Raw genomic sequence first — 121,896 nt, 5'->3', positions numbered from 1 at the left:
TAGGACCAGACTCAGCCTCCCTGGCCTGCAAGGATCCGAGGAGCACAGGACGCTGCCCCAGCTTCCACCTGTGTGGCCCCGGCTCTGCGGCTGTGAGGTAGCTTTCTGGGTGGGCTTCCTGGCTGTAGTGACGACTGGGTCACAGGATTCAGACGGCAGGGTTTCTTTCTACTCTGGGGCTCTGTCACCGGGCTCCTGCTAGGAAGACCTGAGAGGAGGTCACAGCTCTGGCCTGGCGCACATGGGAGTGGGGGGGACGGGAGGGCCAAGGTACACGCTGCCTCCCTCGGACAGGAACTGCCCGGATCTTGGTGGTCCCCACACCCTGCAGGTGCACAGCTCGGAGGCGCAGGGCCCCCGAGGGAAGGGGTCCCTGTGGCTCAAACAAAGCACAGGACGATTTTGGAATTTCAAAAGACAATTTTATCCAGACAGGAACTTCACAGACTGAACACAGAGAAGTTAGGTGACGGTTATTAAAATACACTCTTTGCCAGATGATTTAACATTAGAACAACAGGAGCTGGGGAAATGCTGGACAAATGCTGGACACGGGGTCTGGGCCAGTCCCACCCACCCTTGCCGCCCTCCTCCCCCAAATCCACACCCTCCACCCCCAGTCCCTTCCCAGTGCGAGGGAAGTCAGACAATATCCAACCCTTCCTAAGGGGAAGTCATGGCCACATCAGACACCAGCGAACAGGCCAGGGCTGCAGTTTCCAGGGACGTCCATGGCATAATGAAGTCATGTGGGCAGGCTACCTTAGGGGTAGGCCGAGGTCCTCTGGCTGGGACAGTGCCCAAAGAAGGGCAGTCGGCAGGCTAACCTCTTAGGGATGAGGTCCTTGGAAGCCATGTGGTTCCCACCTGACCCAAGCAAGGGAATTCAGGGCCACTGGCACTCCCTATCAAGGCAGCGGGACCTCCCCGGTAAGGCAAGGACAGGGCGCTCAGAGAAGGACAGCCAAGGACGAGCCCACACTGGTTGGCACCACCCCAGCAGGGCCTTCCATGGGGACTGGGCTCCAAGGGCACATCTTGAGCTTGTGTCCTCAGGAAGCACTGCAGGCCACGATGCAGTTCGAACATGGCAGCGGGGCCTGAGGGACCAGGTTGGCCCAGAACCTCCCAGGCCATCGTCTGGGTGGCTCTAACGTGCCTGCCTCCACGGCTGGGCCCCAGGGCTGCCGGCCTTGCACTGCTCGGGGGCCCAGCAATGCTTCTGCTGGGGGGTCGAGGCTGGCTCAGTCCACAGGTGGGTTGTGGCGAACCCCTGGGCTGGCTGGCACCTTCTCCTGGCCCCCAGGGATGGTGGCCACAGGAAAGGCCACTTGCTAAGACATGAAGGTCCCTGGCGGTTGTCCAGACAGTCCTGTCACCAGAGAGGCCAGTGAAAACCGTTCGTGAGAGACTACAGCACGTGCTGCTGTGATCCAAGAGCTCAAAGCCAAACCGCGAGTCAGGGCAGGCGCCCCCTCCCCTACTTCAAGGCTTCTTAGTGGCACTTGGCGGATGGGCACTGCAGAAGTCAACCTCAGCCGAAATGCAAACCAGGTCTCAGCGTCTGTGAAGCCGGGTGACTGTCTCCTTCCACTGTGCGTGCGCACACCACCCCCCGCCCCCCGCAGCGGCTTTTCCCCAAGAGAACCAAGTCCCAGCTTTCCCGCCCCAGCTCTGTGATCAGCACCCACCCTCCCCCGCCACTGCAGTGTTAATACAGTTAATGGACAAGTAAAACCCAAAGGCGTACTGAAGATAAAGGGCCGGCTCTGACCCCCCGGGGGCACCACGTCAGGGGCCTGCGTCCTTCTCAGGGGGTTAGAAACGAGCCCTGCACCAGCTACTGGAGTCACTGAGCTTTATGGGGGCCTTTTGTACACCTTTGGGGGCCTCAGATCATCTTTTCAAAAATTACTAGACATGTGAATTTGAACGTTCCCCACCCCCAGGTCCCTTCCACCACCCTTCAGGCTCCTCCCTGGAGCTCCAAGGTGAAAATTGAGCGTCTGTCCCCATCCGGGTCGTCCCCCGGCAGCTCCGCTTCCTGGGGGCTGCACTGCTGACGTGAATGACGGTGACGCTCCAGCGCAGGGGCTTCCGCCGGCTGCCATCACATGATTGCACAGCACGAGTTTTGCTTCCGGGCCTTGAAAAAGAGACAAAGGGGAGCTGAAGAGGAGGACCTCGGCACGCACGGCACCGCGACCCCCTCAGGGATCAGGCGGCTTAAGCGGGGGCCCTGGGAACCAGACCACTGAGTCGGACAGAGGCCCTGGAACCACCAAGGACAGAGAGAAGTAACTGGCCCGTCCTCAACGCCTGGAGGGAAGCTGTCCAGAAGCAGCCCACAGCCCCAAGGTCATTTTGTCCGCCCCTAATGCTGTCAGTGGGGAAGCCAGCCTCCCACCGTTAAGCCAAGTACAGAGAAACCAATAATGAAAGTCAAGTCAGCTGACTCTCCTCCTCTGCCTGCAGCCCTGTCTCCCCGCGACGCCATCTGGCCCCGCGGAGAGTGTTTTTTGCTGAGCATGTCTTCAGAAAGGTCCCCACTTGGTTTGGGTGGCTCGTTACCTTCCCTCTCGCTTCCTGTTCACAGACACCCCAACCCCACTGGCCAGCTCCCGCCAAGGCACACCTGAAAGCAAACGCGTGTGGATGGACCTGGTACACGCGGCAGCGCCCACTGTTCAGTGAAATACTCCATCTGGGAGTGTGAGAACCTCTCTGGGAAGGCTGTGTACCTGCTCTGCAGACAGCAGGGACGAGGACGAGGGTGAGCCCCCGGGACAGAACCCGACTCCACCGCCTGCCCTCCCTGGGGAGCGGCCCGCACGCAGCGGGGAGCAAGGCCTCTGTAACCCCCCTCGGCCGTCACCGCTCGTCACTGAGCATCCCGAGGAAGGCTCATTTAGTGGGAGTGCTCGGCCACTGCTCGCGGAAGGGGTGCCTGGGAGCGGCCGGGCCGTACTCACCGTCTTATAAAAGGCTTTAGACTGAATTCCCAGCACTTCAGATTTGGACACCAGATCATCTAGCTTCTCGCCTCGTTCTAATAAAGACTCCATGGTGTTGTGCTGGACAGAAGGAAAAACAGAAAAGAACGCTCTGCTCGGTTCACAAAGTGAGTTGACACCAGCCCCCCCCCCCCGCCCATGAAGTTCAGTCATAGGAAAGCACCTCCTTTGGGCTCCCCCCCCGCCCCACGAGCATCCAGACACAGCGTTCCCAGACCCATGGAGGAAACAGGACCTAGTGACCTCCCTGGAGAATCTAGGTCCTGACTGGGACATAGAGCACTTCCCCAAAAACCCTCTGCAGCACAGGCTTAGATAACCACACTCTACGAGGGGATGAGTGGTACTTATGACACCTGTGTTTATGCACACACACGCCTACCGGGCAGACTGCTTCCTGCCTCCCTCCGAGGCAACTGTGTTTAAGAGCCATTACTAACAACTCTGTGAGAGCATCTCAGCACTTAGGAATGTAGACAGACCCCTTCCCGAACGGGTGAAGGGATGGAGGCCCCCAGCAGAGCTCCCAGCCCCGCTGCCAGGGCCATCAGGAAGTGGCCAGCTCGTTTCCACCCCAGACGGCCACTGCCACAGCGCCGCAAGCCCTCAGAGGCCCCTTCAGAGCAAGTGGCATGAAGCTGGGTATGCACAGGTGAGATGACACAGAATGAGGAAGGAGCAAAAGTGTCCTTTATCACTACACACAGCTGCGCAGCTCAGGTTCCCACCATAAAACGTTAACTGGATTAAGGTGCAAATGGGCTAAAAGGAAGCACGACCAGTAATCCAGATTTTACCACTGCAGCCAGACTGGGACTGGGTGACCAGGACCGATCTGCTCTCTGCAGTGGGGAGAGAAGGAAAGACAGAGAGTGGGGGTCCCTGGCTCTGGGCTGCCCAAAGCTTATTAGAAAATGTGGAGAAACACACTAGGAAAGACAGAGAGATGCCTGAAAACTTTCACATCTAACTTTTGTTCCAAAGCCCCCAAACACTACTGGAAGCATGGTTCAGAAGGCAGGCTTGGAGCCCTGGAAGTGCTCTTCATAGGACGCAGCTGCCTGGGTCCCGGCCCAGACCCGAGTCCAACCCCAGGAGATGCTGACGTGCAAGGAAGTGGAGCCACGGTTGGTAGGAGTTTTATATTCAGGGCAGGGTTTTTCTGGGCTTAATGTCCACCCACTTCAGTGTCCACTAATTGCTGGGCATTGGTTTTTAAGCCCTAACCCCAAGCCAGGCGTTGTTCTGTGAGCAGGGCTGTAAACAGAAGGACAAGCTTCCAGTCCTGGGAGCTCCCCATGCGTCAGGGATTCACGTAAACATGTAGTGACAAAGCAGTGACATTCAGAAAGGGCCCGGCACATCCTCCAAGTGCTCGGGAGGCCTGAGCGTGGGGCGCCTGCGTGGGAGCCAGGCAGGAAAGGGTGCGAAGGGGCACGGGGTCATGAGGCCTTGTCAGGGAGTCTGCACTTTATCCTGGAGCTGATGTGAGAGTGGCTCCAAGGAGAAGACTGACAGATCAACAGCTGCTGTCTGGTGGGCAGACTGGAGGTAGGGGGAAGCCAGGAGGCCGGGCAGAGGCAGAGGCCACAGGGACCAAACCCTAGACTGCCTGACTGCCAAAAGTAGCTCACAGTTTAAAAAAAAAATTCGAGATTTGCAAATATTAACTACTATATACAAAACAGATACACAACTTCTTCTGTACGGCACAGGGAACTATATTCAGGATTTTGTAGTAACCTATAGTGAAAATATATGAAAACAAACATATGTATGTATATGCATGACTGAAACATCGCGCTGTGCACCAGAAATGGACACACTGTAACTGACTATACTTCAATTAAAAAAAAAAAACCGAAGCAGCAATTACAAACCAGGGATTTCAGGTAAAAACGTAGGGATCCCGCTCCTCTAAAACAGGCCTATCTGACAACTCTGGGCCTGTATTTAGTCAGAGTGGGTGAGACCAAGACCCTGGAAGAGAGGCACCTGCCGGGCTGTGAGTCAAGCAGGCACCGGGCGGGGAGGCAGAACATCAGAACTCAGACCCCTGGAACCTGGCAACTGCCCAGACAGGGAGCCAGAACGGGGAATGAGGGCCGCACTGGTTCCCACCTCAGACAGTGGCTGCCATTAACCGGGACGGGGGCCGGAGGGACAGACTGGGGCTGCCTGAGTGAGCCTGGCTTTGAGGCCTCTGACGCATGGGGAGAGGGGGGCAGTCACCACTTTCCAAAAAGCGCTTCAATTACAATTCAGTTCAGGCTGTGTGTGCCTGAGTGCTGGCAAATCTGTCTGCCCCTCTGTTTTCAGACTTGCTCTCCCACTTTCTTACTTACCAGGATGATTTTGGTCTCATCTAGCTCAGCCTGCACCTTGGTCATGGGGTCAGCTTCTCGGGGGTTCTAGGAAAGAATCAAAAATAAAAACAATGCCAGGATGGGAGCAGCTTCCTGGAAACAGGGCTCAAAACCAAGTGAGCCAGACACACTTTCAGAATTTAAACACCACAGGCTGTTTAAACACATGACAGAGAAGCAAAAGCCTGCCTGGGCGCTCAGATTCCAGGTCTCAATGTGGATCCCTGCGATTTTCAAAGGGACGTTCAACCTCAAGGCTGTTGCCCAGAGCCACAACCATCAGGACCGCTGGCTCTCCCGCTGCACACGGCCTGGGCCAGTCTTCGCACCCTACCTGGTATCTACTGAGGTGAGCGTCCAGGCCTGTGTACTCGATGGTAGCAGGGGATCCAACTGGCCAGTCTATCCTGTCGACCTGCTTGGAGAAGTCGTCTAGTACCTGCAAGAGAGGGGAGCTCAACAACGTTCCCCCTTGGGCTCATCCAGAAGAGGCTCTCAGGCCTCCAGATCCCAGGGAGGACGGGGGAGGAGGCTGGCTAATGGCAAGAGGGAAAATCTAGGTCCATGTTCCTCCTTTGTAAGTACTATGGGAATTAAAAAGCAAGCGTGCCCAGCCTGATATGAACCTCATCTGGTGAATGATAAGAGTATTAGAATTTTAAATTACAGACTTCCACATTTATCAGGTGATGAACTTCCAGGAAAAAGGATACCTAGCCTTCTAAATTTTCCAAAACAATTCTTCAAAAAGGTAATTAGGTCCTTTGGATTTAAGCACCCACCAGATTTCACGTGCTTATAAGCACATGAGTGCTATGGGGGATGTGAGGCCAGTGTCTTTGAGGAGTTTATCATTAGCACCACACAAAGACGCTGAAGAAGGCGGAGGCCCGCGCCCTCCTCACACTGGGGAGAGGAGCGACTGTAACTGCAGGACGGGCCAGCAGGGGGACTCCGTGAGCAGAAGCACAGGGGTGCGGAGGAGTCTGGTGTGTGCAGGGATGGCCAGTGGAGGGGGGCGGTGGAACACGGGGCAGAGTGTGGAGCCCAGTGTGGCTCAGAAGGAACTGAAAGTCATGACTGTCAAGGGCAGAGGCAGGAAAAGAACCGGCCAGAGGCGTGACACAGGGTGGGGGTGGGGACGAAAGTACAGCCAGAGCTGACCCGAGGGCTCCAGTCCAGGAGAGAGTCTGTGACTTGGGGCAGACAAGGAGAGTCGGGGTGGCACCAGGGACACTAGGGGGATGAAAGCCAGAGATGAGCGCCAGGGAGGGAAACTGGGAAGGCTCCCAGACTGCCTCTTGGTTTAGGGCGAGGAAAAAAGGTGAAAACAGGTTGACTTCGGACACACTGTTTCATCCCTTTTAATTCCTGGGGCACTACAGTCACTCCCAGCCCCTGTCCACACTCGCCCAGCCAAACTGCAAACTCACCTTTTCCAGCAAGGAGAAAGCCACGCGGGATGGATACTCATTGTCAGCAACAACCACTCCTGCGAGACTGTCGTTTCTCACGTAGACATGGCACAGATATTCTAAGGAGACACATGAGGGGTGACACGAGGACTTTAGACTTCTCACTTCCCAAATCAGTGCAAGTGTTAACCAGTGCTGGGCCTTCAGAGGGGGCAGGGAAGTGGCCCTGCACGCAGGACAGTGCCTGCAGGAGCTCTGCCATCGGCGGGGCCCAACACCTGCTTCAGGACGAGGAGCGGCTCTGAGGCCCAGCGTGCATGGCCAGGTGCACCAAAGGTGCAGAAACATCCCAGGCAACACGACCCCGGGGCCACGTCCAAGTTCCATCCTTGAGCTCCAGATCAGGCTCGGCTGTGCCTTGGGAAGCTGTGGCCTCTGAGGTTCCGCTGTTCCCAAACTGACGGAACCCTGGACGAGCCAAGTGGCCTCCACTTCCTTTAAAAACCCTGTTAAGATGGGGCCCAACTCAGGAAGTCACCTTGCGGGGCCTCAGGTTTCCTTATCACGGCAACCTAGCCTGCTCCATTCTGTGGTGGGCCCTGTGGGGACAGGGCAGGGAAGGCAGGAAGCGACAAGGCCCATCCAGAAAAAAAAAAGCTCGCCGCTCCTGGCTGGGGTCTCAAGTATGACTGTGCTGAAGTCATCTGATTATGAAAAGGTACTTTTGCAAAACAGTCACAATCTATGGGGTTAATTTTCATCACTTTGAAAGGATTCAGAGGTGACACAGCTAACCAAGTGCCTCTAAAATAAGCACGTAAAAATTCTTCCAGGAAACCTGAATTATGAAGAAGGAAAAATTAAGGTCAAGAGGAAAAAAATAATGAGTTTTTAGATTCCTGGGCAAAAATCCAAGGAGCACAGAATACAGCACTATATCAACAGGGCTGGCCGGAAATCCCTTTCTGAGATATCCGCGACTCCAGGAGGAGATCACGACAGGCTGCTTATTGCTCCAAGACAGTTGGACCCTAATCTGAAGCGCGTCCAAGCTTCCGGGGGTGATTTTAACCAAGCAACTTAGACGTCAACAGTGCACACAGAATTTTGCGTAACAGGAAAAGGAGGAGGGAAGAGAGAAGTGAGGAGTTGGGTACTGGTAGCCCTCTCCATCAGGAGGTGACAGCTCCTGCTCAGAGCTCCCAGCTGCCTGAGGTGTGGCCGCGGGACCAGCAGGCACTCACGAGGGGGAGGGTCCTCTTACCTTGTTCTTTGACAGAAGCTCTGCTGCCTTTCGCCGAGCGTTCCACGATCAGTTGACTTGTGAAGGTCATGAATTCCTGAACACTAAGAAACACAACACATATTACCTGTTCCTGTCACCGTGTCGCCAGCACAATGGAAAGTGACCTCTGAGCTAATACACTAAGGAGACGTTGCTTCTTGGTTTCATTCCTTTCCCTCCCCACCTTACCAACAATAAAGCCTCTGTACATAATGCAAATACGGGTAATTATTCATCATCACAACCATTCAAATCACATGTTTGCAACCGAGCTCACCCAAACAACCCACTTGCAGATTTCCAGGGAATTTTCTACAGGCTATAGTCAATTTAACATTTTGGTCTGAGTATGATTCGGGACACGGGAGAAGCAGAAGCCAGCTCCTGTCCCTAAGACTCCACTAACTTCCAAGCAGGACAAAACTGTGATGGCAAAACACAAGTGGCAGAAATTGTTCAGCAGAGGCCCACTCAGTCATGGCAGCACCACACGCCGAACACTGCAATGTGACACACGTCCGCAGTGAGCGCTGGCTCTGGTGGAGAACATGGCCTCAGCTCAGCTGGGGCAAACCCATGGTACCAGCCCAGGGCACTCTGCAAGGAATGGAGGGCAAGAGCTCAGCCAAGACAATGAGATGGGAAAAGGCTTGCACAAGAGGTTGAAAGGGAAGAGGAGGTTCATGGGCCCAACAAAGAGATGTGGCTGGAATGGAACAGTCACAGGTGACAGCAGTCCAGCCGGAGGAACCAGAGTTAATAAGAAGCCTCCGACTGAAAATGCCACATAAAGGGCCATCAGAGCAAGGTCTTGACTCATGGAGTCCATGGTTGGCTCCAGCAGATCTGCACACTTCTGAAACTGCACTGAGAGCCATACAGAAGTGTGAAGGCCCCCGACTCGGGAGTGGACTTGCCTGGCTGGGGTCCGCCACTTACGAGACGTGCGACCTCAGACAAGGTACTTACTGTACCTTGCTTCATCTGTCAAACTCAAGATTTGCTCTGATGATTCAATGAGCACTTGGCACAATGTCTGGCACACAGTATTATTTGCTACTATTATCTTGAAAGAGTGACACAATCCAAATAATCCCTTAGAGAAAATAAGGAAATCTTTGCAGTAAGACTAGATGGAAGCGAGAAGGATTTATGAGGAAAAAAAATGCGCTCAGCTGGAATATGTGTTAAGAGACGCTGGTAGAGATGTCCCTATAGTATTGCTGTTGTGTTAGTCATCTGAAACTCATATGGGGATCGCAAAGCAGTGAGGTGGAAGTCCTACAGTGAAATCTCTGAGGATCTTCAGTATACACAGGCAGGGGAAAAAGAAGAAAGAAAAAGAATCAGAGTTAGCCAAGTACCAAAAGTTCCATCACAGAAAAGCAGCGACACAGAACAGAGGTCATGGTAAAGAAAGCTAAGTACCAAGAAGGACCCAAAAGAAGCAGAAAGTTTCAACAAAATAACAAGAGAAATGTTTTGAGATGCTACCAGCAAGCCACTCTCATCAAGAACAAAACAACCACACTGAAGCAGTAACAACAGGATCCAGATGGCAGATTCCACAACTTGGAGGCTGGGTGACCACAGACTCTGACTCTGTAGGGTCCTTCTCCTTTTGTGCCCGAGTCACTCCCACCCCTCTCACGAACAGGTTGGAAGGGTCTGTGGTACTTCTAATACACACCTATTGCATGAAAGTACCTCATAAATGTTTAGAGCCGGTAAGCCCTATAAATCCCATGCTTCCTTCCCAGTCTTCAGTGTGGAACCTTTTTGCACCACTAGAACCCAGCCATAAAGAGCATACAATTTGGGTTTGAGTCCTGGTTGATTTGCTATCTCTTGGGGCCTCAGTGACTCCATCCACAAAACGGGAGAGTATACCAGTATCTCTTACACTGATTTGTTGAAAAGTCCCACCAGATACTATAAACGTGGCTCTTAAGCTTCCTGGGTCAGAACCACCGAGTGGGAGTTCCTGGTTTAAAACATAGATTTCTGGGCTTCAACCCACTAGTTTAGAATGTCTGGGTGTGAACCTGGGGAGTCCGCACTTTTTCAAAGTCTCCTTATAATTTTATACGACAGAAATCTGGAAAAAGTGATTACTGAAGTATGTTCTAGAATGGTACAAGGCTCTCTGCGATCGAAAGGGGGATGATTTCTCAGAGGCACAGTCCGCAGGCCGAGGAAGAGGCCACCACCGGGCCCCACTGCGGGAGGCCGAGCCCCGGACCTCCCTGGATTCCAGGGCCGTCTCCAACCCGGACCCCGCCCGCCGGAGCCAGCTCACCTGGACCTCTGGAAGAAGCTGAAGGAGGACACGTCGTACGCGGCTTTGAGCAGCACCACCTTGGGGTCGCCTTTGTAGAGGACGCTGAGGCTGTACAGCTTCATGGCGCCGCGCCGTGGGGCCGGCCACCCGCCCGCCGCGGGACCGGCTCGCAGGCAGCACGGCGGCACCGCCCCTCGCGACCGCCGCCGGCTGCTGACGGGTTGGCAGCCGGCTTCCTCCTCCTGGCTCGGGGTCCACTTCCGGTTCCGGTCTGGGGACGCCGCCCGAGGCCCAACGGAGACGGTTTTTGTGCCCCGGATGCAGAATGGAGAGGCCGGAAACACGAGAGAGGGGTGGGGCAGGGTGCTGCGCGTGCGCGTTTTTAGGCCATCCTGGTCCCACCCACCGCAGTCCTTAACCTCCACGCGCCGTCGCTCTCCCTTTCTTCCTGGCGGTCCTGCGTCCTCTCGGGCGGCCCTGAGTACCCCGGCGGCGTCCTCCCTCCAAGCAGTGAGTCCCAGAGCAGCACCCACACGCCAGTGCTACTACACGAGGGACTTTGATTTATGGGCTAACTGCCTTTCCGGAAAGTGTTTTGTAAATCAGATCCTTTTTTTTTTCCCCCCTCCAGATCTCCTTTTGAATGAAGGGCAGGGACCTTTTCTTTTAGAGGCTCCTGCCGGGAGGTGAAGACATGCTTCTTATTTTCAGATGATCAGTTTGTTTCACGCCCTTCCCACGCCTTCCTCCTACCCATGTTGGAGCAAATCCCTGGTCACACAGGACTCGTCAGCACAAGCTTGCGGGGGTGACGGTCCTGGGCCTGCCCACCACCTGTGAAACTAACCACTGATTTTGTTTTGTTTGGTCAGTGGTCTGACTAACCACTGATTGTGGAGCAAACTGCTGACCTCAGAGTGGCGGAGCCACTTCACCTCAAAAGGGGCAGAAGGTCAGCTCCACACTGAGGGAGCAGCTTGGTGTACAGTGAGTCAGTAAACCTCATTTTACTTGAGATACCGAAATAATACTTTTTCAATGGATGGGGATGAATGAGGCTCAATTCCCTAAGGGTACCACCTCCTGGGCCCTTCTCGTTTAATTAATGGTATGTAATCAGAAAGCACACACAGCATGCGTGTGCAGGACTCACATGCATAAAAGGACCTTGGTCTTTGGAAGTTGGCAGTAAGCTTAGACAACCGTCATGCTAGAAGCAGCCAGATCTGAGATAATGGGGAAAAGATGGCATATTTGAAAAATCAACAGCATCACTATAAACATTACTCTAAATCAGGATGACTCAACCAGGGCACTATTGATATTTGGGATTGAATAATTCTTTGTTGTGCACTGTAGGTAGCATCTCAGGCTTTGTACCCACTACATGTTAGGAGCACCCCACCCACCATTTGGCAACCCCAGAATGTCTCTGGACATTGCCAGATGCACCCCGGGGAGCAGTGGATTAGAGAACTGTTGGTCTAAATATTCCTGTGGCAAAAGGAATTTCCCACCACGTGCCCTTTAACTCAGCACCTTCCTCACCAACCCTGGGTATTTCCAAGTGCAGAGGGTGGAAAGGGCTGTTCCACATCCCCTCCGTTTTGGTGCTAAACCTCAAGGACAGAGTTTGTCCAACGCCAGGCCAGCTTCCTACAGATGTGGGCACACTTGCCTGCCAGGCTGGGTCACAGGAAGACTGCATGGTGGGGGAGCTGTCAGTGCAGCTCCATCTTGACTGCACTGACACAGTTGCCCTATAGGGGGAAGGTGAGAGCCATTTCTGAAGAAAATGCTCAGAGCCCCTTTCCCTTTGCCACTAAAGGAGGAACCAGGACAGTGCTTGGTTGGAATAGATTTAAATGTATTCACATGCCACATAGGAGTAGCCGTCCTGAAGTTTCCCTTACATTAAGCCCTTTTCATGTGCTACTTTATTTAATCCTCACAAAAACAGACGAAGATATTACTAACACCATACAGACTAGAAACTGAGATGCAGGTCAAGGAAATTGCTAGTCGAAGGCACATGTCAACACCAAAACGTGGGACAAACACTCTCTCACAGCCCAGCTGCACTCTTAGCAGCTCCCTCCTTCCTCTCTGGCCTTGCTCAGCCTCCATCACCCCAGGAAGCCTTGCTCAGCCTCTGTGGTTACAAACTCTCCACGCTCATCCATCTTCCTGAAAAGCAAGACCCACCTTCCACTTCCTCACCCCAGCTATCCCCCAACTTGGCTTCAGTCCCAGCAGTGCCACAAACCACAAAACCGCAAATGTGAACAAACCATTAACCTCTCTGAGTCTCTCTTTCTCTTCCATCTGTAAAACTGGAAGAATGCCCTTTCCCATACGCATGTTGCTGGGAATGATAAGACATTATATTCCAAGCTCTAGACATAGTACATGTTACTAAATAAGAACAATGATGATAATGTGTGTTGTTATCATTCACGACCAAAAGGAAGAGAGATTGTGGTAAGTTAGAGGCATCCTGCAGGCTGTGGGAAGCGGAGATTTGACAGTAGGCTGAAATCTGAAATCTGAGGGCGGTCTGTAGATTGCAGAATAGTATTGTGTCTGTGTTAATTTCTTAATTTTGAGCATGGTGTTGTGGTTACATAAGAGAAGTCTTTGTTTTTAGGTAAATACATGCAAGGACTCAGGGGTAGAGGGACATCCTGTCTGCAAGATGCTCCCAAAGGGTTCAGATCTATCTATAATATATATGGAGAGTAAAGCAAATATAGTATTCTCTTAAATTTTTAAAAAAATTTTGGGAGGGGGAGTAATTAGTTTTATTTATGAATTATTTTTTTAATGGAGGCACTGGGGATTGAACCCAGGACCTGGTGCATGCTAAGCATGCGCTCTACCATTGAGTTATACCCTCCTGCACCCTCTGCAAATATGGTAGATTTAGAGTCAGGATCAAGGGTAGCCAGGAGTTCACTGTGCTGTTCTTGCAGCTGTTCTGGGAGTCTGAAATTATGGGGATAGAACAGATTGCATGGAAGGGGCACTGAGGCTCTGTCTGCAGCATCCGCAGACACAGGGGAGGCACAGCTCTCTGGGGTCCAGGCTCCCCGTCGTGTGCTGGACACTGGAGGGCAAGCCCCTCTGCGGACAGAACCGGAGCAAGGCTGCCTGTGACAAACGGCCCCGGTCCCCTCAGTTCACCTCGCTGTGCAAGGCAGTCAGCCTCCCTCCTTCGAGGCTTTGTTCAGCCCACAAAAGGCACTCAATTTGGTTGCAACAGCGGAACCCTCTATGCAGCTGCATAAAAGCCAGCCAAGGGATACACCCCAGGAGGCCCAGTCCAGGGGGAACCCAGCCATGCAGCACCTCAGTCCCCATACCCCCTTGTCGTTCAGCCAAGGCCAGGGCAGCAGGGTTGTTTTCACAGTAAGTCTAACTCTAGCCTCCACGACCCACCCAGGAAAGGGGACTTGTAAGGGGCCATTGATGCAGTCAGGCCTCTGCAGGAGTTCAGAACGTCACCCCCTAAATCCGCTGCTTCGACATATCGATCATTTTGAGTTAAAGGCATTTGAGAAACAGCAGCTGCAAGAAGGACACTCTGAACTTCCTTGTTATTCCCGAAAGCAGGAGGTGACACTCCCAGGTCAAAGGTGCTCTCTCTGTACCAGGAAGAGGAAGACATTCTTATCACCAGAGATGAACGGAGGCCAAGATAAATCTGTGCAAACAAACCAGAAACAAGAAACAATAAAGACTGTCTTGTCAATTTTTCACCAAGGTATTATTTTGTAAAGATATAAAAGCTTTCTCTCTGGTCACTTCTTTCGATCTTCATTCCCTTGTGAAGGCTCCTAAGCACATGTAAAAAAATGTAAGTAAAACTTTTATGCTTTTCTCCTGTCAATGTCAGTTTAATTCCTGGGCCCAACTGAAGACCCAAAGAGGGCAGAGGAGAATTTTTCCTCCCTTACACATTCTCAGTATCTCCCTGAGTCTAACACGCACAGTTGGATTCCTGCCATCACTCAGGAAACCCAGCTCCCAGGAACGCTGCTTAACTACCACCACCCTTCACCCAGGTGTCCCGTGCTCCCACCGGGTCCTCCAGGTCACAGGGAAGCCTGGTACAGGCAGTGCTCTGCCACCAGCCGAGAGGGAACAGGAGATGTCAGAGCAGGAGAGGGTGGGGTTTTCTGTGAAAAGGTTTACCTGGAGGCAGTGGACAGGAAGAGATCATAGCCAAGGAAGGGGGAGCCAGCTGGCAGCTTCCTGAAACAGTGGGACAGGCGCCCTCAGAACTTCCTCTCCTGCAGGGCCTTCCAGCAGCTGTATTTGTGCCACCAGGCAGCCCTCTGCTGCTCAGGGTCTACAGATGGATGTACAGCCCATGCTGGACGCATTTAGGCCGGTGACCTGACCTGAGGAGGGCACCCTGACTGCTGTGGCCCTGCTCTGCATGGAAACTGGGCAAAAGTCTGCAGAGTAGGAAGAGACGGCCACCATGAAAGAGGAGCTTGGTTCTCCAGACCTCCGAGAGCAGAAAAGGAAAAAAAAAAACCACCCAAGATGGGAGGCATCACAAAAGAAAAATCGTGACAAAGAATTTTAAAGCTCTCATGATTGGTCCCTTAGCCCCCTCCCCACCCCACCCCTGCTGACATCCCCCCTTCCAGCCCCTTGCCTTCTTTCCCCTCTGAACCTGCCCACCCCCTGAGGCTCCCCACCCCTCTTCACATGTGGGTGCCAGGAAGTCTGAGTCAGAGTCAACCAGCACAAACCTGTCCCTACTGCCGCAGAGATTGGTGTATGGATGGACACCTGACCCAGGCCTCAGCCAATCAATGCAAGCCATCTGCTGACCATCCAATCAGAGTGAAGCTCAGGACTTTGTGTTTGACACCTAGGGAGAAACAATGGGACTGGTAGAGGTTAAGGGCAGTGCACCCCAAACATTATCAATACCAACTTCTGGTTAAACATAGACGATAAAGTACATTTGTTTATATGAACCCCTGGGCAAATCGTCCACTAGAATGGCACAAAGAGGGTGGGAGGAAGACAGTAACTCATGGGAGACGCTAACCAGGTGCTCAGGTGTAAACTGGGGAGAGGCAGGTCAGGGATGGGGGCTTAGCAGGGGAGGGGCTGGAGCACAAGGTCCCGGAGCTGCGGGAAAAGAAGCAAGGGGAGTCCTGAGGGGGGTCCCTCCCCAACCTGTTCCAAATTCTTCAGCCAGGAATGTACCACCCTCTGCCTCTCTCCAAGGAGAAAGATGCAGGACTTTCCTTTGGGAGACTTGAACGCTCAGAGATTCTGCCCCTTTGTGGCCTCCATAAAGCCACCCATTGTTTCACGTAGTCCCTGTTGGGTAAATGTCTCCTGTGAGGCCAGCCCCAGGGCTCTGGCCGGGGTGCAGTGTGGCTGCCCTTGGCTTAGGTGACATTCCAGCCAGCTGTGGCCAGGGAGAGCAGAGCTGTGCAGCAGAACCTGGGACCTCTGCACGAGGACTGCCTTGGCCCCTGTCCTTGCGGGGCGGTGAGCATCGCAGGACTTTGCATCCCAATCCTTCCCCTCCCCAGTCTCAGTGAGCTCATTTTAAAGTGGCGAAAATAAAGCCACCCCTGCCTACTGCCCCAACACTGATCAAATGACGGAATGAATGCACAAGTAGTTTGTGCATCATAAATGTTTTAATCAATCATAGTTATAATGTTAATTTCTCCTTCTCCTAAGAAATCTATTTCCTTTCTTTAGGAATAAATCTAATAAGAAATACATAAGGCCAAGAGGGGAGGGTATAGCTCAGTGGTAGAGTGCATGCCTAACATGCATGAGGTCCTGGGTTCAATCCCCAGCACCTCCTCTACAAACAAACAAACAAACAAACCAATTAACTACCTCCATCAAAAAGAAAGAAAGAAAGAAAGAAAGAAAGAAAGAAAGAAAGAAAGGGATAAGACCTATAAGAAAAAAATAAAACTCACCCGAAGGACATAAAAAAAGACCGAAACAAATGGGGCAACGTATCACATTTCTGAATGAGGAGACTTGACATGATCAAAATGCCACTTCTCTAAAACAGACCCTCAACTCCACAAATTCAATGCCTTTCCAATGAAATGATCAACAGCGTTATTTTACTGAAATGGGATGAGAGATTCCAAGATTTATATGAAAGATAAAAGGTTTATGGTAAAGAAAATTTTGTGGGGAAAAGAAAAAAAAAAGAACAGATGCTTATCCCACCAGATATCAAAACCTTATGCCAACTGAGAGTGTGGTAGCCACAGAAATGGACAGAGAGAGGTCCAGCTCACAGGCAGAGCCGAGGCCAAGGCAGGCAGAGTACCAGGAGCCACTTTTACATTCAGGCAATCTGTTACTGACACAGGTAGCAAAAAAAAAAAGAAAGAAAAGAAAAGAAATGAAAGAAAAGAAAAGAAAAAGAAAAAGAAAGAAAAGAAAAGAAAAAGAAAAAGAAAGGAGAAAAGAAAAGAAAAGAAAAGAAAAGAAAAAAGAAAAGAAAAGAAAAAGAAAAAGAAAAAAGAAAAGAAAAAGAAAAAGAAAGGAGAAAAGAAAAGAAAAGAAAAGAAAAGAAAAGAAAGAAAAGAAAAGAAAAGAAATCACCCAAAGGTGCTGCTCCCCATCCTTGTCCCACCAGGAAGGCTGACTCCCAAACCAAAGAGTCTGGATCCCTGCGTCCTGAGTCACCCCAAAGCATCTCCCCGGGCTGGGAGCCCATTCTAGATGGCAGCTACACCCTGAGGGGCAAGGGGCAGAAAGCCTCACATCTCGGAAGCAGAGGTTAGAGGAAACCTTCCTGATTGCCTCCTGGGCAGATGGGGAAGAGTGGGAGGTGGCCTCAGGGCAGCTTCTTTCGTGTCCAACCTCAGTTCCTGGAGAATCACAAAGTGTTCTGACAGGCTGAGGTTGGCTGTGGTTCCAAAGTTGGCCTAGGGGTCCTGTGAGGACACCTGCAAGGTGACCAAAGCTGAGCCATTTCTTATAACAGAGAAATACAACAAGGGAGAACGAACTGTGATGCAGTCAGGGATACAAATCAGTGGAGAAAGGCTAGCCTACCCGACGACTATTAGACTACTGCCTCACAGCATACACAAATTCCAGAAGCGTCAAAGCACTAAACATTTTTAAAAGCTGAAAAACTATTAGAAGGAAATGTGAACGAACATGTTTCCAATTTGGGTGGGAAATGCTTTTCTTAACAAAACACGAGCTTCAGAAAAAAGAAAGCAAAAACTGATTCATAAGAAAGAAATACTTCTGTGTGATGAAAGATGCTATTGATCAAGCTGTAAGTTTAGCAATGGACAGGGGGAGGGATAGCATACTGAGCAAGCAAAAGATTAATAGATATTATGGGTGGAATGTAATAATGGTTTATACAAATCGCAAAGCAAAATACACTTCAATGACAAAAGTTAAGTGATATAAACAAGTCGTCCTTAGAAAAAGAAATAACCATAAACATAATAAAAAATATGTCCAGCACTTTGCAACTCATATGACAGAGGAGATAACAGATAAGCAAAAAATAAGAAAGATTTATCATCTCAAATGTTGGCCAGCATGTAGTCAAACTCCTAATAATGGTGGGAGGATTTATAAATTGGTGAAGCCATTCGAGGGGGAAGTGTCGTCCTGGCTATGCAATCATAACACAGTGATCAAAGCTTGAGGGTGGTCTGGGCACGTGTGGCAATGCTGGTGGCCAAGCCAGCTGCTCCCTCTTCCTCTGGTTCCCAGACTCATGGGGGCCTCCACTCCTTAGGATATGAATTTGGAAGACCCATGACCCTGCCCTGGGAACTGACAGGTGGCAAAGTCTGCGGTGATAAGGCGATTGGGCTGTCGCTATGGTGATGGGGATGGAGGCCTTTTGCCATCAGCCCCAGTTTTCTGCATGGCAGCTCTAATGACAGGATGGTCAGCCCTGCGGAGGCCGGAGGGTGCGAGCACAGAGGCCTGCTCCTGGTTGCCATGGCAGCATGGGCCCTCGCAGGAGCACAGAAAGCCCTGGCAGGAGAATTCCCCACTCCACACCTGGATGTGACGGGTGATGACTGAGCCTCAGGGCAGCAGGTTGGCGCGTGTGACAGAAACACAGTCGCCTGCAGCTTAATTACGCAAAAGCTGTCCCCCAGTCACAGGAGGAAAAAAAGTGGACCTTTTCTGCTGAATCTGTCTAGACACCACGCCGTCCCAGCTCAGCACAGCCCGGAGAGAAAGCTGACCAGTCCTGACCAGCCGTGGAGTCCAGCGATGCCCCTGCCCCAGCCACACCCGGCCTAACGAGGCCTGCGTGGGGAAGGGTCCCGACTGTGGCTCAGAAGAGAAGGCTCGCAGGCTTGCTGGAGAATGATGAAAAGGAGGAAGCTCTGTGATTGATCCTCCAGGCAGAAATCAGCCAGAAGCTGGATTGTATCCTCCCAGACGCCCGTAACCCTTGGTTGGGAGAAACCTGGGGATATTTCTGCCTTGGAAGCCTGTTGGGGAACTCTGAGGGGTCCCAGCTCCAACGGGCTGGCTGTGGTACAAATGCTGGATGACAGAGCCAGGATGGAGATCACCAAGAAGGAAAAGGTAGCTCTTTGCTGCTTTTCGGTGTTCTAGAAGAGTTTCTTATACGTTCCCACATTCAATGGTTTGTTTAACTTGGACGAGTGTTTGCTTAGTATCTGATTGCATGCACAGGTGCTTTAGGGACGGTCTGTGGGGAGTGAACTGTGGGGCACTGGCTTTGTTGAGCAGATCTGTTCCTCTCCCGGCTGCTCCAGACTCCGGCCCTGTGACTTGGAAGTCACAGGGTGCCAGGAGGCCTGGGAGGTGACCTCTGTTGGGTAGAGGGTCTGGAGAGTTTAGAGCCCCAGCTGGGGGGCTTGGGGGCCTGGGATCTTAGCGGCAGAACCTGCTGGCCAGCCATGAGACAAGACTCAACAGACGTCATGAAAGGTCTCAGAGGCCCTCCCTGCCTGGCAGGAATCTCTGTGTAAGGAGCCTGAGGGCGGTTACTCCTGGAGAAGAGCAGAGAGCAGTTACCTTTTCTAAAAGAAAGGAAAATCCAGACTTCCTCTGAGCCAGCCCTGTGCCCAAGCTGTGAGCAAAGGAGCTGGAGCTGGTGGCAGGGCGGCAGACAGAGCCTGCCCGCTCTCCCAAGCCAGGCGGGGCGGGGGAGACGGGGGAGAGGGCCCAGATCCAGGCCCTCTGGCACGGTTTCCTCCTCACATGTCTTTTCTTCTCCTTCTTCTGTGAAATGACGAAGTCAGCATAAACACTGGGCTGGTTCTGCTCCTGGCAGAGCTAATGATGTTAGGAGAAAAACAACCACCCCGGGGCAGGGCGCCGGCAGCTGCAGGCAGCAGGAAGCCGGGTGTGCCGGTCACTGGGGCCACGGCCACGGTTTGGATGAGGAATCCTGCACAGAGGGGCCGTGGAGGCAGCTGGGGAGCAGGGATGTGGTGTCTTTGGCACAAGCAGAGAGCTAGCGGGCGACAGAGAGCGGTGGGGCCTGGGGTCTGCTGTGGGGAGCTCACCATTGCAGACTCAGACCCCCGCTTCTTCTCATTTGTCCTGGGGACACAGTGATCCACGTGGGTAAACCATTTCTGTTCCACATGCCAGGGGGTGCTGGTCCCAGTTCGGGAGCCCAGCTGGCTCCTGAGGGCTGGAGTGGGGGCGGAGGGTGGGTCACCCACAGCCTTGTCAGGGCCGAGAGCAGAGGGAGGCATTGCTGCTTGGCATCTGCTTTAAGGAGCCACCCAAAGCATCCATCATCAAGGGAAAGAATATTTCAATGCAAATTCTAAAGAATCAAAATGAATGCAAAAAAAGTATGGTGAGCGGAATGCCGAAATTCTTTAGAAGGAGAATTATTGGGGTATTACTGATTTATTTTCCTGTCTCAGGCCTGTGCTGGTTGCTTCCGCAGCGCCAGCCAGCCAGCCAGCCAGCCAGGTGCCAGGGCCAGACAAGGGGGGCGTGGGCTCTGACGTCCTCACCCCGCCCGCCCCGTCTGTCCTGGCCGCTCAGAGGACCCACCTCTTGTCTGGTGGGGGAGGTGGGGTGGGGGCTTCAGTTTGGTGTCAGGGCCAACGTAAGGATATGAGGTTTTGCTGCCAGGCCACCAAGGTCCAGTCCTGTGTCCCCAGGAAGTGCTACCCCCACCCCAAGCCAGCATGTGACCTGAAGCAGTGAGCAGTGCCCTGTTCACACTTAACAGAAGTACCCCCAACAGGTCAGCCGCGGTGGTATCCACCACAGGGTCCCGGGAGGAGAGCATTCTGGTCGCTTTGGAGGGAACTGAGGTGCTGCTGGTTTTACCCTTTCTGTGTCTCCGGTTCCTCCATCACCCGTGGTCATCTCGCTATGATCTGTGGCTTCCCCGTGTGAGTGTCAGCTTCTTGCACGGTTTCTCTAGAGCTCCCCGGGGGCAGGCGCCCCTCCCCTCCAGCCTGCCGCCGTGGAACCCACCACCCTGATTCATTCCCTTGGCTTGGAACTCCATCCCTCGGCGGCTAGCACTTCTGGGTGGTTCTGGGTGGTCCTTCCCCCTTGCCTCATCTGTGCTGGTGGGCTGGAGGGATGGGGGCTCCACAGTGAGAACAGTTAGCCTTGGGTGGTGGGTTTGGGGAGCACTTTTCAGGAAGAAAGCTGGGGGGGTGACATTCCGGGTGTCTTAGTCTGCCCAGCTGTCATAACAAAATACTGTGGGCCGGGTGACTTCACCCACAGGCGCGTTTTCTCATGGTTCTGGAGGCCAGAAGTCTGAGATCAGGGTGCCAGCATGGTCAGTGCTGGGGGTGGGGGGGCTCTTCCTGGCTTGCCGATGGCTGCTCTCCTGCTGTGTCCTCACATGGTGGGGGGAGAGGGAGAGAGAGAGACTCTAGTCTCTTCCTCTTGTGGGGTCTCCATCCTCATGGAGATCTCATCTGACCCTAATCACGTCCCAGAGGCCCCAGCGCCTAATACCACACACTGGGGGTTAGGGCTTCGACGTATGTATTTGTGGGAACCCAATTCAGTCTTTAGCACCGGGGGTGGGGGATGGGAGCAGCCTGGGAGGAACTGACCTCCCTCCATTCAGGCCTTCCAGCTGCCCCGGGCACTTTGCTGCTGAAGGAGAAGGGTCAGAGATGGGGTGAGACAGCATCAGTTGCCAGTTTCCCCGACAGGACTTGTCCCAGCAGGTCTGGGGACCCAACAGGAGAGATCCCCACCGGCTCCCCCCCCCCCCCACCAAGCTGCTGGGAGGCTGGGCTATTGCCAGATGCTCAGGATGCAAAGCTCCAGGTGGCTCCCAAGCAGCGTGCTGGGAGAGGGGCCAGTGCGGGCTTGAGCAGAGTGATGACAAGACCCTGAACTTGCGGAAGTGAGGCTCCCCGTGGCCCGCTCAGTCATGGATTCAGCAGTGGGGGGCAGGGGCTGGGCCTGCCAGTGGGTGGTGGGCCCCTCTCAGCCGGGAGCTGCCGGCTCTGAGCCGTGTGAGAGGCTGTCCTTGCTGCAACCGGCTGGAATCCGCGAGGGGCCCAGGCCGGGAGGTGGTGGAGCAGAGGCTGACCCAGGAGAGCTGAGCAAGCTGCCTGGGTCCCAGGCCTCCGGGTCGAGCGAGGGCCCTCAGAAAGAACATTAAAATTCCCAGCATGTCCCTGGAGGAGGCGAGGCGGCGTCTGGGGCTGCAGAGCTGGGGGCAGACAGGCCACAGAGAGAGAGTGTCCTTGGCCTCCTTCCCCGGGTCTTGGCAGAGCTGCCCTGAAGCCACCCCGAGGCAAGAGAGAGCAGAGCTGTGCTGAAGGGAGGCCCTCCGCTGAAGGGAGGCCCTCCGCGGAAGGGTCTGGTGCAAGGCAGGGCTGTAGCCTTTGGGGGCAGCCCAGATGTGTTCCCCGTGTCCCCGCATTCCTGTGACAGAAGGGCAGTCCTGGCCCGGGCCCTTCCCTCCACATTTATTTCCCTCCCCTTCTCAGGGCTGGACACTGATTCTTGCCCCAGTCTCAGAAGGCTGCAGCCCTCTGTGTCTCTGTCTCTGTGTCTCTGTGTCTCTCTCTCTGGCTGGGTGCATTGAGAACAGGCCCCTTTATTGCCCCCTCCAAGCCCTGCTCCTCCCCACATCACCCTCTCAGGCCTGCCCAGGTACCTCCCAGACAGGAATCCATGCGCCCCTCCACTGTGGCCCCTCCTCAGCGCCCCCCACCCCCGGCTCCTGCCAAGTCCACACCCTCCTCTCCCAGTCTAGTTCCCTCCTCAGCCCCCCAGGGGCCTGAGGGTAAGCTTCTTGGCATCCACCAAGGCCCCTGGTCTGATGACCACTGGCCACCTCCTCCTTTGCTTGATGTGTTCTATTCCTTTGTTTTCTAAAAGCGGAGCCATTTATCCCCATAGCCAGTTCCCGAACAGGCCATCCAGCTGCTGAGACAAGCTGGGACTAGATTCCAACACGTACACATCCCTGGTGAGGATGCATTGTCCTGTCTGTTCATTTCTGCTCCAGGGAATCCCTCTGGGTACCACTCTCGTTGACACACGTCTGTGGTACCAGATCCCGCCTCACCTTCTCAGTGAGGTTTAGACCCGCTGGTCAAATTTCATAAAAAGTGCTGTGAGGGTTTTGACTTGGGGAGGGATGGACCTTCTACCCCGGAATATAGGCACTTCCCCGGATACAGATTGTCTCTTTTGCCTTTTGGACAACAGTTCTGGCTCTTGGACTCTCCTTTCCACAGGAGTTGAGTTCCTGGCCCAGGCTTCTCTTTGACCCCCTGAGAAAGTCAGTCTGGCTGGTCCTCTGTGGCCATCCATGCCAGAGGGTCCCGACTGCTGTCTCGAGAGTTGGGGCAGGCTAGGGAGTTCGGGCTTGGAGCCTCTCGAAGGCTCCCAGGGGTGCTGAGCTAGGCAAGGGGGTCCTACCAGCTACTCGGAACTGGCGGGAAGAGCGCCGTGCCAACAGCCCAGCCATGTGCCTACGCCTGAGGGTGTGCCCAGAGCAAGAGCTATCCTGTGGGGTAAGGGGACCAAGGCCCAGAGGTGTGGGGTTTACCCTGCCAGAGCATCCTCCCCTCCAGGTGGGCAGCCAGCTCCCCTGGGCCCCCAGCATCCTCAGGCCCCCCTGCAGTCGTCCTGACCTGCTTTGAGCATCACCCTCCCCCTCTGCACGTGCTCTTCATGCGTCTCACTCAGTCCATCTCTGCTCTGCTCCCTCTGCTGCCCCACGCCAGGCAGCACCTGCCCAGCCAGAGGGGCTCCAAGTCTCCCCTCTGGTGCTGGGCCTGAGCAGGAATCCAACCGAGGGGAAGGGCGCCAACCGTGGGTCCTGGCTCCCAGGTCCCCTCTGGGCCAGATCTGCCCGCTGCTCAACCACGGGCTGTTCTCGGGGACTTTCTCAGAGGCTGTCCTGCCCCTAATTTCACAGAGAAGCCGGGTGAGAGGCTGAAGTCACACGGGGTGAGTGGTGGAGAGGCACTCCTTCTGAGGCAGCTGCTTTGTGAGCCCAGGGGTGGCCCCTGGGCGAGGGCAGCAGCCCAGCTCCCTCGCGGCCGGGTGAAAGCAGGATGGGCTAACAGCAGCATAGGATGGGTGTGGAGACCTCTGTGAGATGTGGCCAGAGGTGGATCAGAAGGGGACTCGGGAAGCCAGGATCTCTTGAAGCAGATGCCATCTGAGAAGCCCCAGGGCTCTGGGAAGAGGAGAGGCGGGCCCCCTCACTCCCTAACACCCCTGAGAAGGGAGGCCCTGCTCACTGCTCCAGGGTCAACACTGCCTCCTTTTCTCCCGCCCCCTAAGTCATCCTACCATCGCATGTTTGGTGAAGTGCACTCAGGACCACGGCCTTATGTCCACCTGCTAACCCTCCAATAAGCCCCTGCCCCACACAGCTCGGCAGAGCCCTGAGCCCGGGGCGGTCCCCTGGGGTGCTGGCATGGGCCCTGGGCCCCCAATGCTGGACCCAATGGGCTTGCCCACTCCTCCCGCCAAACTGGGCCCCCGGGGGCCCACTGTACTGTCACCTTGCCCGGGCTGGTCCCCACAGGGCAGTGGTGACAGACCCGCTTGGATGTGCTTCCCACCTGTAAGGACCCAGCAGATCCAGCCTTCGCCCCCAGGGGAGGCGAGGGGTGGGAGAAGATAAAGAAACCCCCTCGTTGGCACTCCCCAGAAGAGCAGAGCTGGTCTGCGCCCCCAGAGGGAAGGATGCCATGTCCACATCAAAGGGCTGCCCTCTGCTCCCAGCCCGTGTTTGCGGATGTATACCTGGCTGGGCTGCTGGCTCAAACCTGCTCTTTCCTTCCTAGCAGGATGGCCTTTGGCAACTTTGAAATCCCTCTGGACCTCAGTTTCCCCTTCTGTACAGCGCGCCCCAGGGCTGCTGTGTGGACGGGAGCCCCTGAATAGTGAGGCCCTCATGCTACTTAACCAAGCACAGAGCTGTGCAGAGCAGCTGCACTTCCACCGTGAGCAGAAGGGCGAAGAAGTCCTACACGTAGACAGCCGGGAGGAGGGACGCGATGCCACACACCCCTTCCAGAAGCTACAGAATCCTCACCCTGTGTCCTAGGACATCATATACCCACAGACAGACTCACAAGAAACCCAAGTCATGTGTGTCACATGTGCTCTCTGGTTCCTGCCCATGTGGCTCCTGGACCTGGCCACCGGGTCCCCCATCCTCCAGAAGGTCCCAGAGTGGCATTGTCCCAGCTGGTGGGCTGCCAGGCCCCTTCACAAAGCACAGGAGGAGAAGCAGGTCCCACGAGTACATCAAGGCAGATGTGCCTGGGGGAACACCAGCCTACTTCCCCTGTTGCTGGCCTGTGCATCCCCCTTCACCTGCAGGCATGGTGTTTCCATGAAAAACATGAAAATAGAAAGTTGTGAAGAAAAAGTCAGTGAAAATGGGTGATAGATGGCTTTAAAAACAGCCCACAAGAGAACCACAAATAGATAAATGATTTCAGTTAATTACAGAGAAGTGGCGTGTGTTTCCCTATTCATACACACACACACACACACACACACACACACACACAATCTTTTAATCACTGATGAATGCATCACTTGCAAAGTACGTAGAAATTATAAGAATAGTGTGAAAAAAATATTAGCATACAGGACTCTAGTTTTCCCATAATTGAGCCTTTGATTCTGTCCTGGGGGAATTTGTGGACACACAGCAGCACTGCAGGGGGGAGGTGCCAGCCCCTCCCCTCCTGCCGTCCAGCCTCGAATGTGCAGGGGACACTCACCACTTCTGCACCTGAGAGAGGCCACCTGCCTCCCTTGGTCCCAGCCTGGAACCTGCTAGGCCAGGTCTGTCACAGGCTCACCTCTCATATCCCGTGGGGCCAACAGGGCAGCAGGCGCCCCTAAGCCACCAAGAGAACCTCAGGCAGGGAAAAATGTGGGGGGACCCTGCGTGCACAGACACCATGGGCCCCCAGTCCCCAAAGCCCAAGGACTAATGCTGTGAATGCCTCCCCAGTGAGGGTGGCCGCCACCCTCTCCCCAAGACTCCTTGAGCGCAGTGGGGTCCATGTGCCGAATCAGGGAGCTTCGCAAACAGCCTCCAGGTCCTCACAGCCTCTCCTTTCTGCTGCAGGAGGCTCAGACAAACTTGACCTTTTTGGGAACCAAGTCTAACAGACTCCGAAATACAGTCCAGCAGTCAGGAGACTAGCCTGGGTTGGAAGGGATGCCCACTGCAAGGAAGATGGGTTTTCTTCTATTCTTCTTTATTCTTTGATGTATATTTTTAATTCCCACCCCTCCTCCCCAAGAGAAACGCAAACATTATCAGCCTTCCTCGGAGCCTGCAGTCACCCGGGCCTCTTCTCCTGCTCCAGTCTCCTGGGTCTCTGGGAAGTGCCGGGGTGGGGGTGGGGGGTTGCTGTGGTCCATGTTGTGTCTCCGTGGGCTGGAACAGGACCCCACATCCTGGCCAAGGCGCACACAGAGAGGGTGGCCATCGACCCATGTCCCAGGGGAGCCTTGGCTGGATGATCCTGAACTTTCCAGTTAATCCCCTACCCGGTTTGGCCTCTTAGTCTCCACTGCCCAATTCCTGTCTCCGTTTCTGTAGGCTGCCCGATGTTCAAGTCCCTAGTTACTTTGGCCCCTCCCAGTGCTTTGTACCTCCCAGGCCCTGCCAGGTGGCGCCCGCTGCCCTCTCCATCCCTGCCCCAGCCAGGTCTGTGCCTCCCGGTCATCACAGCTCCCTGCTTCCACTGGGGCAGGTGAGCCCCCAGCCTCAGAGTGGACAGACAGGCCACTGTGAGTCCAGCCATGCCCCTCAGCCTCCTTGGGCCTGGATACTTGTCACCAACTGGGAATAATAATGATGTTTGCCTCCAAGGGCCACGGGGTGGAGGAGCGCCTTCCTGCGTGAGTGGTCAGCTACGAAGCTGACCTGACCCTCAGTGACCTGATGGGGAGGGGAGGGGGGCTTTCAGGGGAGGGGCTGAGACTAGAGGGAGGTGGTCAGGTCGGGGTGGACTCCAGGCTGACACTTCACAGCACCAGGGGTTGCGCTCCCTCCAGACCCCTCCCAGCACCAGAGGTCCAGCAGGTGCCAGTACCCTCTCCCACCCAGGAGCCGTTTGAAGTCCCGCTGGTTTATGCTCAGAGCGCTCTGCGGGGTGGAGTGAACATCTATGCTTGTGTTTGCTGACGATGAATCAGGAGCCGACGGAGGTCATGTCCAGGGTCACATGGGTGGGAAACAGAGATGAGGATCTGGGATTCTCTGCTCTCCTGGGCTATGACCCAGAGGGCACAGCTGGCAGGCTGATCTCCAGTAAAGACCCTGTCTTTGGCATCCAGTGTCCTCTGCAGTCTGAACACTGGATGTTCGCTCTAATGACTGGGACAATTGTTTGCCCCAAATTCACTCCCCAGATGGAAAATGGGTATAAAGAATTAGTGCGTAGGTAGCATCTGAGTCCTGGGAGAGGTTGTAAGTGTCCTGTTTCTGCTGTTCTCCCGAGAGGGTCCCATATGTCTTGTGTCACTGCCACCAGGCCTGGTGCTGTGTGAAAGGGAAAAAGCATGTGTATCCCTTTTGGGTCAGGTTCCCGAGACAGAGCCTGAGATTGGGATTCTTCAGAAAGTGGCTGACCGAGCAAGTGCTCTCAGCGGAACCCGTAAGGAAGGGAGAGGAACAGAATAAGAGAGGGCAAGAAACCAGGCGAAAAAGTGGGTTCAGCCTGAGCAAAGCCTCAGCCTGTTCCCGCAGGGGGCTCTGAAGTGTGGAGAGCTTCACGGAGCTGCCCATCCTTGAGGAAACAGGCCAGCCTTTCTTACGCCTGTAACAGAGTCATTGCCTGAGGTCTCGGGAGAAGGATGTGCTGTGAACGGGGAGCAGCCACCACTCAGGGCAGCTGGGGGCGGGGGGTGCCAGCCCGCTGTTGGGGGGGCACCTGTGGTGTTCACCGTGGTCCTCCCGTTGCAGGGCTCGGATCTATCAACCTCTCACTCCCTCCATGCACAGCTTCTCCAGGATTCTGGGGAGACTCACAACTGGATGCTGAGTGAGGTGAACCACAGTTCTCCTTCTGCAGGTGACTACCCAGATCCGCACCTGCCTCCCCCCCCCCCCATTCTAGGGCTCCTCCTCCTCGGCTGACATTGCGGGGCCAGGGTGGCTCACCTGGAGGGGCGACCCGGACACTCAGCCCTGAAGAGTCTGCACCCTGCCTCCCCTTACCAAGTTGTGTTTGCTGGGTGCTGTCTGTTTACAGTCACCACGGGGCACATGAGTACCAGAGACACCCCAGTGGATCATCTGAGTGCAAAACCTATGCTGCTCTGCTCCATCGTGTGACAGTACTGCTGCCTCCCTGTGATGGCAAGGGTCAGCCGCTGCCTGGTCACACTGGGCTCCTGGCGCCAGTACAGTCATATCTTTCTCTACCTGCCTGGTTACTGGCACAAGGAGCATGGTGTGACCGGGTGGCAATCGTAGCTCTAAATTTAGTGGAACTCTTCCTGCATCCCCTAGTGGAAGCATCTCTCCTCTGAGAACCAGGGCCTCTAGGCTCAGAGAAAGAACAAATTCCCCAAATGGGTCACTAGGAGTGACAAGGAGCCCTTGGTTCCCAGACCTGTGTGTTTTACCCTCTAGAGACACAGCGTCACTCAGTGGCCATTAGGGTGGTTATGGCAGCCTGGAGGATGCTGGCCCCTTTGATCGGGGGTCATCTTCACGCTGCCAGCTCAGCTGTGCCTTCAGGAGTCTGTCCCAGCACTCTGGCAGGCTGGCAGCTTCTTGGTGGTAGGACTAGCGGATCCTGCGGGTCGTGTGCTAACTGCCAAGCCTCCTCTGCCATGAAGTGGATCCTTTGTCTGTGGTAACGTTGTGTGCGATCTCCTGTCAGTAGGTCAGACATTCCATGGCTCCCCAGTTAGTGGGACTGGCTGAGACACTGAAGGTGGGAAAGGTGAATGCATGCCTGGGTCATCAGATGAACTGCTGCCCGTTCCAGGGTGGGAAAGGGTTCAGCAGAGTCAACCTGTCACCAAGTGGTGGCTGTCGGTGACCGGGAGGAGCCGTGTCATACCAGGGCTTCAGGGTTGGTGTCTGATACTGGCAGGTCATACACTGAACAGCACAAGCTCAGCCAGCCTTGCCTGTGCTATTGGGCTCAGGCACAGCTTCCATCTCTGCCACCGTGGTTATTTGTCCCTCAGGGTTGTGTGCAGGCTGAGCCGGACGAGGAGCTGTCTGTTTTGTTGCCTTTTCTCTAGCAGATGGTTTGTCAGAGGCATTGGCGCCTCAGACCTGCCCCCAGGCGCAGGGATTTACCTGCACACCTCCTCCCCCACCGCCCCCATCCCCAGTCCGCTAACCTGGCTCCTTCCCGCGAAGCTGTTCAGCACCATCTGTGGTCTACGTGTACCTTTACCTTGAGTCCCTTCTCTCTCCTCACAAAGTGAGAGGCTGGCTGCCCTGCCCCAGACTCTGCCTGCTGAGAGGAGTTCTCCTCTCCGCTGTCCTCCGGGGCCGCCCCTGCGTGGGACTGCGGTGCAGCAGAGGTCCCTTTCCAGTTTGCTCCACTTGCCCTGACTGGCCCACGGTCCGAGCGTGGGAGGGTTTCTGCCCTCCTCCAGCAGCTACGCAGAGGGAAGGCCAGATGTATGAGCTGAGGGAGGGCCCAGGGGCACTGATGCAGGAGTGGAAGGTGACGGGCGGGTCCGGGCCACCTGCTCCCACAGCTGCCCTGTGCCCTCCAGACCTGCTTGAGCCAGACTGCAGACGCGCAATCCTGACGGACGGCTGCGGGGCCCTCCGGGTCCCTGACTCAGCGGCTCTGACAGCACCCAGCTCTTGAGGGGCTGCTCTGGCCACGTGACCACTCGATGTCCCACGGTCAGATGCTCTGTCTCTCCTGGGGCCCAGTGACATGCCAGGGGCTGCCTTTCAAGTGGTGTTTGGTTCTCTGCTGCAGATCGCAGGACCCGGGGTCCAGAGCCCAGGGTCTCCTCTGTGACTCTCCTCTTGGGGTTTCTCACACTTCACGCAGGGTGACACCTCAAGCGTGAGGGCTGCCTGGCCACACGGCCTCAGGGTCAGGGCTGACTGTGGCACCATCCCAACCAGCTGCAGGACCTTTGTTTTCTCTGGCTCCACTTAAACTATCAGCCTCCAGTTTCATCCAATAAATAGGTTGGCATGGTATTGCCAAGAACAGAATATGCTGCTTCCACAATCTGAAGAGGCCTGTCAAGTGCTGTGTACCTTTCTTAGCGATAAGAAGAACAGGGCACAGTCATTTGTTATCCACTATAAAGCAGTTGTCCTGGCCCGCCCTGGACCACTGGGCCCAACCACCACGACGTCACCAAGACCGTGAGCCCAGTGATGTTCTGTGGTCTGGGCAGACCAGATGGTTTAGGTTTTGGGGGACTCTACTGTGACAGAGAGTGGGCGAATTCACATCCTTTGGAGCAAGACTGTGACTGAACACTATTGTCCATCTCAAGTGCATGCAGACTGCTTCTGCTCTTCCCTCCTGAAGGTTATCGATTTAAAAAAAAAAAGGAATGTCTTGGCTCAGGCTGCTGTCACAAAATGCCGTAGACTGGGAGGTTTGAACAATAGACTTTGCTTTCTCAGGGCTCTGGATGCTGGAAGTCTGGGATTAGGGTACCAGCAGGATTGGGGTCTGGTGAGGGCCCTCTTCCTGGCTTGCGGATGGCCACCTTCTCGCTGTGTCCTCACATGATGGAGAGAGCTGGAACTCCCATCTCTTCCTCTTCTCACGAGGACAATAATCTCATCATGGGGCCCCACCCCCATGACCTCATCTTAACCGAATTACCTCCCAAGGAAAGGCTCCCACCTCCAAACGCCCATCACACTGGGGATTTGGGCTTTAACATACAGCCTTGGTGGGGGACACGTTCAGTCCATAGCAATAAATTTGCCAGACCAACGGCTGCCTGCTACGTACCTAATATAAACTGCGTCCATCTATTCTGGGAAAGATACTCTGTCCAGCACACCAGCTGACATTGGGCCTTCTGTGTAGCTGAATTTGTGGAAGTTGAGTCTGCTGCCCTCTGTCCTGATCCACTCAGTTTTCAGGGATCGGACTGGAAAATTTAACGATCATATGATGTGACCACACCCTGCCCCCTCTGAGTCATTAAGAATGGCAATCATTTCTGCCATTTTCCCAGGATTTGATGCTTTGCTTTTTGCTGGTGTGTGCGTGTGTGTGTGTGTGTGTGTGTGTGCGTGAGCGTGTGAATTCCAAGGGCTTGCACTTGGCCTTTCCTATTACAAGTGCTCTCATTCTATGGGTCAAGGAAGGGCTCTTCCAATAAATCCAAGTAAATCCACTCCAGTTATGTGTTCAGGATCCAGGGATGTGGCCCTTGAGTGAACCCATGGAGCTGGCAGACTCCATGGGCCAGAACCCGAAGTATCTCCTTACCCTAGTATGTCCCTGTGCTAACAGAGGGGCCAGGACGGCACGCTGGGACCCTAGCTGTCGTTGTCAGTTGCCATGAAATAGCCATCAAAAGATCTGGGGATTCCTTTTACCCTGTGTATTCAGGCCAATGGCCATAGACCCTTATTACATATACTGGGTATAGTGCTACAGGGTCCTTCCTTCCTCATGGAGGCTCAGTGTATCTTTCAATCAATGGGTTCTGGATCTGAGAATGGGCTCAAGTTTGGAAACTATAACCTTCCATTGTAACTCTCCACTGGGGTGGCTGGTCTCAGCGTTCTGCCCATCCTTTCTTGGCCCTAAGTATACAACACTCTATCAGCCTTCTCTTTAGATCCCTGTAGGCTAACCCCCATGGCTATTAATCTTGCTGCTCAGTGTGGTAATTGTTCCTGCTTTGCTTCTGGTCTCTGCTATTAAGGGAACTGTCATCCACACTGCTACTTAGGCAAGAAGTCCTGAAACAGCACCACCTCCCATCGGCCCTGGTCTATAGAGGACAGCCCCCCTGAACCTCTCCACTGGTGTCCCCTCACTGACCGTGTCCCCTACAGTCTTGGCAAGCAGAGTGTCCCACTACCTTTCCAAGGGGTATGGCGAGCCCATGGGTTTTCCAGTCTTACAGAGCAGATCAGCGTTATTATACCCATTTATCTTATCCTTTTGATCACTGCCTCCATGGTCTGCCGTAAAAACTCAAGAATCTCTACCGCCTTTAATGTGGGTCATCGCATTCCCCAAGCTTTGAGAGCTACCCAGCACTGTATTGGAAGCCTCTCCTGGGACCCTTGCCAGGGTGTTCAATCCTGCATCACTGGAGCTAAGTTGCTCATCTCCTTGGAGTCTACCTGCCTTGGTCCAGCACCAGCAGGTCCAGTCTCTCACTTCTGGCCAGAACATATTGGCCAGGGCCTGAAGCAGCCTTGGCATACTTCCTCCCTCAGCCAGGGGCCATGCTGATGGTTGACCTCAGTGGTTGGGACCAGCAGGAGAGGCAGAGGCAGGTCCTGAGAAGGACATGCGCTGTCTCTTTGAGACAGCTGCACAGTCTTCAAGGGAGTCAAGCCCTGCTTCTCACACAAGGCTATTCTGTAAGCCCAGAGGATGCACGGGAATTTGGGAATTCAAAATTCTCAGCGCAGCTCCCACACACTCAGAAAGCCAATCATGTTCATCTCTTTCCAACTCCTCTTTCAGTGATGTTATATTGGTGGCTGGAAATTGGCCATGGAGGAAGGATTTACACCATGAAAACCGAGAAAGGCCTCTGCCATCCCTAAGAGCCAGTTGTCAACCGCTTGCCAGCACACCCCTGCTCACGCTCCTCCCTCACAGAGCCCTGGCATGCCCTCGCTGAAGTTTTGTTTCTGCCGAGACGATTAAGTCCTATATCTGGTTTCTAGCTCTGTTGGCCTCTGGCTGCAGGAGAAAAATACTGCCCGGCAGACCCTCCTCCTCTCACACTTGGCTTTAAATCAAGAGATGCGAGCCTGGCATTTTTCGTGACACTTATCAACAGCCACTCAGTTGCACAGTCCTTAGGGCTGATGTCTCCCCGTGAGCCCTCCATGCCAGACAGCACACAGTGCCTTGTCTTCCACCAGCACCCCTGCCCCCGCCAGCTGGAATCCGTGAGAGGCTGCCCCCCTAGGCCAGGGGCCACCAGGACTGTGTCAACCCCCAGAGAAGCTCCTCTTGCATCCCGCTGCAGGCATTCCACCTCCAGAGCCCCACCTGACTTCTCAGACCAGCCTGGCCACCAACTGACTTAGGTCTTAGAAGGAAGGTCCCAGGGACAAGGCTCCTGGGGCTCACCGATTAGTGAGGGAGTGCGCTCAGGGGAGGCCTGCCCCAGGGGTAGGGGCTGGGGTAAGACAGGGGCGGAGACAGATTTGGATTCCGCAAAAGGTGAGCCCCAGTCTGATCCCACGGGGGCTCTGGATCCTGAATGGCATTGTGAGGTGTCCTTCTTTGCGGCCAGGGCAGCCTTTGCAGTCCCGTATTGGTCAGTCGTTGCCTGGGAGCCCCAGTGGGCGGGTTAGGGCTGCCAGATTAAGCAAATAAAAATTCAGGATGCCCAGTTAAATTTGCATTTCAAAAAAAAACAACAAGCAAATGTTTAATATATGTCCCAAATATTATATGACATTTTGTATTTTCTCTGCCAATCCTGGGGATACACAACCTTCTGGGTATTTCTGGGTCGGGTGACTTCATAGATTGAAGAGGAGTCTTAGGAGAAGGGTCCAGCTGTGAGCTGGTGGCAGCCAGCCTGGGGCAGGGGCAGCGCCCAGCAAGGGGGCTCATGGCAGGTACCAACATCACCTATAACATGACAGATGTTGACGTGAACAGGATCATTCTCGACTCCAGACAAATACAGCCACCACTGAGTCCTTTAGGAGTTAAATAATTAGGTAGTTGGCGTTTTGCATGCTTTATATTGTGTAAGAGTTGTGAGTGGATTGCTGTATATGAAGAGAGATTTAGTGATACTTAGAGAAGTAGATGGAGTTTTTGGAATGGAATCATTATTTCTTTCTCATTTGAAACAAGGAATGCAGACGCTTGCTATTGTTAATCATTTCTGCAACATGTCTTCAAAGTGGCTGCAATGGTGATAAGTCCAGCTCAGCCAGCAGGAGCCCCACGTGCGGGCAGCAGACCTAACCTGACCTGCGGCACAGTTAACCCCGGAGGAAGTGAGAGGGTAGAACAGAGTGTTCCCTCCATCCTTTCAGACACAGCCCCCATCCCGCCTGCCATCAGTGGGGCCAAAGCGATGGGGCAACAGGTGGCAGAGTCCCTGGTGATGTTGTCACACGGTCTCTGCCAGAACCACGGCCTCCAGGAGGTGGCCCCGGTGGGACAGAGGCTCAGGTCCCAGGGAGGCCGGGGTGGGGGGGCGGGGACCGAGCCAGTCTCTGATTAATTCCCCCACTCAGGTCTTCTCCCCTGGAGAGCCAGTTGTTCCCCATTTTCCAGCAGTGCTGGGTTTCCATCGCCTCGAAGGCAGTAAAGTCCAGCTCCTGCCTCACCTCCTGGGGGCTTTCCTGAGCCACCCCACTGAAGATGACAGCCGACGTGTGCCCCGCCATCCTTTCCTTCCCCCTCTCTAGGGCTTGCTCCCGTGCAGCAGAGCAGAATGGCATTAGTCCCCACTGCGGCAGTCAGGGTCCTTTAGGCTGTACCAGACACCCACCTAACACTGAATCACTGATAAGGCTCATAATCTCACATAATCAGTAGCCGTGAGGTGGCTCCCAGCCCAATGCAGTGACACCCTGACATTGGGCTCTGGGTCCGCTCTTCTGATCGTCTTGACCTCCCCATCCTGGCTGCAAGGTGCAGCCACAGCACAAGCGGTACCAACAGACCAGTGATGCTCCAAGTGCAAGAGTGATGGAGCTTCTGCCACCACATCTTCCCCAGGTGCCCCCCTTCTGCCATCTCCGGAAGGGGGTTGGGAGTTAGACCAGGTGGGTCCATCCCCCCCGTGCTGGGTGTGTTGCCCCCTGATCCCTAAACAAAATGCAGACCCCATGAGCAAGAAAGAAGGGGAACTGGCTGTGGGTGGCAAGAAACAGTGTTTGCCCCACCCTTCACACCCTCTCCCCGCCACCGAGCATGCATGCACGCCCGGGCACAGCCCAGGAGCAGGCCCTCCTGCCTGGCCAGTACCAAGTCTCATGCACGGCACTGGGCTGGCGAGACCAGATCTGGTCACAGGGATTCCCCCAGGCTGTGCTGGCCTCCGGATTCGGAGCAGTTGCTGAGCAGTGAGAGCCCGCGCTAGGCCAGGGGGTCCTGGTACCGGGGCTCAGGATGGATGAAGTCCTGCTCTCCGGGGCGCTACATCTTAGGGAACAAAGACAAGTAGAATGCGGGATGGCTTCTGATGGTGACGCTCTCCAAGTGACATCTGACTGCTCTCCGAAGAAGAGGAAGCCGGGCACAGACAGATGATGACACGCTGGGTGACCCTGCTTTCATGGCACTTACACTGCGATGTGTGGACATGGATGGCTCTGGCTTTGGTAAAGCTGAACTGGGAGGAACCTGAGGTCTGGGGCACTGAACAAGGCAGGGAGCCCTGTCTCCTGGTAATAAAAGAAAATCTCATTGAATGGTGGGCTTTCTCATGTATAGAGCTGCAGCTCTGTGAGAGAGGGCATCTCACCCCTGTTTTATAGGCGCAGTTTTGCAAAAACGAATTGTCCTTGTCCCCTAAGATGTAGTGCCCCAGGGAGCAGGAATTCATCTATCCTGAGCCTTGGTACCAGGATGCCCTGGACTAGCGTGGGCTCTCACTGCTCAACAAAAAGAAAAAAAAAAAGCATTTTGCAGGAATGAATCATGTGTCTAAGTTCAGGTAGGTGGCAAGGGTCCACCAGCTCCCATCTTCTGCCCAAGTGCCATCAGGGAGCTGGAACAGTGACTTCCAGGGTCCTGGGTCCTCCAGGGGAGAGATCCACTACAGAGGCAGGCTTGAGGAAGACAGCAGATCTCTGCAGGGGACCCTTGTATCTTTCTACCTCTAATTTGGACCCCTGACTCATTTCAACATCATCTGCTACTCTTCTTTTTTAAATGAGAATATAAAATGCAGGCAATAAAATTCACCTTTTAAAGTCTACAGTTTGATAGGTTTTATCAAATATATATAGTTATAAAACTGCCATCGTCATCAAGGTGCAGGATCTTTTCATCACCCAGCAAATTCCTTTAGTCTCGCCTCTTGGTGTCAGTCACCTCTTCCACTCCCCGACCCTGGAAACCGCTGGTCTATTTTCTGTCCCTTTGGTTTTGCCTTTTGGATATAAATGGGATCACTGAGAATACAGTCTATCGTGTCTGTCTTCTTTGACTTAGCATAATGCCATGCACGTATCAGCAGTAGGTCAGTCTTTCTTACCTCTCCACTGCTGAGTGGTGTTCCACTGCAGGGATGTGCTCTGGTCTATTTGTCCATTTATTCATTCACCAGCTAATAGGCATTTGGCAGGGGGCAGGGGGAGGGTTTCCAGGTTTGGCTGCAATGAGTAAAGCTGCTATGAACACTCAAGTACAGGTTTTTGTGTAGACTCGGCTTTAGAAGAAATGGCCAAACTGTTTTCCAAAGTGGGCTGTGCCATGCTGCATTCCCACGAGCAATGTTTGAGGACTCTGGTTGCTATATATCCTCCCCAATACTTGGTTTTGTCCATCTTTTAACTTTAAGTCATTCTGGTGAATATACGATGGCATGTTGTTGTGGTTTTAATTTGCATGTCACTGGTTGGCTAATGATGTACATATTTCATCTGCTTATTGGACATTCTTTGGTGAGGTATTAAAAATTGGGTTATTATCTTCTTATTGAGTTGTAAGAACTCTTTATATATTCTGGATACAAGGCATTTTATCAGACATGGTTTTGCCAAGAGCTGAGAGTAACTTTACAAGGATCCAATCAGTAACCTGGAAACATGTTTCTATGAACTGGGTTCACAGCCCTCTGCTCCCACCGCCTACCCTCAGGCAACAGCCCCCACCCATCAGCTTACCCGTGATGTTAGCCCAGCTTGTCTGCACCTTCCTCCAGCTCCTCCAGAGGCAGGGTAGCTCCGTGATTAAGAGTTACTGGAGACAGAATGCCTGAGTTTAAAATTCATATTTGCAGGGTGATGGGGTGAGTAACTTACCTTTCTGTGGCTCAGTGACTGCACCTGGCACAGTGAATACACAGTGAATACACAGTTGCTATTATTATTATTGTTGTTATTATTATTTGGGGGGGAGGTAATTAGGTTTATTAATTGATTGATTTTTTTATTTTGGGGGCGGTATTTAGGTTTATTTATTTATTTATTTCATGGAGGTACCGGGGATTGAACCCAGGACCTCATGCATGCTAAGCTTGTGCTCTACCACTGAGCTATACCCTCCCCCAATGGTTATTATTATTTTTATTATTATTTTCCCAGCCCCATCCATCCCACCACTGCCACTCCTTTCCCCCTGCCCCTCTGCTGTCATAAATGATACAGCCTCACTGTCTGCAGGACTCAGCTGAACACTCAGCTCCAACTTTGGATCCCACACATGTGATCTCTGTCTGCCACACAAGTCTTGTCTACTTATCATCTCATTAAATAAGCATGAATTAAGGCTTGTTATGGTCCAGGACTTGCCCTGGACATTTCCACAGCCATATTCTTTTAAAAACTAGCAAGACTGATTTTTTTTCTTTGATTTTTTTTTTCATTTCTTTTTTTTTTCTTTTTTTAATTACTGAAGTATAGTCAGTTTACAATGTTGTGTCAATTTCTGGTGTACAGCATAATTGTTCAGTCATACATACACATACATATATTGGTTTTCATATTCTTTTTCATTATAGGTTACAAGATATTGAATGTAGTTCCCCATGCTATACAGTATAAACTTGTTATTTATCTATTTTATATACAATAGTTAGTATCTACAAATCTCAAACTCCCAAATTTATCCCTTCCCACCCGCTTCCCTCCTGCTAACCACAAGTTTGTTTTCTATGTCTGTGAGTCTATTTCTATTTTGTAAATAAGTTCATTCATCTTTTTTTAGATTCCACATATGAGTGATATCATATAGTATTTTTCTTTTCTTTATGGCTTGCTTCACTTAGAATGACAGTCTCTAGGTCCATCCATGTTGCTGCAAATGGCATTATTTTATTCTTTTTCATGGTTGAGTAGTAGTCCATCATATATGTATACCACAACTTCTTTATCCAACAAGACCTGGTGTTCTTGTTAGGGGAAAGTTTTTGATGTCTATTAATATTTCTTCTACTTTTATCCCTCTGGTGAGGTTTTTCTTGTTTTCCTGAGTCAACTTCGGTAGTTCATATTCTTTGGAAAATCACCTATTTTCTCTAGATTTAAAAAATGTATTGATGCAATTCTTAGACAAAACTTTCATAAAACATTTCAAGTGTCTCTTTATCTGTGATTATGTCCCTTTCTTATCCCTGGAGTTATTCATTGGTGTCTTTTTTCATCCTTGATTAGAGTATCAGCTGTTTGCTACTTTATTGGTCTTTTTTTCAAAAGATCTGGGTTTGGGATTTATTAATACGTTTACTATTTTTTTTTGTTTGCATGTTTCCTGTACAATTTTTTTCTGCTTTTATCATTATTGATTCTTTTATTCTTAGGTTTATTTTATCTCCTGTGTATTGGGGTATTTTTTTTAAAAAACACCTTGAGAGGAATACTTTGCTCACTGTTTTTCCATTTATTTTTTCATAGGTGTATATAAAGGTGTAAATGTTCCTTGAGTATTGCTGGGTTATTATCCATCTTTTTAATATTCAGTACATGGATGGTTGTTCACTTATAAAGGGTCTGTACTCCAACTCAGATTCCCTTTATAGCCCACATGCCACTTACAACAGTCTAATTTCCTGGGCATGCCCTCTGTGCGAGTTAGTTCAAGCCGTTGCAAATATCTGTTTCTCCAAGCATCTCTGACTTTGTCCTCTGGCCCTTCTATCTGGAATGTCTCCTGGCCACGTCCGTCTCATGCATCAGAGGCTGCAGGAAAGAGTCTTGAGAAACCCTGTGCTTCAGAAAATCCCCATCAGTCTCTTCCATGTTCCCTGAAGACTCTTCCGCTCTGCCAGTATTAGTTTGTATTAGTTATTTGCTTGTCCCTTCTGCTAGATTGTAAGCTTCTTGCAAACTAAAATCTAGTTATTTTGTAACCTCAGACTGAGCACAAGTTAGGTACCCAGTAAATGTTCCATAAGTGAGTGATTTAATCTCCTCTCCAACTTCTGTTTTTGGTCATCGATGCTATGATTCTGAGTAATAATTAGGATAGGCTTAATTGCTGTCATTAACACCAAAACAGGAAGTAAGTCTACAGAGCAGAATTGTATTTCTCACTCACATGATAGACAGTCAGTGCAGGTGTGAGCTGGCTGGGAGGATTTCCTCTGCATCTATGAATCCCACCATCTTATGCTTCATGGCTCCACTGCTTCCAAAAGCCCCCTCCTCACCTACGTGGAAGCCCACAGAAAGGTGAGAAAGAATCTGGAAGAAACACTCTGTGCTTGAAAGCCTGGACCTGGAAATGGTGGGCATTATTGCTGCTCAGATTCCATGGTACATCTCACAGCAAGGGAGGCTGAGCGTATACAGACCAGCCGGCCAGCACCTGATACCTGGCGTGGTTATCACAGTGGACAAAGAGGACATGGATTTCGGCCCACAGCTGGCAATCTCTGCCACAGTCCATGCCTCTGGCCACCACATGTCCGTGCACATTTTTCTTCTTACACATAGACTGCATGGTCATCCCTCCGCAAAGGTGATGAGCCAAGATCTCACCCAGTCCCTGTATCCAAGAGGAGATGCCGGCATCTCCACCAGGTGCAAGTAATGCTGAGTGTGGTCCCATGGTCTGGAAACAAAAGATGAGTTACCCCACCCAATCTTCCTCACTCCTGGACCAGGGGAGCATGGGCAGGGCGTCCATAACCCAAATTCCCATTGGGAGAAGGGAAGAATGGAAAACAAAGAAGTGGCATCCATGGCGATGATGAAATCTCACCAGGCAGGCACTGGGAGACCTGGCCCTGGTGAGGACAAGTTCCTCCGCACGACTTGGGCTCTGCCCTCAGTGGGGAGATGCTGCAGCTCCGGGCCCCAGCCTTTGGGAGAGTCTCTTTTGACCACCACCCTCTGTGATGGAATATCTTTTCACAACCTACTTCTTTCTGATAAAGTTTAGGGGGGCCCAAGGTTTATTTTGTGGCTTGAACAATCAAAAGCTTTTTCAGGTCAAGCTCATGGGGTTTTTGGCAATATGATTCCTCAAAAACTTAGTAAGCATTTCATCTATTTGCTCAGAGTTAAGTAGTGACAGTAACTTCAACGGGAGCTCTCCTAGACATGGTATACATCAACTAACTTACTTTCTTTCTTTCTTTCTTTCTTTCTTTCTTTCTTTCTTTCTTTCTTTCTTTCTTTCTTTCTTTCTTTCTTTCTTTCTTTCTTTCTTCTCTTTCTTTCTTTCTTTCTTTCTTTCTTTCTTTCTTTCTTCTCTCTCTCTTTCTTCCTTCTCTCTCTCTCTCTTTCTTCTCTCTCTCTCTCTTTCTTTCTCTTTCTTCCTAGCTCCTATTCCCCTCTGAAACAACAGATCCCAGTGAGAAGACTCCATCATCAAATAAATCTTTGCCACAGGGCTGAGTCCCTTTGTTTACTGTGAAGACTGAACAGGAAAATTCTAACCCTTCTTCAGGCTTATCCCTAATCTGGGAGGAATCCAAAGTAGTTGACTTCTCTAAACCCGTTCACAGGCTATATCAGGTTCATATAGTGTCTAGAATTATTTAAGGTACCTGCTGGTAAATATCATAGGAAGAATGAACGAATGTGTAAGTGTGATTGAGTGGTGATTCCACTGAGGGAGATTAAAAAAAAAAACTTGCTTTTGCTATAAAAATAGACCAGCTTTTTAGTCATTGTTTCTGTTTCTTTTTTTTTTTTATTATGGTAAAATATATAAAACATGAGATTTGCCATTTTAACCACTTTTTAAGTGTACAGTTCAGTGGCATTAATTTCATCCATGATATTGTGCAAATGTCATCACTTTTTCCAAAGCTTTTTCATCATCCTAGTCAGAAAACTCAATAAATTCTCATTCCTCCCCACCATTCCTGGTAGCCACTGTTCTAATTTCTGTCTCCATGAATTTGCCTGTTTTTGTATTTTATATGAACAAAATCATACAATATTTGTCCTTTTGTGTCTGGTTTATTTCACTTAGCATAGTGTTTTCAAGGTCCATCTATGTTGTAGTATGCCATAACTTCATTCCTTTTCATGGCTGAATAATATTCCACTGTATATAATACATTTTTTTTCATCCATTCATCTGTTAATGGAAAGTTAGATTGTTTCTCACTTTTGGCTATGGTGAATAATGCTGCTATGAACTGGACACTATGTGAATGTGATGCAACCTGTGGACAGGATTAGAGAAGTCAACTACTTCTGGATTCCACCCACATTGGATGTAAGCCTGAAGAAGGTTTGGAGAAAGCCTATCTGTTCATACATTGTTCTTCTAATTTCCTTTAGTTCTCTATCCATGGTTTTCTTTAGCTCATTGAGTATATTTAATTTAATATCTTTGGTAATTCTGATGTTGATTTAATGTCTTTGACTAATAATTCCAATGTTCAGGCTGTCTCAGGGATAGTTTCTATTGAATTCTTTTTTTTTTTCCTATGAATGAGCCATATTTTCCTGTTTCTTTGTATGCTTTATAATTTTTTGTTGAATACTATATTGTGATAGCTCTTGAAGTCAGATTCTCCCCCTCTGTAAAGACTGAATTGTTGCTTGTTGAGGACTGTATTTTCCATTTGTATAGCGACCTTTTCAAACTTTTTTTGTGCAAAATCTATATTTCTTATTGTGTATGATCCATGAAGTTTCTGTTCTGATGTCTCTGCAGTCAGCCTGTGACCTGACAGAGAATTCCTTAAGCGTCTGGATCTGAAAAACAAAAATGCAAAGGAAATTTTAAACTAGCATGTATGTCTCTTTAAATCTTCTACTAAATGCCACCAGGGAGGCTGCTGCAGCCTGAGGAGGCTGAAATGAAGGCAAGCTCTGTGCTGAGCCCTCAGAGAACCAACAGATCAACCAAAATGCATAGCCCAAGGTCCTGACTGCCCCAGGAACATGGGTGCTGTCTCCATGCCCATGATTGGGGGTGGGTGTGGCAGCTGGTTTGTGCTGACTGCTCACTAACAGGCCATCAGCAACCTCTCCCTTCATCAAGCTCCCCTGGTTGCTATACGTGTCCCATCAGGTTTATTTTGATCATTTTTTCTTCTAGTGCAATGGGTGTTTTGGTGGAGGGAGGTGGAGTTTCCTATGCCATCATTTTCTGTGACATCATCCCCTAGTCATTCTCTTTTCAGACAATAAGTTTCATTGATTTAGTGCAGAAGTGGCACCAAAGAGGCTGTACCACCTCTCTGTGTCCTCAGAATGCTCTGAGATAATCGGCAGGTGTGGAGGTGGGAATCTGGCTTTACACCGGCTGCAGATCTTACAGCTTTGTGTTCTAAAAGGGGCTAAAGCACCCTTTGGTGGTGCTATGAATCACTGAACAGCTTGCATCGCTTAAAGTCTTATCTGCGTTATCCCATTGAATCCTCTCAATGGCCTTGTGAGGTAGGTAAATTGTCATCTTTACTTTACTAAGGAAGCTGAGGTCCAGATAATTAAGGAACTTGTTCAAGTTCTACAGCCAGTGAATGGCAGAGTCTTCAGACTCAGGCTGTTGACCTCATGCTCCGTGTTACCCCAGAGTTATCCTGCCTCCCTTGCGTGAGTCCTGGATGATCCCCCAGCCTCCCTCCCCCTCCCCAGCCAATGTGTAGGACACTCCACGTTCCTCATCCACACTCTGCCCCTATCACTCCCATGACCCCAGTCTTTAGCCTCACCCCTGACTCCTGGCCCCAGGCCTCCAGCCCCGCCTGCTGTCGGAGGCAAACCCCAGGCAGTGCAGACCTTGGCTGCTCCTGCCACTCCCACCCCAATAGCTGAAGCCGAGTTTTCTGAACATCTCCAGCAGCTCCAACAGCTAATTTCCTGAGCCCCACCTGGCAGGTGCTCGGCCTTGAAGGAGCCCCCTTTTCTGGTCAGGAAGACTAAACTGTCAGCACACCTGGAGTCAGGCTGACCTGGGGGTGAATCTTGGCTAAGTCACTTACGGCTTGGAAGCCCCTGGACCCCCGTGGGCTTCAGTTTCCCCACGTTGAAAGTGACGCCCTCAAGCTTGCAGGCCAGTTGTAAAGCATTTAGCACAGCAGCTAGCATGTGGGAGCCACTGGGCACTCACTAGCTGTCATTTTCGGGACCCCAGCCCACTCTGCGGTCTCTTGGCTCACGCCCCTCTTGCGTCTGTCCCTGATAAGGCCACATTGCCTGACACCATCTCACCACCAGGCCCCTGGCCTGTGCTTACACAAGGGCACAGCCAGTCTGCAGTCAAACCTGCTGTAAGCAAACACTTACGACACCGTGCTGACCTCTGGGCCCCGCTGCAGCAGCTCAGGGAGTGCCCACGCCGTTGCCCAGCTGGTGCTGAGGGCTGCCGGCCACTGGGGGCGGGGCTGGCATGCTGGGCTCTCTGGCTCCCAGTCCCACTTCCTCCCCCACCAGGATATGGGGTCTGGTCATTTGACCCATTTAAGTATGAGTCTCCATCCTTCAGAGCCTGGGCCTCAGAGCCTCTGTGCAAAAAAAGCGGATAAGGCCAACATTTTTATTTTTCAACTTGAGTTTTAAATACTGCTCCATTAATACACATTCATTGCAGAAAAATGTAGGAAATATAGATAAGCAAAGAGGAAAATAAAATCCATATTTTTACCATCAAGATAACTACTATTACCATTTTGCTGTATTTACTCCCATGGGAATATTATACATAATATATGTATATGAGAAAAATGGATTGCACTGTGTTTTATAACTGTTCTTCCTCTGTATTAGACATCTCTTGCTATGTAAAAAATTACCTCAAAGCTTAGCGGCTTGAAACAACAAATCTTTATTATCTCACACCGTTTCTGTGGGTCAGGTATCCAGGAGAGGCTCAGCTTGGGGTGGGGGGTCTGGCTCTGTCTGGCTGCAAGTCTGGGGCTGTTGGCCGGGGCTGCATCTGAAGGCTCGACCGGGGCTACTTCATCTGCTCCCAAGGTGGCTCGCTCATCTGCCTGGCAAATCGGAGCTGCCCATCGGCAGGGGAGCCTCAGGTTTTTTGCAGTGGACCTCCCCTTAGAACCTGAGTGTCCTCATGGCCACCGGCTCGTGGGTGCTGGCTTCCCCAGAGTGAAGAATCCAATAGAGAGAAAATAGAAGCCTCAATGTCTTTGATGGCAAGCCTCAAAAGTCAGACTCCATCATTTCTGCACTAACCCATTAGTTACACAGGCCAGACCTATTCAGCATGGGTGGGGCTCATGGGAGGTCCTCTTGGAGGGTAACCATCACATTCTCTTTAAACAGGATGTCACGAGCATCTTTCCATGCCGAAAAAGGCAGATCAATCTTACCATCTTAAATGACTAGATATAGATGGAGAATGATTTATTTAACCAACTTCCTAGAGCTGAATGTGTGGATTATGTCCCATTTTTTAATCCTAGAAAGAGTAACCTGGAATATCCATCACTGGACTTGTCAGATTATTTCCTAGAGATAAAGAGAAAATTAAACTATGTCAATCCACTCCTTGAGCAGCCAAGGGATGAGGCTACCAAATGGGACACAGGTCCCTCTGGTCTTGCTCTCTCAAACACCCCACATTTCTCTCTTTCCATTAAATGGGGGGCCCATTACCTGCTGAGACATCCTAGCTCATTGTTGAGCAGCTCTGTTTTTTGTTTTTGTTTTTTTTTTTTGAGAAAGTCGCAGCAGAAACCACATGCATCCATCCTCCTCAGGACAGACCTTGAGATATTGAAGACTCTTAGTGTGTCCTGGGCATCCCTCAGGAGCCATTGTCTCTGAGGCCCTTGTTCTCCTGGCCCCTCTTCTCTGGACAAGCTGGTCCCTTGCTACACTGATCCTTAACTCCAGCCCAGTGCTCACCCTCTGGTGTTACCCCTTTACCGAAAGAGGCAGAAGCAGCGAGACTCAGCTTCTGCGGTGGGTGCACTGGAGGGCTGGCATGAGGCAGGAGAGTCTGGCTGTGGAGGATTAACTAGTGTGGGGAAGTGGGGGTGTTGGACTCCTTCCTGCCCCAACAAGTGCTGGGGAATGCAAGGTGGCCCCGGGAAAGGGCTCTGGGGAAGGATGCTTGCTGGTCAAAGTGCAAGCTGGAGAGGGCACTGGAAGTCTAGCAAACCAGAAGGGGGCCCATCTGATCTCTGCCTGGTCCGCTCCCACTTCCCAGAGGACAGAGCTGGAGGATTCTGCTCCTCTTCTCAGGTGCTATGTGCTTGGGCCAGGAGAAGGGCAGCTGCTTCTAGTCTTGGCTGCTCAAGGGGGGGCCCCATTCCAAACCCGGAGATGAGCCCTGTCCCTTACCCCACCCTTTCGTGCAAACAGTGGCTCAGCGTCAAGGACAGTGACCTGTCACATGCAGGACTGGTGAAGCCCTTTCTGTTCTATTTTGGGAAAGATCATGTCAATCATGTCAAGGACTTCTCAGGGATGACCACACTGGCCATTGGCAGGAAAGCCTGGCATTCCGCCAAGCCACCGTTTCCCGACCCTGCCCACTTGGAAGCACCTGATAATTTTAGCAGGGCTTGGCAGGTGCCGGCATCTCCAGGCAGGGAGCTGGGGTGAGGAGGGAGGGAGGCCCCCAAAGTGAGCTCTGGCCTGGACTTTGCAGGCCCCAAACCCAAGAATGACCTTCCCCACCTTCTAAGGCAGGTTTTAACAATTTACAGTTGAAGATCTCTGATGAAAGCAAGCATTTTTTCACTTGGGGGAACAGCCTCAGATCCTCTGAGGACAGACTGGATCATTTCACAGAGCACGAGGGCCTTTCCAAGACTGTGCCCTGTGAGGACAGCCTTAGGGTGGACTGACAGGCCCTGGACCCCTGGGGTGGGGGCAGCCATCCAGGTGGTACCCCACCTCCACTCCTTCCCGGGCCCCTCCCCTTCTCTACATCCTGTCCCCTCATTTCCCCCACCCTCTCCCACCTCTGCCCCAGGCCTGGTCCTGGCTCTCATTGACCCAAATGAGATCTACACATGACCTCCACCCACCACCCCCACCAATCCTGCAGCTTGATTTTCGGTGGGACTGTGAGATCACAGGAGAAGAGGGAGGTTTAGGCATCTTGGCCTTACATCTCCGCACCCTGGTGTCCCGAGGGGTCTGCCTTGTTCGGTGCCTCAGGCCAGGCCTTCCTGCCACCAGCCTACCTCTCCCCGCCCACGTGCAACACAGGCCCCAGGTGAAAATCAGCCAGGAATCTCCCAAGACCAAGCCAAGACTCTATCCTGCACGGGGCCACCCCCTCAGTGGCCCCTATCCGTCGGCTGCCTCCTCAACGTGCTCTCCTGACCCCAGGTAGCATGGCGACTGCCCACCCTGGCCTGTCCAGGGCAAGTGGTCCCCAGGGCCACGGCTGGGGCTGGTTCTCCTGTGCAGGCAGGACAATTATTTCGGCAGAGTAGAGGCTGGGGTGGGCTGGACCCCTTGGAAGGAGGCACTCAGGCTAAGAGGCGGCTGGCCTCTCCTGATACCCACTGTCCAGCCTCTCCAGGAGGGTCTCCAGGGACAGCGTCTTCTGGGGAACTTGCTCCCGGGGCTGACAGTGCCAGACTGTCCCCTGAGCTCTGGCCTCATATATCCGACGGCTACCTGGCACCCATCTCCCCTTGGCTAACAGACATGGCGGCATGCTGAGACCAGGCTGATTTCCCCACTCAACTCACCCCATCTCAGGGTGTGGAACCACTCTTCCTGGTGCTCAGCCATCAGTATGTGGACAGTCCTTAAGGCCACCGGCCTGGACAAGGCCATCACCTGTACAGGTTGAAAACAAAGTTGAGGGGGCCAAGTTGGTTGGGCAGGAACGACCGGGGCTGGGTCTGCAGGGCTCAGCTCCGGACACCTGCCCCTTTATGCCACACTCAGGGGGACTCCACGCCCAGGGCTCAGGAAGGACGGGAGGACAGCCAGTGATGCCTCCATCTGTGAGATGAGGAGACTTAGGGGTGGGCCTGAAGGTGCTTCCCACGCCAGCACAGCACTGGGAGGGCCCCAGAGAGCCAGGGAATGGGGCCCCTGGACAAACGCTGGAGGGCCCATCTCTGGGCCCTGGAGGGCTGTGTCAGCCCTGCCATGTGTCCAGCTGCAGCCTGGCCCCTGTGCTCCCAGGCCATCAGGTGGCTGTGTACACAGAGTGGGTGACCCTGGGCCTGTTGCCCCCATCCTCCTGGGGAAGAGGATCCACAAGCTGCCAACCCCAGATCTACCTTGAGAATCCCAGGACAGCTAAGATGGGAGTCCCTGAGAGCCAGAGGGCACTGGGCAGTCTGGCTCTCCTCCTGCAAACCAGGGTCCTTGGGGGGCCGTGGCACTGTCAGATGGTGGCAGTGGCCCTGCCTGGAGTGTGGGAGAGTTGGTCAGGCAGGAGACACCCCCACCATGTTTAGGCATCACCCTGAGCCCTGATGATGTGTCCTGTGACCTCCTGGCGAGCAGAAAAGCCTGCAGCTGTCGGGGCAGGAATGGGAGGACAGGCTCTTTGCTTTGTTTGTTCTCCTGTGACCTGGGGGACAGGTGGCTTCTTGGGGGTCCTCTGGCAACATCCTGCATTTCCTAGGCTGTTTGACAAGACCTTTAAGCCAGCTTGCACGGACACCCAGCAAGAGACCTTTGCAGCCAGGGTCTGGGTTCAGGGAAGGGCTAGGGCAGCCTGATAGGGGTAGGGGAGGGGAAGTGGGTTCAGAGCTGGCACCTGGGTGCAAAGCCAGCTCTGAGCCTTCTGGCTCTGTAGCTTTGAAAAGTGCACCCCTGTGCTCAGTTTCTTCTTTGTAGGAAATGGAGATAATGAAAGTCTGTGTCCCAGGGGGCATTAAGCTTAAGGGAGAACCAAGGGATGCCCTGAGCAGGGCCTGGCATGCAGTGCCTGCCCCTGGGGACACTCCCAGGGGTCAGCGAGGCTGGCTTCTGCCCCTAGGACTTGAACTCCACCCACGCCTGCCCAGACACACAGCCTTGGGGACTGAGGGGACCCTGCAGCTCAGAATGCCCCTCCTCGGTGTTGCAGGCTGACCAAGTGTGGCATCTGGAGGCCGAGATGCACCTGAGGAAGGGGCTTACAACCATTGCTGACACTCTCCAAGGGCAGATAGGAGGTCTGCTGGTGGCCCATGTCAGCCTGTGGCCCCCTGGAGTGTCAGACTGCAGCCATGGAACCTTCTAGCATCCTTCCCAACCTGTGCCCACATGGGGCTGGACGAAGAGGGTGAAGCCATTAAATTACAGCTCCTCATGAGTCCAGGCCCACGGCCACTAGATGGGCCGCCATGACTGAAGAAGAGGGGATGGAGCCCAGCAGGGCCTGGGGCCTGGACCTTTGCAAGGTCAGCATCCCTTTTGTTAAGAGCCTGTGAAGAGATGAGGGTATAACTCAGTGGTAGAGTGTATGTTTAGCATGCACAAGATCCTGGGTTCGATCCCCAGTACCTCCATTTAAAAAATAAAGAAATAAAAACCTAGTTACTTCCTCCGACAAAAAAATTTTTTTTTGAAATCTGTGAAATAAAAGGCAGGAGACTTTCGGTGGGGAGGGTATATCTCAGTGGTACAGGGCTTGCTTGGCATACAAGAGGTCCTGGGTTCAATCCCCAGCACCTTCAATAAAAGAAATTAAATTAATGAATAGTAAATAAATAAATAAACCCAATTATTCCTCCCCACCCCAAAAAAGGGATCGTCTCAGCTCCTTTAAAAAAATTAAAAAAAAAAAAAAAGAGCTCATTGTGTCTTACAGTTCTGTTTTGGGAGAGACGCCAGGCAGCCTCTCAGGGATGTCAGACTGCAGCCCTCATGTGCATGGCTGTGGGTGCTGGCCCCGGGCAGTGTGCTGGCTGCATGCACCTGCACGAGTGACTTCTTTAAGCCTTTGCTCATCTCGAAGATGGGCAATTGCTGGCACTGCCCCTTAGCGCGCTGTGATGAGGATGTCAGGCAACTTGTACGGGTGCGCTCAGCTCAGGGCCTGGCACATTGGAAGGACTCAGCAAATGCTACTGGGGTTGTTCGTTCCTGAGCCATTTTATGTTAGAAAGTGTCAGAAAGATAGAGGAGGCGAGGCTGTAGCCGTTGGTCCTCTGAGGACAGCCTGGATCATTTCACAGAGCACGTTTGTTAGTCCCATCCATCCCTTTGTGACTTTCCCGGGTTTAAATTGTAAGTGTGGTGTCTTGATAAGAGAAGTGGTTCCTCAATAAAGATCTGTATCCATTAGGAATGCTTTGGGCTGCAGGAAATTCAAAACCTAACTGTAGCCTTACGTGGTTAGTATTTGCTCCCAAAACCAGCACAGAGAGGTGGATGGGTCCAGGGTTGGCTCAGCACATCAGTGATGTCTTCAGGGCTGGACCCACGCTGTCTCTCTGCTCTGCCATCAGTAGTGCGCTAACAGCTTATCACACCTTATATGGCTGTGTTCACAAAGTTTGAGGGGACTGACCTTCCCAGAAGGCGCCCCCTCCTGCTAAAATCAGGCTTCTCTTCACCTGTCACTGGCCAGAACTGCGCCACATGCCCAACTCTAAACCAGATTACCAACCAAAGGGGATAGGATGGCTGTCCCCTGGGCCTGGGGAGGAGCTGCCTTCCTTTAATGTGATACCCGCCCAAACCCACCCCCCAATAAAATGCGGGCTCTAAAAACTGAGGAAGAAGGAGCAAATAGCTGTGTTGCCTCCTGCTTGGAATTCAGAGCACCTCCACCCCCGAGCTTACATGGAAGACTGCCAGCAAAAGAGAGTGAGATTTTGGGAAGAGTGGACCCACGGCTTTTATCCGGGTATCTTTCCCTTCTTTTTTGGTCCAAATAGCCGGTGAATCAAAATGGCCTTTTCTCCATGGAGACGTGGTATTGTGCAAAGGTCAGGGCTGGGTCCCCACTTCCTGGAGATGTCATGCCACCATGGAGTGGTGAGCGAGTGGTCACTCCTCCAGAAGGTGCGGGAGGAGACCCCCACCCAGGCCATCCGTACCCACGAGAATGGTGGTATTGAAACTGAGCTTTGTGCCACCGGCCTCCCTCCTTCACCGCGTAGGTACCTGTCCTCTCTCTGATGGCCTCAGCGCCTTCCAGGCTGTGGACCGCCATGCCTTAGTCAACCAGACACCTCTGACTAACTGGTTTCACCTCGAACTAGTGTGTCTTGACTATCACTTACGAACATTTGTGACACTGGCCCACTGACTCCCTTAGCATAAATTCCTAGACGTAGTGTTGCTGGTGGATGCGACCCGTGTTCTAGGTTCTTGTCCCATCCCAGGAAGAATTCAGAGAAAAGACGTAGTGGCTAAAAAAGTAAAGTAAGGGTTTATTAAGGGATGGATAAGACACTCGCAAGGGGAGAGCGGGCAGGCTCAGGTGAGTGGCTGCCCTGTGTTTCTTTGGCAAGTTGGTTACATAGGGTGTAAAAATGAATGGGCAGAATATTCACTGCGGAGGGAAGTGATAATTCCCTGATTATCACCCCAACTCCACCTTCCTGAAGGGAGGAAGGATTTTTGTCCTTATTTAGTCTGGATCGGAAGTGTCATGGCATTGGTGCCTGATGGGTACTTCTAATCTGCAAGGCTAATTTTATTGAAATGAGGGCATAATGAACAAAAGGTTATGGTTATATTCAGACACTGGAAATTCCTGCCTTTTCTCATCTTTCTTTGTTGGGGTCTCCAGGCCACTCATCACTCCAAAACGTGTGACCCCTTATCAGCCCAAAGGTTCTTGCTTTTCTTGCTCTGCCCGGGGACCCCTGGTGCTTACATGATGTGTGGTTTCCTGCATTTGGCCTGTGCCCCTCCTTTCTGCCCAATTCTGGCCATTTGGTCTGTGTCCCCCTTTCTCTGCTCATATCTAGCCATCTGCCTGCTCTAACAGTAGAATGACCAGATCTTTCAGATAGTAATGCCAGCTGCACATCACCCTCCAGACAGGCTCTTCTGGCCTGTGTCTCACCCAGTCCCCTGGTTAGTGCCTTCCTTCTCGTTTGGCAGGGATCTGAGGTTCAAAGGGAGGTGCTACAGCTGTGCTCTGACCCTCACTTACCGACACACCCCAGGCCAAGTTTATTTAAAAGCTGGTGTTGGAAACTGCTCTCCTAATTTTTCAACTGGTTTTAACTGTGGTGGTTTGAAATGACGGGTCATCCTGGACCCAGGATCAGGGGGCAAAAGGAAACCTTGGTGTGTGTGTGTGTGAAACATCCACTCTGCGGTTTCCCCCTCCCCTGCGGTGCACAGCCCCTCCCCCACCCAGCGGCTCCCCCTCCCCCTCCCTGTGCAGGCGGAACAGATCCTGGCGGAGTTCCAGCTGCAGGAGGAGGACTTGAAGAAGGTGATGAGGCGGATGCAGAAGGAGATGGACCGAGGCCTGCGGCTGGAGACCCATGAGGAGGCCAGTGTGAAGATGCTGCCCACCTACGTGCGCTCCACCCCGGAAGGCTCAGGTACCGTGGTGGGATCCCCACCCAGGGAACCAGCATGGGAACCAGCAGCTCCTCATCCAGCGGTCATGTCCCCAAACCCCAGCAGGGAGAAGTGCCCCAGGCCCTTCCTAATGGCTCTGACTGTCCCCAGCAGCCCCAAGACACGTCCCCAGTATGCTGGGCCCCGGACACTGGCCAGTTCTCACCCTCCACTCCACTGGCCCAGCCCTCAGGCCTTCAGACCCACCCTGGCTTCAGACAAACAGCCTTTTAAAAAATCTCACAATGAGAAACTGATTCCTCATGGTCATTTGAGAGATCCCCTCACCCAGTCCTGAGTCTGGGCCATTTCACTAGGTCTTCAGTTGAGCCCTGGGCTGGGGGAGATTTCAGTCCAAGGCAAAGGACCCCCGCTGACTACCCCAGTTCACCTTTGACCCTTTCTACAGTTTACTCTGGGGTCCCCCAGCAGTTCAGCATCAGCAGCTGCTCATCCAGCTCTTCTGGTCCCCCCGCCCCCCACCATGCCTTCCCCTCCTCTTCTGCCTGGTCTTGGGAGTCCCTCTGTGCAGTGCCCATGAGACTGGTGTGCTTCTCCCTATGGCTGCAGAAGTCGGGGACTTCCTCTCCCTGGACCTGGGTGGCACCAACTTCCGGGTGATGCTGGTGAAGGTGGGGGAAGGCGAGGAGGGACAGTGGAGTGTGAAAACCAAGCACCAGATGTACTCCATCCCCGAGGATGCCATGACAGGCACCGCTGAGATGGTGAGTAGCTTAGGCAACCAGGACCAGAGGGGCCAGGGAGGCCAGGGGCTGGGGTCAAGACTGTCACTGAACCAAACCTGGGTCCGCTCACCCCTACGCACTAAAGCCAATCTACTGACTCCAGGTTGTGGTGAAGGAAGGTACAGCGTTTATTGCAGGGCGCCAAGCAAGGAGTCCAGGCAAGCTAGTCCTTAAAAGGCCAGAACTCCCTGAAGGCTTTCAGGGAAAGGATTTTAAAGACAAGATGAGGGAGTGGGGTTGAAGGATGTGTGATCAGCTCATGAACGTTCTTCTCTTTGGTTGGTGGTCATCGGGAGTCAACATCATCTACCTTCTGGTTCCAACTCGGCTTGGAATGTTATCTGTAGCCCTTGAGGAGGAACTAAAAGTCCCTGACTTTGTTTAATGGCTAAACAATTAGTATTTTGTCCTGCTTGACTGTTTTCCTTTCTTTCTGCATTGTCTCACTTCTCTGATTAAATGTACTGTTTGGAACATGGGGAAGCCTAGAAGACTAAAGTTTTTCTGCAGACAAGAGGCAGGCCGAGGACATGGTGGTGGGGGAGTGGAGGGTGTCTGTTCTGGGAAGGCCCCATAGAGTCCTGCTTGGGTTACAAGACCACCCAGGATCTCAGAGCTTGTCTAGTCCCAGCAGGAAGGCCCACCTGTCCTCAGGGGGTCCTGCTGCAGGAGGAGGAGGCAGCTGAGAGGCCTAGGGGGTCGGCCACCGGGTACGGTCCCAGCAGGTCATGCCCAGGCCAGTTTCTCAGAAGGATCAGAAACTTGGCAGGGCAGCTGAGAGAACACACTGGGTTCTGCCGCCTCCCCACGTGTCACCCCTCACTCTCCATCAGAATGGATACTAGGTGACATGACATCACAGCATCTGCCCGGGAAGCGAGGCCACCCTGACCATGGGGAGGACTCAGGAAAGAGCACAGAAGTAGAATGAGCCCTAGGGGGGAGGCAGGCAGAGCCAGAGCCTGGGGGGCAGGGTTTCAAAGTAGGAGGCTCTTTGCAGCCAGGTCCTCACTTAGGAATCAAGGCAGCAGGGGTGACCATGAGTGCCTCACTTCGGCCCAGAACCATCAGGGAGTGAGTCAATCAGCAGGGCACTCAGTAATGCCCAGTTCTGTGGACACATCCATATGAGTGGGCTGGCGGCTGTCCTTGCTGGGCCACGGTGGGGCAGCCAGGACAGTTGGAGGCAGCAAAGAATATTCTGGGTGCTGGAGACAGAAATCGTAGTTATAGCCAGGGATGTGCCTCTGTCCAAAGCCTGAGGCCGGATGCCACTGGGTCCAGCTGGGAGGGCCAGCCTGACAGAGCACAGCTGGGCTGTGGACCAACCCCGTCCTGGTATTGCCCTGTCCTGAGGGCTGCTGTCAGCAGGACTCAGGCATCGGGGGAGGCTCAGGGTCTGAGTCCTGACAAGCTGTGGTGATTAGGTGAGGGGAACTCAGGCCCAGAAGTGGTGCTTTCAAAGGGGCTGAGGAGTACCTTGAGTATGAGGCCTTGGGGGAGGGGTGCTGTAGCTGGCCCACCCTCTGCAGCTGACGGCCACCTCGGTGTGCATCTTCCAGCTCTTTGACTACATCTCTGAGTGCATCTCCGACTTCCTGGACAAGCATCAGATGAAGCACAAGAAGCTGCCCTTGGGCTTCACCTTCTCCTTTCCCGTGAGGCACGAAGACATCGACAAGGTGTGGAGAGGCAGGAGGGAGAGGAGGGGGATGGATGGATGGACATGCATCCCAGAGAGAGGCACCCCCTTGACCTCTGCCCTGTGCTGCCTTCAAATGCAGCTCCTCATGCTGGAGAAGAGCCTCGAGTTCAAACTGTGGCTCCGTCACTTATCTTCCGTGAGACTTCGGGAAATAATCATAATAGTAGCTGACTCTTACTATTGGCCTTAAGCCTCCCCGCAACCTTGTGAGGCATGCATATCATCACCCCCATTCCAGATTAGGAAACTGAGGTGTAGCAACTTGTCCTCAGTGGGAAGTGGCAGTGCTGGGGCTGGGGGGGGGGCCGGGCTCCAGCACACCTGCATGTCATCACTACGTGGTACCACCTGTGGCCAAGGCAGAACTGTGTAGGAGCTCAGGCTTCACCCCGCTTTTGAGCTGCAAGTTAGCTTGCCACGGTTACACACACACGTAAATTATACGTATATACATAGACAAATGATAGGCACACACATATCCACATGTAACTTACACATATGTATGCACATAAATTACACTTGTGAATAACACACATGTAAATTATACATGCATATAACCACAAAAATTGTACATGCACATTTTTTTTAATCTTTTTTAAAATTGAAGTATAGTCAGTTACAATGTGTCAATTTCTAGTGTACAGCATAACGTCCCAGTCATGCATATACATACATATATATACACATATTTGTTTTCATATTCTTTTTCATTAAATGTTATTACAAGATATTGAATATAGTTCCCTGTGCTATACAGAAGAAATCTTTTAAAATCTATTTTTATATATAGTGGTTAACATTTACATGCATATTTTTATACACAAATTACACATACATATATACGCTGTTTTATTCTTAGATGCTCACAGTGGCTTGGCTTGTACATGGAAGAACTCAATGAATATGTGCTCAATATTGGTATCAGGGGCTTTTTTTCTAAACAGTAAGCTAATAAGCACATCCAAGTCTTAGATTTTTTCACAACAGCAGCTTTTCTTCATTAATCATTTGGAGTTACATATTCGTATATATCTACACATGTTAATTATACATATATACACATGTACATTATACATATCAGGTATACATACATATATACATACATACTATACATGCGTATTTACAAATGTCAATTTTACATACATGCATATACGCACATGTCAATCATACCTGCATATATATAAACATTCACAGGTCAATGATACATGCACACCCACATACGCTGATTATCCATGCATGTGTAAATTATATATACGTTCACACATATATAAACAACATCAACAATTATACGTAATACATGAGACCTCTGGGTCAGAGAGAAAGCCAGTTCAGGACTCCCAGCAGGAGCAGCAGCGGGAGTAACATCTCACCTTGGTTTTCCAAACTCCAGTCCTTCCAGTGCACTGAGGGCCAGATGGAACCTTCACACACAGAGGGTGCAAATGGGAGAGGAGCCCCAATTTTATACAGGCTGCTCCTTGCAGACTCATCCTCACTCTGGATGATGACTCTGGGCTTAACTATACAAACACTCTTAAATTGGCTGGGACCCAGCCCTGCAGAAATAGGGGATGTTGGTAGAGAACTGGCTCCAACACTTCTCAAAGTTATGTGACTGCTTTGAGCCTTAGTTTGCTCTGCTGCAAAGTGGGTGCATGTCCCTGTGATCTGAGTTAGCTCCTGTCCTGTCCCGGCATTCAGCAGCCACTGAGGCCCTCCTCTTCTCCTAGGGCATCCTTCTCAACTGGACCAAGGGCTTCAAGGCCTCTGGAGCAGAAGGAACAACATCGTGGGGCTCCTGCGGGATGCCATCAAACGGAGAGGGGTGAGTGGTGCCTGCCATCGCGACCTCCCTGGGTTCCCTTCCCTGCAGGCTAAAATGCCAGGGAAGGGGTCTCTGCCTCCTGTGCCTGGCTGGACCAGACCAGAGCAGGCTGAGCTGAGAACCATCACCACTGCCTCTCTGCCCCTTGGCAGGACTTTGAGATGGACGTGGTGGCGATGGTGAATGACACTGTGGCCACAATGATCTCCTGCTACTACGAAGACCGCCGGTGTGAGGTTGGCATGATTGTGGGTAAGGACCTGTGCCCTGCCCTATCCAGGGGCCTCGGCCACCACAAAAGACAGGGCCGAGGCTTCCCTGTCTACAGCAGGCTGCCCAGGAGCTCTGTGCCAGGCACGGATCCCAGAGGCGCTGGAGCCCGGGGCGGCCTTGGGGAGCAGCAGGGGTGTCCTGAATGCAGGTGCTATTTATCAGTAGGAAACATTTCAACACTCGCGAGTCATTGCATCAGATGGTTCAGCAGCTGCACATCCACCTGGCCCATCAGGATTTAATGAAATCACCTTATCTGGTAAATTGACCAACCTGGACAGATCTGTCCAAGCGGAAGAGGAAAAACCAGAGTGGCGTCATCCCTTCCTGGACAGTCTTACTACACCCCAGGGCAGCCATCTGCCTCGCCCGAATCAAAGGCAGGTGCCAGGAAAGGAGGCAGCGCTGGCCCCAGTGGGCCTGTCTCATGCACCGCGGGCTTTTCCCAGAAGTTCCCCAGGCCTTACAATGAGTGTTTACAGAGGAGCGTTTACTGGACATCCAGGCGTGCGGGTATTTCCCTGGACTCTCTGGGCTCTAGTTACCCAGAAAGTCAGTGTTAACTTTTTTTGCTTTGATGGCCCCTTCAGAACCAGCCCTGAGGGGTTCTGAGCCCTGAGGGGTCCCCTACTCTCTCCCCTAGAGCTGCCTGGGGCGGTTCCCCGAGACACCTTCACCTGAGCCACTTGTCGCGGAGTAGAGATGGGAGAGTGGTGTGTGGTCACATCTGTCTTGAAACACTCTCAGTGTTTAAAAACATGTTTATAATCATTACCAAGAGCTAAACATGCACCCCATCAAAGTCTGGGCTTCTGTGTTTTTTTCCCCACAAAAACTTGGAAACCCCGATTCCAGGCAGCTCCCTGGCCAGCAGGGGAGCTGCTGTCCCCGATGGCTCGAGGGGTGTGCAGTCACCTTCAGATTGATGCTCTGCTATCAGTCTTTTGAAACTCTTAATTTATGAACAAAGGACCCCATATTTTCACTTTGCATGGGACCCTGCAACTTACAAATTCCAGAGCCAGTCCCGCCTGAAGTCAGTCGCCTATGTGCTGCTCCCAAGTGCCCGTACTGTGCCCTACTCACCTCTGGGTGCCCCCTGAAAGCAAAGCCTGGGATAAAGAAGCTCAAACACGTGCTTGGAAAATGCCCAAGAACAGGTGGTGTGTAGACAAGATAAAATCATAACATCCCCACCCATCTCCAATTGGCAAAGCACTCTGACACATGTTCTTTCCCTCACTCCTCCCAAGGACGCAGGTAATAGGAGGAGGAGGCGTTACCAACCCCTGTTGGGGAAGAGGAACAGCCCAGAGAGGTGGGCTTATCTACCTGAAGTCACACAGCAAACCCAGGTCATCTAACCCCGCAGAGAGCCAGTTTTCCTTTGCTCCAAGAGATGCAGGGAGACCCTTCACACAGTGATGGGGGTGGAGGGCTCAAGGAAGCCAAAGCCACACGGGCTTCCTGCAGAGGGGACGCAGCCAGGAAAGGGGACATCTCAGGAAGCACAGCTCTTGTCGCCCCACCCCAGGAGCCCCTGGTGGGGCCTGACGCTGCCTCCTCCCTGGTAGGCACGGGCTGCAACGCCTGCTACATGGAGGAGATGCAGAACGTGGAGCTGGTGGAAGGGGACGAGGGCCGCATGTGTGTCAACACCGAGTGGGGCGCCTTCGGGGACTCGGGCGAGCTGGACGAGTTCCTGCTGGAGTACGACCGCGTGGTGGATGAGAACTCCCTGAACCCCGGCCAGCAGCTGTAAGGGCTGCCCCTCCCCCGGCCCCGCTCCCGCGGCAGATGGGCCGGCCCGCAGATAATGGGCTTGTTTTTAAACAGCTCTGGGGAAAAGCAAACTGACAACCCCTTCGTAAGCTGGCTCGTCTCTTCCTTCAGCTCACAAGCATGTGAACAGGGAACAGTGAGAAATGCGAAGGATTAGTCCTCAAAAACACGGTCTGTGGCTAGATAAGCCAGGACCGCCCCCTGCCCCTCCTTCTGACAGGTGACTGCTGGCATAGGAAGGGTCTGAGATGCCCGCAGCAACGTTTACTGGGTTTAACCCACAATTCCCCAGAATACGAATCTGAACACATTCACAGAATGAATGCCAGTGTTTTGTGGAATGCTGCGGGCTCCCAGACAGCTAGAGAAACAGCCCTCACAGTACTTGTCCTGAGTCAGGGCTCTCCTTTATCAACCGCCTACTGCGCGCCAGGCTCGTGCTGACTCCTTCATGAGCGTCCTCTCTGGCTCTCATAGACCTCTACTAGTATGGACCACAACATGAATATATGGAGGCTTACAGACTAGCACGAACCAACGTGCCAGTTCCGTGGATTCCAGGAGCACAGGGCCTAGGAACCCTGGGGCAGAGGGCACCCAGGCTGGTCACTAGCCCCTCTGAGCCTTAGTTTTGCCGAGGTGTGGGTCACAGCCTCCCATATGTCCTCTTTGTGGGTGCGGTGAGGGGCGGTGGTGCCAGCTCCTGGCCTCCACCTGCGCGTGGGGAGCTCCCTACTGGGGATGACCCCACTGCCCCCCGTCCAGGTACGAGAAGCTCATCGGCGGCAAGTACATGGGCGAGCTGGTGCGACTAGTGCTGCTGAAGCTTGTGGACGAGGACCTGCTCTTCCACGGGGAGGCCTCGGAGCAGCTGCGCACGCGCGGAGCCTTTGAGACACGCTTCGTGTCGCAGGTGGAGAGGTGCGCGGGGCGCGCGGGGCAAGGGGTTGGGTACAGCTGTGAGCGAGCATCTGGAGAGGTCCTGGACCAGGACGCCCTGGGACGTGGGGGCGGGGTTCCAAACGTGGGCGGGACCTGGCGGGGCTCGGGGGTCAGGGCAGAGGGCCAGGGGCCCGGACCAGGGTGAGAGCCCTGGGTAGGAGTGTGGTCCAGGGGCGCAGCGCCAGGGCCCCGGCTCAGGAAAGGCGGCGGGACTCAGGGGGCAGAGGTCCAGGGCGGGCGTAAAGTCCCGGGTTGGGGCGCCGGGCAGTCGATGGAGTCCGTGAGTCTCCCTGGTGGCTCCCTACTCGCTATGGACCTAGTCTCAGTTCACACAACAGCTGCAAGGCGCGGTAGTGTCACCCACCTTAGGGCGGAGAACCCGGGCTTAGAGAGAGGAGTAATGACAGGTTACTGCTGGTCCCTGGCGGAGCCGGACCTGCCCCACTCCGGAGCCCGAGCCCCAAGCGCTTTGCCTGGGAGAGGCGGTCAGGGGGAGGGAAGAGGCCGCCGCTATATGGGAGTCAGGCTGGCCAGGAACGAAGCGACCCTCCGGCGACGCCCTCCCGCCCCCGCCCCGCAGCGATTCGGGCGACCGCAAGCAGATCTACAACATTCTGAGCACGCTGGGGCTGAGGCCGTCGGCCACCGACTGCGACATCGTGCGCCACGCCTGCGAGAGCGTGTCCACGCGCGCCGCGCGCATGTGCGCCGCGGGGCTGGCGGGCGTCATCAACCGCATGCGCGAGAGCCGCAGCGAGGACGTGATGCGCATCACCGTGGGCGTGGACGGCTCGGTGTACAAGCTGCACCCGAGGTGAGCCCGCACGGCCATCTGCCCCTCCCCGCCGGGCCCAGCTTCCGCCTCCGAATTCGCGCCGGGAGGGAAGAGCCCTGGAGTCAGTCTATATATGCCATACACAGGCCGAAACACACGCTCTCTGAGGTCCCAGGGATCCTTATCTCATCCCCATGCCCCTTGACACAGGAGAAGGGTCCCCTTGGCTTAACCCCTGCCCTGCATTCAGCGCGTGGTGACAGCAGCCCTGCTTCCCCCCTGCTCAGCTTCAAGGACCGGTTCCACACCAGCGTGCGCAGGCTGACGCCCAGCTGTGAAATCACCTTCATCGAGTCGGAGGAGGGCAGCGGCCGGGGCGCGGCCTTGATCTCCGCGGTGGCCTGTAAGAAGGCCTGCATGCTGGGCCAGTGAGGACAGAGGCTGCAAAGCAAGGAGGCTGTGGCCGGCCACTGGACGTGGGCTCCAGGGAGCGCGCTCCCTACCGGTGCTCCCAACCCGGCCCAGTCAAGAGGCTTCTCCGTGTAAGGACCCCGGACGCCTCCCATCCCCACTGTGATCCCCAGAAGTTGGGGAAAGCCCCTCGAGGGGAGTGAGGGGCTTGGAGCAGGCCTCTTCGCTCAGGGTCAGTGGACAGGACAGCCCTAGGGCTCTGACTAGGGTGGGGGCTGAGATGAGCAGGAATGGAGACCCCCCAAAGTACCTCACCTTTCTTGCTGGAATCAGGGACCCAGAAGGGAGTCACTCACTCAGGATTTTGCTGCATTTGTGCACTGCTTGGAACTTTCAGCCTGGCTCAGCCAACCTTGGGCCCTGGCTCGGGGAAGGAGATGCCCCTTGGACCCTGCTATGGCCTGCCTTCCCTGGGAACTCAGCACACATAGGGAGGCAGCCCTTGTCACCTGGCCAGACCTAGACCTGGGTTCCATAGGGTGATTTGAGGGGGGTGCTGCTGATCACCCAGGCCTGGCCATTTTCTTGCCTGGGAAATGGGGTGACCAGCTCCACGGGGGAGGCTGCAGGTACCATGCATGAGGCCTGGAGATGGCAGACTTTCCCCCCTCATACTGCCATCCCTGAGTGGTTTGTGGTTCTGGGATGGACCCTCACAGGAGGCCCAGAGGGGCCCAGGAAGAGGAGGAGTCCCGCTACCCACAGGCAGGCTTGGGAGCACCTCCAGGATGGAGTCCTTGGCTCCCCCAGTGCTGGCTGGGAGAGAAACCCCAGGCAGCACTCAGGACACCTTCAAGGGACAACCCAGGCCCCCTTCTTCTCACCAGACCTCCATGTACCACACCAACCTCTTCGTGCCCAACCTGGGACCGTGTGGGGTTTTTTTTAATTAAAAGTTTTAAAAGTTTAGAACGTGACCTTGTCCACCATTCTTTGACCAGTGTGTAAGGGCTGTGGGACAGCACGTATCTAGATGTGGTCACATGCACACAGACACTCTGTAGGCCTAGGCATGTCTTGGAATTTGTCATCGTCTCCGACCAGCTACGCCGGGGACGTGTAGCGTGACAGACCAGGCTGCAGAAACAGGAATGGGGGGGCATAGGGGGGCAGTGTGGTCAGAGGTTCTGGACTTCTGGGGTGTGGTTCCACCTGACCCTAATCACACAGCCGCTCTGAGGTTTCCAAGAGCTCCAAGGGTGTGTCCAGGAAGGAGTGGGGCTGCTCTGGGAAGAGGGCAGGCAGGGCTGATCTCTAGGACTGGTCCTGCTGCAGGTTGTCTCAGCAGAGGGTCCCTGGGAGCCACTTGTGTTGTGGCAGTGATGGGGGGACCAGGAGATGAAGAAGTTACTTGATTTCTGAGGTGCTGCCAGATGCTCCTGGATGAAATGCCTAGCCTGGGGCCTAAGACCATCTTCCACGTAAACCCAGTTACAAACGAACACATATTTGTAAGATTTTAACGTACACTTATTTTTTCAATAAGAGAAGCTATCCAGCAAATCAGGAATGACTGTGCTGTTTCGTTCAGAACTTGACCCAAAGTTGTGATTTTGCATAATCACATCCTCATTGAGATGTTCTCTCGTTTTCTGGTGTGTCTCGTATGTAATTACTTCTGATTTTTTTAGTTCTCTCGAGTCGAAATTATGCATCAAATTATGTTTGTGCAAGCATCTGATCACTTCTTTATCAGGACGAATGTACTCGTGTTTAGCGTTCACCCACAGTATCAAATCTCATTTTGTCCTGGGGTAGCAGGGGGCCCTCTCCTGTTCCAGGTTCAAGGGGGCAGCCAGTGGCCCACTCCTTCTGCTCTGGAAGGTCCCCAGCCCCGCAGCCCTTCTCTGCCCTGGGCCAGCAAGGGGCCGGTGAGGCAGCTGCTCTGGCACCACGGTGAGAGTCCGGGCCCCTCATTTTGGGGTTGAGCCCCACATGAAGGGCTAATGACCTGCTTTCACGGGGGTCCCAGTGGCTGCTCGGGGCCCAGGCAGTGCTCCACACTCCAAAAGCATCACACTCAGGTTCTTTTGGGGGTTGCAGCCAACTCAGGGCTGCCTTCTCCCCTTGGTCAGAGGGGCCAGAGCCAAGCGTCTTCACCAAAACCTCTGGGAATCTCTGGGGGGAGTGGGAGTGACTCAGGCCAGAGACCATCCTCAGAACCACCCACTGCCCTCCCAAGCCCATTGGGGGCTCTGGGCCTGCCCTCCCTGTGCTGTCCTCTTGGCCTGGGCAGATTCTGGGCTGGAACTGCAGGAAGGCCAGTCAGGTGGGGGCAGCAGGGCCCCGCATTCAGCACTAGAAGGGGGAGAGCGGCAAGCCTGGTGCTGCCAGGATGGGTGGACACCCGGATGTGACATGTTGGGGGCCTGAAGGTCACCAGGAATGTGGCTGGAATCTGCTTGGGGCCCTGTCCTCCCCCAGCCCAGGCAGAGGCTGCCAAGTTTGGGCCTGTCCTCTCCTCCTGTCCTTATTTGGCACTCCAGGTGATAAGGCTGAGACATAAAAGGGGGCTGTGGGCCCCTCACAGCGACCAGGCTGCTGCACAGAGAGGATGGTGAGTGCCCGGTGGGGGGTACTCCAGGCCAGTAGCTCCCAGCTGCTGTCCTTTGGGCTGGGGGAACAGAGCCGGTGACTTCTGTGCCTATGTTGGGCCCGGAGAGGTGGTCCCCAGAGATAGGAAGAGGACCCTGACTCTGGCTGTCCTGGGAACGCTGTGGGGGTGTCCATGGTGGGGAGTCTTTAGGGAGCTGGGGAGAGGACCCCTTTCCACCCATGGGGGTTGCAGGCCAGCAGGAAGGCGGGGACCCGGAGCAAGGCGGCAGCCACCAAGCAGGCCCAGCGAGGCTCTTCCAACGTCTTCTCCATGTTCGAGCAAGCCCAGATCCAGGAGTTCAAGGAAGTGAGTGCCCCACCCCCAACAGCCTGGGACCCATCGGGGCACCCTGTCCCGCATACGCTCCCTCTTCTCTGTAGGCCAGTGGTCCTGGCCCCTGTCCCTGCTCCTCCTACCACCCAGGACTCCCCGACTTCCCACCTCCCCTGGGGTGGGGGCTGCTCCCACCTGGAGACTGTGACCCCTTGCCTCGCAGGCCTTCAGCTGCATCGACCAGAACCGTGATGGCATCATCTGCAAGTCAGACCTCCGAGAGACCTACTCCCAGCTGGGTGAGGCGAGCCCATCTCCACCCAGCCGTGCCCTGCTCGGGCCAGGGACCCAGCTCAGAGCTGCTGGGCTGGTGGGAGGGGACAGGCCTCCTGTCAAGTCAGTGGCCCTGCCTGTTCTTCCTGCTGCTCACGCCTCCCTTCCCCCAACACCGCCCCCGACTGTCTCCTCACACCTCCCTCATCGCACCTTCCTTCCACTTCACCTCCCCACCCAGAGCTGCCTCTGACTCTCTACCTCTCTACCCTCTGTGGTTGGGAAGGAGAGAAGGGCAGCCTGGGCCCTACTCACAGACACTCAAGGTCTCCGTGTCCATCTCACGTCCCTTCCCGCCCCACCAGGGAAGGTGAATGTCCCAGAAGAGGAGTTGGACGCCATGCTGCAGGAAGGGAAGGGGCCCATCAACTTCACCGTCTTCCTCACACTCTTTGGGGAGAAGCTCAATGGTGAGCCTGGGGCAAGTCTGGATCCTCCTGGCAGGGCAGCAAACTTGAACCCCGCCTGGACCCTACCTGGGCCCCTCCTAAGCTCCTCCTGGGACCTGCCTGGACCTGGCCTGAACCCCACCCAGACCCCACCTGGCCCTTGCCCACCCAGAGGCTGTGGGGCACCCCCCCTGCCTCCCAGACCCATGGGCACTGATCACCTCGAGCCCTGACTTAATTTGGGAGCCTCTACTCCCAAATCCCTAATTGCAATCTCCTGCCCATCTCAGAAGACAGCTGATCTTGGCTTCTCTGACCCCAAGAGACATTTTGTATTGGAACACCCACCCACCTCTCTGGGACATAGAAGGTTCCCCTTGCACACTGGGGTCCACCTAAGTGGGGGCTGGAGGCTGGGGGAGTGGGTGCTCACCTGGCTCCTTTGGCCTCGCAGGGACAGACCCCGAGGAAGCCATCCTGAGTGCCTTCCGCCTGTTTGACCCCAGTGGCAAGGGCGTGGTGAACAAGGATGAGTAAGTGTGAGCGGTGGGGCGAGGGGTGAGAGGTGAGGGGCACCATTTGGGAAGCAGGGAGGGAGGTGGGTCCTATTGTGAGGGTAGCCACCTGTACTTGGGAGCCTCTGTGCTCTTGAGGGGTGACCACCTGGGCCGTGGGAGCCTTTGTACCTGCTTCCAGTGTGGCTACCCACCCAAGGCTCTCCCCACTGCTCCCCACTCCCCCAGGTTCAAGCAACTCCTCCTGACCCAGGCAGACAAGTTCTCTCTGGCTGAGGTGAGGATCCAGGCTCCTTCAACACCTCTCCCCAACCCCTCTGCAGGGCTCTCACCCTGTGGGGCCCTGGGGAGACCTCAGTAGCCCACTGCCCTCGTGGGGGCTGTCTGGAGGGTGAAGGATGTGGACTCAGAAAGGGAGGAGGTGTATGGGCTGAGTGAGCTGAGTATGCAAAGGCCCTGGGGCCAGAGAGCACAGTGCGCCTTGACATCTGGAAGAGATTCCGGACACACAGGGCTGCGGAGCAGAGGGGCAGCCCAGTGACCAGGGTGAGCCCTTTAACCCACAGCCCCTTTCTGGCCCCCCTCTCAGGCTGCTCAAAGTCTGACAACAGAAAAGCAGTAACTCAGAGTTTGAGGTTTGGGGCTGAAAAAGCTCAGGAGCAGCGCACAGCTCCGGGGGGCAGGATGAAGGGTCACAGGCCTCCCCCAGGTCACAGCCACCTCCCCCAGGCCTCCCTGGCTGGGCTGCCTCTCACCAGTGCCTCCCCAGGTGGAGCAGATGTTCGAGTTGACGCCCATGGACCTGGCAGGGAACATCGACTACAAGTCCCTGTGCTATATCATCACCCACGGGGACGAGAAAGAGGAGTGAGCTTGGCACCGGCGGCTGTGACTCAGGGCCAGTCTCCGAGGATGCCCCAATAAAAGCTGTTTCTAAATCAGAACCAGAGTGGTGGCCTGTCTGTGACAGATGGGTGGGGGTGCCAAGGGGATCCGAGGGGCCTGATGCAGAGATGGCTGTGAGTGGGGGTGAGCTGTGTGACAGAGGTGACTTCTGGCCCCTTGCTCAGGACTGGCTTCCATTTCTCTGGAGAACACAGGCAGATAGGTTGACCTGGCTGTGAAAAGGGCAAGACTTCTTGCTCTTCCATCTCCATGTTGAGCAAGGGCTTCCGGCTTAGCGCTTATTCCATAACACATCTGCCTTCTTTCTCTTGACTTTGGTGGAGAGGTTCTTTTCTGGGATGGCAGGAGATTTTGTTTTACTTATCTCCCCAGCTTGGCCTGAAGCTCCATCCCACCAGAGCCTCGGTCTCGCTAGATGGGGTGCGTGTGGGGTGTAGGGTGATGGGTGTGGGGGCATGTGGCCTCACTGGGTTGGCCAGGTGTGCAGCACATGGTCAGTGAGGATCCTGGCCCCTGTTCTTTGTGTTTTCTGATTTTATCCTGAGTCCTCCGCAGTCCCCAGCCCGGGCCCCCAGTCCCTGCCCTGCCCCCACCCCATCTCAGAGGCAGCGTGCACACTTTTTCTCCAGCCTTGTTAACTCCCGCTGATAAAGTTAAAGACAGGCTCCTTCATCAGCCCCGCCCTGCCAGGAGAAATCTTGGAACTGCATCCTTCCCCAGGAGGTGTGGCCTGTCCTGAGGTTTAGCAGACAAAGTCTGATGGTCTTCACTGTCCCCGTGTCCCCACCTCGCCCACCTTCTCCCAGCAGGCTGAGAGGTCCAGTTCCCTGGTTTGGGTGGGAGGGTCTGAGAGATTGCAGTACATGTGGAGGGCCGTTACACGTACAATGTTAGGGCTAAGAGTCAGGCTGCCTTGGTGTGAATCCTAGCTGTTACTCACTAGCCATGTGACCTCTCTGTGCCTCAGTTTCCTCATCTTCAAAGGGCTATATGAGGATTAGTGAATTAGTATATGTCAAGAATCTAGAACAGGTGTCAGGTCCATAGCAAGAGCTTTGATGTGTTATCCATTATTATTACCTACTTGTAGCTGAGACAAGACCGGGACTTGGGAACAGACTCAGAGCGAATGAGCAGAACAGCATGTGTCTAAAGGGCGCGCGGGACAGAATCCTGGGGCTGGTGGGAGTGGAGAGGAAGCTTCATGGGAAAGGGGCACTTGGGCTCGCTTAGGAAGTCTGTGGGTAATGGAGATGTGGAATCCCCCACCCCTGCCCCAAAGTGGGGGACGGCACCGGGAAAACCTTGGTAGGTAGGAAGCAGCGTGGATGATGAGGGACAGAGAGGACAACAGAGACTGGGCAGTGTTGGGTGAAGACTGGCAGGGCTGTGGCCCTGTGCGGAGGGCCTTAGGCAGCCGGTCGGCTTCCTTAACCTAACCCTGACTCTAAGTTCTCCCACGCTGTCCTGGATCCCAGTCCCTGGCCCTGTCCTCGGACCTGCAGAGGAGTATTTCCCCTTGGGCGGCGCAGCCATCGGCCTCAGTCCTCCCACACTGTCATCAGCACTGGAGTCTACCTCAGAGGCACCCGGCAGGGTCCTGGGGTGGTGCGAGGGGTGCCAAATCTCGGGAAAGGAAGGCTAGGAGACTTCAGGGACAGACAGGACTCAGGGGAGTTCCTGGGCTGATGCGTCCCACACGCGTGCGCATAGGTCCCTAGGCGCCAACCCCGCCCCGAGTTACCCGGGGAACCGGGGGCGTGGCTCCGCGCACGCGCAGCCCCCAGGGGCGGGGCGTGCGGCAATGAATGGGGCGGGGAGCGCGAGGATTCGTGGGAGCCCCCGCGGTGATGGACGGAACAGGGAGAGCGGCCATTGGCGGGATGCAGCATGGGCGGGGCGGGGCGCGCGGATCAGCGGGAGGCGGAGCGCGGCGGTAGGCGGGTCCCGCGGGGATGAGCAAGGTGGACTGCGCGGCGATTGGCGGGACGCAGCGGTGGGCGGGGCGGGGCGGGGCGCGCAGAATGGCGGGAGACGGCGCGCGGCAGAGGGCGGGCAGTGGTGCGCGGAGAGGTAAGTGGGGTCTGGTGTTGCCCCAGCCGCGTGGGGCCGGAGGCTTGGGGCTTCTGGTGTCCACTCTTGGTGGCGGGTTAAGTTGCGTCTCGCGAGGACTGAGCAGCGTCTCTGCTGTACCCCCAAAACCTCCTCGGAGTGCAGGCTGGGGGCTGGGGGGCTGGGGCCGCGGGGTTCCTACGGAAACTGCAGCTTGGGTGCCATCCGCACTCAGCACTTTGAGGCGGAAAGTGAATTCAGATTCCGTCCCAGCCCAGAGCTGTTCGATAGGAACAGAATACAGGCCACGTAATAGCTGTGATAAAAGGGTTTAAAAAAAAAAGGGAGAAATCGGTTTTAGTGCCACATCTTATTCAACCCATTTCGTGCGAACTATTAAAAATCCCAGCACGCATGCAAAGAAATGACAGCCACTCCTAGCACTGATCTTGGAACCTGCTGTGGATTTGATGCCTGCATCACATCTCGGTGGGGCTCTTGGCTGCTTCTGGAAAGTGGGCTCAGGTGCTGATACTTTTGCTCTCCTGAAGCTTTTGTTCTAGTCAGAGGAGGCAGACTATAAACTTGAAATGTATTGTTTGTTGGAAGGTAATTGCCATGAAAAAAATAAACATTGGAGAAGCAGAAGTGCCAGGGGAGGGCTGCAGTTGGAGAAAGTGAGATTTGAGCAGACTTGAGGGAGAGAAGCCAGTGAGCCACATGTGTATGGGGGAGGAGCTGGCCTCCTGGTGGGGAGACAGGAGGACAGGACCAGTGGGGCAGATCTCATAGGCCACTGTAGGGACTTGGGGTTTTAGTCCATGAAATGGGGAACCTTTGGAGGGTTTTGAGCAGAGAAGTGCCTGATTTAGGTTTTACTTTATTTATAACATTTAATAATAGGCTAATTATCTTATGGTAATAATAAGGCTGGCCTCATGCCCTGAGATGGGGCAGGTCCTGGGGAGCTGGATGGAAGCAGACGAGGAATTCTTTCTGGAGTGTGTGGAACATGAGTCCCTGATGGTTGTCTAGGTGGAGGTGTGGAGCAGGCAGTGCATGCCTGAGACAGATTTGAAGAGCTCCAGGTGGGAGAAGCATTTCCTAGCATCCCTCATCTCCACCTTTGGATGCAAGTTACAGGGTGAGACATTGGTATCCAACACAGTCGATTTCCAGGTGCCGTTCTGACCGAAGTCTGGCGTGCACTACAAGTTCTCCCAGCGCCTGTTGGGTGCAGTGGAGACACACCGGGAACTCAGCTGCCTTTGAGGTGGGCCAGGGTTGCAGGAATGCGTTTGTGTTCTCCCAGGGACCACCTCCTCCTTGGCCTGGGCACTGCGGTCCTGACACATCCAGCACGGCCATGTTTGCTGAGCAGGCCGCCCAGAGGGCGCACACTCTGCTGTCCCCACCGTCAGCCAGCAACGCCACCTTTTCCCGGGTGCCTGTGGTGACATACACCAACTTCTCGCAGCCCTTCCGGCTGGGGGAACGCAGCTTCAGCCGGCAGTATGCCCACATCTATGCCACCCGCCTCATCCAGATGAGGCCTTTCCTGGTGAGCCGGGCCAAGCAGCGGTGGGGTAAGTGACCAGCTTGGGGACGTGCTTCCGTGTTTGTTGGGCACAAATCTCCTGTCCCTTGGGGTCTTTGTCTTTCTAATCACGTGGCCTGGGCAGTGCACATCTTTTTCTTTTTTCCCCTTTTCTTCCTTGGTGATCTCTCCTGTTTGAAGTTATTCTTGGGGACCCCCACGGCCTTCAACTTTTGGGGGATACTCCATCACCCCATTCTTACTATTTGTGAGAATGGCTTTCCATGTAGTTTTCAATTCAGCTGCGAGGTCTGTAAACTGAAATTTTGTGGGTGAGACCGTGTCTTACTCATTTTTATTGCCCCCAGCACTAGGCTCACTGGGTCTCAGCCCAGGTTGCGCATCAGAACCGCTTGGAAACCTTTTGGGAAGCACCGGTGCTCAGGCCCATCCCTTCCCACCAGGTCCGCTGGATGGACTCAGGTTTATTATAGGCGGCAGGAGAACACTAGCTAGGTGGTCGCATTGGAGATGTCTTCTGTTTTCTTTACTACAGGCCGGAGTGTTATTCACCTTCTCTCCGCCACATAACAAGGGTCTCCTTCCTCTGGCTCCCAGTGGCCTTTTGCTCACTTTCCTTGAAACCCTCAGAGACACCAAGGTCAACACCACCTTTTAGATTCTTTAGATTCATCGGCTCTGGTTCCACCAAAGCTTCCCAGTAACGGAAAACAGGCATTTTATTCTGTTCGCAGACTGGGATCAGGAGTTCAGACAGGGGCCCACAATGAATGGGGTCTTGGCTGGGTGACAGGCAGTGGGCAGCAGCGTTCACTGACTGGCCCAGGACACCTCCACGTGGCTTCTCCGTCTGGCGGGGCTTCCACATCAGAGCTCAGCCGTCTCAGAATTCGTCTCTCTCCACTCACGAGTTTCCTGAACACCTCCAGCCCTTTCTTGCCCTTGGCTTTCCCCGCATCTGGCACGCTTTTTCCCCAGGCCTCCTTCACGACCTCGACTTAAATGTCACGTGCTTCCCGAGGCCGCCTCAGCCACCAGGGCCTCCTCCATATCTCTTGCCTTGGCTCCCGTTTGTTCGTGGCACTTGTCACAGTGGCGGACCCTCGGTCACTGCTGCCACTGCTCCCCCTGGACCGGAAGCCTTTGTGTTCACTCTCGGTGCTGGTGCCTGGCCTGGTGTCCACGCTCCACCCAACGGACCGGTGTCCTGCCCTCCGCACAGGGGTGTGTGGTTCTGCCTGGTGCTCAGGCACACACTGGATCCCAGCTGTGTCACCTTGGACGTGTTACTTAGTCTCTCTGTGCCTCAGTTTCCTGAGCCATGTGGTCGGGTGATAATACGGTGCAGTGGTGTGTTGTCAGGGGTACAGGAGTTCCGTGCGCCGGGCTCGGCACAGCCACCTGGGGCCGAGTGAGAGCTCAGGAGACATCGGGGCTTTGGAATCTGTTATTTCTGTTGGTACCCGGCATTTCTGTCCAGTGCTGGTGCCCTCCTGATCTTGTTTTGAATTTCTCCCCTCTGCTTCCTCAGGGTTAAATCTGTGGAATGTTCTTGGTTATTCCAGGGCAGAAGGGGCTCATGCTGAGTTCAGCCGGGCTAAGGAAGGGGCTGGGCCTGAGTCCACATTATCCTTTCACCTCTGATAGCATTTTCTCCAGGCTTGGAGTCTGTACCAACAAACCCACAGGCCTTCTGGGACTTCACTCCTCCCTCCTCCCACCTGAGTGACCCCTGCATACCACGCCAGTCTTCCTTTCCCCCCTAGTGCTTCCCACATGCTGTTCTCCGGGACCCCAGGCTGCCCGGCTCCATGGGGAGCAGGATGGGGTGGGTGGAGATATGAAGTTTGAATTTGGGGTATTTCTGTTTTCAGCAGACAAGCCGTTTGTGGGGCGGATGGAAAAATCCAAACTCTCAAAGGAATCTACTATTTTTAGGGCAGGGCTGGGTTGAGACTTGGCATACCTCTTTCTAAGAATCAGCGTTCTGATTTAGGTCTAAGTGAGGTACTCCTCTGCCTTAGTTTCCTGTGGCTGCTGTAATAAACAGCAAGCTACAAATTCGGTGACTTCAAACAACAGAAGTGTCTTCTCTCCCACTCCTGGAGGCTGGAAGTTTGAGATCCCGGTGGCGAGAGGGCCGTGCTCCCTCCAGTCCTTCCCTGCCTCTTCCAGCCTCTGGCGGCTGCCCCGTCATTGCTGGGCCAGTGGTCACATCCCTCCAGTCTCTGCCCCGTCTTCACATGGCCTTCTCTGCATGTCTGCTTCTCTTGTGAGGACGCTTGGCATCCAGGGCCCAGCCACATCCAGAGTCCTTCTGTCCTCCTGGGACCAAGTGACCCTTTAGATCCAAGGGGTTCTTACATTTGACGTTCTCTCCCTCCTGATGGAGGCCAGGGCTCTGGGGCCACAGTGCTCGGTGAAGGCTGCTCAGTGCTCCTTGCTGGGCTGGGAGGGCTGCCTGATCTCTGAACTCACGCCCCTTGTGCCCCAGGCAGCGGAGTCCGGGTAAAGAAGCTGTGTGAGCTGCAGCCTGGGGAGAAGTGCTGTGTGGTGGGGACCCTCTTCAAGGCCATGCCGCTCCAGCCCTCCATCCTGCGGGAGATCAGTGAAGAGGTGAGGCCGGCCGGCTCACCAGGCCTTCCCCAGAACACTTCCCTGGGGGCACTGATGGGGTCATCTGCCTTGGACCCAGGGAATCGGGGCTGGGCCTCTGCCCGCGGCGGGGTGGGGTCTGCAGGGCCATACTGGAGCCTTGGTGGGCTCTGGCCCCAAGACCACTCCCGTCTTCGAATTCCAGCACAACCTGCTCCCCCAGCCTCCTCGGAGTAAATACATCCACCCAGACGATGAACTGATATTGGAAGATGAATTGCAACGGATCAAACTGGAGGGCACCATTGATGTGTCAAAGCTGGTCACAGGTGGGGGCGGGGGGTGGCCGAGCACCTGGGTGCTGGCACACCTGCATTCCTGGAGTGATTTGGGTTCAGGCGGTGGGCGACATCCAAGTAGGCAGTCAGTTCCTCCCACCTCCACCCTAAGGCAGTGACCCCAGGAAGCAGATGCTCTTGTGAGCATCTGGCTTTGCCGTTTGGGTGCCTGGAAGGAGGTGGTGGCCCTTCGGGCCCTGCTCCCGGGCCTGACCCTGCTGCTCCCCAGGGACAGTCTTGGCCGTGCTGGGCTCTACGGGAGATGACGGGAAGTTCCTGGTGGAGGACCACTGCTTTGCCGGGCTTGCCCCTCAGAAGCCCCCGTGGCCCCTCGACACAGACAGGTGAGGAGCAGTCACCCAGGGCTGGGTCAGTGGTCCCATCTCCCCTTCTCACCCGTGACGGTGATGGAGCCCCACCAGCAGCTCCCCCGGCCCTCCTGGGGGCCCCTTGCTTTCCCAGCACCCAGGGGGACCCCATCTTCTGCAGGTTTGTGCTGCTGGTGTCCGGTCTGGGCTTGGGTGGAGGCGGTGGGGAGAGCCTGCTGGGCACCCAGCTGCTGGTGGATGTGGTGACGGGGCAGCTTGGGGACGAAGGGGAGCAGTGCAGCGCAGCCCACGTCTCCCGGGTCATCCTCGCGGGGAACCTCCTCAGCCACAACACCCAGAGCAGAGACTCCATCAACAAGGTATGGCGCCACCCGCCCACATCCAAGCCCCTCCCTCCCCAAAACGGGTCTTGCAGGTGTAACAGGAAGTGCCCTGCAGTGACCCTGGGACTGCCCGTGCTTGGGGGCCTGACCTTGTGCTCAGGCCCTGCTTTCTGAGGACAGTAGGGAGGCTCACTGCCAAGAACTCTTACTGTCCTCCTGTGGGTGGGGCTTTGCTCTGCTCTGCTCTCAGCCCTCCTGGCAGGGACTCTGGGCATCCTTTCGATCTAAGTCTCCCTTGGAGCCTGACAGCCTACGTATGGACTTCTCCTCCCAGGCCAAGTACCTAACCAAGAAAACACAGGCAGCCAGCGTGGAGGCCGTCAAGATGCTGGATGAGATCCTTCTGCAGCTGAGTGTGAGTGAGCTGGGGGCCGGCCTGGGCTCGAGATCAGAGTCTTTGACACTGCGGTGGTTGGGCACTAGAAGGCAGGCTGGGGAAGGAGGACCCCAGTAGGGTGCATGTGGAGGGCGCTGGGCCCTGCTAACTCCTCTGCCCTGTGCCCTGCGCCCCCCAGGCCTCCGTGCCCGTGGACGTGATGCCCGGCGAATTTGACCCAACCAACTACACGCTCCCCCAGCAGCCCCTGCACCCCTGCATGTTCCCACTGGCCACTGCCTACGCCACGCTCCAGCTGGTCACCAACCCCTACCAGGCCACCATCGATGGAATCAGGTAGCCGCACCCCAGCCTGACCCCTGGCCTTTTGCTTCAGTGGCACCAGGAGGGGAGGGTTGGGCCCAGGGCTGCAGGGGGGCCCACCTGGAACGGGGCTTTTTTTTGAGGTTGGCTTGAGAACCCTGCCATGAGGGCACCAGGGGAGCTGTGGGCCGGCCGCTGTGGGAGGAGCACAGACGGCGGCCCCCCAGGAGGGGGTCAGCTGAGCCTTGCCTTGCAGATTCTTGGGGACATCGGGGCAGAATGTGAGTGACATTTTCCGGTACAGCAGCATGGAGGATCACTTGGAGATCCTGGAGTGGACCCTGCAAGTCCGTCACATCAGCCCCACAGCTCCTGACACCCTAGGTGATGGGACTCAGATATGTGGGGTCGGGGCAGAGGGCCAGAGAAGGCCTAAAAGGGCTCCCGTGATGCTCAGAGGGCTCCCAGCGTGGATTTGCACCCACCAGCCTTGTCGGGACCTGTCTAAGGAAAAACGCCCCAAAACTTGATGTTTGTTTTGGGAGCTACTCTGGAATCTTATCTCTGTTTCTGGCCAAGGCCCTGCTTATGGCCGAAGGCAATGCGAGCATATTGGGAGCTTGGGCTGTCAGAGCACTGTCCCCTGCCCCCGGGCCCACCCAGAGGGGCGAAGGCGGCAGCAGCAGAGTGCACTGGCTCTGAGGTCACGTGGCAATGTCTGAAGGCATTTTTGTCATGACATCATGCTGCCAGGGTCACGCGTGCGAGATGGCGCCCCACGTCCTACATGGGACAGCCTCACCTAAACGTGCAGATGTCCCCTGTGCTGAGGCTGAGAAGTCCCCCTCTCAGCTGTGGGTCCTTCTTATCCAGGTTGTTACCCTTTCTACAAAACGGACCCGTTCATCTTTCTGGAGTGCCCTCATGTCTACTTTTGTGGCAACACCCCCAGTTTTGGCTCCAAAATCATCCAAGGTAAGTTTCATCTTCTGGGGACCCCAGGCCTGAGCTGTCATGAGATGTGCTCTCAACCGGGGCCAAGGCTCACAGAGTAAGCGTCTGTTGGCGTGCCCAGGCCCCATTGGGGTGGACGCCCCCCAGCTCTGCCTGGTGGTGGCTGAGTGAGCGTGCCGGGCCCGGGCTGACATTGCCAAGCCAGAGCTCATTCTGGTCAGCGTGGCTTAAGCCTTGGACCTTTATGGTGTCCTTGGCCCTTTTCATTTCTGGTCCAAAGGAGCTTCTGGGGTCAGCGGTCCCATGATGCTGATGGGGAACTCCTGCTTAATTCTGGTGACTTCCTTTCAAGGAGGGCTCACGCAGAATCTAAGGTGGGCTCCCACGTGGCTTCCTTCCAGGCCCTGAGGACCAGACAGTGTTGTTGGTGGCTGTCCCGGACTTCAGCACCACACAGACCGCCTGCCTTGTGAATCTGCGCAGCCTGGCCTGCCAGCCCATCAGCTTCTCCGGCTTCGGGGCAGAGGAAGAGGACCTGGGAGGCCTGGGTCTGGGCCCCTGACTCTCAAAGGCAGCCTTGTCCAGGGAGGCCCTGGCCATCCCTTCCCTGTGGCGTCAGCACTGTGGCAGCTCTTGCTTTGTAAATAAAGCCTGACTGTCTGCTGGTGTTGAGCTGTGCAGAGCTGGTGCTGGGCCAGGGCACTCCTGTGGACGAAGCCCGTGGCAAATGGGAGCCTCCCTCCTCCTCCTCCCCTCTCCCCGCTGGTCAGAATGGCAAGCGGTCAGGACACATCTGCCATGAGCTTGGTTTATTGGTGTGGCCTGGGCAGGTGGTAGAGAAGTCGGCTCCCAGGCTGGCTCAACCTGCCCCATCCCAGCCCTGCAGTGGCCCACGCGGCCTGCAGGCGGAGCAGGCGCCTGCCGCAGGCCCTGGCTCTTCTCTCTTGGTCACATTCACGCCCACCCTGGCAGGGCCACACCAGGGGGCCCTCCGTGTGCTGATGGCGGCTGAGCTGGCCGAGGCGACGACGTGACTACTAGTGCAAGCTCGCGTGTTGGCAGACCTGTTCTCAGAAGTCCCCGAAGTTCACTGTGTAGGTCTCGGCGGTGGTAAAGGGGAACTCTGGGCCTGTGACCGTGTCCCCCTCCTCCTCCCCCTCCTCCTCGGGCCCCAGCTCTGTCCCAAATTCCGTCCCAAATTCCGTCACCACCTCCGTGTACGTCTCAGTCTCTGACTGCTCCCAGTCAACTGTGGTCTCGGGTGGAAAGTGCCAGGGCCCCAGGGTGGAACTTGGGGCGGGGGAGGGGGCAAGGGAGGTGGTGGGGAGCAGCGTGGGGGCAGTAGGGGGCGCCGTGGGGGTGGTGGCCGGGCCCGCAGTGGCATTGAGGCGGCGGAGCCGCATCTGTTCACGCATGCGCAGCCGGTACATCAGGCGGCGGCGCTGCATACGCCGCTGCTGGGGGGTCATGGGGCGCGATGGGTCAATGTGTGGGATAGGCCGGTTCCCGTTCATGGCCATGATCTCCCGGATGCGCTTCCAGTTGGAGCGAGCCAAGATGAAGTTGCACTGGGTGGCCCCGATGTCGTAATCCACATTGCAGGTCTTAGAGCTTGGGGTGTAGCCCTCCGCGTGGGCTGTCACACGGTACTCACCCGGATTCAGGATGCGCCAGTAATCGCCACCACTTGCTGCAGAGGGAGGGTGGGTTTGGCTGCATAGAAGTCCCCGCTCCCCAGCCCCAGTCCCCTAGCCCTCCCACTGTCAGGGGTAGACCCTCTCAGGTGGGGGTCCAGAGGAGCAGGGACATGCTGGGTAGGCCTGGCTTGCCTTGCCAAGACCATGCACAGATTTGGTCCCCCACCTTGGGAAGCGGGGTGGAGACGTGCATTTGTGTACCTGTCTTCACACCGTGGTTAATGCCACTCACGGAGATGGTGGCATTGGCAATAGGGATGCCCTGCTCGTCCGTCACAACCCCCTTGATGCCGCGGTGAACCTGCAGGGAAGAGGCAGGGCCGGTGTCATGGAGACCCCACACGGCTTGCTGCTCCCCTGTCTGGTCCCCCAACCCTTCAACCTCTCCCCCGGCGCTGCCCTACTGCTCTGCCTGGCCCCCCTGCGGCCCCCACACCTGCTCCATGAAGGTGAGCAGGGCTTCCTTGTTGTTCTCCCACTCTCGGGGCAGCTCACTCTCGTGAGGGAACTTGTCGCAGCCCAGGTAGATGGAGAGCTCCAGGCAGTTGGTGTGCAGGTAACTGAAGTCATTGATGGCTGGGCAGGGGCAGACACAGAGCTGCAGTTACCCCTGCCCCTCGCCAAACACCCCACTGCAGACACCCACCCCCCAGGCCGACTCACTCCCAGATCGAGGTTTCCACTTGGCCCCGTTGACGATGCCCATGCCGCCAGTGTAGTCCTGTGCTTGGCACCCTCCCCGGTAGGGCTCGGTCATGGTGAGATGAGCGGAGGCGAAGGAGATGGCCAGCCAGCGGAAGATGGCATGGTCTGGGGTCTCCTGGGCCTCTGATACCTCTTCCTCGTCCTCTCCGCGGGCGGCCGCCATGGCCGCGGCCAGCAGCTGCTCCTGGCTGGGCGTGCGGGCCATGTCGTAGGGGTAGGACACGAGCCGCTCGCCGCCATTCAGGTTTGCCCCCAGCACAAAGGGGTTCTTCTCCATCCAGGTGATGATGGCCCGGACCTCTGTGGACACCTGGGGTGGCCAGCGTGTGAGGTCTGGACTGCAGCCTCCCTGCCCTCCATGCAGACCCCATACGGGTATTTGTGCCCCCTCTGCCCCTCTGAGCCCCTGCAGTCTCAGCACCCGGGCTCTGTCACCCCCAGCCCACCCCCAAGTCCGGTGGACCACAGGATCTGGGGTGCTTGTCACCCCAGGCTCTGCTGGCCAGGCCGCGTCCTCACCGTGGCCTCCGGAGAGAGGTAACGTTCAGGGATGGGCAGGTTATTGTTGGGGACCCGGAAGGGGACCCATTTCCTCTCCTCGGCTCCCCAGAGCACCGAGTTGAGATCCGGGAAGTCCTCAAAGATGTCAAAGCCCTCCTCGGTCCACAGTCCCAGCGCCCAGTTCCCGAACTCTGAGCCCTGGGGGAGCCAGCGGGGTCAGCGTCAGCGGCCCACCCCCAGGCCTGCCCCTCCCACCCCGGCCTCGCCCCACCCCCCCTTCCCTCCACCCACCATCTGCGCTGCCACCTCGTAGCCATCAGGGTTCAGCGAGGGCACCAGGTGGATGCGTGTGTCGTGCACCAGGCTGCGCACACGGGGGTTCCCGTCGCGGTACTCCCGGCACAGGTACTGCATGAGCAGCAGCAGCAGCTCTCGGCCCAGCACCTCGTTGCCGTGGATCCCAGCCGTGTAGCGGAACTCAGGCTCCCCTGCAAGGGCAGCAGCCTCAGCAATCAACCAGCCTCCCGAGGCCTGAGGCTCAGGGGCTCTGAGGAGGGGCTTAAACTGGCCTTACTCCCAGGGTGCTAGGGGGTGTGGGGCTGAGGCTTGTAGAGCCCCCGCAAGGCAGACTGGGACCCCCTGAAGGGCTGGAAGTGCCGAGCGGGAATTGGCGAGCTGGGAACATCAACAGCGCAGGCCCAGCTGCAGTGCCAGGGCCTTGCCTCATCTGCTGGGCAGGCGGAGGGCCAGGCCTCCAGGGGGCTGCGGGACGCTCACCCAGCTCGTGATCCCCGGGGTTGTCTGAGATCTCCATGGCGTAGATCTTGAGCCCACGCGAGCTCTTTCCCAGGCTGTATGTGCGGGTGATAGTGGGGCACTGCTCGTTCACCACCTTCATCAGCTGTGCACCGCAGGAGACACAGAGTTACACAGCCCCCCCCCCCAGTGACCACGCCTCTCCCACTGCCCCAGTCTGTTCTATGGGGAAGCTGCCCTGTTGGCCCTGAGCCCAGATGCCAGATAGGACACCCCTGGCCTCAGGACCAGCACCCTACCTGGGGACAAACACCCCACCTAGGGATAAGCACCCCACCTGGCGCATGTCCTTGTAGCTGTGGTGCCGGAAGTCCAGGTTGTCAGTGGTCACCACCTCATTCTGTGCATAGTAGCTGTGGACAGCTGCAGAAGGTGTGCAGGAAGGGCCTCAAGCTGGTCACCTGCCAGCCCAGCCGGGGTGGCCCTAGCTGCCCATCCGCGCCCTTGCCAGCCCCTGGCACTCACGGGACACAGGGCACCCCAGCACCTCCAGGCGCATGCACAGGCTGCCATTCCAGGTGAGTGGGTAGATGCGGATGAAACGGGCCACCACCGGCTCCGGGAGCTCGCTCAGCACGGGCGTGTCCTTGTCCACGTTCCCGTGGAAGGTCTGGGAAGAGGCAGGCCTCAGAGCAGCCCCCAACCCTGGCCAAAAGCCCACCTGTGGCCCAGACGAGGAGGGCAGAGCCGAGCCCGGGCGCCCACCATTTCCTCGTAGCCGTTGGTGTACATCGTCCACGTCTGGCTGTCGTTGCTGAAGCCCACGAAGAAGGAGGTCACAAAGTCATCACTGTGGAGTGGATGGTGGTCAGGGCAAGATTGGTCTCCCAGCCCCAGATCCAGGCCCTCAGGTGGCCTGAGCCCCTCCTCTGGGCCCAAAAACTTAAGAGCTAGCCGGTGTGTGGTGCTCGGCCCAAGTGTCAGGAGATGCTGCCACACCCACTCTGTGGCTGTGGGTGATTGGTTTGCTTATCTGGACCCAGGAAGCTGACTGGCCATGACCTTGAAGTGGGGGTGGGGGCCCTGGAGTGTCCACTGGAAGGTCCTGAAGGAGACTCAGCCATGCCTGGAGCCACTCACCCCCACCAAGTGCCTGTGAGCATGGTCAACGTACTGGATGCTGGAGTCACGGCCCTGGGTGATGACGGCTGTGAACTTGGTGGTCCTTCTGGTGTCCACCTCGATCCACTGGGTCTGAGAGTCGTCCTCAGCACACCATGCCCCGTCAAAGTAGTCGTCCTCATTGGTACCAGCCTGTGAGGGATGGCAGGGAAGCTGAGCAGGCAAGGCGCCCCCTCCTCGGCTGGGAGATGGGCCCCTCCCGACACCCACCTGCATGTTGAGCCGGCCCCGCTGTGCGCCCAGGCCATGGCGCAGTATGGAGGAGGACCGGATCTGGTTGTCCTCGATGCGGTGCGACTCCATCCCAATGGGGGGACACTCTGGGGACATGGCATCCCAGGCTGGTGGCCCACTGGCTCCATCCCTCCCTCAGTGCCTCCCTCCCCCAAACCCAGAACTGAGAAGCCCAGAGCCCACTTCTCTCACGTCAGCAGCTGCCAGTCAGGGCAGCTCTGCCCCAGCCTGTGCTTCCCCTCCTTGGGCCTCAGCTTCCCCCTCTGGAGAATGGGCTGATGATGGCAGCCTCCAAGAGGCCATGGGGTTCACAGGACATCACAGGGGCAGCAACCCAGCCCCAGCCAGTCACAGGCATCATCAGCTTTGGGGCCATCTGCATACCTGCGTGTGCCCCAAGCTCTGTCCCCTGGGGTCAGGCCCAGGGCAGACACTCCAGGGCCTCTCCCTTTTGGGCCACAAGGCTTTAAGAGCAGGAAAGGGTTCTGGAGGCCTGGAGCGCCATCAAGAAATCCAGGTTCTGGACCCAGGTGTGGCCTTGGGTGGGTCACTTGCCTGTCACCCTTACCCTGCTCCTCTCCCATGGCCCCACAGCCCTCATACCCAGCCTACAGCACCCCCACACACATACCCCCAGCCTCCCCACATACTCCCAGCCCCCACACCACACCCCCAGCCCTCACACCACACCCCAGCTTCCACATATAACCCTAGCCATCAGGCCCACCTCCCAGCCCTCGGACCCCCAGCACCCACATCCCTGGCCCCTCACTCACTGACTTTCTCTGCTGGAGCCCACTCCTCCTCCACCTCCTCACCCTTTTGGGGCCCTGCGGGCAACAAAGGGAGGAGATGGTGCTGAGAGTCCTAGAGCATCAGGGAATCTGGCTGCTCTCCCACAGGGATTCAGGCTGTGTGCGCCCAGCCCCCAGCCCCCGGCCCCTAGAGACACACCTTTGTGGTCCTTGCCCTTCTCTACAGTCCATTTGTCATCCGTTTCTTCCTCCTTGGGGCTGCTGCCCTCTTTTTTGGGTTTCTCTGAAGGGTGGAAGGTGGGAGGGACCTGTCAGCCTAGCCCCGGGCTTCAGGGGGCAGGTGGGGTGGGGGTCAGACCTGCACCAGGGACTGGGCCGGCGGTGGGAAGTCTGTTTCCACTCACTCAGCTCCTCCTTCTCTTCATCTGTTTCCACCTCAGTGTCTGGCTTCTGGGGCCGGGGAGGCCGGAAGTAATAGTCCACTGCGGGGAGAGAGCCCTGATGAGATGCCCCAGTGCTGATCCCAGGGCCCAAAACCAAAAGCTGGAGTGCCTAGGTTCACAGAAGCCCAGTGGGCAGGACTGGGGAGCTTGGGGGTTGCAAGGCAAGAAGGTGAGATCAGGGTGGGCTTTGAAGAGGAGACAAGGAGGGAGGGTCCTCCTAGAGAGGGAGGCTGCCTGGGCACAGGTGGGGTGAGTAAGACCCCCGAGGAAGTGATCAGCCTGGCTCCCAGGAGGGCTCTGTCCAGGGAAAGGTGAGAAAAGGCTGGGCAGGGAGCAGGACATGGGCACTGGACACACCTCAAGTGACAACTGGCACCTGTGACAGAGAAGGGGGCGTCTTGAGGGCAGAGCTGGGGCCAAGGGTCAGAGGGGTTGATGGGGACCTGGGGCCAGGGAAAGAGCAAGGACCTGCCGAGGCCCGCAGCCCAGGTAGAGGGGCATGGATCGGATCCGAAGGGACTGGGAGCAGGAGGGAGTGGAAGGCGGCAGCTCTGAACAGGAGCTAGTCCTGAGAGGTGGAGGTGACGGGTGGGCAGGACTGGAGCTCAGGAGGGACAGAGTGTGAAGCCCAGTGGGGCTCAGACTGAAAGAGAGGGTGACAGGAGGAAGACCGCAGCCTGAGCGGGGAGAAAAGACGAGGGCGGCGAGGTGGCTGCCACTGAGCTGGACGCGCAGGCGGCCGGGACCCTGGGGTGCGGTGGGCACTCACTGTCGCCGTAGTCGGGGATCACGTAGCCGTCCCCATAGTCGGGGGGCAGCGGGGGCGGCAGCGGCTTCAGGGGCGGCTCTGTGGAGGCGGGAGGCAGGGGTGAGTCAGAGCCCCCTCGCCTGGCGCCCCTCACCCCCAGTCTGCCTCCATCCTACCGATTTTCTCCTCTGGGGTCTCGAACCCCCGACTGGGTGGCTCGGCCTTCTCCTCGGGGCGCTTGGGCCAGAGCCTCTCCGGCCTCCTCCTGCTGGGGGGCCGCCTGTGTTGCTTCTGGCGCCGGATGTACTCAACTAGGGGAGAGGGTGGACCCTGAGCCGGGCCACCCCGGGGAGGGTGGGGCTTCTGGGTGGACCCTCATGAAACCCCCGGACCAGGGGTCGGGATCCAGACAGGGGAGGTGGAGCCGGGAGGAGCCTCCCAGACAGCAGAGCCCTACTCACAGTCCTCATAGTCCTCCCGCTCTATCTGGTCGTTGTAGTCCAGTGTGGGCTGCTCGGCTTCCTCTTCCAACTCTGGGGGGAGATTACTCACTGAAGGTACTCACCAGTGCCCCCCACCCAGGCCCACCCTGGAAACCCAGCAAGCCAGAGCGGATGGTCCCCTGAAGCCAAGTGGCTGGTACCCACTCACCAGGCTGGTGCTCCACACTAGTCTCCCCTCCTGGACCCTGCCACGGATTTGGGAAGGACCCATCTGCAACACAAACCCCAGAAGCAGGAGGATGGGAGGCCTGCCCTGACCCCTGGCTACACCGCGAGCCTCCACGAGACCTGGGTCCTGCTGATGCCCCTTGAACAGCTCACTCCCAGGAGGCCTGGGCTGCTCCGGCCCTCAGCACCCTGCTGGCAATTCCAGGGCCAAAGAGCTGGATGACTTTTGGGGGAGCCCAGGCGTGGTGTTTGAGAGGATCTGTTGCAAACTGCCCCCAGCAGGAGGGCACCTTGCGGGCTCAGAGCCCAGTGATACATGGGCAGATGGTGATGGGGCGCAGGGGACAGACCCTAGGACAGTGGAGGGCAAGCCCTATTCATGAGCTGCCAAGCACTCCCTCCCACCCAGGGGTGGCAGCAGCACTGAGGGAGCGGCAGCTGAGTTGCCGGGTTCACGACAACGGCTAGGCCCCAGCGCCCATCCATCCTGGGGGCCCCGAGGGTCTCGCCACCCAGGGGGTCAAGCCCCGCAGCCGGAGCCCGGCACACACCTCCCTCCCGGGGCAGCTCCTCGAGGCGGGGGCTGGGGAGCGGGGGCAGCGGCCACACGGGGCTTTCTGAGGGGGTTGGGGCGAGGGGCCTCTTCCCAGCCGGGGGCTTCTTGGTGGCCTTGGGCAGCTTCTCTTTGGGCTTCTTGGTGGCCTTGGGTGGCTTCTCTTTGGGCTTCTTGGTGGCCTTGGGCGGCTTTTCCTTGGGCGGCTTTTCCTTGGGTGGCTTTTCCTTGGGCTTCTTGGTGGCCTTGGGCGGCTTTTCCTTGGGCGGCTTTTCCTTGGGCGGCTTTTCCTTGGGTGGCCTGGGGGACCCCTCTGGGGGCTGCTTGGTCACCTTGGGGCCTTTGTCCTTCTTCCCTTTCTTCGCTTTGTCTTTGGCCTTTCCCGGAGGTGCTGTCCAGGATACAGACTCAGGTCAAATCGATGCAGAGCCCGCGCGATGCCCCCTGAGCCTCCCCACCGCAAGGCGCCCACAGCCTGGGCAAAGGTGCTGCTGTTAGTCCTGCATCTCCCAGATCGGGGAACCGAGAGGTTAAGTCACTTGGGATCATGGCAGAGCTGGGACAGGAACCCAGACTTTCTGTCTGCAAGACTATGCCATCACCACCACACCGTGGCCTGGGTGGCTCAGCTTCCTGGCAGTAGACCTTCAACCTCCTACCTGCCGAAACCTTAAGAGGGGCACCTCACAATCCATTCCTTTCCCGCACGGCCGCCCGGCCACTCCTCTGTGCTGGGCATGGAAAAGCAGACAGGGGACTAAGCTGTCCAGGGCTGGGGAGCATCCGGTCTAAAGGAGGAGGCAGTCCCATCCCTGCCAACTGCCACACAAAGTAAAGGGCCCAGAGCCTCCCTGAAGCAAGGAAAGCTTCAACAAAAAGGGACACTCGTGGGCGATCTCCTATCCAGGAGTAAGAAGTCTGGGGTGGATTGGAAACCATAATCAATAGGAAGTCCTGGGGCCACACAGAGGACAGAGGGATGGGCAGGACCTGCAGCTGCTCACTGACCTCAGAGTCTGGGGGAGGTAGCAGGGGCAGGGGCTGGGGGCTGCCTGTAGGAATCCTCCAGAACCCTGAGCGAGTGCTGTTGAGAATGTAATGGGGGGTTGGGGCCATAAGGCAGAAACACGGGAAAATTTACAGAATGCGGACAGCCAGGAGTCACAGAGTTGCCCTAGCAGCATGTAAGAGGCCGGGACAGCAACCCCAGAATAGGGGGAGGCTGAGGTGGGTCCTAGGACCCATCCCCTAGGGGTGGGGGAGGAGCCAAGAAAGATCTAGAGTGGGACGAAGGGGAGGGGCTGCTGACCTCAGGAATGGTGGGCGGTGCTTTGGAGTCTCCTGGGAGAGAGATCTGCAAGACCCCTGCCACCCTCCAGAAAGTCACAATAAACAGCTAAGATTTATTCACCACTGATTATATAAGAGGCACTGGGCTAGATGCTTTGGTGATGTATCACCTTGTTTAATTCTCACAGTAACCCAGGACTACTGCCCACTGCTCCTGGAGGCCTTGGGGAGAGGAGGGTCTTCTGCAACCCCCTCCCCTGCCTCTGTGCTCCTGGAATAGGAGGCCAGGCAAGAGGGGGCTAGGGGTCCTTTCCAGGGATGGTGGGAGGCTGGGACTCCGGCCGTGGAGTGGGCACGGCCAGTGTGTGCCACAGTCAGACTGAGTGGCCCCATTAGGACAACAGGGCTGTTCATAGCCCAGACCTGGGGAGGGGGCAGCAAAGTCCCCTATTAGCTCGAGCCTAGTCCCTCTGGGGGCTTGGGGGCTGTGGATGACAGACTCAGAGGACCTACGGCACTGGGCAGAGGACCTGTTGGATGTGTCTCCAAACCCGAAGGGCTACAAGCCAGCACTGACCTCTGCCTGGCACAGTGTCCTGCCAGACATCTGGGCTCTCTTGTGCCTTACAGAGCCATTCCTCACGCTGGGCAGACTGGACATCAGCCAAACCCTACGGAGGCCCGCCATTCTCACCTGAGGTGCAGGGGTCCCTGAGGCCCCCCGTCACGCCGAGGACCACCCCTACCTGGTGCTCTTACCCTCTTTGGCCACCCCCGGACGCGCCCCCGGCTTGCCCCCAGTCTGGGCTTTGCGGACGCGAAGGGTGGGTTCTGGGGGCGGTGGGGCCTCCACGTCGTCCTCCCGGGGCTGGGGCTCCAGCTCGGACAGGAAGCCCTCGAGGAACTCCTCGATCTCGTCGTCGGTCATCACCGTCTGCGGGCGCCCCCCGGGGCACAGCGCCAGCAGCGCCAGGAGACAGCCGAGCAGGGGCGCCCCGCGCACGGCCATGGCGGCCGCAGCCCGCGCGGGGGGCTCCTGGAAGAGGGTGCGGGGGGGGGCGATCCGGGGAGGGGCGGGCTGGGGGCCCCGGGGAGGGGCGGCGGGGGATCCGGAGTAGGCAGGGGACTCCGGGGTTGGGGGCAGGGGGCTTCGGACAGGGCAGTGGCTCAGGGGTCGGTGGGGCTCGGGGGTTCCGAGGCACCCGCGGCGGCTGGGAGCTCAGGTCCCGCGTGGCGCGCTCCCGCGCGGACCGCCCTCTCCAGTGCCGGCCGGGGCGGGGGCGCCGGGGCTTCCGGAGCCGGCTCCCCCCACCCTGGGGGGAGGAGGAGGAGGAGGAGCCGGGCGTGGACGGAGGGGCTGCGGGGGGGCTAAGCAGTCCCCGCGCCGCGCGCGCTTGGCACTTCCCGAAGTGGGAACCGCCGGCGGTGGCCCGGGCCGGGGGGTCTGCGCCTAGGCAGGAAGGCCTGGAGGAGGGAGGGTCAGAGGGGATGCGAGGTCCTGAGGGTGCGGGTCGGAGCGCGCCGGCGCCCGAGTCCCGCTCCGTCTGCGGAACCGCCCCCAAGCCAGACGGGAACTGGAGGCAAGATGCCACAGAGCCCGCTGGAGGTGACCGGGAACCCTGAGAGCAGATCCAAACCACAGCCTCTGGCTTCAGGGACCCTCCCCATCTCGGGACCCGCAGAAGGGTCTTGAGGGCCAACCCAGGCTTCCCTTTCTCTGAGCCTTGGCCTGGCAGCTCTGCGAACTGTCACCAGCCTTCATTCAGACATCCAACTAACCTCCCAGAACCATGAAGAGCCCAGCCCTGGGCCGGTCCCAGGGGAGGGACCACACTTTGTGAATTCACTCCGTTGAGAAAACTGCCCTCGGGGCAGGCTAACTGCTCTGCTGGGGGTAGGAGCCCCCATGTAAGGTTATCCGGCCCCTCCCGAGGTCCTGACACACACAAGACCAAATTTGGAGGGGGTCCGAGAGGGAGCACAGAGGGAGGAGATTCCGTTCAAATTTTATTAACTTGTGTGTATAATTCATATAAATGGGCTGTTAGGGGTGTGGAGTGACTCAGCACTTACACAGCAATTTCCACACAACAGGGGGTTCTTGCCCTCCCCTGCACTCCCAGCATCAGAGGGAGGGATCCCAGATTAAGAACCCTCAGGAGGTGGGAGGCAGCAGTTTATCGAGCTTCTCTCTAGCAGGTGGTGCAGCCGCAGGTGAAGCCAGGTTGGATCAATGGGACACTTTAGGGGCAGTGCCTGTGAGCCCAGCTCCATGTGGAAGATGTAGGGGCCACAAAGGCAGAGGACAACAGTTACCACCCCTGAGGACATGGACCAGCTGGGGAGAGAGGATGTGTGCCTTCAACACATTGAAGCTGTGTTCTGGGATCTGCCATGGGAATGGGTCATTCTCCACCCAAATAGGAGTCATAGATATTTGGGGTCAGGCCCCCTTCCCTAGAATTTCTTTTACTATATCCCACAATGAACATGGCTTCACCTCTAGGGATACACTGCTCTCTTACCAGCTGAGATCCCAACAAGGACAAACAGCCATTCCTCTCCTTCCTCTTACCAGAACCCAGTTTTTTAAAACTGTATTTACAAAGGCCCCAGCTACCACGTGGACCCCAGGGAGACAGGGGAGTCAGAGAATCCCATGATCGATTAGTAATGTCTGTCATGGGTGCTGGCATAAGGAGTTATGATATGTGTGCCTGATATTTCCCTAAGGCTTCTTGAAGGGCAAATGTTGGCTGCCCCAAATGGGCATGACACCCAAGGCCAGAGCTCCCAGAACATTCCTCCTTGAAGGAATGAAGAAGCAAGAAAAAGCACACCTGAGCCCATGGGCCAAATTTAGCAGCCGTCAACCCTGAGACAATGTCGTCTGTGAGGATTTGGCCTGGTTGAGAAAACCCAGGAGCCCCTGGGATGCTGCACAGGTGGCAGGCAGGGAGAGTGTGGGGGCAGCTGGCTTAGCTCCAGATGGGGGACAGGACCCCGGGGGTCTCTGCCTCCCCTCACCTCTTCCTTTCAAAGCCCTTCCTTTGCTTTTCACTGGCTCACTTGTTCATACTTAAAAAGGCAATGGGACTGTGTCAATAGCTGGTCCCCAGAGTCAAATCCCATCTCCTCCCTCCTGGCCATCCATCTGATCACAGCAAGGAACCTCACAGGTTCCCCGTGCCCTCGCTGTGCAGACCGAACGGGGACTGTGCACATGCTGGGCCGAGCATGTCGGCGCTCACAGCCCAGCTCCCAGCTCTTGTCACTTCCCTTAGGAGACCAAGTCCACACACCTAGGCTTTTGGTGCATCTCCACCCCCATCCCCCCGGTCAGGCCTCCTTGTCTCTGTGCTGTCCTCACCCTGCCATGTGTCCCCGGGGTTGGTCCTGGCAGCAGTAGGATGAAGCAAGCTCTTACCCATAAATGTCCTCGGCGGGCCTGTGAATCATCGTTCTCGAAACTTCGTCTTGGAATTTGCTCTGTTGCCCCCAGCTGAATGTGTCAAAAAGGGAGGCCCAAGGCTGGGGGTGGTGGTGGGGGGTGTGGTGGGCGGCTGTGGCGCGTCACTTCCCTGGGAACAGCTCCCGAGTTCAGCTGGCTCACACATGGATCAGATTTGGGTTCAACGTTCTCTGCCAGGGAAAATAGAAGCCATGAAAAAATTGAAAAGAAATAGAAAGAACCTTTTCCTCAGCCACAGTGAGTCACCAACAAGAACATGAGCAGAGGCCTTGTGGGGAGCTGGGCCCCGGGGGGTGGGGTAGGCAGGGAGTTGGGGCCTCTCCCCACCTCTCCCCCTCCCCCCGAAGGTCTGGGCAGGCGGAGCTGTGGGGTACTGCTCTCTGTGCTGGGCTAATATCTCCCCACAGAGGGCAAGGCTGGGACTCCTCTCAGCTTTCTGACCTGCACCTAGGAAGTCCGGCAGACCTGGGCCCATCAGGGGACTCCCATGTGCTGAGGACCCCTGTCCTCTAAACCAAACTCCCCACGGGCAGCAGCCCAGGCCAGGAAGAGGCAGGCCAAAGGGTGGGAGCTTGTGGTCTTTTGGGCTACCACTCACCCTTCCAGTGTCCTCTGCCAGCGGGTGGGGCATCTGGATCCATGTCCCAGGGCTCTCCTGAGCTAGTTGGGAGTCTGCGGGACATCCTGGGGCTCCTCACCCCACCCCTAACCCCCACCTCCAGCTTCTTAAGAAAAGGCTGGGCCTTTCCGGCCCAGGCCCTCGCAGTGAGGTCTGCCCTCCAGGCCATAGCAGGACTGGGCTTGACAGACAGAGGCAAGGCAGCATCTCACCCTGGTGGACCTACCTCCCCTCGCTGCTTCCGGAGTGGGGAAGGGGAGTCCTTGGGGGAGATGACTTGGGCTGAAGAGGGTGCATGGGGCTCTCCTGCAGCCTTGTCAGGGTCAGGCCGGTGGAGCCCACTGACGGGCGAGAAGGGGGCGTGGCATGGCGAGAAGGGGGCGTGGCCTGCGCCCTGACCCCTGATTGGGCTGGGGTGAGTGCTGTTTAGCTCAATGGACAAGAGCTCATCTCTGAGGGCCATTGGGAAAGAATCATGCCAGGAGGGCAGCCTGCCAGGGTGGGCGGTCCCCAGGAGAGAGAGCTGGAGGGGTTGCCCCCACTTGGGGACAGGAGCAGGGGCTGCAGTGAGGCCCATCTGGAAGGAATAGGTGCAGTGAAGGGTGAGGTGGGGGTGAGGGGACAGGTAGGCAAAGCTATCACGTGGGGCCACTTTGCTCCTTCCAATAATGCCCTGGCGCAGCGGGGTAGGGGGCCAGAAGCTCCCGTATTGGGAGGAGGGTGAGCAGGTGGAGCAGAAATGGGAAGGAATGGAACCCACCCTCTTCCCACTGTAGAGGGGTCAGTCCCACAGGAGGGGGAGGGAAGACATTTAAAACCTGTGACCTTAAATAACTTGGTTTTCTCAGGCTGTAAGCGGTGGAGGGTGGGGGGTGGCTCTAGGACTACTGGAGACTCCCCCGCCCCTGATAGGGAGCCCCTCTCATTCAGCCAGTGCAGTCAGGCAAGGTTACTTTCTGTCTTTGCAGATCTGACAGTTTGGGTCTCCGGGCAACTCTGGCCAGAGCCTTGGGAGGTATGAGGGTCAGTCCCACCCCTGGGTGGGCCCCAGGTGACCGTGGCCCCCTCCCCTCTCCAGACCTCAGGGTTCCGGTCCTACAAATGTAATGACCACATCTCCCCATGACACGGAGAGACGGAGATGGACAGGCCCCATCCAAGCGCTCAATCTGCACGTCCAGGGGATGCAGGGGTCCCTTGGGGAGGATGCCCCGAACCCTAGGTGGCCTCTCCTAAAATACGGCCCCGAAAGGGAAGAGCCACGCTCTGGGCTTCACAGGGAACTCATCCTTCTAAAGGTTTCAGCCAAATATCTGCACCCAGGGGCACCACATCTCAGCTTTCCAAGTGCCTGAAAAGATGTCCCCAGCTGTCCTGCCAGGACTGCCTGCCATGTCAGCAGGAGGCTGTCTCATCCCAGGTCCCTGAGTCCCAAAAGTCCGTGATGTCATTGCTCTCCACCTCCCAGTCCCCACCCTGCCACAGCTTCAGTCCCCTCACCTCCTGGGTCCCCATCGTGTACACACATCTGTGAGTTTGTGACTCTGCAGCTCGTTTGCTCGCTGGCAGGTCTCCATGGAGCTTTCAACAAGGTCCAGGCCTTCCTGGGGTGGCCTTCCTCTGAAGACATTCAGGCCAGGGCAAACAGGAAGTTAGCAACTGGACGCCCTGGAGCAGAGGGCACAAGGGAGGGCAATGGCCTCCCACCAGGAAGTGGAGTCCTGCCCTATGGGAGAAAGGGAAAGAGGGGATCCCAGTGGGGGAGACTCTGCCCCCCCAGGCTAAGAGTCCTCATGTCAGTTGCCCTTGTCTCAGGTCCCGTCCCATGTGGGCAGTAGGCTGGGCAGTGATGGTGATTAACGCTTGTTGAGTGCAGGCACCATCTTTCCCCATTTTCCAGGGAGGAATCTGAGGCCCAGGGAGAAGTGACATGCCCAGGTCACAGCATGTCAGTGATGGCATGTCTGTGTGGCCAGACTGAATGCTCTTTCCATCCCTGTTACACAGCCTCTGGCATCAGGCCATGGGGGCACCAGCTCCTCCTGCTGAGGCCTGGCATTACCAGGAGCCACCCTGGTGTCTCGGCCAGTGTGTCCCAGTTCTAACTGGGGCAGCCACAGAGCACTGGGACTGGAGTAGCAGAACCCGGGAGGCCTGGAAGAGACCCTCCCAGTCTCCTGGAGTCCTGAGTCTGCCTCCAGGGACCAAAGGAGAAGGACCCAGGTCCATCCCGCCCCTCCGCTCCTCCTTCTCAGGAGAGGCCCTCTCCCGCCTGCAGTCTGGACGTTACCCGGGGATAAGGCTGCTCAGCTCACAAGGTGGGCGGCTCCCAGAGCCACGGGAGCTGGGGTCTCCCAGACAGCGTCTAGCCATCCGCACAACTGGCAGAATGATTTTCCTGGTTTCTGACAACTTGAAAACCACATGTGATTTTCCACAGTCCGGTGCCCCCGCCCAACTCCCCCAGGCCTGGACTGCTGAGTGAGCAGAGTTCACCCGAATTCCTTCCACTCACCGCAGGACCCAGCCCCTGGGGAGACTGAGGGGGGTGGTCACTGCAGCCACAGGGGGGCTGATGGGCTGAGGGGGCGGGAGGCGGGCTTCCAGCGTCTGAGTAATTCTGCAGCCCGCAGACAGGGATGAGGGCAAGGGTGTGTGGCAGCGTCATGTGACAATCAGCCAGTGTTAGAAGAAGGGTTGTTCGATTCCAAACAGGCTCTAGTGGAAAAGGAATGTTGACTGTTCCTCCCACCTTCATCTAAATTGACTCCCGATGGATTAAAGATGTAGATGTTAACAGAGAAACCATCGAAGTAGTAAAAGAAAACATAGGAATAGGAATCTGTGCTTATTTCGGGGGTGGGGTGGGTAATTAGGTTTATTTATTTGTTTTAATGGAGGTACTGAGAGATTGAACCTTGTGTGCACTAGGCATGCGCGCTACCACTGAGCTATACCCACCTCAAGAATCTGGGCTTATAATCTTCACGGGGGAAGTCTTTCGGGCAGAAACTGCAGAAGGATGGAGAATTTTGGTCGCACGAAAGCTCTAGCTTTCTGTTCAAAATATCCTGAAAGTGAAATTAAAAGGCAAACAAAACACTGGAAACAGATCTGCATACCTAGGTCAGAAAGCAAACATGTTAGGAGCTGGCTGTGGCCTCAGAGCCTCTCTCTGAGCCTCAGTTTCTCTCCTCTGTACAATGGGTTCATAATGACACTGTCAGTCTCTCATGAAAAGAGTACAAGGATTTATTGAGATAAATCTTGAAAGCTGTGCCTGAAAAATAGTAATTTCTCAATAAAGGGAAACCATTAAATTAAGTTCTTTACATTTTTAAAGGGAATTTGACCTTGTTTCCATTTTTTAAAGTGAGCCACGAGACACAGTCAGGCAATTCACGAAAGAAGAAATGTTAAGTGGCCAATAAACGTGTAAAAATGGTGACCTTACTAAAAATTATGCAAATGCAAATTAAAATACACTGAGTACTACTCTTCCAATATCAAATTCATGAAGATTAACCTATAATGAAAAAGCATGTGAAAACAAATATGTGTATGTACATATATGACTGAAACATTATGCTGTACACCAGAAATTGACACACTGTAAATGACTATACTTCAGTTTAAAAAAAAAATTCTCAAAGACTAAGACCCTCCTGGTGGAGGTGGTACCAGGAATACTGTCATTAAGGATTACTTGACTACAAAGAACAGAAACCCACTGGGATAGCTAATTTTGTGAGTCCTCTAACTGGGTTAAGGGATGCCCAGATAGCTGGTGAAAAATTATTTCTGGGTGTATCTGTGAGGGCGTTCCCAAAAGAGAATCACTGGTCTGAATCAGTGAACTAAGAAAAGCCAACGGGCCTCCCCAGGGAGGGTGACCCCAATCTCTGCTTGAGTTGGGATGTCTATCTCCTACCCTCAGACACCGGCACTCCTGGTTCTCAGGCCTTTAGGTTTGGACTGAACTGACCAACAGTTCTCCTGGGCCTCCAGCCTGCAGAAGGCAGATGGCAGGACTTCTCAGCCTCCATCATCATGTGGGCCAATCCGTAATAAATCCCTCTCTATGTGGATATGTTCTGCTTTGCTGGGGAACCCTGATCAATGCAGCTGCTAAAGCAGCTGATCCCCAGGGGGCCACCCCATAGGTGCCTGGTAGGACAGAGGGCCTCGGTGCTCCTGTGTATCCCAACCTTCGCTGTCCACCCAGACTAATACAACACGTTCCTGATTTAGGGCAGCCCTTCCCTATATCTGCCAGAACAACCCATCCCACTCCCCTACTTTGCTTTTGACATATGGACCCATTGGGCTATACTGACGGCATTAATGGCTACAATGAAGTGGCCTTCCTGTGCCCATGCCCTTTGCCCTGTGCTCTGTGACCGTGTAGGCCCCTCCCACTCTGACTACAGGCTTGGCCATGGGATTGCTTTAGCCAGTCAGACACGAACAGGCGGGGTCCAAGGAGAGGCTTGAAATAACGCTTGCAGTATCCCCGCTACTCTTCCCCCCAATCTTCCAGAAATGTGAGAGCACACTCGGGCTAGCCCACGGGAGGACAAGACCAGAGGAGGGCAGAGCCGAGGTCAGGCAACACAGGACACCCCGGCCAGCGGGATGCACGAGGGAAACCAGCGAGCCCGGCCAAGCCAGGCTCGGATGGGCAGAGCTGTCCGACAGCTGGCAGGCGGGTGAGCTAATAAATGTGATTGTTTTAATCTGCTGAGCTGGGTGGTTGGTTACTCAGAATCACTAACACTTATTTCAGATGTTTATCATCTGTCTCCCCACCAATGCCTGCTTCACAAGACCAAGGGTTGGGGGCTGTGATATTTACTACCACATCCCCCTTGGCACACAGAAGTCCTGAGTAAATATTGATTAAATGGCTAAATGCAGGTTAATACCTTAACAGGGTCTTGTGAGACAGACAACATGTCCGGGAACTAGTTGGAACTGAGTAGAGGAAAAAGCATGGCACTGGTATTGGTGAGGAGCATGACAGCGGGTGAACACCAAATGGATCTCAGGAATTGAGGCTGGTCCTATCTGTGAGCTTCAAGATGAAGACCTGGCCCGGGGTCTCCTTCCTTTTATTTTGTTGCTTCTCCATTCTCAACATCTGCCTTCCAGCTCATGATGCAAAACAGCTGCTTGAGATCCAGCCATTATTGCATCATCCCAGCTCAGTCTCTTTCTTTCTTTAAAAGCTCTTTCTAGAAGCTCACACAAAGCTCCAAGTTCATTCCATTGGCCTTGGCCGGAACTCAGTCCACGGGTCACACCCAGCTGTAGGGCAGCTGAGAAGTATAGCCTTTTTTCTGACAGCCTTGCGTCTGCTGAATGTCAGGAGTTCCATTACTAAAGCAGAATGAGATACTAGATACCGAGGAATAATAACCTGCTACAGAGAATGTTATTCTCATATCTGGTAAGATCACTGAGATCTTAGGAAGGTGTAAAAACAACGAAAACCCTGGTATTGGGTAGAGGAAGGTGTAAGAGATGACATGCCAGGGAAGTATAAGAATTAAAAACACATTGTGGTATCAGCAATTTTATAAATCAGTCCATGTGTCAGGTATTCACATTCTTGCATGTTTGTCTGCAGACCTGAGCCAGAAGCCCAGCCAGCAAAAACAGTGAGCAGTGACCAGCTCTGCAGGAGGACGGGGACCCCAGCAGGGCTGCATTCCCAGCTCCACAGCTCCTGCCGTCTAAGAGGCATGCACAGGATGTCCCCGAGGCCCCTGCGGTGCCCAGAGTTCTCAGCGCTGAAATCTGCACCTGCCCTCTCTAACCCAATCCTCCCCTTAGGGTGTCCTGTGGGGATGTGAGCTCGGTTGGGCCAGCCCCAGGCTGCATGGGCGCACCACGGGCATCTCTTGGGAAGAAGCCCTTGCTGATGGCAGTAAGAATCAGATGCATGCATGTAGTGCCAGGCCGACTTGCCCAGTGAAAAAGCATTCATAGACTGACTCCTTGTGCAGGCATGGCCACCCCGAGTCCACACAGGGAGAGGCCGTGCCCTGGGAGCTTTCTCTCCAGCAGAAGAGACAGATGCTACAGCCCAGTGGGCTGGGGGACCTGCAGGGGACCCAACCTGGACTTGGGGGCTTCTGGAGGAAAGAGTAAGTGGAATGAGCCAGGCAAGTCACTGCAGGGAAAGGGGATTGCACGTGCCAAGGAAGAAGATCCTGTTGCAGAGGAGCAGCTGGAGACGAGCACATTGTGGGCAGTGGGGCTTCGTGCAGCTGAGTGGGGAGGGCAGAGGGGCCGTAGGATGCAGGGATGCCGAATGGGGATGATGCTAGGGACTGGACCTACAAGACCTGGGACCTGGTGGATGACGAGGGAGGAGTCAGTGAGGCTACTGGTTGGGAACTGATTGCTGGGGATCCAAGTGGGGTCCACGGGAGAGTAGTTACAGCAGGAGGCTGGGTGGACCAGTGTGGGGGGTCCTGCCCTGTGGACAGCTGGTCACACATTCCTGAAACCAGGGCCACGAACAGGGCCGTGTGGATATGGGAGTAACCAGGGGGTGAGGGGAAGGGCAGATGCACCCAGGGAGAGTGACCCCACCCCCTCCAGGTTTGATGAAAGATCAGATGTGATGCGGTGGGGACCACTTTGCTCTACCCCCTCTTGAGATGCCACGTCCCCCAAAGTGAATCTTTGCTTCTTGTGGGGATTTCGGATACCTGTGCCTGGTCCCGAGTGCCCAAGCTGGGCTGGACACTCAGCAGCCTTGCCAGCCTCACTGCCGTGTCTGGAATCCTGACAGCTGTGGCCCATTGGAAACAGAAGTGTGTGTGTGTCCGAGGAAGGATGAAGATCAGCGGCAGAGTGTATGCCTAGCATGCATAAAGTCCTGGGTTCAGTCCCCAGTACCTCCATTAAAATAAACAAATAAACCTAATTACCGCCCCCCCCCAACAACAACAACAAAAAACAGAGGTGGGGGCTGGGAAGCCTCAGGGTGACTCCCACCCATCCCTGCACCCCAGCACCCCCACTGGCCTCACTGCTGCTCGCTCTGGATTTAGGGGAAACTCTTCTTATTACAAAGCTCTTCATTATGCCTGTGGTGTGTGCTCATTGTAGATAAATTAGAAGACACAAGTAGGCAGAGTACAAAATGATGATGGTAAGTTTTCACTGAATTTCAGACCCTCCGACCTGCCAGAGGGAACAAGTAACAGTTTGTTACATAATCAGTGGGGAGTTTTGGAAGCACTTAGACCAGGAGGTCTGTGATAGAGCTGGGCTCGCTGGTTCACATCTGTGAAATTACAGAAAAAAAAAAATGCATTGGTCTCTGCCCTGGGTTCCTGGCACAGAGCTCCTAAATCCCCTGGAATTTCCTAAGTGATACGAGCACTAGGAACATTTTCTGTTCCAATATTTGGTCTTTGAACCAAGGTCCTGACACAGAGCTTCTAAATCCCCTGGAATTTCGTGGGTCAAAGGAGGAACTTTTGTTCTAATTCTGTGAGTCTGAGTGGGCTCCTGATGGCTTCAGGATTTGGGGCTGGTTACCAGAAAGTTCAAGTCGTGATTAGGAGCTTGGAACTTTCAGCCCTGCCCCACCATCCTGTGGGACAAGGAGCGGGGGCTGGAGATGGAGTTAATGATGGATCATCAGGATTTGGAGAGCTTCTGTTTGGTGCACACATCCACGTGAGGGGGGCTCACCCCAGCTCCCCGGGGACAGAAGCTCCTGTGCTCAGGACTCCTCCGGACCTCACCCTGGGTGTCTCTTCATCCAGCTGTTCATTTATATCCTCAATATGCTTTGTAACAAGCTGGTAATCTATTAGGGAAACTGTTGTCCTGAGTCCTATGAACTGTTCTAACAAATTATCAAATCGGGGGTGGGGGGTTAATGGGAACCTCAACTTACAGCTGATGCGTCAGAAGCACAGGCAGAAACTCAGACTTGAGGTTGGCATCTGAAGTGGGGCTGGGGAGGGAGGGAACTGAACCCTGTACTAACTCTAGTCAGTGTCAGAGTTGCGTTGAACTTAGATCACCCAGCTGGGTGTGGAAACCCACACATCGGGTATCAGAAGTGTAGTGTGATAGGAAAGGAAAATGCAGGGGTGTTTTTCCACGAAAGCATCCCAACACTGCTGTTCACCAGCTGTGCAACCTTGGGCAAGTCACTCGACCTCTCTGTGACTCTTCTCTCCTCTGCAGCAAGATGGGAAGAAGGATGTCCTCCACTGACAGGAATGTCCTGGGCATCAATGAGCCGACACATGTAAAGTGCTTAGAACTGCTCTTGGCAGAGAGCACTGTTCTCACTGTGTGTACGCGCGCACATGCTTGAAAACCATTTTATTATTGAAATCTCCAACATATGCAGGCATGGAGAGGTGATACGCCGAATGTCTCCGGCACTGAAGCTATCAACTCCAGGCCCATCTTGTTACGCCTGTGTCTCACTCTTTCCTCCACCTCAACATATTTTTGAAGCAAATCCCAGACATCATATGATTTTACCAGGAAATAGTTCACTGTGTATTTTTTAAAAGAAAGGACTCCCTCTGCCTGCCTCTCGTTCTTGCTCTAACAGAACCTATTATTACTCTCAGCCATGATTCTTTTAATATTCAATATTAACATCCATCAGGGTGCCCACTTCCCCAGTCGCCGCATACATTTTCGTTTTTTACATTTATTGGTTTGACTCAGGATCCAACTAAGGCTTAGGTGCTGTGATTGACCGGTGTGTTTCTTAAATGTCAGTTCTCACTGAGTTTGCTCATCAGCCCTGTGGAGGGCGGCTTAGCACTCCTGCTTACAGATGAGGAGACTGGGGCTGAGGTCAGGTAAGTGACTTAAATAACTGGCAACAGAAGCCCTGCATCACCTTGAAGAAGATGGATGTTGAAGGGCATCTGGAGGAGACGAGGAGAGGACCAACCTTCAGTCACCACCAGAACTCGGTCAACCCCAGCGACCCAGTTGCCCCTCGGTCCTCATCTTAAGTGACCTGTCAGGCACCTGATATAATGGCTCAAGTCTTCCTCTTTGAAAGCCTTTCCACTTGGACCCCGTCCTGCCCAGTCTCCCCTCTGCCCTGGGGACAGTCTCCAGCCTCTCATGTGGGGGAGCCCCAGGCTCAGTGCTTGCACGTCTTCTGCATCTGTGCTCTCTCCTGGGTGATCTGCTCGCCACTGGCGGTCCCCTGCTTGTAGCTGTAGACCGTGCCCCTCCCAGGGTGCTGGCCGCAGCTGTCAGGCTGGATTCTCACCTTGGTTTCTACGGCATCTCAGGGGACCTGTTTGCAGCCCCACTCCTGGGCTCCCCACAGGCTGCCCCATCTCAAGGCATGGCAATCGCAGCCTTCCTGTGGCTGGAGCAAATCCCTCCTCTTTCTCTCAGGCAGCCAGATCTGACCCACTAACCAGTCTGGTCTGTTCTACTCACACACTTCACCCTGGTCCAGTCACCCTCTACTCCGCCAGGCTCAGAGGGGTCTCCTGGCTTCTGCCCTTGCCCCTCCATCTGCTCTCCAGACAACAGCGGGGCGGCAGTGGGGGGTCTTGTGAAAGCTGAGTGGGATCACATCCGCCCTCTGTTCAAAGTTCTGGGTAAAAGTCAAAGTCCTTTCAGTGGCTGACGGGCATCCCGTCCTGCGCCCCCCCCCCCCCGCCCACTCCACACCAGCCACACAGCTCCTTGTTCTTACTTGGAAGAGCCTGACACAGCCTCACTGCTCCCTCTGCGAGACACTTCACCCAGATCCCAAGTGGGCTCACCTTACCCCAGAGAGGTCATCACTCAGATGTCCCCTTCCCCTAGAATTGCAGCCCGCGGGCATCTTGGTTCTCTGTTCACGTGACTCTCATCACCCATAGTCCAGCCCAGGCTTCTTTCTGTGGCAGCTGTCTTCCAAGAGGGCAGAATGGAAGCTGCAAGCTCTCGTCAGGCTAAGCCCAGAGGTCCCACAATGTTGCTTCTGCTGCATCCTGTTGGTCAGAGCATGTCCCAGGGCAATGAATTAAGAGGAGGGGACTAGACCCCACCTCTTGCCAGGGAGAGCATCAGAGGCACGATTGGAAAAGTGTGTGCATGTGGGAGGGATTCGTGCCGCCATGCCTGCTACGCCCCGTGGCACCGCCGGGCACAGTGTGCGTTCTCTTTATTGGTCTATCTGTCTTGCCTCTACAAAAATTTCAGTGGAGGCAGGGGTTTCTGTATGTCTGGTACACTCTACTCCCTGCACTTAGAGCAGAGCTAGGCACACAACACGATTGTGTTGAGTTAATGGTTGAGAGACAGACAGTCGGTATTTAAATCAGAGTTGTGACTCTGTGTGCGCTGTAACCTTGGAAGGAGTACTTGGGTGCTAAGTCTCAGTTTTTCCATCTGTGAAATGGGGGAAATAAGGTAAGAGAATATAAACGTAACAGAACAAATGTCAAGCCTTGTACCAAGCCCTCCATAAACGTCAGTGGTTGTACTGACCGGGCCTCCCCCTTCCCCTGCAGTCAGGTCCCATCCCTTTCCATCCACACGGGGCCCTGACCATGGACACCCTCCTGAGCTGCTACCACAATCCCTGTCCCACCTTCCTCCAGGGAAGGATGGACTCTGACCTTGACCTGCCCCGTGTCCTGGGGCAGCCTGCTGCTTCCCTATCTGAACTCTCAGCACCCTCCACCCTCTGGACCACCGTCCAGGACAACCTTGGGCATTCAGCCGAACTTTCCAGCCCAGGGTCCTCCTTGAAGCCAATAAACTGGACCTCCTTATGGTCATATCTATGTTTTCTTTCAATGATAATGGTAGCAAATGGGAAAATACCTAGTGACATTGGGTCTGTTCATTCAAGGTTGTGATAATGTTATATTCTGCGTTAATATCAATAGAATTACTGGTGGTGGAAAGAGTAGACAATTGTGTCAATTTGTGATAGCGTTTGGGCCAGCAGTCATCCCTCTTGTACTTCTTCCAGACCCCTGACCCCGCCTCCCCTACCCTGTCCATTGCCAACCATGTTGAGTCAGGGCTGGTTGGACAAATGAACGCAAAGAGCCCTCGTTTTAAGGACACATCTCTTCTCCATCATTCTCTGGCCAAGTCCCCACGGCGGGAGGGAGTCAGGGATCCTTCTCCGCCCCTTGGCCCGGTCTTCCCACTCCAGATCTCGCCCCAGGCCTCCAATTCCCCCACCTCTGTCTTACACAGAGCTCATCTGTGCGCCCCTGAGTTCCCAGGTTGGAACCCTGATGGCCCAGGTGCTGGTGTTAGGAGGTGGGGGCTTAGGGGGTGATTGGGCTATGAGGGTGGAGCCCTCCGATGTGGGATTAGTGCCCTTATAAAAGAGGTGCCAGGTCTCACCCTTAGGACATATGAGGACACAGCAGGAAGTCTGCAACTTGGAAGAGCGCCCTCACCCGCCCCGGATCTGCCAGCACCCTGATTTGACACTTCCAGCCTCCAAAACTGTAAGAAAGAAAGGCCTGTTCTTTTACAAGTCACCCAGCCTCTGGTATGTGTTCCAGTGGCCCGAATGGACATAGACACCACCCAACAATCAGAGGGACCCACCTCCTCCTGAAAAGGCAGCATGGTTTCTCAAAAATAAAGCATCTCTTTTTGTTATGTAACCTGCCAAGCCCATGGCAAGCCACAGTCCCCAACACTAGCACATCTGCTCCTGTCCTAAACTGAACACTGCAGCTTTGACGGATCTTTGCAGATCAGGGAAGTTTGGCCTCCCGGCCCTGGTCATGGAGACCATCAGCAGAGTTCAGAGCTGAGCCTGGGTCAGAGTGATGGACTCAGGGTAGTGGGTTGAATGATGCTCCCTGCCCCCCTATTTATGCCCATCTGGAATCTCAGACTGTGACCATATTTGCCATAAAGGTCTTTGCAGGTGTGATTAAGATAAGAATTTCAAGATGAGGTCATCCTGAATAAAAGATGGGCCTTCAGTCCATTGACCGGTGACTCCTTCCTAAGAAAGGGGGAAGGACAAAGAGAAGGCGGCCACTGGAGGTGGGACAGAGATCGGAGGGACGCATCCACAAGCCCACGGATGCCAGGAGCCACTTGCGGCAGGAACAGATGGGAAGGCTCCTCCCCTAGAGCTTTCCAGAAGGAGCACAGCCCTGCCCACCCCTGGAGCTTAGACTTCTGGCCTTCAGAACTGGGAGAGGATAGATTTCTGTCGTTTTAAGCTGCTCAGTTTGTGGTAATTTGTTACAGCAGCCATGGGACCAAATATACCAAATATATTGTGGACTGAATTGTGTTCCCCCAAATTCATATGTTGAAGCCCTAACCCCCAATGTGACTGTCTTTGGAGAAAGGGTTTATAGGAGGTGATAAAGTTAAATGAGGTTGTAAGAGTGGGTCCTAATCCACAGGACTGGTGGCCTTATAAGAAGAGGAAGGTCTCTCTCTCAGTCCCTCTCCCTCCTTCCTGCCTCCCCCCTCCACCCCCCGCCTTTCTCGGGTAGCACACAAAGAGGTTGTGCGGGCACGCAGCGAGATGGCTCCGCCTACAAGCCAACAGAGAAAGCCTCCAAACAAAACCTGCCTTGCCAGGACCATGAGCCTGGATTTCCGGCCTCTAGAACAATGAGAAAGCAGCTTCTGTTGTTTAAGTTGTCCTGTCTGTGGTGTTTTGTTGTGTCCACCCAAGCTGACAATACACCAGGTATAGTCCAAACCCACTGGTGAGGGGGTGGATGGCTCAGGAAGGCCCAGGGCCAGCATGAGAGGCCAGAGCTTTGGGCCAGTGGCCCTCAGGAGCTGTAGACCAGCAGCATCCAAGGTCTGACCACACACTCTCCGGAATGCTGCTGGCAAATAGCCCACAGGAGACAGGAACTGGCGGGGGTGCTGGGCCCCAGGGCCAGGGCTGAGTCCTGGCCCCACAGGCCAAGGACAGGCACCAACATCACTGAAGCGAACTTCAAAGAAGATGCTCCACGGGGAGGTTTGGCGAAGGTCATGAGGACTGAAAAATCAGCCCCAGGGGCCTTTCTGAACTGGAAGTGGGAACAGGAAATGGCCAGATGAGATTCATCTTGGAAAAATGCAAGCTCATACATCTGGGTATAACAAATCCAAAACCCAGTATGAGATAGCCACAGTGCGGAACACGGGGGCGGACTGCAACCCTCAGGCCAGCCGAAAGGGCCCAGCCAGGGGGTCATCTGCACAGCCTCTGATATCTCACTTCCCCACAAAATAATTCTTTTTTGGCTGTGGTCTCACATGTGCAGCAGGACGCTGGGGACTTAGATCCCGGAGAACCCCAAGCCAGGTTTATTGGCAATAGAGAGCTTCCCAGCTGGCTGGACGGTGATCAGGTGGTCCAGTGAGGAGAAGTGAGGGGCATGCCATCCATCAGTGCAGTGGCCTTGCCCACTGCTCAGTGGGCACTGAAGGTCACCCTTCCCTCACAAAACCTCCCTCGGCTTGTGGAAAGCCCTGTGTTCCTCATTTTTGCAAGTTGCGCAGTGGTTTTTTTTTTTTTTTTTTTTTGACTGAAATATAGTTAGTTTACAACGTGTCAATTTCTGGTGCAAAGAGTAATGTTTCAGTCTCAATCATCCATAAACATACATATATTCATTTTCATATTATTTTTCATTAAAGGTTACTACAAGATACTGAATATAATTCCACGTGCTGTACAAAAGAAACTTATATATCTATTTTATATAGTAGTAGTATCTGGCAGTCTCAAACTCCCAATTTATCCCTTTCCACCCCCTTTCCCCTGTGGTAACCATAAATTCTTTTTCTATGTCTGTGGGTCTGTTTCTGTTTTGTAAATAAGTTCATTTGTGTCTTTTTTTTTTTTAGCTTCTACATATAAATGATATCATATGTTATTTTTCTTTCTTCTTCTGGTTTACTTCACTTAGAATGATGATCTCCAGGTCCATCCATGTTGCTGTAAATGGCATTATTTTATTCTTTTTTATGGCTGAGTAGTATTCCATTATATAAATACACCACAACTTCTTTATCCAGTCATCTGTTGATGGACATTTAGGTTGCTTCCATGTCTTGGCTACTGTAAATAGTGCTGCTGTGAATATTGGGGTGCATGTATCTTTTCAAATTAGAGTTCCCTCTGGATATATGCCCAGGAGTGTGTTTGCTGGATCATATTAAGTCTATTTTTAGTTTTTTGAGGAATCTCCATATTGTCTTCCATAATGGCTGCACCAAACTACATTCCCACCAACAGTGTAGGAGGGTTGCCCAGTGTTTTAAGTATTCAGGTGTAATGGGTCATTGAGAGAACTCAGGTGCCCGAGATGGAGACAGAGTACACTAAGAGGAATGGAAACGGTTTCAGGGAATAGACCGCTCTGAGGAGAGGCAGAACCCACAGACGGGGAACTAAGCTCCAACCCCTTACAGAAACCCTGAGAGCTCCCCCTTCCCTGCTGGTAGGAGGAGAAATGAGCGTGGGGAATGAGAAAGGGGCCACAATCCAAGCCCTGGCCTCCTGTCTTCCGAGTGTGTGTCCAGGGCCCAGGAGGTCAGACTGGGAGCAGGTGTGGTCGCTGAGAGGCATCTGCCTCCCACAGCCCTGTACCCACTGAGAGAAGGGCTGCCGGGGCAGAAGAATGAGGAGAGTGGTGGGAACAGAGGCCACAGGGTGTAACAGAGACTCCAAAATATAGTGCCTGAAAATAGGTGAGACACACAAGGACACTCAATATTGTCAAGATGTCAGCTTTCCCAACCTGATCTAGGGGTTCAAGGCAATACCATTCTTGGAAAAGCCATTGCTGAGTGTGATTTTTGTTGTCATTTTGTTGGATATGGTTGCCAAACTGGCTTCCAAAAAGTCCCTCCTACAAACTGCCAATTCCCACACACCTTTGACAGGTGTGATCAATTTTGTAAACATTGGCTAAGTGACAGGTGAAGGCACCCTTTTAAATTTGCCCTTGCCTAACGATTGACAGGTCAGGTGATCTGCTATGTTTATTGAGTAGTATTTCTTCTGTAAATTGCCTACTGGTGTTCTTGCCAATCTTTCCACTAGTTCATTGTCTTTTTCTTATTTCTCTGTGGACAATTTCTTAATTACAGGGATTAGGTTTAATTTCAAAATGTGTCACATTCCCTCCCCGCCCCGGTTTGCTTTTTAATTTAAAATTTCCAACACATTTGAAATTTGTACGTAGTCAAGTTTCTCATTCGTTTCCTTCAGTGTTTCCAGGTTTATTGTGATGCTTAAGGCTATAAAAGCATTCATCGACTCCCCAGTACATTTTTTGTTTCTTTTTTATATTTGAATGTTTGCTCCATCTGGATTTTATTTTGGTGTCAAGCAGTGAGGGAGGGAGCCAATTTCTATTTTTCCAAGTGGTTGGCCAGTCGTCCCAACGCCATCCGGCTGAAAACCCTTTCCTTGGGTTTGAAGCGGCCGCTGCACCAGCACGTTCCAAGCTCGCGCGTCTGCCCAACGCGGGCGGTCCAGGGACCCCGCGCCGCCAGATATCGGCAGGCCACCAGCCCGACGGCCCTGGTGCCGTCCGACCGAGTCAGAGGGGGCGAATAGCAGGGGCTGGGGCCGATACCCCCCTCCTGCTGAGAACCGATCCCCTCCCATCCGCCAAGGACCGACGACCCCCATCCCCGCTGAGGACGGATCCCCTGACACCACCCACAGCGACTCCCCAACCCCCACGCCCTCTGAGGACGGAGCCCCCAAACCCGCGCCGAGGAGGTTTCCCCAACATCCCACCTCCTCCCTCCCAGGTCCCACTCTCAGCCCTTTTACCCCCGACCCCGACTCGGGTCTCTCCTCCCGGGTGGTCCCAAGAATGGAAAGGGACCGCGAGAGTAATTTAAATAAAAGGCGTGGACTCTGGCTCTATTTGCATAGAGGCGGGGCCTCGGGCGCCGGGACCGCCAACTGGCTGGGAGCGGCCCAGGGGCGGGGATCTACCCGGAGATCTAATTTGCATGGGGCGGGGCCTGACTCTTTGAGTGGAGCCTGGCGCCACTTCCCCTGTCAGTGGGCTTCCTCCCGCTTCCTTCCGGCTTCCGCTCAGTTCCCCGCTGCCCTCTCGGGGCGCCGCCAGGATGCTACCGAAACGGCGGCGAGCGAGGGTCGGGTCCCCTGACGCCGCCCCCTGCCCCGCGGCGCGCTTTCCCGGGGTCGCTATCCACCTGGCCGAGCCGCACATGGGCCGCAGCCGCCGGGCCTTCCTCACACGCCTGGCGCTCTCCAAGGGCTTCCGGGTCCTGGACGCCTACAGGTGCGCGGTCCAGGCGAACCTCCCCCGGCCGGCGCCCGCCTGCCCGGGGGCCACGTCCCCGGGGCCGCCTTTCCACGGGGGCGCGCGGCGCGTGCGGCGCCCGCCTCCTCGCCCTGCGGGGAAACGCGGCACGTCTGTATCCGTGTCATCATGCCATCGCATCCGGTGCACCGGGGAACCCTGCTGCTGGCGTGATGGCCTGAGCACGAAATGCCCGTGCTCGAAACTCTGCAGCTGACCAGCCTCTTTCATATATGGCGTTTATTTACAGCTGAGGATCTTGAGATCCGAAACGACTCGCACGCGGCTGACCCCGGGGCAGAGGGGCGCCTGAGGTTTTCGGATTCCACGTTAGCCCTGGCACTTCATAGTCACAGTGCCTTTCTGTCAGTTTTCCTTTCCGTAAAAGGGTGCTAGCAATTAGGGCCAGGAGTGTTCTTAGGACGGGGTGAGAATGTAAGCCAGAGGTTTTGTAAAAGTCCACATGGGTGTAACCGCGGTTAACAGTCTCATTAGTTGACAGTCCCTCTGCCTTAGGTGAATTCATCTTGCCCTGTTAGCTAAACTGACTTCTCTCCTCAGGGCTGAGCAGGTGACTTGAGTGAGGCTCCAAGAGTAGAAAACAAACAAAACAAAACAAAACAAAACAGCGGCTGCAGAAGCAATGGTGAGAGTAGGGAGGCAGGTTCCCATGGTTTTGAAGATGAAATAGCAAGTGAATCAGGGGCCAGTCCCTTTGAAGCTTTAAAAAAAAAACTTAGTTAAGCATTCCCAGGAATGTGGCAGACCCACTCAGGAAAGAATGATGATGGCAGCTTGGTGTGTACTGGGCACTAAGCCCCTTTTCCTATTAGCTCTTTTAAGCCTTTACAGCAGCCCTACAAAGTATCTGTGTTACTCTCTGCCTTGCAGAGGAGGAAATTGAAGTACAGAGGTAAGTGATGAGCCTAAGGGCACACAGTAAGGATGAGGCAGAGCTGAGGTTCATGCCCAAGCAGCCTGTCTCCAGCATTTAGATGAAGACCTCCCTGGTCCTGGCTCCCACGGAGCTCCTTTGGCGAGGGGTTGGGGGGTGGGAACATAGACTAATCAACACGAAAAAGGGTTGGGTTTGTAACTGTAGCTGGAACAGAACCACAGCATTTCGGGTGCCAGATCTGCCAGGAGGAGGGGCTGGGGAGGTGACTGTTTGAAGGCAGAGGGGGGACAGTAAGAGCAGAGGCTTGGAGATATGGAGTGATGAGCAGAAAGAATGGCAGCTCTGGGAAAGGGCCCTGGACCTCACTCCTTCCTCTTCCCTCTACCTAGCCCTGAGGTGACACACGTGGTGATGGAGGGGACCTCAGCAGAGGAGGCCACCTGCTGGCAGGAGCGCAAGACAGCATCTCTTCCCCCAGGTGGCAGCCACCCAGCACTGTTAGACATAAGCTGGTTCACAGACAGCATGGAAGCTGGGCATCCTGTCCCTGTGGAGGGCAGACACCGCCTGGAGGTGAGCTGGGTGGAGGGTCAGGGGGGCCACAGAAAAACCCCAGTGCAGGCCAGAACTCAGCTGGGACAGATGACACGGCAGCAGTGCACTCATGTCCTTCAGATGAGGTAGACAGTGAGGGCTCTGCCCCGATCGCCAGGCCATCCCCGCTTCTGCTCTCCCCAGTGGTGCAAACTCTCTTGAGATCCATATATTTTTATTTTTAGTATCTTTAGGCCTTTCTTACCACCAAGTGGATGAGACTGTGGCTCCAAGTGAGATGACCCGAGGGCCAGCAGGAGGTCATCCTCAGGGCCCTGGGAGGCTCATGGCCTCTGTCCCCACTTGAGTGATTCCCAGGCCAGCACAGCTGGGAGGCTCAGGTGTGGCCTCGGAGCTGGGCTGCCCACACTCAAATCCTGGCTCTGCTGTGAGCCGTGAGGCCTCGGTGTCCCCACCTGTGAGGTGGGGATGACAGGCACTCCTAGCCCATTTGATTGGGAGGATTTCGGGAGGTGGAGCACGTGCAGCATGTGTAGCAGTGGGAAAAATGCCCCACGGGGGAGGCTGGTCGTGCCACCACTGCTGCTGTGGCCGGAGGAGCCTAGCCTTGGCCGGCCGTGCAGGGCAGCGCCACCTCTGCCCCAGGCCTCTGCTGGCTTTGCCCTCTCAGAGGCGGCTCCTTCTGTCCTGGGAGCCCTAGGTGACCACCCAGGAGAGGCAGGGCTCTGGGGGCTGCCAGATCCCCTGCCAACCCTGCGGACTGTCCCTCGCCCATCCCAGGTGGCTGTGCCCAGGAAGGAGCTGCCAAGCCCAGCATGGATGCCGCCCTATGCCTGCCAGCGCCCCACTCCCCTCACACACCACAACACCAGCCTCTCGGTGAGCCGCGGGTCCCCAGCCTCTGTGGAACGGGGCCAGGCCCTCCTCTGTCCCAGCCTTGGAGGGTCCCTGCCCCTCACCATGGGCCCCTCCCTGCAGGATGCTCTGGAGACACTGGCGGAGGCAGCAGGCTTTGACCGCAGTGAGGGCCGCCAACTCTCCTTCTGCAGAGCAGCCTCAGTGCTCAAGGCCCTTCCCGGCCCGGTCACAGCCCTGAGCCAGCTGCAGGGGCTGCCCCACTTCGGAGAACACTCCCGCAGGGTCGTCCAGGTGGGTGCTCACCCCACCCCAGCAGGGCGGGGTCACGAACACAAGTGGGTGGGTGAGGAGGCCTCGGAGGCTGGTGAGAGCAGATGGCTGGGTGGGTCACAGCCCAGCTGTGGGGGCAGACAGCGCCCTAGGGTGCGGCCAGCCACCCTCTTCACTCAGGTTCCTCAGGTGTAAACTGGGGCCACACCACCTGCCTCAGGGCCCCTGAGAGGACTCAGCCAAGGGAGCTGCCCAGAGCCTGGCAGGTCGGAAGCTCGCATTGTTGGCATCAGCCCAGACTATCCAGGATGGTGGAAGAGAGCCCCTGAGCACGAACATGTCTTTTTCAAAGTGTTTGAGGACCCAGAATGTTGAGTTGTGCTTTTGTACCCCTACCACTGGGCGAATACATCATGACGAAAAGATGCTTCTGAATTCACTTATGCTTTGAAATGAAGTCGCAATGAATCCATCACCTAGACTTTAAAAGCAATTGTTTCCACATCCTGAGATTTGTTATTTATCCCAGAGATAGCCCATGTTCCCTGCCCCTTGGAAGCTCCCTGGGCAAAGTCTTCCATTTCCAAGTCCCCCAGGATCCTGGTACCCCTAAGCCGCCTGCTGGCTGCTGGGGGCTCTGCCTGGTCCTTGGGCAGAGGGAGTTGCTTTGTCTCTTCCCACAGGAGCTGCTGGAGCACGGAGTGTGTGAGGAGGTGGAGAGGGTCCGGCTGTCAGAGAGGTACCAGATCATGAAGGTACGTGCAGGGCAGATCCCCCACCCTGGGCAGGGGCGCCTAGCTCCACGGTCCTCCCCCCGAGCGACAGCACAGTTCACGCCATGAAGCAGGCAGGGGTCAGAGGAGGTCTCCCTGGGGAGTTGGCAGCTAAGCCGACACCCGAGACGCGCGAGGCCGCCAAACGGAGGTCGGCCAGGAGACGCTTGCTTTGAGCACAGGGAATTTTCTAGATTACTCAGCACCATCTGTTCTCCTTGGACTATCGATGGGACATTCTCAAGTAGGTTCCATGCTCTGGCATGTTAAACAGAGTACACTGAACAAAACAGAACCTTTTCCTGGGGCCCGGGACGACCGAGTGTGTAGGGCTGCTCCCTTGCACTGTCTCCGCCTTTATGATCTCACGGACTTCTCAGTGTCACCCTGCCTGTGTCCACAGCGCACCTTCCCATGGCTTCTGCTCACTTCTGGGCTCAAATGGAGCTGCCGAGGCTCTCCTGGATGCCTTGGTCATGCTGTTGACACCCTGGTTTTGTGGCTGGAGGCTGTCAGATCAGTGATCGGTTGGGGAAGTAGGGCTTCACCACAGGGTGGGTCACAGGTGCCATGGGAAGTCACCCAGAACATAAGGGTCAATGAGGCGGTGAGAAGGGGGGCTTCTAGGGGAGGGCAGAGCCATCTGCGCTCTCTTGGCTGCTCTGAGGTCCAGGAAGAGAGAAGTACAGTTAACAATTAGAAGTGTGTTGTTATACGCGGTATGATTAGGTTATCCATCAGGAGGCTGATGGTGATAGTGACCCAGCTTATGCTCCTGGTTCAGGGGATCTAGGGAAAGGTGGCCAGCACAGCCCAAAAAGAGCAGGGCCACAGCCGGTCTGCAGGGCTAGGGGATGCCCGGCCGTTCCTCCTTCTCTCTGCACGCTGGTTGAGACGGGGCCACAGAAGGTGCCTCTGCCATGCATGACAGCCTCCATCACTTCCTGGGACTGACTGCCCTTCTGTTTCAATTCCCAAAACTCTTGAGGTGGGGCTCTGAGGGACTGGCCTAGGGCAGGTGCCTGCCCCTGACCAACAACCTATAGTCAGGGAAGAAACAGGTGACTTGCTAGGGCTGGGGTCAGGGACCACCCCCCCCCCCACCGTGTGTGGGAGACCCGGGCAAGGGCAGGCGGCCACCCCACGAGAGGTTGGCCCCAGCAGCATAGTTCCCACGGCCCTGGATGTCTGGGCTGACCTGTGGCCACACAGTGGCACTGGCTGTGTGTGAGCCTGGAGCAGAGCCCTCCCAGCCGCCCCACACCGTTCCTTCCAAATCCTGCTAAGGCACCCCCCCCCCCAGTTGTTAATTGCCCATCATTTTCTCTGTTAAGAGGCAGAGCCACGGTAATACGTTCCAGCTGCTGGTAAGTGGGGGCCGCGTGGTTTTTGTAGTGAATGGATAGACTGTCAGGATGACTGTTTGGGGGATGCTGGAATCACTGGCTAGAACTGTGCCGAGTTCTGGGGAGAGACCCTCCCTAGAAGAGGAGACCGAGGCCGAGAGAGAGGGAGGGAGCACGTGGGGTCCTCCCTGCCCTCCCCTGCGAGGGTGCGCTGCATCGGCCAGGCTCGGGATTTGAATCCTTGCCTGCGCACTCACTGTGGGACCTTGAGCAGGTTGCTTAAACTTGAAAAATGTGAGTGGGGATGATGCCTGCCAGGCCACGCGATGACTTGATGAGGCCACCCATGAGAAGCTGCAGTGGTGCTGGCCTGGGACACGCCCTTCCCAGGTCAGTGTCACCATTGGCATCTTGTTAAGAGCTTGGCTCCTCACCACGCTGTGCTCATCCTCCGAACAGCTCTTCACCCAGATCTTCGGGGTCGGGGTAAAGACGGCTGACCGCTGGTACCGGGAAGGGCTGCGGACCCTGGACGACCTCCGAGAGCAGCCCCAGAGACTGACCCAGCAGCAGAAAGCAGGTGAGCCCTCTGAGAGAGGGCTGGGGCCTGGGATTCCTCAAAGCACCTGGGCCTGAAAGCTTCCTACGCCTCGGAGCCCTTAGCTCTGATGCACGGCCCGGGCTGATGGCTGCCTGTGTGGCAGGGAATGGGGTGAGAGGGAAGGGGTTCCAGTGTCAGGCAGAAAGGCAGGCATCTTTGGTGGGCTTACTGACCCAGGGAGTCAGGACCCATCGCAGGCCCCTCTCAGTGAGTGATCATGGTCATGGGAGCTGCCATGACATTCAGGGCCTCCTGGTTAGACTTGGACTTGAACCAGGCATGGACCCCTTACTCCTGATTCCTTGGAGGGGAGGGCATGTCAGAAGAGCCCAGGCCCTGGGCATACTTGCCAGCATGGTGCTTGGCGCCCCGGCCTGCCGGCTGATGGTGTGGGGACCTGTGCTCATCAGGAGAGGCCCATGTAGGAGGGGGCACCATGCAGTGGAAAGAACATGAACTTGAGAGTTTATTAGGCCTGGGTTTGAGTTCCGTCTTTGCCACCTACTAGATAGGAGACCGTGGCCCCGAGTCCTGACTTCTCTGAGCCTCAGTTATGTTCTGTGTAAAGCACGGGATTCCTCAGTGTGAGGACAGCAGGTGGCTCGTTCTCTGCCTCTTAGAACATCTTCCCAGGGGCTGGGGGAGGGGAGGCCACCTGGGGGGCCTGGGCGAGTGGCCTGGTCGGTCAGCAGGAAGTGAGACACACAGAACTGTGTGTCCAGTGGAGCGTTATGCGGTGACATCCGTTGGTTCCACTCTGTCACCCCTCCCTGAGACGTGGCAAAGACAGGAATGGCCAGCAGCGCTTACTGAGAGCACCCTCTGCCACGTGCTGACTCCCACACTTAAACCTCCCCTAACCGTGTGTGAAAGGTGCTGTGATTCCTCTGATGGGTGAGGGACGGACTTGGGCTGAAGTGAGGTGTTCTAAGTAGCAGAGCCATCTCCTTCACGTCTCCTTTATCACCCCCCCCGGTCCCATTTTATGGATGGAGAAACCGAGGCATTAAAAGGGACCATATGTGCCTTGACTGTGTCAGCATCAGTATTCTGCTGTGATGGATAATAAGGCTGCAAGATATTATCTTGCAGGGAACCAGGCAGAGGGCACAGGCGAACCTCTGTTATTTCCTTCAACTGCATGTGAATCTACAGTTATTTTAAAATAAAAGTTTACAATGTAGAAGGGAGGAGAGGAGAGTGGGAGACAGAGCTGGGTCAGGAGGGCTGTGCTGCCCACAGGCCTGCGGCACCACCAGGACCTGAGCGCCCTGATCCAGCGGTCGGACGCCGAGGCCCTGCATCAGGTGGTGGAGGCGGCCGTGGGGCAGGCCCTTCCCGGGGCCACCGTCACGCTGGCCGGCGGCTTCCGGAGGTAAGGGGGCTCGACGTGCCTTCCGGCTCAGCTCCAGGCCTTTCCTGGGGAAGGGATCTGGGGTGGGCCTCCCCTCGCTGAAGGGAGTGGGGAGAACACGCAGGCTGTGAGTCAGACTGGCCCCCACAGGGGGAAGTTGCAGGGCCACGACGTGGACTTCCTCATCACCCACCCCCAGGAGGGCCGGGAGGCAGGGCTGCTGCCCAGAGTGATGTGCTGCCTGAAGAAACAGGTGAGGGGCTCCCCGGTCCCCCTGCTGGGAGTACTGCTGGGATCCTGGCCCCACTCGGCAGTGCCTGGCCATGCCTCCTCTCCCCCCAGGGCCTTGTCCTCTACCACCAGCATCAGTGCAGCCAACAGCGAGACCCCGCCCACCCGGCCCGGCAGAACCACATCATGGACGCCTTTGAGAGGAGTTTCTGCATTTTCCGCCTGCCGCAACCCCCGGGGGCTGATGTCGAGGGATGCCAGAAGCCCTGCCCCACCTGGAAGGCGGTGCGCGTGGACCTGGTGGTCGCCCCCAGCAGCCAGTTCCCCTTTGCCCTACTCGGCTGGACCGGCTCCAAGGTAGGGAGTGTGCTGCTGGGGGCCAGGCCTGGGGCTGGCGGCCGGGTGACAAGGTCACTTTTTCCCCAGCATTTTGAGCGGGAGCTGCGCCGCTTCAGCAGGAAGGAGAGGGGGCTCTGGCTGAACAGCCATGGTCTGTTTGATCCAGAGCAGGTGTGTTGCTGGGATGGGACGCCTGGGGGCAGAAAATGGCTTTCTCCCTGGCTCACGGTCTGAATTGGCCCCCCCCCGAAGATGCACCCCACTGTGGGGCTGGCCTCTGCCTGCCCTTCCAGCCGCCTCCCCATGCCTTCCTCAGGGAAGCCACTGTGGTGGTGGGGATGGCTCCGGGGCACTGAAGCCCCTACTCTGTTGCAGAAGACGATTTTCCACGTGACTTCAGAGGAAGACATCTTCAGATACCTGGGCCTTGAGTACCTTCCCCCAGAGCAGAGGAATGCCTGACCCTGTCAGTCGGCCCCTACTTCCACTCCTTGGAAATGGGGGTGCTGTTCAAGCCATACCCTATGGATGTCCTTGGTCCCTGGACGTTTTCATGTGGAAGATGCCCTCCTGCCCCTAGTCCCCACTCCCCCCAAGTGGGAGCCCTGTCTATGCGGACCAGCACTCCCCCACCCACACCCGGTTCAAGATGTAATGAAATGAGCACATGGAACAAACTAAGCTCTATTTTCTGAACGTGCTGCTGGCGTGGGGTGTCTTCCAGTTGTTTCTCCCAGTTGTTTCTCCAGCAAGAATGGGTTTATTCGGGATCAACAGAGAATTACAATTCGGGGTCTGCAACCATGGCGAGCCATGTGCAAGTCCCCAGCAAAAACTGAGAGGAAAGCTCTTTTTTACAGGGGAAGAGGAATTTGGGAGGCCTGCAGTAAACAAGAGTCCGCGGCTTTTCATTGGCAGAGCGGCTGCCAGGAGAGAGGAGGGGGCTGTGCTATCATTACAGGGCATGGGAGCGCCCCCTTCCGATCTCCCAACTCTAATTGAGGTTTCTGTTTATTATTATTATTGCTTTTTGCATTTCCCCTTTTTGATCAAGATCGTTCTCGGAAAGCATCACTGATCTGAGTCAGGTTTCCCAGTTTCAGGGCCTTTTTGTCCCTCCATGCCAGGAAGGACCTTTTCTGGGTGTAGTATCCTACGTCAGAGGGAAGGTGCACAGATAGGAAATCTATTGAGGTCTCATTTAAGTAACAGGAGGGGTAGAAGGGAGAACTCTCAGGCAGTTTTTAATCTAAAGTCCCTATGTTAACAAGACCCTAGATGTTAGAGATCACCTGAAGTGTTACGTCATCAAAGGTTTGATGACAACCTTCCAACAGGCCTGGTCCAGCTGTCATTGGAAAGCTGTCTCTTTAGATGTCATCTTCTTCAGTTCAGGGGAATTTCTGCTTTGAGGTCGCCAGATGATCTGCAGGTCCAGACAGGGTTTGAAGCTTTCTTTAGGCGTGTCATGTGACTCCAAGAATTGCTTTGCTTGGAGTTTTGTGGCACAAGCGTTGGTTAGCAGTACTTGATAACCTTTCCCAGCAAGGTTGAAGAGAGTCCAGCTGGAGGTGTCTTTTCCAGTAGATGAAATCTCCAGGTTACAAGATGTCATGCTCAAGGTCTTCAGCTCCCAAGAGTGCACTGCAAAAGGTTGCTCTGCCAAAACATGGTTATTTTTCATGGAAGTGGTTAGGCCTTTGCAGCACTGCAGTAACTCTCCTGTTATCAGTTATGGGTCAAAAGAGGCAGGAGCTTACTGCATTGGGCATCCTTTGTCTCAAAGGGTGAAAGTTTGTAAGTTCCAAAAGAGGTGGATCTAAAATTTAGGAAGACCAACAGCAATGCTTTTGACCGAAGTAGGTGAAGGGCCTCTGTTGAGTTTTGCCAACTGAATCTTAATGACGCTGTTAGTGTGTTTGACCAAACCAGAGAACTGAAGGTGGTAAGCAGAGTGAAGAATTTTATCAAACTGGCCAAACAGCACAAACTTATTGAAGCAGCTAGCTTCAAGTGAAGCGGGTTCCTTGATCATGATGAAGTTTGAGAGGAGTTCCCCAGGGAGGGATCATCTTTTCCAAAAGGACTTTAGTCACAGAAGAGGTAGTAACCTATCTGCAAGGGAGAACTTCAGTCCAGTGTGAAAACATGCAAACCACGACTAAAACATTTCTATCCACACAATAGACAAAGTCGTATGAAATCCATTTGCCTGACCTCAAATGACCCATCAGGCAATTTTAAGTGTCCAGGAGCAGTTTCAGCCAGCTTCCCTGGGTTGTACTTCAGACAAGTGCGACAGTGATGTAGATACTTTTTGCGGCCTTGTTAATGTTTCTCCACCAACATTGACTCATGAAGGCTATCATTTGGTCAGTAGACCAAATGGTTTAATGCATGCACAGTGGTGAGGAGTGGGAATTTAAGAGTCTCCGGTGGGCCTGGGTGGTTATTTGGTCTGAACCAGAGCTTTTTCTTTCTTCTTTTTTTATCAAATTTTTTTAATGGAGGTACTGGGGATTCAACCCATGACCTCATGCATGCTAGGCATGTGCTCTACCACTGAGCTATACCCACCCCCCAGACCTTTTTCTTTTTATCAAAGCAACAATTGTTGAATTTCCAATCTTGTTTTTCCTTTCTGGAGGCCAATTTGGGGGCTACTCTAGCCAGTTATTTTAAGTTATCATTTGGAGAAATATCCCTTTGGACCATGACATTAGTTTAGCTGCTGTTGGTTCCTTTAAGGGCAGCATCCCTGCAGAATTGTCAACAAGGTGATTTACCTTAGCTTCCAGAGAGTCAAGTTTAGGATGCTCTGGAATCTTAGTAATAACTCAAGGTCAGGGAGAAGGGCCATCGGTGAATATGAGAAGTCTATGTTAGCCAATGGAATCTCCTATAGATAATTATGAGGAGTCAGGAGGTGGTCCATCAAGGTTAAACAGTTGGGAGGGACTTCACTGGTGACAAGACAGAAGAGTAGGAGGGTTAAGGTTATTACGATGTGGAAGAGTTATGTGAAGGGCAACTAACAAAAGGGTTTCATAGGAGGTGAGGCGGCTGACTGAGAAAGGTTGAGTGTGATGAATGAGAATTCATGAAGTACAAAATGATTAAAGGAGACCCCACAATGACTTCCTTGGTGGTCTTAACCAAAAAGGGCCGTGGCGGCGATGTCAGGGGTATTCCTGTGCTCCAGGCCCCGTTGCTGGCTATCATGCCCTATGGGTTGATTGATGGTGATCCCTGTGTTTTGTGGTGAGCATCCCAAGGGCATTCTCTTCCTTTTCATATACAAAAAGGAAATCTGATCATTGGGCTGCCCAAGGGCAGGTGGGTTCAACAAACTTTCTTTTGAAGTCCTTAAAAGCTATGTCATCGGTTCCTCCCATAAAATTGGATTAAGGTTGTTCTTCAGCAAAACATGCTGAAGTCTGGCCATTAGAGAGAAATTTGGAACCCAGTTTTGGCAACAACCAACGAGCCCAAGAAAACCTCACAGCTGGTGCTTCGTTTTTGGGGGGTTTTGAGGAAATTAGGCCACCATGAAGTCTCTCTGAATATAGGGGTAGCCCTTGTTCTGATATCAGATCCCCTAAATATCAAACCTGGGTTTGAGGCAGACTGCGATTTGTCCTTGCTACCTTATGTCCCTTTGAGGCTAAAACTTTTAGCAAGTGGTTGATGGCTTCCTGTGAGGTGGTTTAAGAAGGAAAGCAAAGAAACAGATCAGCTGCATACTGCAACAAAGCAGAACCTCTAGGGGACTTTGTTAGCATCCAGATCAGCCTTCAGGATTTGTGAGAAATAAGGACTCTGGGAAAACCCGGAGGCATTACTGTCCAGATTATGAATAATTTTCCCTTTCAAATGAAGGCAAAAAGTATTGGCTAGCTTCATCCGCTGGAATACTAAAGAATGTGCTACATAAATCAGCCATAGTAAAGAATTTACCTCCTGTGGGAATGGCCATTAGTGAGGTATGAAAGTTAGAAGCAACAGGGTGTCAGGAGGTAACAATGTTGTTTATTGCTCGGAGGTCCAGAACAAACCTACCTCCTCAGCCTTTTGGTTTTCTCACCTGTTAAACGGGAGGATTACATGGGCTAGCACAAGGGATGATGAGGCCTTGAGCTTTGTAATCTTACCATTATGGGCTCTGTGCCTTGAATGGCTTCTTTTCTTTTCTTTTGTAATTGAAGTATAGTCAGTTACAATGTGTCAATTTCTGGTGTGCAGCATACTGTCCCAGTCATGTATATATATATATATATATATATATATATATACACACACATATATTCATTTTTTATTAAAGGTTGTTGCAAGATAGTGAATATAGTTCCCTGTGCTATAAAGAAGAAAGTTTTTTAAAAATCTATTTTTGTATATAGTGGTTAACATTTGCAAATCTCAAACTCTCAGATTTATCCCTTCCCACCCTCTTTCCCCTGGTAACCATAAGATTATTTGTATGCCTGTGAGTCTGTTTCTGTTTCGTAGATGAGTTCATTAGTGTCCTCTTTTTTCTTTTTTAGATTCCCTATATAAGTGATATATGGTATTTTTCTTTCTCTTTCTGGCTTACTTCACTTAGAATGATGATCTCCAGGTCCATCCATGTTGCTGCAAATGGCATTATTTTATTCTTTTTTATGTCTGAGTAGTATTCCATTGCATAAATATACCATAGCTTCTTTATCCGTCATCTGCTGATGGACATTTAGGCTGCTTCCATGTCTTGACTATTGTATATAGTGCTGCTATGAACACTGGAGTGCCTGTAACTTTTTGAATTAGAGTTCCTTCAGGATATATGCCCCAGAGTGGGGTTGCCGTACCATGTGGTAAGTCTATTTTTAGTTTTTTTGAGGAATCTCCATACTGTTTTCCATAATGGCTGCACCAAACTACATTCCCGCCAGCAGTGTAGGAGGGTTCCCTTTTCTCCACACCCTCTCCAGCATTTATCATTTGTGGACTTTTTAAATGATGGCCATTGAATGGCTTCTTTACTCATATATTGATTAATTCTGGGAAGAGATTTTGCGGGATCTGTTTGTATCTTGGTGGGAGGTGTGCTGTAAGTTTTGCCAATATCAGCTGGTGATATTTCTTATAAGGAGGATGGTAGCTGATTCAGTAGAGACAAATGATCTGTTCACAGAGTCAGCTCTAGTACCATCAGAGGTGGAGCAAACAATTTTATGAAAGCATCATTTAATTCACTTGCTGGGTTACTTTGATGACTCTGCCAAATTCTGGAATTGTTTCTCCCTTTTGGGAGAAAGGAATTCTGACACAATTCTTTTCTAAGAAGTCTGGGCCTAATACATAGGTAGAGGCAAAGGAACTAAAGAGAAGAGAGTGTATATCTCTCAAAGAGCCTAAACAAAATGGAATAGGTTCAGAGCGAGGAACCTCTTGAGGGTCACTGGAGATGCCAGTATCGGAACCATTTACTCCAATTCAGAGGCTGCTTTATAGAGGTGGGGCTGAGCCCTGAGAGTGTGGCTCCAGTGTCAGTTAGAACTGAAAGAGGTTCACCCACTGGAGACAGGTTTCTCTAAGCCAGTTAAGAGGGAATTTTGGGAAGAACCCCGTAGTTCCTTGGAGCCCCATCATTAAGAATTGGGAGGAGATTGGAAAGGCTGGTTAGGAAAGTAAAAGTGCCTGAAGCACTGAAATTTGTAACAACCTCTTTTTTGATGTCCGGGCTCTTTGCTATAATAGCAGGGTTTTGGTTTCATTTAAGTTCATTTATTCATAAAGAATAAATAAAGACTTTTATGGGGAGGGCTATGTGTGAACTCTCTGTATTTTCTGCTCAATTCTGTTGTGAACCTGAAACAGCTCTTAAAAAATAAAGTCTATTAATACAAGAAAGGAAGGAAGGAAGGAAGGAAGGAAGGAAGGAAGGAAGGAAGGAAGAAAGAAGAAGGGAGAAAGAAAAGGAAGGCAGGAAGAAAGAAGGAAGGAAGGAAATAAAGGAAGGAAGGAAGGAAGAAAAAGAAAGAAAGAAAGAAAGAAAAAAGAAAGAAAGAAAGAAAGAAAGAAAGAAAGAAAGAAAGAAAGAAAGAAAAGAAAGAAAAAGAAAAGAAAGGAAAGAAAGAAAGAATTTTAGCTGTCTCCCGTTTAAGTGACTCATCCGGAGTGAGAGAGAGAGTTGTTTTTCCTGATGAATTAAATGTGGAGTGGCCAGAGTTTCCCATTCTATCCTAGTCCTTTTTGCTAGAAGGAATGGGTCCTGCTTCAGCCTGTTTATAAACATAGAGTTAAAAGCTGCCTGTGTAGAATTAACATCTGAAAGAAAACCAGAGTCTTCTTTAAAAACAACTGAAGTCAGTTGCAATAGTCATGAATAGATTTTTGTGTTGTAAGCCTGCGTTTTTTTCCAATCAACAGGCTTCAGGAAAGCTGTAGGAACTGCCCCGTGATGTTGCGTCCCCATTGCCTGAGTCTGGTCAAAGTTAGCAGGCTGGTCTCCTGGTTGTAATTCTCAAGACCTATCGGGAGTTTCCCAATTAGTCATTTTCACTTAATGCTGGGCCTGGCCTTTACCAACAAACATAGGAACCAGCTGATCCAAGTCAAAGAAACCAGGTTGCTGACTTTGAATGACTGTATTAAATTCCTCAGCCAGTCTCTGAGGATCTTTGGTTACTTGGGAAAAATCTTTGTTTATGGCTCCCAGCTCAGCTTTAGCCCAGGGGATAAAAGAAATGAAGGGTTTAGTCTCTGGATCCTCAGAAGGCTTAATGTTTAAAGGGACAGGTTATGATCAGTTCAGAGGAAAAGAGAAGGGGGAGAGATTTAGAGAAAAGGGGAAGTTCAGTGAGAGAATTAGCGTGGGGGACCAAGGGTGTGGCGCAGGTGTAGATGACGTAGAAGAGAAGCAGGAAGATGGCCTGTGCACCAGGAGGGGAGGGGGACAGCCAGGATGGCGCTGGAGGAAGCCTGAGGCTTTGGAAGCCATTTCATCTTTTTAATCATTCCTTTGCCCCAGGGCAAGTCTTATTTTTGCAGAAAGTCAATTTTAGGCTGCTGAGAACATTTGGAAGCCTCAAAATACACATCAGAATAAGCGTTCCATTCAGGATTGGAAATTTTAGGGCTCTGGCTGGGGATTTCAAAAGTTCCCCAGAATGGCCATTGATGTTCCAAATTGTCTTTGGTTAGGTTGGTCCATTTAGTTAGACATTCTTAAGAGGAAGGGCCTCAGTTTTTAAACATAAAATCAGCCAGAGTCCCTGTAGGAGGTGCCCTCAAAATATTTGGATACCCGGGTTCCATTTCTCAGAGGTTTTTCTCTAGAGTAAGAGAATACTTTTTAAAAAGCTCGAGCAGCCTACAGCTTAAACAGCTTGCAGCCCAAACAGTTCAAATGTCTCAAACAGCCTGTGGCCTGATACCAGCCAGTTCTAAAGGAATAGGTTGGTCCTAGAGGAACCATGCCGAAGGCTTCTCAGCAGAGTTCCAATAGAACCACCACTATTCCAAAGGAACGGCCTGAAGGCTGAACTGGCACAGTTCCAATGCAATAGCCTCTGTTCCCAAAGGAATGGGTTGAAGCCTAGCCAGTTCCAGTTGGAAGAGTCTGATTTCAAAATCAGCCTGAAGTGCCAAATGAGTATTCGAGTGCGGAACAAGGCCTTAACCAGAAAGGACAGAACCTTAAAACAGATCCCAGGTAAGGCCTAGAGAGCTTTAAAACGCAGAGGGCGGAGGCTCAGATCTGGGAAAAACAAGCACCTTCAAACTCCAGGGTCGCTGAGAAAATCAGTGAGCAAAACTGGGCTCACGTGGGCCCTGCACCTGTTTACTTACCAGCCCACCAGGGGTCTTCTCTGGGTCCCTGTACAAGTCACCAAAATATTGACCTAAAACAAATAGACTGACAGTAGACTGGGCTTATTTGGGATCAGCAGAGAATTACCAATTCAGGGTCTGCATCCAGGGTGAGCTGCATGCAAATCCCCATGTGGCAAAGGAAGGAGGACTTTTTTATGAGGGAAAGGAAGCTGGGGGTATCCTAGCAAACAGTCCATTGGTTTTAATTGGCTGTGTTGTTGCCAGGATGGAGTCTTCCTTCTCCTGGGCTCTGCTATTGCAGGGTGTGAGAGCTCCCCCTTCTGGTGTCCCAGCTCCATTTAATTGAGGTTTCTGTACTAATTTTTTACAGGCACATCATATCTGGGTGACCCTAGGCCAGAGGCCTCAGGCTCCTTCCCTGTAGTGGGGACCTGAATGGGGCTTTGTTTGTGGGGTTTTTACAGAACCTAAGTAGTGAATGGAAGTTCTTTGCACAATGCCTGCTTCAGCAGCTAGCCTCAGAGCCTCTGAGCTGAGAGGTGGAGGCTGGGTCTCCAGCCTGCGAGGGGTCTACTCTGGGGGCGCTAAAGGGTATGCTATGGGCATCTGGAGAAAGGGCCCAGGGGTAGCAAGGTGGGAGGCAGAGAACTTCCAACACTGATCCACTGCCTCCTGTGTCTCCCAGCCAGGCTTCCTGTCTCTACCTTTGCTCCTTTAAGATCTGTTCCCAAGTATTAAAAACAGTCCCGTGGTATCACACCTTGCTCAATGCCCTCCCGTTGGTTGCCACCACTCACAGTAAAGCCAAAGTCCTCACAGTGGCCCTCAGAGCCCCAGGCTCTCTGCCTCCACCCCCACCCCACTGGCCTTTTCTCCTGCACCGTCCCTCTCTCAAGCCCCACTGCCCTGTGACTGGCCAGGTGCATAATTTCCCACTTGAATTGCTCCAGACACCCACAAGGCCAGTAGGCATCTCAATCTCTCACCACGGGGGGCTGGCTACCTGGTGACCTCTGTGTCTCAAATCCCCAGGCATGCTCTCACCTCAGGGCCTTTGCCCTTGCTGTACCACCCACTTAGAATCACCCTTCCAACCCAAGTCTCTTTGTCAGGTGAGGACTTCCCTAGCCAATCACCACATTAAATATATATATATTTAAATTAAGATGCAGTAAAATTGACTCTTTTGGTGTAAAGTTTTCTGAGTTTTAACATACGTTTAGACCCATTCACCTCCACCAAAATCAAGACACTACCTTATTCTGTTCCATTGTGGTCACATTCTCTCCTACTCCAAATCCACTCATCTGGTTTTTCTGTGCCCCTGTAGTTTTGCTTTTTCCAGAATGTTATGTAAGTGGAACCAGATTATATGTGACTTTTGAGACTGATCTCTCTGATTTGGCATAATGCCTTTGAGAGTCATTTAAGTTAGTGCTACTCTTCTTCCTTGCCGCATAATATTCCACACCATGGATAGTTCACAGCTGATTCATTCACCTGCTGCAGAACATTTGAGTTGTTTCCAGGTTTTGATGATTATGAATAGAACTCCTATAGGCATTCATATACAGGTTTTTGTGTGAACATAGGTTTTCATTTCTCTTAGGCAAATAATAAGACTAGGACTGCTGGGGCATATGGTAAGTGTATGTTTAACTTTATAAGAAAGTGCCAAATTGCTTTCCATAGTGCCTGTATCATTTTATGCCTCTCCTGCTAGTGAGTAGAGCCACACATGTAAGTTAAACATGTTCCAGTCATCAGGTGCTTTGTATCCTTATCAGCACTTAGTATTTTCAGGATCTGTTTAACTGCTCTAGTAGGTATGTAACAGTAGCTCAGTGTGGTTTTAATTTGCATTCTTCTGATGTCAACAATGTCAATCATCTTTTCATTGACTTATTTACCATCTCTATATTTTCTCTGGAGAAGTATCTGTTCAAGTTTTTTTGTTTGTTTGTTTGTTTTTTGTCTTCATTAAAAAGAAAACTAAATTGTTCATGTTCTTACTGTTGAATCTTGAAAACCTTTTGTGTATTCTTCACATAGTTTCTTGGCTCATTACGTGATTTGTAAATATTTTCTCCCAGTGTGTAGATTATCTTTTCATTCTCTTACCACCGGTGTATTTTTCAGAGCAGATGTTTTCAATTTTGATGAAGTCTAGTTTGCCAGTTTATCAGTTTAGCCAGTTTTGTTTTTTCTTATGCTTTTTGGTCATGTCTCTGACTCTGTGACCTCAATTTACAAACATTTTCTGCATTTTCTTCTACAGTTTCACAGTTTACACTTGGATCAATAATTTCTTTTGAGTTAATTTTCATTTAAAGCATGAGGTTTTGGCTGAGGTTCATTTATTTGCATATGCCCCATTTTTTCTGGCACCATTTGTTGAAAACACTATCCTGTCTCTACTGAATTTCCTTTGAATCATTGTAAAAATCATTAAGCTATTTTTATGTGGTGCTATTTCTAGACTTTATTCTGTTCCACTTATCTCTGTGCCTATCCTTTCAAAAATACCATTTAAACTTGATTAACTTGAGTTTTAGAGTAATGCTTAATATCAGAAAGTGTCAGTTTTCTAACTTTGTTGTTTTTTTTTTTTAAATTGTTTTGGCTATTCTATTTCCTTTGACCTTCTGAAGAAATTTCAGATTAGCTTATCTGTATCTATAAAATAATCTTTTGGGATTTTGATTGAAATTGCACCAAACCTATAGGACAATTTGGGGAAACAACTATATCGAATCTTTCAATTAATGAACACACTATGTCTCTCCATTTATTTTGGCCTTTAATTTCTTTCATGAATATTTTGTAGTTTTTCAAGATACAGACCAAGTACATGTTTTGTTAGATTTATGTATGTTTCATTCTCTTGGAACTATTATAAAATAGTATTTGTTTCAGTTTCCAATTGTTCATTGCTAGCACATAGAAATTGATTGATTTTCATGTGTTGATTTTGTATCCTGAAACCTTACAAAACTCGCT

General features: G+C 54.1%; 6 protein-coding genes and 1 non-coding gene across 19 annotated transcripts; 5 read left to right on the top strand and 2 right to left on the bottom strand.

Moving 5' to 3' along the window:
* Positions 1-404: 404 nt before the first annotated feature.
* Positions 405-10,736, bottom strand: YKT6 (YKT6 v-SNARE homolog). Of its 2 annotated transcripts, XM_032484305.1 has the most exons (8): positions 10,380-10,640; positions 8,060-8,142; positions 6,814-6,914; positions 5,715-5,819; positions 5,360-5,425; positions 2,973-3,074; positions 2,636-2,746; positions 405-2,146 (listed from the first exon to the last, which is right to left on the bottom strand). In XM_032484305.1, exons 1-8 carry the CDS (start codon positions 10,481-10,483, stop codon positions 2,111-2,113), a joined length of 708 nt encoding a protein of 235 aa, XP_032340196.1. In that variant the 5' UTR covers positions 10,484-10,640; the 3' UTR covers positions 405-2,110. The 2 variants fall into 2 exon arrangements, with proteins under 2 accessions (XP_032340196.1, XP_006175196.1); XM_006175134.2 differs by lacking the exon at positions 2,636-2,746 and having other exon boundaries at positions 10,380-10,736.
* Positions 10,737-16,137: 5,401 nt separating this feature from the next.
* Positions 16,138-16,209, top strand: TRNAV-AAC. Its single transcript has one exon. It is a non-coding gene; the product is annotated as a tRNA-Val (tRNA).
* Positions 16,210-17,742: 1,533 nt separating this feature from the next.
* GCK (glucokinase) lies at positions 17,743-60,983 on the top strand. The gene is given in 11 exon segments (XM_032484304.1): positions 17,743-18,950; positions 51,374-51,536; positions 52,126-52,280; positions 53,864-53,983; positions 55,737-55,782; positions 55,785-55,831; positions 55,984-56,083; positions 57,679-57,862; positions 58,652-58,807; positions 59,409-59,642; positions 59,891-60,983. Coding segments are annotated over 11 exon segments (1,395 nt in total). The 5' UTR covers positions 17,743-18,905; the 3' UTR covers positions 60,036-60,983.
* A 1,573-nt stretch (positions 60,984-62,556) lies between these two features.
* Positions 62,557-65,124, top strand: MYL7 (myosin light chain 7). The gene is made up of 7 exons (XM_006175135.3): positions 62,557-62,631; positions 62,863-62,976; positions 63,167-63,242; positions 63,582-63,686; positions 64,120-64,198; positions 64,409-64,457; positions 64,950-65,124. The coding sequence occupies exons 1-7, from the start codon at positions 62,629-62,631 to the stop codon at positions 65,049-65,051; spliced, it is 528 nt and encodes a 175-aa protein (XP_006175197.1). The 5' UTR covers positions 62,557-62,628; the 3' UTR covers positions 65,052-65,124.
* A 1,910-nt stretch (positions 65,125-67,034) lies between these two features.
* POLD2 (DNA polymerase delta 2, accessory subunit) lies at positions 67,035-74,603 on the top strand. Of its 2 annotated transcripts, XM_032484303.1 has the most exons (12): positions 67,114-67,159; positions 68,174-68,282; positions 68,451-68,724; positions 71,191-71,312; positions 71,497-71,620; positions 71,859-71,973; positions 72,119-72,317; positions 72,616-72,696; positions 72,857-73,014; positions 73,238-73,365; positions 73,855-73,956; positions 74,337-74,603. In XM_032484303.1, the coding sequence occupies exons 3-12, from the start codon at positions 68,505-68,507 to the stop codon at positions 74,495-74,497; spliced, it is 1,410 nt and encodes a 469-aa protein (XP_032340194.1). In that variant the 5' UTR covers positions 67,114-67,159; positions 68,174-68,282; positions 68,451-68,504; the 3' UTR covers positions 74,498-74,603. The 2 variants fall into 2 exon arrangements, with proteins under 2 accessions (XP_032340193.1, XP_032340194.1); XM_032484302.1 differs by lacking the exon at positions 68,174-68,282 and having other exon boundaries at positions 67,035-67,159.
* A 124-nt stretch (positions 74,604-74,727) lies between these two features.
* Positions 74,728-84,719, bottom strand: AEBP1 (AE binding protein 1). 2 transcript variants are annotated; one of them, XM_032484300.1, is made up of 21 exons: positions 84,230-84,719; positions 82,179-82,571; positions 81,608-81,670; positions 81,418-81,489; positions 81,133-81,267; positions 80,978-81,055; positions 80,170-80,247; positions 79,965-80,048; positions 79,787-79,840; positions 78,987-79,096; positions 78,769-78,908; positions 78,360-78,444; positions 78,120-78,264; positions 77,932-78,017; positions 77,616-77,739; positions 77,130-77,326; positions 76,857-77,036; positions 76,296-76,647; positions 76,069-76,208; positions 75,834-75,933; positions 74,728-75,625 (listed from the first exon to the last, which is right to left on the bottom strand). In XM_032484300.1, exons 1-21 carry the CDS (start codon positions 84,477-84,479, stop codon positions 75,006-75,008), a joined length of 3,486 nt encoding a protein of 1,161 aa, XP_032340191.1. In that variant the 5' UTR covers positions 84,480-84,719; the 3' UTR covers positions 74,728-75,005. The 2 variants fall into 2 exon arrangements, with proteins under 2 accessions (XP_032340191.1, XP_032340192.1); XM_032484301.1 differs by having other exon boundaries at positions 79,829-79,840.
* Positions 84,720-103,279: 18,560 nt separating this feature from the next.
* Positions 103,280-111,758, top strand: POLM (DNA polymerase mu). 10 transcript variants are annotated; one of them, XM_032484291.1, is made up of 11 exons: positions 103,301-103,835; positions 105,144-105,327; positions 106,090-106,188; positions 106,288-106,458; positions 107,121-107,192; positions 109,016-109,136; positions 110,400-110,532; positions 110,662-110,764; positions 110,854-111,099; positions 111,169-111,252; positions 111,398-111,758. In XM_032484291.1, the coding sequence occupies exons 1-11, from the start codon at positions 103,660-103,662 to the stop codon at positions 111,473-111,475; spliced, it is 1,467 nt and encodes a 488-aa protein (XP_032340182.1). In that variant the 5' UTR covers positions 103,301-103,659; the 3' UTR covers positions 111,476-111,758. The 10 variants fall into 10 exon arrangements, with proteins under 10 accessions (XP_032340190.1, XP_032340189.1, XP_032340187.1 ...); XM_032484290.1 differs by having other exon boundaries at positions 103,309-103,835; positions 111,457-111,758; XM_032484293.1 differs by having other exon boundaries at positions 103,820-103,835; positions 104,709-105,327; positions 111,457-111,758.
* Positions 111,759-121,896: the final 10,138 nt, after the last annotated feature.

This window comes from Camelus ferus, chromosome 7, assembly GCF_009834535.1.
Source record: "Camelus ferus isolate YT-003-E chromosome 7, BCGSAC_Cfer_1.0, whole genome shotgun sequence".
NCBI lineage: Eukaryota > Metazoa > Chordata > Mammalia > Artiodactyla > Camelidae > Camelus > Camelus ferus.
Note: the sequence above shows the minus strand (reverse complement) of the source record. Positions and strands in the feature narration are given on the sequence as shown.

Excerpts from the sequence above, each read along its gene's own strand:
- POLM (XM_032484290.1), top strand. The coding sequence starts at position 103,660 with ATGCTACCGAAACGGCGGCGAGCGAGGGTCGGGTCCCCTGACGCCGCC. Across the intron at positions 106,189-106,287 it reads ACCACAACACCAGCCTCTCG|GATGCTCTGGAGACACTGGC; the intron begins GTGAGCCGCGGG and ends CCCTCCCTGCAG. Across the intron at positions 110,533-110,661 it reads CTGGCCGGCGGCTTCCGGAG|GGGGAAGTTGCAGGGCCACG; the intron begins GTAAGGGGGCTC and ends TGGCCCCCACAG.
- YKT6 (XM_032484305.1), bottom strand. The coding sequence starts at position 10,483 with ATGAAGCTGTACAGCCTCAGCGTCCTCTACAAAGGCGACCCCAAGGTG. Across the intron at positions 6,915-8,059 it reads AGCTTCTGTCAAAGAACAAG|AATATCTGTGCCATGTCTAC; the intron begins GTAAGAGGACCC and ends GTGTCTCCTTAG. Across the intron at positions 3,075-5,359 it reads ATGAGACCAAAATCATCCTG|CACAACACCATGGAGTCTTT; the intron begins GTAAGTAAGAAA and ends CCTTCTGTCCAG.
- MYL7 (XM_006175135.3), top strand. Across the intron at positions 63,687-64,119 it reads CTTTGGGGAGAAGCTCAATG|GGACAGACCCCGAGGAAGCC; the intron begins GTGAGCCTGGGG and ends TTGGCCTCGCAG. Across the intron at positions 64,458-64,949 it reads ACAAGTTCTCTCTGGCTGAG|GTGGAGCAGATGTTCGAGTT; the intron begins GTGAGGATCCAG and ends GTGCCTCCCCAG.
- AEBP1 (XM_032484300.1), bottom strand. The coding sequence starts at position 84,479 with ATGGCCGTGCGCGGGGCGCCCCTGCTCGGCTGTCTCCTGGCGCTGCTG. Across the intron at positions 81,490-81,607 it reads TAGTGTGGAGCACCAGCCTG|AGTTGGAAGAGGAAGCCGAG; the intron begins GTGAGTGGGTAC and ends ATCTCCCCCCAG. Across the intron at positions 78,909-78,986 it reads GGGGCCGGCTCAACATGCAG|GCTGGTACCAATGAGGACGA; the intron begins GTGGGTGTCGGG and ends CATCCCTCACAG.
- POLD2 (XM_032484302.1), top strand. The coding sequence starts at position 68,505 with ATGTTTGCTGAGCAGGCCGCCCAGAGGGCGCACACTCTGCTGTCCCCA. Across the intron at positions 68,725-71,190 it reads CCGGGCCAAGCAGCGGTGGG|GCAGCGGAGTCCGGGTAAAG; the intron begins GTAAGTGACCAG and ends CTTGTGCCCCAG. Across the intron at positions 71,313-71,496 it reads TGCGGGAGATCAGTGAAGAG|CACAACCTGCTCCCCCAGCC; the intron begins GTGAGGCCGGCC and ends TTCGAATTCCAG.